At 50.9% G+C, this 121,896-nt stretch overlaps 3 protein-coding genes and 1 non-coding gene across 5 annotated transcripts; all 4 read right to left on the minus strand.

Annotated features, from left to right (window-relative positions):
* Positions 1 to 61,131: 61,131 nt before the first annotated feature.
* HLX (H2.0 like homeobox) lies at positions 61,132 to 68,236 on the minus strand. 2 transcript variants are annotated; one of them, XR_009450274.1, is made up of 5 exons: positions 66,168 to 68,236; positions 65,208 to 65,387; positions 64,164 to 64,348; positions 61,339 to 61,986; positions 61,132 to 61,297 (listed from the first exon to the last, which is right to left on the minus strand). XR_009450274.1 is itself a non-coding variant. In XM_059677856.1 (4 exons), the coding sequence occupies exons 1-4, from the start codon at positions 66,766 to 66,768 to the stop codon at positions 61,480 to 61,482; spliced, it is 1,473 nt and encodes a 490-aa protein (XP_059533839.1). In that variant the 5' UTR covers positions 66,769 to 68,236; the 3' UTR covers positions 61,132 to 61,479. The 2 variants fall into 2 exon arrangements, 1 of the variants encoding a protein (XP_059533839.1); XM_059677856.1 differs by having other exon boundaries at positions 61,132 to 61,986.
* A 15,933-nt stretch (positions 68,237 to 84,169) lies between these two features.
* LOC132222718 (U6atac minor spliceosomal RNA) lies at positions 84,170 to 84,294 on the minus strand. Its single transcript, XR_009450288.1, has one exon. It is a non-coding gene; the product is annotated as a U6atac minor spliceosomal RNA (small nuclear RNA).
* Positions 84,295 to 92,017: 7,723 nt separating this feature from the next.
* Positions 92,018 to 110,936, minus strand: MTARC1 (mitochondrial amidoxime reducing component 1). The gene is made up of 7 exons (XM_059677522.1): positions 110,482 to 110,936; positions 105,697 to 105,870; positions 102,907 to 103,069; positions 101,024 to 101,164; positions 97,005 to 97,066; positions 96,845 to 96,916; positions 92,018 to 92,610 (listed from the first exon to the last, which is right to left on the minus strand). The coding sequence occupies exons 1-7, from the start codon at positions 110,787 to 110,789 to the stop codon at positions 92,484 to 92,486; spliced, it is 1,047 nt and encodes a 348-aa protein (XP_059533505.1). The 5' UTR covers positions 110,790 to 110,936; the 3' UTR covers positions 92,018 to 92,483.
* Positions 110,937 to 113,211: 2,275 nt separating this feature from the next.
* Positions 113,212 to 121,680, minus strand: MTARC2 (mitochondrial amidoxime reducing component 2). The gene is made up of 8 exons (XM_059677524.1): positions 121,324 to 121,680; positions 120,631 to 120,804; positions 118,675 to 118,837; positions 117,121 to 117,261; positions 116,029 to 116,090; positions 115,868 to 115,939; positions 114,841 to 114,979; positions 113,212 to 113,522 (listed from the first exon to the last, which is right to left on the minus strand). The coding sequence occupies exons 1-7, from the start codon at positions 121,602 to 121,604 to the stop codon at positions 114,853 to 114,855; spliced, it is 1,020 nt and encodes a 339-aa protein (XP_059533507.1). The 5' UTR covers positions 121,605 to 121,680; the 3' UTR covers positions 113,212 to 113,522; positions 114,841 to 114,852.
* Between the last annotated feature and the right edge of the window lie 216 nt (positions 121,681 to 121,896).

Here is a 121,896-nt window from a genome sequence, read left to right on the forward strand (position 1 = left end):
CTTGGGTCGAAATACAAAGCAGCCGGCTGGGTAATTTACATCAGTGAATCGCATTATCATAGGGACACTGACAAATCAAGTTATTGAAAATGGTGGCAAGAAGGGTGTGGGGGGGAGAGAGAGATTAAAACACTGCCAAGCAACGGGCTTCTCCCCAGGTATCTGATGCCCACGCCGAAGGCCCCTTTCCTCGTCCCATCTCCCCTTGTAAAGGCTGCATTCATCATGTTTAAAGCGAGGTTATCGCTGGCCGAAGAGAACATGCATTAGTACGTTTTACTCATTCAACACTGAGCACTCCCTATCAACAACTGTCTGCTTAAAGGGGACCAGGAGAACGGGAATTCATCACAGGAAGAGACAACTTAAGGGAGTGGGGCTGTAAAATGGAATTCATTAGTCAGCCTTAAAGTATTGCCGCTTTCACTAGCCTGTGCCGTCCACACTGCTTCCTCCGCCCTGGACTGCACCAGCCGGCTCACCGGACAACTCATGCTGTCCCCACTCCCTGAACCTGCCCCCACCCCCATTCCTCTTCTCACTGAGGACAGAGAGAACAGAGCTTGCCATTGGGGGGCAGGACCATGGGTTTCTGGCCACACAAACTCCTGGATAAATATTGAGGCAGAGCCTAGAGGCGTCCATATCCTTAAATTCAGAGTCCTCGGCTCATCCCACCTGCTGGCTTGGAGCTGCATGAGCTGTAGTACTCATCGGGGACTCACGTCTGAGACAGACAAGCATCCTGGTTGTAAGCACAGGCTCTGGGTTATGCAGACCTGGGTTCCCCAGAGCGGGCCCTCCTCACCTGCGTGACCTTGAACTAGTCCCTGCTCTCGTCCTGCATTGCCTGGGAGTAAGAGGGAGAAAGAACAGTGCCCAGCAGAGAGGGAAAGGGAGTGTGAGGATGAAATGAGATGAAGGAGCGATCATGGAGGTTTCTGGACGGCAGCACGAGCAAGGCGCCCAGAATAAATGCTGCTCTGTTGGGCTACTGCATTCTCCCTCATTTCCTTTCAATAGTAACGAAATGATTTTCCTGTCTACGTCCTTCACTTCAACTTATTGTGCTCTTTTGCATCCTCTCTTAATCCTCACCAGCATACATGTTCACCAGGACCCATACATACATAGTTCACCAGGACCCATACATACTGTACGTACTGGGGTTTTTGTTCTTGTTTTTACTGATTTACAGACTGAAAGAGCTGCTATGAAAAGATGAGCAAAATGAAACACATTTTTCATCCCTTAATCTCATATTTAAAGGACGTTTCAAATCCTTTCAGAATAAAGCAGAGAATGGAGAGAGGCACTATAGCATAATTCCCTCCATCTCGATGTCTCCCCGAAGTGGCCTGGAATTCTTCATCCAATGTGTCAGTCCTTGTAAATAAGACACAGAAAATAGTGGTCTTTCCTCCATATCCTTTTTTTTTTTTTTTAACCTCACCCGAGGATATTTTTCCACTGATTTTTAGAAAGAGTGGAAGAGAGAGGGAAAGACAGAGACAAATGTCGATGTGAGAGAAACACATTGATTGGTTGCCTCCTACACGAGCCCTGACCAGGGCCCAGGCTGGGAGAAGCCTGCAACCAAGGTACGTGTCCTTGACTAGAATCGAACCCAGGGCCCTTCTGCCTGCAGGCTGATGCTCTATGCACTGAGCCAAACCAGCTAGGGCTCCCTCATATTTTTTTTACATTAAATTTATTGCGGATTTCTTGATTATAAAAGTAGTGGTTATTCAGAGTTAAAAATAAATGGGGAAATGTATCAAAGTAGAAAAAGAACACTACTTAAAAAAAACACACAAAGTCTTGGTGAGGATCTAGAGAAAAGGGAACCTTTGCACACTGTTGGTCGAAATATAAAGTGGTGCAGCTGCCTTGGAAAATAGAATGGTGGTTCCTCAAAAAATTAAAAATAGAGCTACCATAGGATCCAGCAATATCACTTCTGGGTATTTATTCAAAACAATTTAAAATAGGATCCCCAAGAGATATTGGCAGCATTATTCACAAAGGCCAAGAGGTGGAAGCAGCTCAAGTGTCAATCCATGGATGAATGGCTAACAAAATGTGGTATATACATACAATGGAATATTATTCAGCCTTGAAAGAGAAGGAAGTCACGTCTCATGCTACAATACGGATGAAGCTCAAGGACATTAGTCTGTGAAATATGCAGTCCCAAAGGGAAAGATATAGTATGATCCCACTTACATGAGGCACCTAGACCAAGTCAAAGTCATAGAGACAGAAAGTAGAACAGTGGTTGCCGGGGCTGAAGGAAAGAGAACACAAGACAATGGTTGTTTAATGGGCACAGAGGTTCAGTCTTACAAGAGATTGGTTTCATGGCAATGTGAATCCAGTAAGTCCTCCCTGTCCTCGATGGGTTTTCTGACTCTAATCAGAATGATGCATAACAAAACCAGTTTTACCACAGGCCAACTGGTAGAAACAAGAGCCAAGTTGCTACAGCATCTCAATGAAATTGCATTGAACAAAATGACATTACTCTAAGACATGCTGTGTACTTAGTACTGAACTGTACACTTAAAAACAGTTAAGAAGGTACATTCTAGGTTTCATGTTTATTATTTTTTTTATTGATTTCAGAGAGGAAAGTAGAGGGAGAGAGAGAAACATCAATGATGACAGGGAATCACTGATTGGCTGCCTCCTGCACACCCCCAACTGGGGATTGAGCCTGCAACCCAGGCATGTGCCCTTGACCGGAATTGAACCTGGGACCCTTCAGTCTGCAGACCAATGCTCTATCTACTGAGCCAAACCGGCTAGGATATGTTTCGTGTTTTTTAAATGATTACACAGAAACAAAGCATCCATAATTCATCATGCATGTGTAATAAATCTGTTAGTATTTTGATGTTTCAGTTAAGTATAGTTGTTACTTAGCCACATATTGTTAAATTTCCCATTTCATTGCATATTCTATAACCACTTTTTAACGGCTGCATGACATTCCATTGTTTAACTGAACCTCTATCGTATAACATTTAGATTACCTCCAAATTTGCTGCTTATACAAATAAGCCATGATTCACCCATTTTTACATTTTTTTTAAAAATGTCATGTTATATTTCTTAGACTATATCTTGCTTTTCTTTAGCAATTGAGATCATTTCAGTGTGGCAGTTGAGATATTTTTGCTTCTAAACCTCTTGGCTTCAGAGAGCACTTAGGCTGGGATTCCAGGAGCAAGAGGGAAAAGCGAGGGAGGTCAAATCCACGTTGAAAAGAAGTAAAACTCCCAGTTTGAAAACATCAATGATTTCAGCATAAGCATCATCAGAACCGGCCCCGCATAATTTTTCCAGAGAACATCTGTATGGAGCATATAAACAAGCCGACGCAACTGGCGCCAGGCAGCGGAGGACCCGAGGTCCCTGGTGCCCCCGGGATGAAACTGCAGACCATCTGTACCCAGAGCCCGTCCTCAGGCCCTTTCCTGTAGAATCGAGTTATTTCCTGCGACCTTGCTCCCTAGTGACTGATATCACGGATTTAGGATGAACGTCATCACTCCCAAGTTATCAGTGAGCAAACAGGCCCAGAGCACTCAAACAGCTTGCACGGTCACACAGCTAACAGCGGCCGAGTCGAAGTTCCAACCCAAGCTCCCTATGCGACCCCACATGATGCTGCCATGTTGAAGATCGGAGTTGATCACAGAGCGCTAGGGACAAAGGCACAGTGGACTGGTTAGATGCCTCTGACTCCCAGTTCTCCTTCTTTCTAACGAGGCCACCACTCCTTCCCCGGGGAAGACATGTGCCCTGTGTGGGAGAAGGCTTTCTTGTTGCCGGTTCCACTCCTTTCTCCTCCCCAGGCCAGACTAACCCGAGTGGAGTCACTGACAAAAGGAAGAATAGAGTGTTTCTGAAGGAGGTTGAAAACTTGCAATTAGGAATGCTCTATTTTAGGAAGACTCGGAGCTGCAGATCCCGTTTCCATATGGCCCCTGCACGTGTTTATTAAGGAAAAGGCTGATGAGGAGCCTCTATTACTGTGGAACAGTTGTCTTGGGCTGCGTTTCTGGGAACCAGACCCGGGCTCCCCTAGTAGCTCATTCTCTGCGGTCGTCCGTGGCCACTCTCCACGAGTCTACTCCATTCTGTGCCTGGGATGGCTGCGTCTGTAACGTGAGTCCCGATAGGATGACTCACAGGGGCCGTGTTAACTTTGATCTTCAGCTGTTTTTTAACAGTCATTAGGCCGCAGCGAGTTCGGGGGCAGCACGAGTCAGATGTGCAATCGGTCTGCGCGGGAAATCCCGGTGGTTATTACTGGCGTTTTGCGACCTTGTTATTATTCACAGGAGCTTGGAGCGGTGCTGGGTAAGGTATCTGGTCAGGCGATTAGGGGTGCCTTGGTTTCTTTTGTTTCAGTCAGTTCAGATCAAAGGCCTGCCAGAATCCATCCCTGAACTCCTCGTCCTAACCCCACTGCAGCTGCTGCGATGTCTGTCGATAAATCCTTAAAGTCGAAAGAAAAACAGCCATTCACATTGGCCTTTCTTTACTGTTGCTCAGTTCTACAGGGTTCCTAGCATTGGACAAGGCCTGGGGGATTTCAATTTTTTGACGGCAGGGCGAAGGTGCAAAGCATTAATTTTCTAATTATTACAAGCGTGTGGGACAACTTCAGATTCCGAGTCCCCACTCTCGTGGGTCAGGCCCCCATTTTTGGCAAAAAATTCACCCCATTTCCTCCCCCATGTACCTGTGCACAGAGCCGCACAGCCCAGCACAACTTTCTCTCCCCCTCAGTCCCTCTTTGTAATCCTCCAATGTGGCTTTTGCTGAATATTCATCTCTGAATCCACTTCGTTCTAGTTTTTAAATCCATTCTCTGTTTTGATTCCAACAGATGTTGTATCCCTGCAGGCCTGCTTTCCTAAGTCCCCAGAGCCTGTTGAACTTAAAACATTAAAAAGTGACAACTCGCCCTGGCCGGTGTGGCTCAGTTGGCTGAGCGTCATCCCGTGTCCCGAGAGGTCGCCGGTTCGGTTCCCAGTCAGGGCACCTGCCTGGGTTGCAGGCTTGATCCCCAGTAGACAGCTAATCGGTGGTTCTCTTTTCTCACTGATGTTTTGTTGTCTCTCTCCCTCTCCATTCCTCTCTCTCTCTCTAAAATCATTTTTTTTTAAAAAGTTACAACTCAACTGACCAGTTGGATCCCCGGCATCATGACCCAGAAAAGCTGCCGGGGAGAAAGGAAGTCAGAAGGACCCACAACCAGGACTTCAATGTAACACTTCAATTAACAAGAAGCAAACCCTAAGTCAAACAAAATCGAAGAGGGCATATTCTGCAGGAGAGCACGTGTTGTTCACAGATTCTACAGAGGGCAGGAAGGGAGGTAGATGTGGGCTGAAGGAAACATAAACAATGACTAAAAATGCCAAGGACCAACGAAACCAGGACTCCCTTACCACACTGATTTGGAGGAGGCTAGTCCCGGTCTCCCAGGATTCAGCCCCTTGCTCAGTTGCCTTAGCAAATATTCCCCTGCATCACCTACTGGGTGCAGAGAAGGACCTTCCTGTTTTAAGTTACACACGTGGAGACTCAAGGACGGGAAACAGGAGGACACTCTTGTCATCTCCCCTGGAAGTGGCAGATCTCATCTCTCCACCACCACCACCCCCTCGATGAGGTAAAAACATCTCCCAATACCTCATCTTCTCTCTCTCATCTTATTCATCTTCCCTTATCTTCTCCTCAAAAACCAAAGACAGACAAGATGCAGAGGGGGGAGAAGGATGGTCAGGGTTGGGTGGCAATTCTCAGGAATGGCGAGAGGAAGTGGTTCTAAACCTGCCCCTACTCCCAGCTTTGCACCAAACCTGAGGGAAGTGGCTTCCACTGATCTCTACTCTTCACCAGAAGTCACTTATTATTAAAATGTTGGTTGGATTTAATCCACCGAATGTGGCCCAAAGATCTCTACTCTCCAACTAGTGATAAAGCCTGCTTTCACTCAAGGTTCTGCTGCTCACTCTTTAATGAGTCTTTCTGCCTATGGACGGACATTTCATTGTCTACATTCTCTAAACTGCAGACTCATTTATTGGTTTATTCCCTTTCTAGCTTCCAAATTTTGTTCTTACCATTTTATTTCTCTTGTAGATTAATGCTTTTTATTATTATTCCTTTCTTATTACCGTAGCGGAATTTGGGGGGGAAGCCAGTACCTCCTAGATACTGATTGGCTAAAAATTTCTCTTTATTTGTGGTTGCATCAACACCCTAAATGTGAAACTTTTTAAAGCACAAAAGAACATTATTAATTTTTTAGCACCTACAGTGGAAACTCAGATTTTCTCTCTTTATTTGTATAAAATTTTCAGGAATTCTGGAATTCCTGATAACTACTGTAAAAAGAGACATATTTTGGGAAAGTCTACCCCCCAAACGAAAGCCACTCTTCCACCTGTTCTCCATGCCCATACACCAGTTGTATGTCCACAATACACTCATGCCAACCCTCCAACTTCCCAGCTTCCCCGCCTTGACATGGACAGTGGTAGCGTAGGCAAAGTCGCTTCAAATGCGCCAGGTGGGGTGCACCTGCCCAACTCCAAGCCCACTCAGCTTCATTCCTCAGAAGCCACAGAGCGGCTCTCCCCAGGGCCTGCCCACTCACTCACTGGTCAGCTGCCAGACCTGACTTCCTCCTGGGCAGCCCCTTCTCGGCGGTTAACCTGTCCCTGCGTTGGGACAGTCTACTCCCAACTTCCCTAATCAAACGGCTAATGCATGAGATGTCCTTCTCAAAATACATCCCTTGACATGAGCCACTTCAACGTTTGTTTGAATGAACTCATCCCATCTTTTCTCAGAGGCAGCAATTGATAGGAGAAAAGAGACAGTTCAGGGACTTAGGGGTTAAAAGAGGGGACAATGGAAGCCAAAAGACTCCCCCCTTCTCCGCCTCCTAGTTTTCTTTCAGGCCAGCCCTGTGCACCCCCTCCTTCTTCACACACTGCCTCCTTTAATGATCACCCCACACTAAGCTTTGCCTGATTCCTGTTGCTGATCTTGTCATCTCTTAGCATGGCATCCCCTCCTATTGCTCCAAGGACATCTCAGTTCTAGAGCTGCGTGAAAGCAGGGGTGTGCGGTTGACTTGCCTCTTGGAGTTCCTAGCCCAGGATACTCCTGGCAGTTGTCAGTCCAGTTCGCCAACCCACGGTTCAGAGGTCACTGTCAAGATTCTACAAGGAGAGACCCTAAAAGCAGACCCCATCCCTCCTTCCTCTGGAGGGGCGGTGGGAGGTTCCTTGCTCCCACTGCGTCAGGGTCAGGAAGGCGCTGTCGCCGCCCTCACGGGAACAGCTCTTAGCCTCGCTTTTCAGATGGGATGGTAATGCCTCACTCACCCGGAGCTGTGAGAAGTCCAGGAGGAACTGGGATCAAAATGCCGGCACATGTTTGATGAGCAGTAGGTGTTAATTCACTGACTTACCCCCCCCCCTCCCCCCAACCAGAAAGAAGAGGGGGCGGTTGGGGAAGAGACTCGCTGGAGACAAGGCCAGAGGGTTGAGGGGAGCGCAGAGGAGGGCCTCCTCGCTGTGGAGGGTGAGGATTGTTTACTGCAGATGAGATCCACCATCCACTTCCATCAGCCCAGACCCCAGAGCCTGTAAACTGTAAAAGCATTAAGGGGCCAGCGCCTGGAGCCACGCTGGAGCTTGCAGGCGCGCAGGGCCTGGTGGCCGCGTTGCAGGCCCCGGACCTCTGCGTAAATAAATGTGGCAACAGATGCAGTAAACATCTGCTCCGGCCTGAAGTCAGAGCTGCAGATTCCGCAGCCCCTCCGCGCAGGGCAGGCGGGAATGACAGGATATGTTCCATTTTCTTTAGATCTGGGCCTGATGGTGCAAAGTGGGCACACCGGCCACGCAGCACCCCACTCTGGCCAGCTACCCAGGTAATGAAAACCAGATGCTTGTCAGAGGTTGATCGTCACCGCACTCTCACCCCGAGTCAAGTAGGGCTCACCATTTGCTTGGAGAAGCCATGTAAAGTGGTGATAAGCTGGGGTGACCCTCAACCTGCGGCTGGGGCTGCCACTCCACAGTGAGATAAGCCCTCTGACACCCCTGGAGGTGACTGAGGAGAGAAATAAGCAACTGACCAAACCAAAACTTGACCCAACACACCAATTGGCTGGGGGTATCAGAGCTCCCCGCCCCCAGGTGCCACGGGAAGGCTCCTGGAGATGGGCAGTTTGGCTGGCAGGGACATCTTTGTTGAAAATCTCCAGATGTTATTCAGCTTGTAGACAACAATCTCTTGGAATGCCTGAGCAAAATCTCTCCCATTCAGAGCAGATTTCCTGCTTACTCAGAGATAGCCACACAATAGGTAAAGCGGTGAAAGTATAACTGAATCACTCCTGTTGGCATCGAACACTTCACATCTGAGAGTTAGAACTGATAAATGTAGGCATCAGTGTTTATGGTATTAGCAGGAAGCATCAGCACGAGGATCCTGGTGCAAGGGGGAGGGGGAACGGGGAACCTGCACGTTTTTTAAACCTCACCCAAGGAGTGAGGCTGTTTTTTCCATTGATTTTTAGAGAGAGTGGAATAGAGAGTGTTGGGGGGGGGGGGGGGACAGAAAAAGAGAAGAGAGAGACAGAGACAGAGACAGAGACAGAGAGAGAGACATGGATTGGTTGCCTCCTGCTCCTGCACACACCCCAACCAAGGGTGGGATTGGACCTGCAACCCAGGTATGTGCCCACTCTTGACTGGAAATAGAACCCAGGACCCTCTGGTGTGCAGGCCGACACTCTAACTACTCAGCCACGCTGGCCAGGGCGGGAATCTTACTTCCAACTTCCTGTTAACAAAAGAAATCAAAGCTAGGTTCAAGTACTGTGTTTTTTTTAAGGAAGCTTTAGGTTCAGAGCAAAATTGAAAGGAAGGTGTACAGAGCTCTCCCACGGAGCCCTTTCTCACTCACACGCACACTCACAGCTCCCATTGTCAGCATCACTCACTGAGTCAAGCACCTCTTAATAGCACAACACCATTTACAGAGCACCCACCTCAAAATCCCGTTTATTGCACACGATAGCCAAAGCAGTATCATTAGACCCTTTTGCCCATGCGCCAACTGGCTCAGAGACCTGGCAGCTGGAAAGGGCCTGAGAAGCCATTAAAAATCTAAGTTGTTTCGGGTTCTTAAACTGTCACTGTAAAGACAATCCCCTACAGCAAGCATGTCAAACTCACGACTAGCGAGCAGCATTTAAACGAGGCATGCGGCCCACTGGCTGTGAGTTTGACATGCTTGCCCTACATCTTTATTTGGGGGTGGGAGGGGGGATTAGCATGCACTGACTTTAATACAGTTCAATGAGTAGATTTTTAAAGACATTCAGGTCTACTCTTCTAAGAAACAAAATGGAATAGATACAATTTCAGAAGAGCCTTTGCTTTGCTGGGCATATTCTTTATTGTGCCCTTTGAAAGGTGCTAGATAAACAAGAACAAAACCATCTCATGCCTTCAGCGGGACTTGGAATCTAATAAGGGGGGTTTTGTGTGTTTTTTATCTTTATCGTTGAGAGTATTACAGATGCCCCCCCTTCTCTCCCCATCTCCCCCCTCCAGCTGGTTCCCACCCTGCCCCGGGCCTTCACCGCCCTGTGGTCTGTGTCCACGGGCAAGGCATATATGCATATAAATTCTTCGGTTAATTTCTTCCCTCCTCCCACCCCCCTTCCCTCTGAGATCCATCCCTCTGTTCCAGGTATTTTATTCCCCTACAATCTGGCATAGGTTCATAGAGAGCAGAACACTTAGCCGCCCATTTCCACGGAAGAGGTGCAGGCCACGCGTTTCCGGGTGGTGTCCTCGTGGCCGTAACCAGCAGAGCTCTCCCTGCATCAGTGGGAAGGCTTCCCTCCCTCTCTCTCCGCAGGGAACTGTTCGACCTCTCCAGCTGCGGAGACCGTTCTAGTCGTGTTTGTGCCTCCAATGCTGCGTTAGAAATTGTCTGAATTCCCAGAACATGAGCAGCACCTGCATTCCACGGAAACACACGCATTAATCAAAGCCAAATGGGAGAGAGGCCGGGGCCGAGTGTCATCTGCATCACCCACACGCCGCTCCCCTCCCTGGGGAGGGCTGATTGAGACCTGATTACACGCTCTTTTTGATGATGCTGCTAAAAACCGGCTGAAAAACATCAGCCCCTCTTTGCACAGGGTGGGTTATTTTGGGCAACATGAAGTCATGATTACACGGCACTAATTTTAGCGGAGTCAGACGTCTCATGAGAGCTTCGCTCAGGCCCCTGGACCACGGCTGATTGAGTCAAAGTTCCCCCAACTCTGGACAAAAGGAGAAGCGGTTGACAGCCTGACACAGACAGGCCAGTTCATGGCTACATCCTGCAAGCTCTGCTGCCTCTCGTGGGGGGGCCCCACACGCCCCCTATCTGCTGCCATGTCAGTAACACAGGCAACATGGAGACAGGTGCAGCCAGGTGCCCACCCCATCCCTAACCCCTTCAACAAAGAACCTGATGCCCGGCCGCCATGGCTCCGTGGTTGAGCATGGACCTATGAACCAGGAGATCACGGTTTGATTCCTGGTCAGGGCACATGCCCGGGTTGTCGGCTTGCCATCCCCCTACCTGGAGCTGGAGGCTGTAAGCTGAGGCCCTGCTCCCTCCTCTCTCTCTCTCTCTCTCTCTCTCTCTCTCTCTCTCTCTCTCTCTCTCTCATCACTGGCAGCCCCAAAAGCTGTTTAGCAGTAAATGAAGCATTTATCCTTTAATTCTCAGATGCATGCGATCTGAAAAAAAATAACAGAGAAGGAAATATCCCGAGGACGTCAGTGGGAGGGAAATGTGGCCAACAGATGCTGCTACTTGTTTTTGTCCCCGTTTTATCTTTTAAAAATACGTAAAACATGAACAATGAGGGAGAAATGATTCCAGCTTTTGGTAAAAATAAAAAGGGGGTATTTTATGGTTTGGGATGAACTTTTTACATTTTACTTTTTTTTTGCTACTCAACGCACTTCATTAAATCATAAAATCCTAGAGCAGGAATAGAACTCGAGGTGACTTACTCCAGTTCTGGGTCTCAAACTGGTGAATGAGCATCCAGGCTAGAAAAAGCCCTTTTGTGTATACTGAGTGTAGAAATCCCCCTTCCTTTCCATGCCACCTTCATTGTACCATTTAGAGAGTCTAAAATGTTTTAGCGTCCTAGCCAGTGTGGCTCAGTGGATAGAGAGTGTCAGCCTGCTGCCTGAAGGGTCCTGGTTTCGATTCCGGTAAAGATCCCCAGTAGGGGGTGGGCAGGAGGCAGCTGATCAATGAATCTCTTTCATCATTGATGTTTCTATCCCTCTCTCTCTCTTTCCCTTCCTCTCTGAAATCAATACAAATACATTTTTTAAATGTTTCCTTAGGTACAAATACTTATTCACTCCACTTGTTGACTTACTATCTCCTGAACACCTGCCAAATGCCACATGCCCTGTTAGGTAGCAGAGATGCAAGAACATGCCTCCTGAGTTTCATTTACATGATTCGTGGCGCCATAGAGTGGGGAATAGACAACAGGGGTACCCAGAGGACACCTGAAGGGTGTGACTGAGGGTGGGGTGGGGAGACAGGAGCGAAATCAGACTGCGGAGGAAACTGGGCTTCAGATGGACATCATTCTACCTGAAGCAATCGAAATGGATCATCATAACAATACCTGTGTATCATTCTTTAGTTTTAAAAGGACATTCACAATAATCGCCTCATTCATTTCCATAGCAACCATGTGCAGTAGGTCTCATGATGATGCCTGATTTTTACATAAGAAATGGAGGCCTGTGTTTTTGAAAAACAAGGAGTAGGTGACTGAATTGGGTTTAGGTCTCCTGCTCTCCTCTCTCCCTGACCCTATTTGTCTATTATTATTTAAAAAAAACAAAACAGTTGTATTGATTTCAGAGAGGAAGGGAGAGAGAGAGAGAGAGAGAGAGAAAGAGAAACATCAATGATGAGAGAGAATCATTGATCGGCTGCCTCCTGCACACCCCCTATTGGGGATCAAGCCCACAACATGGGCATGTGCCTTTGACCGGAATCGAACCTGGACCCTTCAGTCCACAAGCCGATGCGCCATCCACTGAACCAAACCAGCTGGGGCTATTATTCTTTTTAAAAAACAAACTAATATTTATGGAGCATCTCTGGGGTCAGGCTCCTCCCCTGCCCATCACGCCCCCAGGTGCTCATCTACAAGCCTCTACTTCCTACCCTTTGTTCACTCCCAGCCCTTGTCTCTCACAGAACAACCATTTCCACAAAACTGCCTTTCCTTCAAGATCTCCCCGTTTTCTGGAACTTTCTGTGGAACGGACACCCCTGGGAAGGACAGGCCTTCTTCCCAAGGACCTGGACGGTGCCCACTCGAGTCCCCAGCGGTGCCTCCGCAGGTGGGGGTCAGAGGGGCCTGGGTACATGTGAGCTCCCCCCTGGAGGCCGCCGCCTGGTCTGCTATTACTTACTGCATAACTCTGAGCTCCGCTCTCAGCAGTCGAAGCTGCGGGGGACCCAACTGCCATGGAACAGACACACAGAAACAATGCGAAGCCAAGAATGAAGTTCCACAGCTGGACCTGGGAAGGAGGCAGTGTTTCTAGTTAGAGCCCCCCAGCCTCCCTCCTCACCCCACGCTCCCTCGGCCTCCTCCCACCTTCCAGAGTCTCCTCCCTGCACCCCGCTCCCCCTGAAGGAAAGGCCAGAGGTGTGCCAAGAAGGGCCTTGGCTGGGAGTCAGGACCCAGGGGTGCAGGTTGGATTCTGCTAATGATGCGCTGTGAGAACTTTGGCCAAGACTTGAATTTTCCTGAGCCTTCATTTGAAAAGGACTCGACGAGAAGACCCTCCAGCTAAAACCCTTGGTGACTGTCACTGTCCTCACTTCTCAGCACATATTTCTGTAGACACACACACACACACACACACACACAATCACTCACCAGTAAGTTACATTATTTTCAGCTCTCGGATGTTAAGTGCAAAAGAATGCTTACATTAATACTATAGACATAGGGTACTTTCTCTAAACGACCAAGTGCAAAGCCATTGGGATAAAAAAGTACAACAGCAAATGCATATGGAGAACCACAATGTCTACTTTACCAGAACATCAATGTAAGGCCGCACGCGGGTGGCTTTCTACCAACGGTATACCCGTGAGAGCTCAGTCAAGAAAACAGAAACCTCCAACCAGGAAGGGCTAGCAGAGTAAAGGGTAGGGAAGCCCAGCGCTAGTTCCCAAGTTCACTACCAGACTTCATAAAAACAACAGGAAGTTGGTCCTGCCGCCCACAAGGACTGGAGGAAATGCCACCGATGCTGACAGCTGCATTAGCACTGGGGCAGACGATTTGTGGGAGAAGCTGCAAGATCCCACATCTGCCAAAGCCCAGCATCTGCCCGCCACGACGGAGAGAGAATAATGGCCCTCCACCCCCAGTGAGGGCACCTCTCCCCAGGGAAACATGAACTGCAGCTCTGCTAGTGAGGGAACCTGGAGCATGGAGGCTTCCAGTTTAGGGATGTAGGGAGCACCTGAAAGGGGGGATAGATGGTGCTGACTCCCAGTAGACATTCTCTGGCTGCCTGGGACCCAGGCGCACCCTTCTATGTTCAACTGCCAAACAACAAAAGCATCAGCAGCATGCATTCTGCCTAACCGGGTGCAATTATCCCCCATACAAATAAAGAGCCATTCGCCTGGCTGCTGTGGCTCAGTGGTTGAGCGTCGACCTGTGAACCAGGAGGTCACAGCTCAATTCCCAGTCAGGGCACATGCCCGGGTTGCAGGCTCAATCCCCAGTGTGGTGGTGGGGGGGGGGGGGCGCGTGCAGGAGGCAGCCGATCCATGATTCTCTCTCATGATGAATTTTTTTTCTCTCTTTCTCCCTCTCCCTTCCTCTCTGAAATCAATAAAAATATATTTTTAAAAAATAGACATTCACTCTCACCACAAATGTATTCATCACGAATGTAGCATCATCACTGTAACTGTCGAGTCCAATCACAATTCCCCTTTCAATATCACGTCATCAATCTAAAGACAATATGCTTAATCACCAACAGCAAATCTTTATATAAAACAACAGGGGAGGGGGGAGGAGGAGGGGGGTGGAAATCCTGTATTGCTTAATGCAGACAAATAAAGCCATAAGCACATCTACCCAAGATGAGAAAAATCCAAAAGGCCTCTCCAGTCATCATCTCTCCATCTGGTCTCAAGGTCATAGTTCGTATGGTGGCTGGTTCCACTACCTGGCGCCTGTTCGCTTTGTCCTACAGCTACCACTTCTGCGGGCCATGGTTCTTGTGCTAGGACAGTGCCCAAAACTCCATTCCTGCGCTGGACTGCTAGAGTGCCCCCTAAGTGTGTCACTGGCATGAAAGAACCCACAGGCACCCCTAATCCCCTGGATTCCACATATATGGCCCTGATTTAAAGCAGCACAACACAAACACACAATGTATTGCAATGCATTCACTACAACAGCGGTTCTCAACCTGTGGGTCGCGACCCCTTTGGCGGTGGAACGACCCTTTCACAGGGGTCGCCTAAGACCATCCGGCATCTCAGATATTTACATGACGATTCATAACAGTAGCAACATTACAGTGATGAAGTAGCAACGAAAATAATTTTATGGTTGGGTCACAACATGAGGAACTATATTTAAAGAGCCAGAAGGTTGAGAACCACTGCACTACGAGGAGTCGGGGACGTAAAAAGTGATGGACCTGATGAAGGAATAGAGGTCAAGGAGGCGGCTTCTCCCTCTCAGGGACCTAGAAGGCTTCTGTCAACCAGCTCAAAACTGTAGGAAATTACGGTTTAAGTTCAAGCTGATGCATACGACGCGGCAAGATCGCATCTGTCTGAGCCCTGATGTCCACATGGCACCAATGGAGGGAAACGAACGACATCTGTGTCTGTTCTGCCTCCCAGCCCTTTGACTGGGGCTCTCACTGGCACAACATAAAGTGGAACCTCACCGTCGAGAAATTCAAAACACCGCAGTGCCCAGGATACTTGGGGAGGGGAGACAAGAAAGGTGGGATTTTCGAGGCTGAGCGGGAGTAGAAATTGAAAAGGGAGGAGGAAACTAAAAGGGATTTAAACAAGACAGAGGTCTTGTACAGATGATGACAATATGCATGGAATTAAGGGATATAAATAAGTCTGTTTTTGTGGGGGGAAAAAAGAAATAAAGAAGCTCATTCACTACCTATCTACATGTTCTCTCTGGAGAAATAATGTGCATATTCATATCAAAGTGCATATATAGCTTCTTACTTTTTCTTCCTTACTCCGAAGAAATAATTCAAAAGAAAAAGAACATTTTGTCCACCTTAAAAGCCTTTTAGTATCATGTATGAGGCAAGCAGACTGGACCCTTGAGTCTCCTCTGAGAATGTTGAGTATTCCAGATTTGTGCATCTGTTTACTCTTCCCTTTAATTTGGTTAACTTTTTGTTTTTACATATTTCATGATCTCTCCACCACACCTGGGACTCTCAACCTGGGCCGCCCATTTTCCCAGGGGTGCCCGGCGAGGGGTACATCAGAGACCTCAAGATACACAAGGCCCATCTTCAAACCTCAGCTTTCTTCACTCATTTGGTGTCGATCTGGAGTAAAACAAATTCAGGGATCTTGTCAAGTGCAAATTTTGCACAAGATTATAGGGAAATATTGAGCCTTCTCAGGACCACTGTTCATTTCAGTGCTAAATGCCCCCTCCACTGCAAATTCATTTCCCTCTGCCCTAATGGAGACTTCAGCTAAAAGCTCTGTCAAGCATTGCTCACGCCATGCTGCTCTCATGCTCTATAGCTGTGTGATCTGGGGCAAGTTGCTTAACCTTTCTGTGCCTCAATTTCCTCACCTGGAAAATGGAGATGATGGTAGTACCCACATGCTGGGGCTATTGCTTACAACAGCACCCTGGGCAGTTAAACATTGTAAATATTACTTTTTACCATTAGGACAATCGATAGGTTTAATTACTGTGCCGTCTATAATTAGCCTAGGAAATAATACACATCAGTTTCCTGAGTAAACTTGAAAGCATCTCCAGAGTATACTAGTAAGGAATCATTATTAACAGAGTTGGCTGACTGACCATAACACAGTCATCAGTCATGAAATGAACATGGACAGAAAATTTACCCTTTACGAAATCCTGACAGTTGTTCTATTTGGGGAGTTGAAGAGAGCTGCCCGAATCGAATCCCAGGAGAAGAAAACTGCCTTGGAAGAAAGATGACCCCGAGATAAACAACCATAAACAGATTTCAGTATCATCATTAGGACAACAAATCACCCTTCAAAAACGCCAGCTGACAGCTCTGCGGGCCAGCCCCGATGGGAAAGTAACCCCACGGGGGAGAAATAATGGAGGGAAATACGGCCGGATTGGATGTCATCCGATGAGTGTGCGTCCTATAATAACTCCAGCAGTCACTGGGTCTCCCGGTCCTGCCGTGTCCAGCTCGCTCATACTTAATATTTTGGGGGCTGCCCCCGGCTGCTCTCCCTCTGTCCTGGCTCCTGGCTCAGGATCTGTTGAAATAAACTGCATTTCCTGGGGTGTGATTTGAAATAAATTAGCCACGTGGATGGTCGCCTTCCCACCAGGTTCCCTCTGGTTTCTTGTACACGATGCTTGAGTCTAAATGCTGACAAGCACTTTTTAACAGCAACTCAAGAGAAAAGAACGAATCATTCATCTGCTGGCCCAATCAGCCAGGATTTAGTTGCCAGCCGCCGCCATGAGCCCTGTGTGCAGCATGAAAAGCTAAGAGATCATCGTAGTGTTTGACTCAGAGCAGAAGAGGCAGCCCTGAGAAGGGCCAGGACACAAAACCATCTCCATGATTTTTTCTTTTGGTCCATTTCAGCCCCCTCTCCCCCCACCCCCCTCTACCCCCCTTGGAGTGCACACAGCAGCCCACTGCCTCTGTTTGGTTGCCTGGGTTCATTCATGAAATGCCACTTTCATATTTTCAGATTGGTGACTTCGCATTTGCTCTCCAGCATTCACTGTTTGCCCTTTCCACGTCTATTTATATAATGGAGTAGCCAGCCCGGCCGGTGTGGCTCAGTGGTTGAGCATCGGCCTATGAACCCGGAGGTCACAGTTCAATTCCAAGTCAGACATCCATCAGCTGCCTCCTGCACACCCCCTACCGGGGATTAAGTCTGCAAACCTGGGCATGTGCCCTGACCAGATTACGAAGGTTGAATCATTTTGTTGTTGTTGTTTTTAATCCTCACCCGAGGATATTTTTCCATTGATTTTTAGAGAGAGGGAAAGACAGAGAGACATATCCATGTGAGAGAAGCTCATCGATTGGTTGCCTCCTGCATGAGGCACCGAAAGGTTGTTGGTTCGATTACTGGCAGGAAGAAGATGAGGACAATACATCACCCAGTAGGGATGTTTGTCTTACCCCTTATCATCTCAGTTATAAAAGAGATTTGAACATAATTCTAGGCACTCCTATTTCTGAAGTTGTTTCTGGGGAATCTTCAAAAAAACTAGCAAGCTCAGGGAGAAAATCAAACCGGAGCTATGAGGCGAGTTGGTTTCCCTTAAGTCCCAGCCTTCTATTAAAAAAAAATTTTAAATAAAGTTTTCCCTGCAGAGTATAATAGAAACTCTCAGATGGGGTTCATGTGACAGAGGCTTGGAGAAGGGGCAGTGGAAAATGAGCATCACGGACCGGCCTTGTGTGACGGGAGACCATGGCTTTGGTTTTGCCCATTAAAATCATGTTAGCGTACAAAATTCTGGCAGGAAATTAAATGATACAAACAGATGGAGATAGCAGTATCTTAATGCCCAAAGCAGTTAGTCTTTAAATATAATGACACAAAATCAAGATGAAGAAAAAAATCTGTGTTTCTGAGCGTCTGTTTTTATCTTGAGAGAAACGATCAGAGGCGAGACGGTGAGGTTGCACTGGGAGCTGTGAGGACACAGGTCAGGCAGAACAGGTACGAAAGGACGGTTCTGGAGCTCAGGGTCCAAGGTCAGACCAGAGGACAGACAGCATCTTAGGGGGCAGCCCTGCCAGCCACCGCAACATGTGGCAGGACTGGCTGCAGGTCCTTCCAGACCATCTACTCCCCGTTCAAGGTCATTGACTGGGGACGGGCCATTCTGTCACCGAGTCCGATTTCCTTGTGGCATATTTGTTAGCACTTTCTATGGCTTCAAGGAGTCAGACAATACGGGGAGAGAAAAGCACTTGGAGCCAAGAACCAGAATTGAATTTCCTATGAAAATAGCAACACTGCAGGAAGGTCTGTTCCCTAGTTTTCCATGCAGACCTTATCCAAACTGCCTTCAACGAGGTGGAGGGAGCAACTCAGGATGGACCATGTGGTTGGTGAGTTGGACCCCAGGCAAATACTTGATTGCAGAGTAATAGATAAGATACTGCATCCGTTGCGATTTCTACAACTATATTATTTCTACAGTACATATAACCCCACTGATGAACTTACTTAAGGATCCACCATTCTGATAACAGTGGCTACCTCTCCACGTGTAAGCTCTGGGAGAGGTACCTGAAGAGATAGGAAAAACTTTCTGGATTGAATGGGATTTAATAATTAAATAGCTAATGAATGCATAGTGAGGTATTTAGGACTCAGGCGAGCTGGTAAAACATGCTACTTTAAATGTGTCCAAGTCTAAGTTGGATAAATGGATAGATGGAGAGATAGATTGGCACTTGATAAACAAAAACAGCACAGATTAATTATATAATCTTGGTGGTAGTCCCTGTTAAATTCTTTCAACCTAGGTTTACAATTTTTATATAATAAAATATGGGGAGGAGGTGGGAAATGGCCTATAAAAAATGTTTCTCCAAAGCCTTCCTACCTACATATACTTGGTTCAGACTGGCGTAGCCGTGGCAAAGACAACCCTGATTATTTTGCAAAAATGCCACAATAATGACGACCTGAATTTTCAGAAAATCTCTTCACTGTTTGGCCCAACTGCAAACACTGTCTCCCAAATTCTGACCACGGTGATTCAAACAGACCTTCTTTGTTGTTGTTTTTTTTGTGGTTTTTTTTTTTTTTTTTCAGTAACTGTTATACCAAGATCCTTCACCAACTTCAAGAATTCAACTCTTGAAACCTCAATGGTGTAAAATAAAAATCAAGGAATATAAAATCTTATCTGAAAACTAGTGTTGGGACACAGAGGTCCCAACCTAAAAAAATGGTTTTCCTACATATGTTCACATTGAATAAAACACAAAAACAGCAAAGAAAACTATTTAAATGGTAAACATTTCGGACTAATAATCATTAGAACCACAAAACTAAATATTTTTGTTTTTAAATTGTTTATAATTTTCTATGCTTTACTTTAAATATCTATTTACTATCCCTTTCTCATTGGACAACGCTTTCTCAACCTCAACACTATTAGCATTTGAGGCCAGATAACCCTCATTGGGGGGAGGAGGGTTACCTCTGCAATGGAAGATGTTTAGCAGCATCTTTGGCCTCCACCCACTAGATGTCAGTAGTACTTGCCATAGTCGTGTCAACCAAAAAGTCTCGACATTCCCAAGTGGCCCCAGACATTCCTAAATGTCCCCAGGGGAGAAACTGCCCCTGACTGAGCACCCTGCACCAGGTCCTTTTCCTGACATTTCTTTCTCAGCATTTCCATGGCATGCTTGTAGATTCCTTTTGCGTTGTCCTGGAGAAGAACATACCAACAGGCACCTTATTCTCCATCGAGTCCTTCACCCAATGCCCCACCCAAAGCTTCCCTGATTTTATGGTTCCACGTTGTTTCCCCCGCTCTGTGTGTGGAGAAGGGATGGAGGGAACCTGGAGCTTGAGACAGAAAAAGCTTTCACTAGCCTTTACCTAATCAACTGCCCAACTATCTTTAACTGCCCCCTCCGCCACATACATACACACACACACACACACACACACACACACACACACACACACATGCAGGCTTATAAACACTTTAATCTGCACTAACTTCTGGCATGAGGCCTCTTTTCTATTCCCAAAACCAAGTCTCGTAACTTTTTCTAATTATCCCCAATTTGAGGGATTCACAATTCTGAGCTTTTCCTCATTTCAGCAAGACCTGCAAAAACCAACCCAGACATATTAGAGCTTTGGGGAAAGGAACTGGGCTTAGAGCACAGCTGACCCTATGTTTTACGTCCGACCCGAGGTTTATAGCTGCCAAAGTTGGCGCGATGGCCCATGTTGTCCCTTTGGGCACAAGACTTTCCTGGGCTGGCGCTCTCCTTTGGCCGCTCTGTGCAGTGCATGGTCATCCTTGGTATTGGCAGACCCAGAGGTTGCCTGTTCTGGCCTGGTTATTCCTAGTCTACACAGGGGGAGGTCAAGTTCAGAATCAGAAGTGAGCTGAGATGTGAAGCCAGGTCTGTCTCATTTCAAAGCCCTCTCCTGACCCCTGTGCTGTACTGTACGGGAGACTAGGGATTCGGCCCACTTGAAGTCTGTTGGAAATTTTTTATTTTCTTCTTTTTATTTTTAATTGAATTTATGGGGGTGACATTGGTTTGCAAAACCATACAGGCTTCAAGTGCACAACTCAATAAAACATCTGCACACTGTATTGTACATTATGGCCCAAAGCAAAGTCTCCTTCTGTCCCCATTCCCCCCCTCTCTGCCCACCTCCACCCAGCACCCAGCACCCTTCCCCTCTGGCCATCACCACACTGTTGTCTGTGTCTATGTGTTATGTATACATGTTTTTTGGTTAATCCCTTCACCTTCTTTCATCCAGCCCCGCCCCTGCCCTGTCCCCTCTGACAACTGTCAGTCTGTCCCATGTCCCCATGCCTCTGGTTCTAGTTTGTTTGTCAGTTACTTTTATTCATTAGATTCCACATACAAGTGAGATCATATGGCATTTCTCTGATTGTCTTATTTCACTTGGCATAATAATCTCCAGGTCCATTGTTTTGTTTTTTGAGGCGTTTTTGGTAATTTGCTAAGAGATGCTTCCCAGCATTCTGAATAGCCTTATGGTTTACAGGGTACCATGGAATAGTGTCTCTGAGTCCAATAAAATGAAGTCACCTCTGTAGAACATCTTTCTGGACATAGCATCCCTCAAATTTGGTCCCAGGAGCTATGTGATGATGAAGTTTCATAGTCATTTGAAAGAGGTTGGCGGAAAGGGAAGTAAGTCCCCAGCGGGGCAGACCTGAGTGGTACAGCAGGGGAAACGCTGTCCCCATGAACACAGGCAGCTGGGTGTCTGGATGCATCATAAAATTTTATTGTGAAATGCACAGATGATGGGCCCAGCTGCAAAGCATCAGGGGTGTTTACCATGATCTCCCAGCACATTCCCCTTTGACACTACTTTTGTGGGCTTAACCTAATTGAGATGAAGGCATCGAAATTACTTCAAGGTGCGGTCCTGCTAGGAGCCACGCCATGGGCTTCCCTGTCTGAAGGTCGTCATACCTTTTGTCACGATGGGCTAGACCAGTGGTCGGCAAACCGCGGCTCGCGAGCCACATGTGGCTCTTTGGCCCCTTCAGTGTGGCTCTTCCACAAAATACCAGCTCTTCCACAAAATACTGACTTCTGCGCATGGGCCACGAAGTTTCAATCACACTGTACATGCGCGCCCACACATGGTATTTTGTGGAAGAGCCACAATGAAGGGGCCAAAGAGCCGCATGTGGCTCGCGAGCCGCGGTTTGCCGACCACGAGGCCAGACGCACAGTGGGGAAGAAGGAATAAATAGAAAGTATTGACGTGAGAGGATGGCATGACCTGGAGTTGAGTGAACCTGACCGATATCATCAGTTCAAGGTCATGGGAAGGCCGTCCATTGGCCACACTTTGTCCTTGAACAAGATCACCAAAGTCTACTGTGCTACACAGCTATGCATAGGTGTGTCTGTGCTTCAGAGAATGAGAACATCTGCAGCTGAAAAAACTTTTACTCTGTCCCTCTCTCTCTCCACCCACCCGTGCACCTGGTCCTTTAGAAGCTGTTGTATCCTTGGTAACAATTCCTTCTTTTAAATAAAGCTTTGCCTTTTCCCTTCAAGACCATGACATTCTCAACCAGCGTTCCTCCTCTGAACCACAGAACTTGTGTGGAGTGACTGTTTTCTCTCTCCCCAGCATAGTACATCGTTGGTACCATTCTAGACCCATCGGAAAGGAGTTAAATCAGGCGTCCTCAAACTACGGCCCGCAGGCCACGTGCGGCCCGCCGAAAACATTTATCCGGCCCGCCGGGTGTTTTTGCCGCCGCTGCCTGTCCTGCTTAGCAGCCAACTCGTCCCGGGCCCGCAGTGCGCATGTGTGGAATGTCTGAGGGACAGTGAACTGGACCTCTGTTTAAAAAGTTTGAGGACCTCTGAGTTAAATCATGACAAGCAATGGATGGCTTACATGTTAGGGCTGAATCCCAGGTGAGAAGTGCTTGTTAAGACCTAACGATCTGTGCAGGATTAAGTCTTAGTTTCCCACGATGGGAAGTTGTCAAGGTTAACATCCACTTTTTATGCACACATTCTTGATGGTCCCCTGAGTAGGAGCCACCCTGCTTCCACCCGGACAGCTCGGCCATCAGAGGCAGCACAGAGCATGAGGGGAGCCCTCACTGCCTGACGTCCTCTGGGCGGGCCTGGGAGGGACCAGGTGGCAGGGAGCCTTGACAGTCAAATCAAGACATTCAGATGGAGTCCTGGAGGTAGCGGTAAGCCACCAATTCCACCTCTCTGCCAGGCCAGCACACTCCCAAGCATGCTCTCCTCTGATTCTGCCTACTCCCATTCGCTTATTATTTCAGAGAGGCATCTACGGAACTGCTGACAAGTTTAGAAACGTGATACACAGCCAGCAGGTAGATGCTATCAACAGGTAAGGCCATTCATCTCACTCACAGAGACCTACTTGGCAGGGTAGACAGGGCCTCCAGGAATGCTCCTGCTGCCTGTGGCCTAGGAAGACTGCCCTGCACCTCCTTGGATACCTTGAAAATACCCCCTCCTGGTATCTTGTGTTCTCACATCAAGCCTGGGCTGAGGTTTCAGGTGTCAAGCTGCAACCAGAAGGGAGATTTATGGTCCTGTTATCAGCTCTCGACAGCAAGAGGCTGTGCTCACGTGGCAGGAAACAATAGCCCAGCAGGGAAGGCCACCGGGAGGGCTGCTGGTCAGCACCTGGAATCACCTGTGCCCACACAGTCCCCAGGGGCAGGTGGGCTGGACTGAGCACTGGAAAGAGAAATGTCCCGTGGGTCTCGGGGAGAACAGCTCCATCCACTCAAGGGCTCCGGGAACAATCACTTACTAGCTTGGATGGTTGTTGCCCACGGCTAGATCCAGCGGCACATATTTCAGAGGTGTTAAATCACTCCAGCAGTGGATAAAATGGAACACCTAGCACAGCTGTTCGGGACTAAGAAGACCATGATAAATGGGGAGGGAGGGGTAGGACCCCTTGGGGGCCTGTGCACGCCCAGGTTCAAACCATGGAAGAGGCAGCCTGCTGGCTTGCCCAGTATGACAGCTGATATGCCCCCACCTTCTAAGACCAAAAAAATGAGTTTTTATAAGACAGAATCTACTTACCAGGCAGGGGCAAGGGGGTACGCAGTCACAAATCTCATTACTACAGCAACCATAGCTTTGCTCCAACTTAGCCAACCACTTAGCAATGTAGGATTCCACCTCCATTTCTGATAAGTCCTCCTCAATTAAATATCTATAAAATTTGCATATTATATATATACTAGTGGCCTGGTGCACGGATTTGTGCATAATGAAAGGAAATTAATTAGAAGAAATGTTTTAATATCACTATTCGCCCTTTCTCTATAATAGAAGTGTCAGAGATGAAAGAAAATTAGTAAAATGTATATGAAAATAATTTATAAATTGATTAATAAACAATAACAATATGATATAACAAAGACATGATATAAAAAATTATATAAAAACAACAAGAACATGATATGAAAACAACAGTGATGCAAACAATGACTGACAAAGTGATTAAACTTATTCTAATATCTCCCTGTACACCACATTAAGAGTGAAAACACTTTCAGGGTGCTTGACTAATTTCCCTTGTGATGAAGTATTTACAACTTAAACTTTAATGTCACACGCTCTTCAAACTTAAGAGAAACCAACATATAACTGACCATGTCTGAAAGCGGGTTCAGGTAGGAATATTCCTACTCTGTCTAGAGTTTGTCCTTGTGATTTATTAATAGTCATCGCAAATGCTGGCATCACAGGAAACTGTCTTCGAATTAATTGAAATGGCAGGCCAGTGTCAGACGGGGACAAATATCGACATTGTGTGAGTCAACGTTTATTTTTAAATTGCCAGTGTGCGTCATATGTACCGGCTGGTTGGTCGGTCGGTCAGACGGACGTATGGTTGGTTACTTAGCCTTTTAGAGAGAGAGAGAGAGAGAGAGAGAGAGAGAGAGAGAGAGAGAGATCTTTCCCACAGGTGTTTTTAAATACATATCCTCCTTGTGTCAATGTATATAAACACATAAAGCACAGCATCCATATATGACCTTTGATCGATGTCATATAAAATGCAGCACCATGAGCTATGAATGAAGCCCTCGGGTTCCCATCCCTGGCTGCACCACCATGTCGCTGTACCCTGAACACACAGCCCACCCCCTTCCCAATGAAGTGATGAGTGATGGACACTACGGAAGAGCTTCTCCTCTCCCCTCCCCCACCCACAGCTCTCCTGGCTTCTGGCCTGGGCAGAAAAGGTGAGAGCAAACTTCAATTGACTGCAGGGAGAACCATCTCCTTCGTCCTGCCCTCAGGCTACGGGCAGAAAATGCAGATTTGCCAAAGGGATTGTTTTCCAGCAGGCATCAGGCTCAAGTCGCCACTTCTGCCCATTGGCCTGCTGTCTGCTGAGTCAGGGCCTGGGCTGAACCTGAGCAGGTGGCCCTGGAGGAGGTGGCTCTAGGGTGCCCCTGAGCAGCTGTCTCCTTGGAGCCCGGCTCAAAGCACAGCCTCTCCAGAGACTCCTTGCTTTAGCCTGAGTAACTGAGCAGGGGCTGGACTGCACTCAACAAATACTTACTGGGTGCTCATTACAGGGAGGGCATGATGTCAAGGAGCCATTTCAGGTCTGTTCAACTCAGCCACCGTTTACTTGGAAGCTTAGATTAGTGAGAAAGGGGAGCAGAATGGGTTCAAGAATGAGCTGAGTCATCCTGCCTGGCTCACATCCTGAGTCACCATCTCTTTGCATACTTTAAAGTCAGATGAGTCATTACATCCGAAATCAGGAAAACGATGCCCCACACAAATTAAGCACTCGGTGTACGTATCTGAGTCATTATTATGATTACACAGTGGAAACTTGACTAAGCCCCGGGGGTGTGACGACCAATAAGGTACCCTCCAGCCCTCTGGGAAACTACCGTCTAGGGATGAGGAGACGCTGAGGCAGAGCCTTTTAACTACGGTACACTGACATACCCCAAGCACTCCACAGGAACAATGCCCAAACTGTGAACAATGATTAAAAGGAGTGTTGCTGCACTGAGTATAAGCAATCAAACAGCTATGAACATTTCACAGTAGTGAGGTAGCATGCTAACAGCTAAATTATTGAACTGAGTGGAGAAACAAGGTTGAGGAGAGCCAGGAACAATGCCAAGCTTGCACCAAAGAAAAATCACCTATCACCAGAACATGTAAGAAACAAATTCCATCCTATATCACAAAGAGCTAATATGCTAATTAGACTGGATGGTGGAACGACCAGAGGATGGGGCCACAAGGGCAGAGGCAGTTGGGGCCGAGAGGGCCAAGCCCCTTACACGAATTTCATGCACTGGGCCTCTAGTAAGTATATAAGAAAGTACTAGTGGGCCACAAGGAGTTCTATTGAAAGAGCAAAAGTACTCAGGGATAGTTCTGTCTGCTCATAATATAATACCCAAGTAAAATGGATAAAACATAACAACATTTATTGTCTTGCATAACAGAAAGTCTGCAGGAAGGTGGCTCGGAGGTTGGTCCAGCAGCTCAATGACATCAGTAAATACAAGACTCACTCCATCTTCCCAGTCTTTAAACCTAAGCCCACTGACTTAGTCTTTAAGCATCTCCCTCATGAGTGCAAAATGGCTGCCAGTGTTGCAGTCGGCACAGGTAGACATAATGATGTTCAACAAAGAATTTCCCAGGGGTCTCTTTTTTTAGAGTTACATGCCCCTCACGCTACATGTGCCAATACTGAGTAACATGGCCCTGCCTTACCTGCAGACGTCCGGGAAAGCAAGTGACTGGCGTGTTTAGCCTCTGTAATGGGAGAGGAGTTGCACCAGAAAAGTATGTAATCAATAATGTCTGCAAAGTGAACAAGCGAATTATCCAGAAGCTCTGGATGCTTAACCAAACACTGTGAGTTTTGTTGTACTACCGTAGTAACTGTGTGTTATTATCAGCTTGTGGAGTGTGGCTTTAAAACATTTAATCCCTTCAAGCGTGTAGCCAAATATTCTAATACTAGGGGCCCGGTGCACGAAATTCGTGCACTGGGTGTGTGTGGGGAGGGGAGTGTCCCTCAGCCCAGCCTGCCCCCTCTCACATACTGGGAGCCCTCAGGTGTTGACCCCCATCACCCTCCAATCGCCTGATCAGCCCCTTGCCCAGGCCTGACGCCTCCGCCAGAGGTGTCAGGCTTGGACAGGGGACCCCCATCTCCCCCTGATCACTGGCTCTGGCCCCCGCCCAGGCCTGAGGCCTCTGGCCCAGGAATCATGCCTGGGCAGGGGACCCCCATCTCCCTCTGATCGCTTGCTCCACCCCCCACCCAAGCCTGACGCCTCTGACCCAGGCTTCAGGCCTGGGCAAGGGGACCATCATATCCCCCCAACCCCCAGCTCCGCCCCCCGCCCAGGCCTGATGCCTCGGCCAGAGGAGTTGACCCTCATCACCCTCCGATCACCAATCACCGGATCGGCCCCTTGACCAGGCCTGAGGCCTCCGGCAGAGGCGTCAGGCCTGGGCAGGGGACCCCCAGCTCCCCGCGGTTGCAGGCTCCGCCCCTGCCTAGGCCTAACGCCTCTGGCCTAGGTGTCCGGCCCGGGCAGCAGGGACCCGCAGCTGCAGCAGCCCCACGATCATGGGCTCCGCTTTAGGCCCAGGCAAGGGACCCCTAGCTCCCGGGACTGCCAGCTTCGACCGTGCCCAGCTCCCATTGCTGGCTCCACCCCTACTTCCTGCTATCACTGGCCAGGGCAGCAAAGGCGCCTGATTCTCTGATCATGGCTAGGGGGCAGGGCAAAGGCGGCCCCAGGGCCGCCTTTGCCCTGCCCCCCAGCTCTTAGCTCCCCCCTGGGTTTCCGATCACTGTCAGTGGCAGGGGGCTTCTTCCTGCTTTCCCTTTCGCCTCCCTGCATTGTGCCTACATATGCAAATTAACCGCCATCTTGTTGGCAGTTAACTGCCAATCTTAGTTGGCAGTTAATTTGCATATAGCCCTGATTAGCCAATGAAAAGGGTATCGTCGTACGCCAATTACCATTTTTCTCTTTTATTAGATAGGATTTTGAAATGGACCCCAAACATGGAAAAGTGGGGTATTACTTCAGCACATGGCAGTAAGTTACTGATGCAAATGATGTGCCATTGAGGGGACTAGAGAGTCAGTCAGGAGACCCACATATACTAGTATTCATCCACTCACTCATTCCATAATTAATTTTTGAACATCTGCTATGTTCTGGCACCATTTTCCACAGTCCCTGCCCTCATGGAATTTAAATCTACTGGGTGTGACCTCATAGCCTTTAGTCCCCAAAACCCAAAGATTCCATGGCCCTAGGTTTGCAGTAGTTTGCATTAATCCTGTACTCTGTGTCCCTTCTACCGGACCCTTTGCCCTTACACGCTGCTATTTGGCAATTGTGTCTATTACCTCTAAATATTCTTACACTTAAAAAGTGTGTCTTGTCTCTACCAGCTCTACCAACGTTGGAGAATTAGGACAACAGGACCTCCATTAATCGTGGGCCCCCTTGTAGTACAGGTCATTCATTTTATCTCCAGTAGCAGCTGGGCTACGTACATGGTAAGCCCCTCATGCAAATGGAGTGCTGTGGAGGGAACTGGAGAATCAGCCAGGAGAGCCACACATATCCACATCGGGTAGGTCAAGTACAGCCTGATGCACTCATTCCAGCTTTGTTACTTAGGAACCGTAGAGCCTTGGGCAAGTCACTTTCCCAGGCTCAGTTTTCCCACCTAAAAATGGGTGAGATAATAATACCGATGTTGCCATCTGATGCAATAATGACAGTGCTAACTCCTGTTGCAAAGCTTAGGCACAATGGGTGTACAAGGGCCAGCGTGTTGTAGACTCTCGGTAAATGGGGTCTCGTGAAGGTCCCCACAGCTATGTCACCTTCCCCTCTCATTTGGTCCTTGTCAAAGAAAGCGAGCCCTCCGCAGCAGGTGGCCAGGCCAGCGCATTAATGCCTGCAGATGGCCTGGGGACCTGCTAATTGCTCCAGCGCTTCCAAGTCTAAATCGGTGTGATGGCTCTGGCTGCCAAGGACACTACGTCTTCCTCCTCCTCCCTTCTGCCCGCAGCCCCGGTCCTGAGAATCCCAAAGAAAACTCGGATTCTCTGGGGATGGGTCAGCAGTTCGTGTTGTTAAAAATAAGTCGCTGGGACCCTGGCCTGACATTTATGAGGAACCTGAAGATACGTGGTGCCATCTTTGATTTTTTTTTATGTATATACCCACCTCCCAAAAAAGCCAAAACCTATGGAGATTTTGACATTTCTCGCAGGATTCCGATCTTTGACCTGACAACTCCCTGATCGCGCACGAGGTGAAGAGAGGGCCTGAGAAGAGAGAAGGGATCCCAAGAAAATGTCAAACTCAATTATTTATTTAAGTGGCAGAGCATGGTGTCTACTCACTGCTATGAATTAACCAATTTTTTTAAAAAAATGAGTATTTCTACATATAGCTCTATTTTTTTCCCCCCAAATAAATAATCAACCCAGTCTCTCAGCAACTCAAAAAACCATCTGCTTTTTTGAGCTTTCTCATCACAGATGTCCTTCCTGAGTTTCAAACCATGGGGTTGGCCTAGACTTCCTGCTAGGAAGTCTGTGTAGTTTGCCATTCGCTGGGGAAGGGCCTCGGTACATATTTTGTCACTGCCATTGTGAAAACATGGCATGTTACCCATACATCAAAGCAGGTCCCTGGCACATCCTCTCCTATGTGCTTAATACATGGGGGTTGAATGTGATAGAAATGGACTAGGGAGGGAGGGGAAACGGATGGAGAGAAAAGCCCCTCCTTTTCAGCCCCAAAGGACAAATGGACAAATGTCTATGGAGCGGTGTCGGTGCCGTCGTAAATGAGGGACGTAGGGGAAAGAGTTTGGGGAAAGGCCAAGAGAGTCAAGATGAGCGTGGATAAGGGTCTTTGGAATTGATCCTTTCATGGCAGACTTCAGAAGCAAGCTGTCGCTTGGCGGCTTGTATGGGTCAGCTTGGGCTGCCACAACAAAACAGCACAGGCTGCCTGGCTTAAACAACAGAAATTTACTTTATTTACTTGATCACTGCTCTAGGGGCTGCAAGTCCAAGATCAAGGTGCCAGCCTATTTGGTCCCTGGTAAGAGTTCCCTGTTCCTGGCTTGCAGGTGACCAACTTCCTGCTGTATTGTTGCATGGCGGGGGGGAGGGGGGTGTCTGCTCTCTACTGATGAGGACATTAATCCTATTGGATCAGAACTCCACTCTAGGACTTCATTTAACCTTAGTTACCTCCCGTAGGCCCAATCCCCAAATAGTTCCATTGGGAGTTGGGGCCTCAACATAGGAATTGGGGGATGGGGGGGGGGCGGTGGGGGAGAGGAGACACAATGAAATCCATAGCACTGCTAAAGAGCTTGCTCTATTTAAAGGCCCCCCACCCTATTCCGATGTAGTCACCCTCAATACACGTTGTATGCGTCAAGCCTCGGCCAGCCAGGGCTTCTGGCTCACTAGAAGTCTTCAAGTTCCACCCTACCCTGTGGTCACAGTATGCTTTGTCCTTTATCAATATTCAAATTTATATTTAAAAAGAATTGTCACTTCCTCAAAGGACTCCTCTTGTAACCTATGTCTTATGAATTGTCCAGGGAGGCAAGAGTATTTGGGTGGGAAGGGTTTGGGGCTCCTGGCCCACTGGGAAGTTATTAGAAATGAAGATAAGGAGAGATTAAAATCGTAACAGGACAATGGTAGATGCACCTGGAGGTACACCCAATGTTTCTCCAATGCCTGCTGTCTTACACAGCTCCGTTTTGCTTATTGAAGGAAAACAATGCTCCAAAGCCATGGAGGTAAAAAGGCCAGGGTCGTGTCCCTTTCAGATTCCACAGACATTCTATTCAATTCAGCCAATATTTATTAAGCAGCTACTACAGGCAAAGGTTATTCTCGGCACCGGCAACACGGAGCTTTAGGCGAGGTGATCACTTGCTCTATGAACAGGCCTTTCCCTCTCTCTCCCCATTATCTGTGCATCTTGGGGTTGTGACAGGCAGCAACACAGCACCAGAGCAGCGCACCCAAAGACCCCCAGCCCACGGGGGTCTGGAGCGGGAAGAGGGCAACCAGAGGAAATGAGGGTGCTGATGTCACTCCCATGGGGCTCGCCACCATTCCCAGGCCATTCCCCTGACCCTCCTGCCCTTCTTCTCCCTGCGTCCTTCCCCCTGTTCTCTTTTGCTCTCACGTGACTGTGCATTCAAGGGCCTGTGTGCCCGTCTTGGGGACGCACAATGCACATCAGCGAGAAGTCTTGCAGTACAGAACGTACCTAACCCAGCATTTCCCAAATACATTTCTTTCCTGAGCAGTGCATAGGCCTGGAGTTGGCTTCTAAGGGTTGCTGACCAGTTTCCAAGGATTTGAGCCAACTCACTAAGCTGCCCTAATTATAATTCTAAAGATGACAGTGTCGCCGAAACCGGTTTGGCTCAGTGGATAGAGCGTCAGCCTGCGGACTGAAGGGTCCCAGGTTCGATTCCGGTCAAGGGCATATACCTGGGTTGCGGGCATATCCCCAGTGGGGGATGTGCAGGAGGCAGCTGATCGATGTTTCTCTCTCATCGATGTTTCTAACTCTCTATCTCTCTCCCTTCCTCTCTGTAAAAAATCAATAAAATATATTTAAAAAAATAAAAATAAAATAAAAAAATAAAGATGACAGTGTCTGCCTTCAGCTCCCTCTTATCTCACTTCTCTTCTCCTGGCTGTGGGGATTCGCCATGTGTCAACCTCACCCTCACTCTATTGCCACCTGAGACTCAGGATATTGGTCATGACCCCCAGATACAGAGGGCCACCAGGCACTCCACATTCCAAAGAAAATTTGAGGCTCTAGGCCAGCATTTTCCATTGGCAACTCTAAGAAATATTTATCCTCAAGAAACTATTAAAGAGAAAGATAGAAAGCTCATCGCTCAATAAGTTTACATATTAAATTCCTTTCTTAGATATTAGATATTAAAAGCTCTGGGAAGTCCTATATTAGAGAAACTTATCTAACATCACTTTCCCACAGCGCCCCTTTAATAACACCTGCCATAGCAGAAGGAACTACCAGTCCTCAGAATATACTTTGAGAAACTGAGCGCCCAGCCGGTGTGGCTCAGTGGTTGACCACCAACCAATGAACCAGGAGTTCACTGGTTCGATTCCTGGTCAGGACACATGCCCAGGTTGTGGGCTCGAACCCCAGTAGGGGGCATGCAGGCAGCAGCCAATTAGTGATTCTCATCATTGATGTTTCTATCTCTCCCTCTCCCTTCCTTTATGAAATCAATAAAATACATTTTTTTAAAAAAAGAGAGAGAGAAACTCGGCTGCAGACCAGTTTTCTCCTCTGAACTCCCCCTTCCCCTTCAAATTTCCCCTACTTGGTGCCTCATTCTGTCCAGATCCTTAGATAACTGTGGAGCTAAGGATAATAGTGCACTGTGTGGACCTAGGCCCTGCTCCCCAAAATGCAGCAAAACATAAAAAAGGTAGATCACCCTCCTTTTAGAGTTGAAAACACTGAGACTTATGGAAGTTTCTCAAGTCTCACCCAAGCAGGAGGTGTCAGGTTGGGAAAGAGCGTGGGCCTTCTAATGACTTCTTGTTCTCTAGCCACTCGGTCGATAAGGGGTTAACATGCTCACTTTCCAGAGCTGTTTACATGTTAATGTCAAATAGAAAACAAAACACTTTAATCCCAGAAGAATGAAATGAATCCCTCCCAGCAGGAATCATAGAAGGAATTCCAGAGGGAGCCGGGGCAGAGGGAGTTTGCTCTTCTTTATGACTTTCAGATCCCTGTCCCCAACTCCTCCCCATGGGTGCAAGGAGGTTTTAAAACCTCTGCCTACTTGTAAAAGGCACCTCTCTCCCTCCTCCAAGCTAAGGTTATAGGATAAGGCAATAGGCGCGCATTTCTAGGTAGGCACAGCCATGGAGGGAGGCGACGTAAAAACACACACCCATATCCTGATTTGTGCAGCCCACATACACTGCCGTCTTTTCATAGCTTGGCTTGTGGTTTTATTCCAATGGGGCCAAACTGAAACCCGCTGTCCATCACACACGCAACCTTCTAACAAAAGGAATATGTCCGTGTTGTGCTAGCTGTACAAGGCCCAACACGCTGCCTTCCAAGGCCAAGCCATCTACTAGATATGCCCTGAAGTTAATAGCCCTGAGCAGCCCTGGCCGGTTTGACTCAGTGGATAGAGTGTCAGCCTGCAGACCAAAGGGTCCTGGGTTCGATTCCGGGCAAGGGATCCTTGGTTGCAGGCTCCTCCCCGGCCCGGACCCTGGTCTGGGCGCAAGCAGGAGGCAACCAATCGATGTGTTTCTCTCACATCGATGCTTCTGTCTGTCTTTCCCTCTCTCTTCCAGGCTCCCTAAAAATCAATGGAAAAACACCCTCGGGTGAGGACTAAATAAATAAATAACCCTGAGCAGTCTTCAGCACGTATTTGCCCCCAAATGGATGGAAACGGATGGCAAATCCGCCCACAGCCCCAAGTCAGAATTGGGGGTGAGCTTCCCTCGCAGAGATTTTCTGGGTGGCATCCCTTCTCATATATCATAAACCCAAACGCACCGCGTGTCATGATAACTGGGCTGCAGCGGGTTCCCCTCGGCCACCCTCTGGTCACCTCATTAGGCCCCACGCCTGCGCGGCGGGTGCTGCTCCATCACCTTTATTTGTTTAAGAGGCATGACAAGGCAAACACTCCCCACGCCGTGTTTACCTTACAGCTTTCACGGGGGCTTATTAAACTCATTGTTACTTCATAGAAGCCGCAGATACGTGGCGCGGGCCCGTTAGTGTTGACAGTAAGTAACAGACACCCTGTCACAAGGTAACATGTTTATACACTCCACTGGGTGCCTGGTGGATTCTGTCCCCGTAAAACTATCACAGATAATGAAGCTCCTATCAGATAAGTGACTATAATAAATGGCCACAATTAGGGCTCTGGTTGATGAGAAAAGCCCTGGTGGTCTCGCCAGCCAGGCTTGGACAAATGCCAGGCCTAAAAAAAAAAAAAAAAAAGCCAAAAATCAAATTTAATTTGTATTGAATAATTGACGGAACTGATTTCACAATGGATTTAATGCTTGATTGAATAGGACACCATTTGATTTCAAGAAGAGCAAGAGGGTGTGTTTTTTTTATGAGTTTTCATCTTCCCTCTTGACTTTCTTTCCCTTACTTTTCTTCCCATCTCAAAAAAATCAATCAAGCCCTAGCCGGTTTGGCTCAGTGAATAGAGGGTCCTGTATGCCTGTGGACTGAAGGGTCCGGGGTTCGATTTCGGCCAAGGGCACGTGCCTGGGTTGTGGGCTCCATGCCCAATGGGGGGACACTGCAGAAAGCAGCCAATCAATGACCCTGTCTCATCATTGATGTTTATACAGTGAGTGGCCAGATGATTATGACCACCCCATCAGTACTTCATTGACACTTTCAAAAATACTGAATATTGAAAACTTCCTAATCAAATACTCTCAAGGTTTTATTATTATTATTATTATTACTTGCATAACTAATTCACATCATTGTACTGATGGGGTGGTCAAAATAATCTGGCCACTCAGTGTAATATCCCTTCCTCTCTGAAATCAATAAAAGTATATTAAAAATAAATTAATTTTTAAAAAGTAAAAGGCTTTTTAAAAAATCAATCAAGCAATACACACAATTTTGAAATCAGATTCTTCCAAAGTTCTAAAGCACTCAGCACCCCTCCTCCCCACATGACCCCACATCCAGAGGGTGGCAGGCGCCCTGGGCCATGGAGCTTGGGGAGGAAGGGGCGGCTGGGCTCTTACTGCTCCTGGAAGGAACACTGGAGGAGAGAGCGAGGCACAGAGTGGGCCTGGCCCGAGTGCCACTATGGCTGGACAGTCCCGGCCGCACTCGCAGCAGCTCTCGAAGCGCGACGATAATCCCTTCTTTAAAGGGCTTGGGTTGCACCTGGCAGGCTCCTTACGTGATGGCAAAATAACAGCATAGAACGTAAGTGCCTCGATAAAAAGGTCTTTAAGAGACGTCTCTTGCCCTGACCGGTTTGGCTCAGTGGATAGAGCGTCGGCCTGCGGACCGAAGGGTCCTGGGTTCGATTCCAGTCAAGGGCATGTACCTTGGTTGCGGGCACATCCCCAGTGCAGGGTGTGCAGGAGGCAGCTGATCGATGTTCTTCTCTCATCGATGTTTCTAACTCTCTATTCCTCTCCCTTCCTCGCTGTAAAAAATCAATAAAATATATTAAAAAAAAAAAAAAAAGAGAGAGAGACGTCTCTTTTCGGGTCCGTTATAATCATCCCCAGGATGACTTACAGATTTACTGTGAGCCCTTTATGCATGCGTATAACTCAAGAACGTGCTGAAGGAAGGTGTGTGGCATCCTCATAGGGACCCTCAAAGGTGATGCCAGCAAAGTGGAAACTGACGGGGCAAGTGTGCGCTGCAGTCTCCGTGGGATCGTTTCTCCCCGGGTGACAACCACTCTGCTTATGTCCTGTCACACGGGCTTGCCCCAGATGTCTCCCTACTCCTCCCCTGCCACTCCCCCCGCGCCCCTCCTCTTACCCACCCCAAGACCCCTGCCACCCTCTCCGCCTCCTGGAATCGCAGCTACATTTGTAGAATTTGGCTGGAGGGGAAACGCTTTTCTGGAAAGGTATGTTTCCTCCAGGGGTTTCTATTTGCATTTGATTTAATATTTCCTCGTAATAGTTTCAGGGGAAATTACCCTGGATGGTAGGGGGACCCCCCACCCCCCACTTTGGAATAAATGCTTTGGGAGTTGGAGGTGGGGGGCGGAGGTGATTGATGGGGCTTTTTGTACATCCCTGTTGCCAGAAGACCTCATAAACTCAGGGAAGCTGCCCAGGCATCAGGCTGTTTACCTTTTCACGACTTTAAAGGTGATTTATTTGACCTTTGAAAACAGGGATCATACTTCTTGCTGAAAACAGTGCACATTTCAGCATAAACGGGGCCTGTCGAGAGGGCGAAGTCTCCAGTTGGAGGCCTTTTATCACTTTTCTCTCCTTCTAATCTGAATGGGGAGCGTCTGCTAGGTTCTTAGTGCAAACATATTTGAGGGACGTTGTCTAAATATACGGAGATAAGTGTGTGTTTATGTACCAGATGCACATAGGGTTTCCATAACGATTTTTAAAACTATTTATAAATGCCCTGGATATTAGGTAAACAAGAAGAAGAGAGGAAAAAACTTGGGATTGGAGGGAGGACTTGAGTCCTTTGCTGGCTGGGTTCCCCTCAGGGTATAATTTCACATCTTGGAAAAGAGAATTTCGGGGCCAAAGCACCAGCATTGCATTCCCAGCCCCACCACTTCCTGAGCAAATAACCACTCCGTGCCCTGATACCAACATCTGTAAAATGGGATCATACTACAGTAATGCCGAGATCTCATAAGGGGGATGTGAAGATTCAACTGGTTGAAACATGTGGATTGCTTAACATAATGGTTGGCTTATAGGAAACCATAAATGTTAGTTGACCATCCTCCATAAAAGGGATACAACCATTATACCTACAACAAATATATAATGTAGGGACTACAAATAGGTGATCATCCGTATTAAGCACCTTGTCCAATGTAACACGCTATACAAATGCCATTCACCCAGTGAACTGAAGACGGCGGACAAATGTCCATATATATCACTGGCACCGACGCTGGGAGTAGATAGAATTTTGTAACTTTTTTTTTAACCAAACGATGAAACCATACAGCAGGTGATTTGTATCTTCATTTTACATATGGAGAAACTAAAGGACAAAAATGATGATTTACTTGAAGTCAAACAGCTCTTCAGAAACTATAAGCATCCTAATGAAGGTTCCATGGCCTATAATGCCATTGACTCCTTGATGGGTGAAGGATGACATACTAACTGATGGTCTCTTGGGTTCGTGAGGCCCACTTCCCTGCAGGAATCAGTTTCCCCTTCAGAGGGACCCACCCAGCAGAGGGAGTGGTTCCCAGAACAGAGCCGGTGTCACTGGCAAAGTCAGGGTTTTCCTAAGATTTCACAATCAAGGAAGGAAATGAGGAAACGCATTCAACTGCACAGACTGGATCAAGAGACCTGCTCTACTAGCTGGACTCTGGACTTTACATCTAAGGAACATGGGGAAATATCTGGTATCAGAAAGACTTCTATTTTAAAACGTTGTATATCTTTTGAGAACTCAACCCATCAATAGAAGAATGAACGACAGCAAAGTGAATCCACTCTGTTATGATAGAACTGAATTTACCTCCCCTGATGACTCTGCAAGCTCTCCCGACACAACAGCAGGAGAGGTGGGGAGACCTGCGTGTTGGGGGGCCATTTCCACTGGGACCACCACACAGTCACAAGCCCCATTGGAGCTCCTGGTATAGCGGTTTTTTGGAAAGCTCCTGGGAGCCCCATCAGTTCTAAGGATGGACTCAGGCTACAACCAATTGAACGGCCTAGAAGGCCAAGTCCATAGGCAGAGGGCACAAGCCATCTGAGGCATCAGAAGACACATCTTTGGGACACCTGAGAGTGTTCCTGGGCACTGGGGGATGTGGGTTAGCAACAGAACCAGCGAGAAGGCCCCCACTGTGGGAAAGGGCCCACCGGCTCCAACCCTCCCAAAGCCTCCATAGCAGAAACTGCTCACTGGTCATGCGCTCCCCATGGTCCCAACACCCAACCTCCAACGCACCTCTCACAAGCATCCCCAGGGACAGATGCTGTGACAAGCTGCCCATCCTCGACCCTGCGCATGCTCAGCTCCAACCCCTGTGAACCGAGTGGCCCACCATCTCCTGTGATGACAGCCCATAATTTATTAGCCACTGCGTTTCTCCCCAGGACGTGACGACTGCATGTGTTCTAGGGGGACAGCTGAAGGCCCATTAATCTTCACTCTGGCGGGGAAGAACCGGGTGGCACTTTAACTGGATGGGTGAGGTAGATATAAAAGACCACAAGGTGCAAGTGACAAGATTATTAACTGCGCCCTGGGCCGCCTGTTTACCAAGCCGCCGCGATACATGGGAGCGGTCCGGTTAGACGCGGACCGAGGCTCAGCAACGTTTATGGAGGGGAGTTCTTGGCAGATGTGGCTAATGGCAAGGCTCCACGTTTCCAGCGAGAAAGCAAAGGACTTTTGTGGTTAGAAGAGGAACTTGGGCTTCAACCAGCTTAGTGAGCGCGCAGGCTAAAGGTGAAAAGGTCAGGGCAGATTCAGAACCATTTCTCTCCCACAGACTCAGAAAGGAAACGGTTGAACTTCATCACCCAGGTTCCCCTGCACGTCCTCCCACTCCAACTAACCCTGATTTCCCTCCTGTCCAAGTGGGGTTTTTTCAAATATATTTTTATGGATTTCAGAGGGGAATGAAGAGGGAGAGAGAAATAGAAACAGCAATGATGAGAGAGAGTCATTGATTGGCTGCCTCTTACACGCCCCACGCCGGGGATTAAACCTGCAACTCAGGCATGTGTCCCAACCGGGAATCGAACCGGGACCTCCTGGTTCATAGGTTGACGCTCAACCACTGAGCCACGCCGGCTGGCCCAAGTGGGTTTTAAAGGTGGGATTACAGCTCTGCATCTTCCTCAGCCTGTGAAAGGGGCACCAGCCCACACCCAGGAGAGAAAGCATCCAGTAAAGAGACGGGCGTTCCTCTTTGTCAGCATCCCCCATGGGTTCCCTCTGCGGGACATCTCCTCACTATCTGCCCGCCTACACCCAAGCCTAAGACCTCCCAGAATTGAAAAGAACTGCCCCAAGCACCGGCCGCAGGCAGAGAGGACGGCCTTGGCTTCCCCAGCTGCTAGTCTGGCTCGGGGTTTGTGCCCAGAAATGTCATGACGAGCTTCCGGGCTCTTCTCCTTGTCCCAACTTTGTGACCAAACTTCCCCTGATCCCAGCCCCATTGGGGCTTCTGTCCTTTGCCTCCACTCCACGCCCTACTGACCAAGCCAAACTACAGGTCAGCAGGACCACAGAGGTTGTCCCAAACAAGGACAAGGCTGGCAGTGAGAATGTCACCGATAGGTATTTGATACCGTCTGTTTACAAAGCATTCATCTAAGAGGATCCTCATGCAACCCTTTATGTGAGCAGAGCGAGTGTTTATTTCTCCATTTTACAGACGAGAAAACTGAGACCCAAAGGGTTCGGTGTCCCAAGGTAGCAAGAAGCAGGACAAAGTTAGAATACTTCTACGAGCGCTCCTTTTGCCTCTGCGTATTTTTTGTATGAAACAGTATATACTAGCATATACAGTTGGCCTTTGAACAACACAGGGTAGAGGTGCTGACCCCTGTCTAGTGTATAATTCATGTTTAATTTTGGACTCCCCGAAAACGTAACTACTCATAGCCTACTGTGGACTGGAAGCCTTACCGGTCACAACAGTCAATGAGTACATATTTTGTATATGTATTATCTATCGTATTCTTACAATAAAAGTAGAAGAAAAAGCTATTAAGAACATCATAAGGAAGAGAAAATGCATTTACAGTATTTATTGAAAAAAAAACCCCACATATAAGTGGAACTGGTCAGTTCAAACTGATGTTATATTGTTCAAGGGTCAACTGTATATATGTTTTGTAAACATAAATATAAATAAATATATACTAAAGTATGTATACATATGTGTGTATATATATATATACAGTATATATAGTATACACACTCTTGATGCATATGCACCCTTAATGTATATACTGATTTACAGCTTACAAAGTACTCTTATATATAACATATACTATATAAAATATACACCATAGTATGTTTTCAGTATACATATTGATATACATATATTATATATCTATATACCTAAAAAGCCAGCAACCAGAATGCCATAAGGACCAGAACACCAGGCCCCTCGCCCAGGCTGGCCCCACGCCCCGGGGAGCAGTGAGGGGCGCCCCTAGGCAACGTGATAGGGTGCGAGTTTCATGGGGGAAAGTCGGAGAAATAGGGGGGAAGATCTTAAGGGTCTGCGGGGTTGGGGTGCTCGGCCGGAGTAGGCGTGGAGGGTGCTGGGGATGGAAGAGGGAGGTGCGATTAGAAAACGACTCAGCACAGTACCTTTCTCATGGCGAACCAGGACGGCGCCAGCCGAGGACTGAACGGGCGGTTGTGTCACGAGTGTTCATGGCAGCGGCAGTCCTCCCGAAACTTCACTGATTCCAAATAGTAAACAGCTGTCAACCTCAAAGAACAGAAAAATCCCCTCCAACTGGAGGCCCTGGACGTTGCCACGTGACCGAAGGAAACGCCACTTGAGGAAGAGGTGGAGAAACCGGAAGTATGCGAGCAGAGGATTGTGGGATGGTGGAGGACGCCTGGGCGGCCAGGGGATTGTGGGATGGTAGAGGACGCCTGGGAGCCCAGAGGATTGTGGGATGGTGGAGGACGCCTGGGAGCCCAGAGGATTGTGGGATGGTGGAGGACGCCTGGGAGCCCAGAGGATTGTGGGATGGTGGAGGACGCCTGGGAGCCCAGGGGATTGTGGGATGGTGGAGGACGCCCGGGCGCCCACCGCTAGAACGTGAGCCTGTTATTGCGCATGTGCCTAGTCAGCCCTATAGGCCTCAGTCTGGCAGTAGTTGGCCGTGACTTCCGGTGGGAAATTATTTCGATTATTGAGGTTTGCTGGTCCCTAGCGGGGAGGAAGATCAGAATTAAAGGTTTCGTTTGTTACCATGGATTGAAGCAAAGGAAAATAGAACAGTGATGAATAAGGAAAATGGAGATAGTGAAGGGCAGTTTGTCCAGACTGTGGAGAGCTCAGAATTAGAGTTTAATTGGGATAGAATTCCTGCGAAAAGCACCTGATGCCTGACCTCTGAGCACTCTACGTTTAGGTTTTCCAGTTCAAGTTTTTGGAGACGGCCTGTTAAAACATCCCTGGTTGGAAAGTGTTTGTACAGAAGCCCCTGAGTATTAAGTATTTGCTGTGTTTCCCATGCTCAGCTCTCTGTAAGGAATATGGAATAATGTTAAATGCCTCACGTTCTCAATAAAAAAAAATAAAGACGAAATATAAATATTAAAAATAAAAAAACGAAGAATCCCTGGCCGGTTTGGCTCAGTGGATAGAGCGTCGGCCTGCGGACTGAAGGGTCCCGGGTTCGATTCCGGTCAAGGGCATCCCCAGTAGGAGATGTGCAGGAGGCAGCTGATCGATGTTTCTCTCTCATCCATGTTTCTAACTCTCTATCTCTCTTCCTCTCTGTAAAAAAATCAAATATATTTAAAAAAAAAAAAAAGACGCTTGAGTTTTAGGGGTGAAATCAGGCAGGCAGGTGGAGCGGTTAGGAGCCAGCAGTCCCAGATTGTGAGAGGGTGCAGGCCGGGCTGAGGCCCCCCACCCCCCAGCATGAATTTCATGCACTGGGCCTCTACTATTTATATAAGTGAACATCCCTCTGTGACAGACACCATTATTTGCCTCCTCAAAAGTCACTGTCCCCTCTTTTCTTATTCACAGAACCCAAATTTTGTTCACCAGTGGCCAGAGATGCATTGGTCTGTACAAGTGGACTCAACCGGGATGGCCCTGTGACCCATTTCTGACCCAAGAGAAGAAAGAAGCGCTAGAGGTCTCTGGGAAGATTTTCCTCCATGATAAGAGGAGACACCATGGCCCTAGCTGGTTTGGCTCAGTAGATAGAGCGTTGGTCTGTGGACTGAAGGGTCCCAGGTTCAATTCCAGTCAAGGGCACATGCCTGGGTTGCAGGCTCAATCCCCAGTATGGGGCGTGCAGGAGGCAGCCGGTCCATGATTCTCTCTCATCATGGATGTTTCTATCTCTCTCTCCCTCTCCCTTCCTCTCTGAAATCAATACAAATATATATATTTTTTAAAAGAGTCAGAAGAAGAAGAAGTGGAGGAAGAGGAGGAGGAGGAGGCAGCATGATAAGGCGCTCTGTCGCCCCACACTGAGCATCTCCCCTGCTTTTGAACATAGATGGTGAGGGCTAAATGATGCGAACAGCAGCAGCCCTTTTGCCACCACGAGGAAAAAGGCCAATAACGTGCAAAAGATGCTAACGCAGAGCCTTCACATCTCGAAGCTACCGAATTAGCCTCAGGAAATGCATATCGCCTCGCTTCTGGCCGAAGCATGTTGGGAGTTGAGTATTTTGTTTACTGGAGCTAAAAGCCTTCCCAGCTAAATGCTCCCCGACCAGATATGAGAAACTCAAGGCCAGAGCCCATGTTTACATTTGGAACCCCTTTGGAATTCAGTCCAGAAATGGTCACTTCACAAATGTTTGCTGGAAGGAAGGAAGAGGAAAACAGTGAGTTCCTAACAGATATACCTCGGCGCGATACACGTAACCAAACTAATGACATAAATCTTTCCATCTTTTACCCACTGGTAACCACTTGGTTCTGCATTACTCTCACTATGGCTATTACCTTCACTACTTCCTTTCCCAGAACCATTCTCACTATTTCCATACACCCTGACAACTAAAATATGTTTTTCATAAAATCAAACAAATTAGTAATGCATTCCTTCACTGGAGGTATTTTTTCTATTTTAAAAGAGAATCACTTATAAAGGTGATATTTCAAGTCAGGGAGGGAAGGGCAATTATTCAGTAAGGGATGAAAGAATCTAATAGTTTTGTGTGTGTTCTTTTAAATAAGGCCCAGCCAGCATGGCTCAGTGGTTGAGCATCGACCCATGAACTAGGAGGTCTGGCTTTGATTCCCGGCCAGGGCACATGCCCGGGGTTGCAGGCTCCGTCTGCAGTGAGGGGCCTGCAGGAGGCAGCCATTCGATAGTTTTCTCTTATCATTGAGGTTTCTATCTCTCCCTCTCCCTTCTTCTCTGAAATCAATAAAAATGTGTTTCTTTACAAAGGGAAATATTTCGTATTACCTGGAGACCTGGGTCTAGAACCTGTCTCCCAGCTCTCAAGTCACTGAAGAGAATGCCTCCCTTAAGGTAAAAGCGATATGGCAAATTTCACACACACACACACACACACACACACACACACACACACACACCCTCACAAAGAATTTCAAATAACTTGGTTGTGGGGAAAGTACAGCTTTGGATATTAGATGCTGAAAAGCTTTTGACTTTATTTTTTCCTGCTACTACAGCTGTTTATCTGGCAAGGGGGTAAGGAGCAGTGAGTTGGAGAAGAAAAATAGCACAGAGCCCCCCACTGCTCTCGGTCACCCAGTCCTAGGCCCCGCCCTCCTCCTGCCCCAGGGTCCCAGCACACCTGTGGCTGGAACCGACCCATTCTACAGAGAGCGACAATGACCTTTCACGGGCCACTGGACTCCAGGGGAAAAGGCAACGAATGCTCCAACTCTGAGAGCAAAGGCAGATCTGGGCCGCCCTTGGCTCTGCCCATCCTCTTCAACCTTGGAGACTAAGTGACTTGTTTCCTTAGCCTTGAACGCTAATCTGAGACCCTTGGTTTGCCCCCTAAGACTTGGAATCCCCCCCCCACCCACCCCCTTCACATCCTAGCCCCCAGCTTCTCACTGTCTCTGACCCCTGGAGTCACCGAACCCGGACTCCTGAGTTAAGGTCCTGATTGGACTCTCTCCCAGTCCTCTCCACATCTCAATAGCACATACAGGCCTTCCCAGACATCCTGGCCAATCACCCAAACACCTGAGTTGACAACAATTGAGGAGAAAAGTAGCCTGTGCTAAAAAAAAAAAAAAAAAATTCCAAGGTAGCTGTTTGTCCATCTACAAATATTCTGGATTACTACAGTATAAGAATCAGCGAGGACAATACCAGATTACCCCAGAGGTGTTGCAGGAATCGTTACTTTGAAAAGGTGAGTGACTTCATTTTTGTTGTCATCATTAGAGAAAAATCTGCAGGTTTCCTCTTAAACACGAAGCTGGCAGGCTCGGCCCCAGGTACCAATCCCAGCTTCCCCATGAAGGAGGCTGTGTGCTTGGGGAAGTTACTTCACCGCTTCCCAAGTTCCCCTTCCTTAACAGGAAAACGAAAACAACAATATCTACCTCATATACATTATTGCTCAGGGTGAAACTGGCGGGGGTACAAAAGCCCTGGCACATAGTAGGTCCTCGCTTAGCAAGTCCTCCCCTCCCATGGTGCTGCTCTGTAAATTATGCAGAATGTATCATCAGAGCACGTGGAAGCTACCACCACCTGGTGTACGGGTCCCAACACTGCATAAGCAGCAGCAGAGGTGGAAATACCTCCCCAACCCCGGACACTAGAAAACAGAAGTTCAAAAATGATGGGTAACCCCATACTTAAAAGACATCAGTTATATGTGGAGGTAGAGGCCACTGGAGATGGCCAGGACACCGGGTAGAATTCATCAGGGTGGACTTCCTGGAAGAGGTACACCTTATTTTGACATGTAAGGGAGGCAAAAAGGGTGTGGGCTAATAGAAAAGAAGAAGGAACGATTTCCTGGGCAAAATTGGGGAGGGGGGGAAGGTCGAAAGCAAGAGAAAGGTCTTAGGTTAGAGGTCCCAGGTGACAAGCAATGTCAACCGGAGACTTTTAGCTCAGCCCAGCCTGGTAAGCCTTTAAGCCCTTTGACCATAGAAGAGAATAAGTCACCCACGCTACATGGCAATGAACCTGGGACAGCCAGCTCAAGCACAGTCTCCAACTGTGATCAGGACTTGCTGTCTTGGGCCCAAGCTGTCAGAAGCAGCCGGGGAAGACCATTGTGACAAAGAGCCTCGGGCAAGTGTGGACAGGTGTGTCTCCTTAGGCACAGAGGCCAGGGGCAAAGAGAGCATCTTGAAGACAGCGGTCCTGTCTGTCCCATCTCTGCATCCCACAGGCCCTAACTCGGTGCCGGCAAGAACCTCCATACCTTGCTGGGAGGTCGGCTTCCCGGCCTGGGAGGGAGCAGAGGTTGTATTGGGCCGCCAGGTTCCTGATCCGGCCCTTCCCCTCTGCACCCCTTGCTCTACATTCTGGCCACACACCTTGGGGGATGTGCCGTGCCTCCCCTGCCTTCTACATCTTTGCAGACACTTCTCCTTCTGCCTGGAAACCACTTACCAGGATCCCATTGGAGACACGGCTTCTTCCAACAGGCCTTCTCCCGCACCCAGTCATCCCCGGATGTTAGCATGTCTCGTTCCCACATCACAGTGTCTCGTCCTCTGGGCTGCATTTGCTTTTGACTCTATGTTCCCCGAAGGCAGAAACGATGCTTCTCTCGTGCATTGGTGTTTCCCTCGGACCTAGTACAGGAGTGCCTGCCACAAAGGGGTCCGCGATAAAGACTTCAGGGGAAGGGAGCGCCATGTCCACATGCCCCCATCCCAGTGGTTCTGAGGAGCCTAGAAATGAAGGGAATCAGGAGAAGATGGAACTGCCCATCTCGGGCGCCCCCCCCCCCCACCATGTCGCCTCTGACATCCCTCTGGTGGTGGCAATGATGCCCGTCAGTGTAGCACCGCCTTAGCCGGCTGATGCACCTGGGCTCCTGGGGGTTCCAGCGGCCCAGCCCCCCATCCTACGCTGGATTCTGAGCGCACCGCCCCGTGGGGCCCCGCCTTGGCAACCGAGATGGGTTTGGAACTCCGATCGCAGGCTGGCGGAAGCAGACCAATGGAGGCCATGCACAATTGTCTCCTGGACTCAGTATTTTTGAAACGAGGAGAGAGCTCACCCTGATTCTCTAACTCCAACTAAAGGAAGACAAACCATGAAGGCCTCGGGCAGGGAAGACTAACCCTGGGAGGACCCGGAGCCTGGAGCCCTCGACAATCCCGAGGGGCACTTCCTTGTGCTGCGGGTGATCTCGCGTCGGAAAGAAGACACCTGTGGGCAGGCTTTTGGGGAAGGACAGTTGAAAGCAGGGAGAGATGGGTATCTGACCACGCGCGCAGGCAAGATCAGCCAACACTTTGTTCATGGCCCAGGCCTTCCTGGCGCCAATCCCCAAGGCAGCTGCCTTCAGAATCACTGGGGCCGCAGCCTCAGAGACCCCCAGGTTGGAAAGCCCCAGGCCAATTGGCTATGGGGACCAGCTGTGACTGCAGTGTCCACCTCAGGTGACTGGGGAGGCTGAGCCACTGGGCCCTATAGAACACTTAGCAGCTCTAACCAATACACAGAAACAAACACAGGGAAGCAGCCAAAATGCAGAGACAAAGAAACATGTCACAAATGAAAGAAATGGAAGAAAGCAAACTGCTGGATATAGAGTTCAAAACCACAGTCATAAGGTTACTCAAGAATCTTCTAGAAACCTCCAAGGGACTTAGTGAGACTTTCAAGGATCTTGATGAGAAGGCCAAAAAAGACCAAAAAAAAAAATGGAAAAGGACCAGTGAGAAATTAAGCATACACTGACTGAAATAAAGAATAATATACAGAGATTCAACAGCAGACTAGAGGATCCCAAGAATCAAGTCAAAGATTTGAAATACGAGGAAGCAAAAAACACCCAACCGGAAGAGCAAAAAGAAAAAAGAATCCAAAAATATGAAGATAGTATAAGGAGCCTCTGGGACAACTTCAAATGTACCAACATCCGAATTATGGGGGTGCCAGAAGAAGACAGAGAGCAAGATATTAAAAACCTATTTATGTTTTCAAACCAGTATTATATGAAATGCTGAAGGGTATTATTTAAGAAAAGGAAGGAGAAGAAAAAGGTAAAGATAAAAAAATATGAACAACAAAATGGCAACAAATACATATCTATCAACAATTGAATCTAGAAATTGAATAAAAAATCTGATGAACAGATAAACTGATGAATGGAATAGAATCAGGGACATGGAAATGGAACAGACTGATGATTCTCAGAGGGAAGGAGGTGGGGGGGGGGCGTGCGGGAAGAGATTAGACAAAGATCTTATATGCATGTATGTATTACCTATGGATACAGACAATAGGGCCTGGGGTGGGGTGGAAACCAGGTGGAAGGGAACTGGGGGGCGGGGGGAGGGACATCTCTAATAATCTCAACAATAAAGATTAATAAAAAATAAAAAAGAGCTGGCTGCCATCACAGAGTGCAGTCCTGGTGAGTTCCTCTCCCCCATGCCCGCATCCCTTCCCATCCCCAAGCCTCAGTTCAGGATGTTGCCTTCATGGGCCTTCGCCGGGCTCTGCCTCAAAGACCAATGATGACGACATAATTTCTCCTGCCCTGTGGCCACGGGTGTAGCGGGGCCTGACCCTCCTCTCTCGATTCGCCCTGACTCATTTATCCGCAGGGTGGCTGATGCCCCGTGTCTGAGTAATCAGAGGGGTATTTCATCAAGACATTTGACACTTGCTTTGAAGGGTGAAGACAGAACATGTGGGTGCCTCTGATTAACATCTAAAGGCAGCCTGGCCGCCCTGCAATTGCCCTCCGTGTAGCAGCTCTCGGGCAACCCAGCTGGCCCTCGCTGGAGGGACCTCTACCATTTCAACTCATTCATCAGCGCTGCCATCTGCTTCAGTGCGGGCATTCCATGCGCCCTTGGTTCTGCTGTGACCGGGCCTGGGCTGCCCCCCCAGGAGATTCTGGCCTCCACGAAAGGCCTAATCCCGGCCTGTCATCTTCCCTGGTGACAGCCGGAGCAGCTGCTGCTTCCTGCCCGGCATGGCGGTTACCAGAACGCCTGAGGGGCCGCCGTCTAATTTCCATGCTTGGAGCTCAATCCGTGTGCGCCCGGTCTTGCCTTGAAACTGGAGGAGGAACGCTGTCCCCTCAGCCTTTTACACCAAATCGATTTAGTGTCTCCTTGAGCCGTGAGCTCACCCCTGGTCCCATCCAACTTCAAAAGGCCAACTGTCTCATTAAACTAATTGCCCCGCGTTAAGGAACTTGCTTAAATTACCGACTAATGGATGGCCGTTGCTGTCCAAACATGACATCGGAAAGCGTTCCCACTAAAAAGAAATCGCTTTCCCCCATGACAGATGCGTGTCTCCTTCAGAGGATTATTAGAATAGTTACGGTAGACAGGCTTCTAAGCCCTGAGAAATCTTGAAAAGAGAGATGCAAGCGGCCCATCTGTATGAATAACACAGTGTGGAGTCCTTTTTTAGGGATGGCGTTTTGAAAACTTTGTCCTTCAACCGAGAACACGACAAAGACAATTAAATGTCTGTCCTATGGAGCATTGGTCCTTTTTGGGGGCGGGGGAGGAAAACCCTTTAATGCTGAAACTACCAGCAGCTCCTGTTGACTACATTAAAGCTAATAAAATGACTAATGATAAATTTCTCGTCAATAGGGCTCCCCGCTGCACTGCTTCTCCTGCACTAGTCACAGGGGCCACGGCAGGAGATTGAATGATTGGAGAGACTCCTTTTATTGGTTTGGGCTTTCGGGGGCGGTGGGTTATACGGGAGATTCTTTCCAGGTTTTGCTCCTTTTCCTCAAGAAACAGCTGGTTTTGTCTTTAGTTTCAAATGTCTATAAAAAATCAGGGCGATCATTAGGAGGCGGGAATGTGTACATGGGATCTTCCCGGAACACCTGATGCCGGTCCCAGTGGGGTCGCCAGGAAGGGCTGCTCGGGCCCCGGCTGGGCGAGCTGGGGAGGAGGATAGAAGGGCTGGATTGATGGCTGTGGCACGGCTGGTGGGTGGGTGGGCCTCCATGGGGAAGGGGAGGGTACCTGTTAGGAAGTGGTCAAGGGGCTGTGAAATGTGTGGGCTGGGCCTGCAGCCCCGAGAGCTCACTCACCATCACCCAGACCTGGTCTTGTGGCTCGCGGATCCACGCTCAGTTTTAAGTTTCTAAATGGAGATGGCAGCGATGGCACCAAGGATCACAGCTCCACTGAAGTCTCTAGAGCAGCGTGGGGTTCCTAAAGACAAGATATGAAGCAGCATTTCCTGGGACTGGAACCTTCTGACAAGAGAGAGGGAGAGGGAGCGGCCCCGGGCAGCGTGGCTCAGTGGTTGAACTTAGACCTACGAACCAGGAGGTCACGGTTCGATTTCCAGTCATGACACATGTCTGGGTTTGGGGCTTGATCCCCAGTAGGGGGCGTGCAAGCGGGGGCTGATCCATGTTTTCCTCTAACTTCGATGTTTCTCTCTCCCTCTCCCTTGGGTTGACACTCAATCACTGAGCCACACCGGCCTTGCTTAACTGGAATTATTAACACTATAGTCAAAAGTATTAACTAAAATCCTAAAGCCTGGAGACCAATTCACATCAACATAAAAATATTACTATGGGGAGTTGCTCAATGGATATAGAATTCCAGTTTTACAAGATGAAAATGTCCTGGAGATTGAGTATTTTAACATTACCGAACTGTACCCTTAAAATGGTTAAGATGATAAATTTTATGTTGTGTATTTTACCAAAAATTTAACTTTATTGTCACCCAGTAAGCTCTGCACTTTGTATGTGTAATAACGCCAATATTTAGCACACATGTGGTAGTCGTTTCCAATATGTCAGTTACTGGTTCTTAGGTGTTTTCGCTCATTTCAAATTTAAAACACTCACCAAATCCCATAAGGAAGGAATTGTTATTATTACTCTGGTTATTATTCCAATGTGCTGATAAGGAAACTGAACCATGGAGACATTAACCCCAAGTCATGTGGGCTGAGCTGAGGTTTTTGCCCATTTTCACCCCAGAGTCTGTGGTCTTTGTGACCAGCTACACTGCCGGCCTCTCCTTAGTTTATCGTCGGGAACTGTGGATGCTCAGAGTTAAGAAGAGTCCAAGTTCAGGAAGCTAGCATGTGCAGGGTCCGGGAGAGCTTTCTATGAAGGTGGGAATATTCTGTATCCACGCGACCCTGTGTGGCTGCCACCGGCCGCGCGTGTAGCTACCGAGCCATGGAAACGCTCCCGGTGATATTTCATTTTCATTCGTTTAAATGTAAGTAACCACGTGGCACAGGTAGAGCTAGAAAACCAAGACGTGTTTTTGAAATGCATTTGTTTTTGTGGTGAAATAGAAAACCACAACATTGTCAGACACTGGAACCTGCACACATTCCAGAGGCCACTGGAGCCATGCCGGCACCAGGCCTGATGCGGCCTTCCTCGGGGGGAAACGCCATTGCACACGTGTGCGAAAGTCAATGACCTATTATTGTGAAAATCGCTTTGACCTTGGGGATCCTCTGAAAGGATCTCAGAGACCCTTAAGCAGTGGTTCTCAACCTTCTGGCCCTTTAAATACACTTCCTCATGTTGTGACCCAGCCATAAAATTATTTTCGTTGCTACTTCATAGCTGTCATGTTGCTGCTGTTATGAATCGTCATGTAAATATCTGATCTGCAGGATGGTCTTAGGCGACCCCTGTGAAAGGGTCGTTCGACCGCCTAAGGGGTCGCGACCCGCAGGTTGAGAACCGCTGCCCTTAAGGGTCCCAGGACAACACTTTGAGTCCTAAGAGACTGGCAAGAACCGCTCTCCTCCAAGCCCAGGAGGAACAATTCTTCACTCTCACCCTGCTCTGGGGTGCCTGCCTTCCGTCTGGGGGACTTTTGTTCTCCCCGCCCCATAGTTTAATTTCTGTAATTCCCAGACCCAAAGTCTTCCACATGCTGGGGCGGGGGAGGGGTCAAGGCCCCTCCTCTCCCCCTCAAGGTCAATGCCAATCAAGACCTAAATCAAGACCTAAGGAAAGAGACCAGAGAAGGTGGCGGGCGGGCGTGCTTGCTGCAGGAGAATTTTTCCTTCCGAGGCTCCAAGTCTCCGAGGCGGCAGCGGGGATCACATCGAGAAGCAGAGAGAAACGTGCAAAGTGAAATTCAAGATGCTGGAAAAGATGGAAAGGCCGCCTCTCCCCCCGGGGGCTCCCGCTCCTCCCCCCTCCCGGCCCGGCAGGAAAGAGGGGGCTGTCGGAGGCAGAATGGACAGGGCTTCGGAGGGTCTTCTGGGGCAACTCAATCAAAGAAATTATTTTCCCACAGACCGAGCCAAAAATATCTTAATGGCTCTTTCCTGATTGAGGAATAAATCTATTAATTTATGGCCCGGCCCCAAGCCCTGCGCCACCCCCTTTAAAAATGTAAGAAATGCTTCAAAATCCCACTTTTGTTCACGGCCTCCATCTTCTCTCCTAGTTCTCGTGCCTCTTTTTCCACTCAGTGCTCTCATACTCTACCCGGCTCCTTTTTACTGCCACCCATGTCTTCTCCAATAAACTGCCCCTCCGTCTATGGCCCGCCCCCCCAGGACACATCTCGTTAGAGGTGCTAAAGCTTCTAGGTGCGACTCCCCACCTCCCCCTGAAAAGTAAAGACACCAACAAGAATAATTAGATGTCCCTGGAGAGGCCATCACCGGCCATCACCGTGTTGCCTGCCTCAGCAGCCTTGTGCCTGCAGCGTATGTGTTTCAACAAAGCCTGGGGTTCCGACAGCTTCCTGGAGGGGGGTGACCTGGAGGAGGAAAATGGGGGACGCCTGTACTACTCTCAATAAAATTAATTTAATTTAATAAAAGAAAGAAGAGGGCCACAGACTCTGAGAGACTCTGTGTCTGAGATCCTTACAAATTCACAATTGCTACAGCCCGGAGCGTTTAACACGCCCTGAGGGCAACTGCTACATACTTAGCAAGTGTTTATGGGCTCCTGCGGCCACCCCACTCACTGGACCCCATGGTCACAGCTGACAGCGACCCCCACCCTCCACCCCACCCCCAGTGTCCATCGGAGGTCTCCATGGGTAAATGGCCAGGGCTTGCTGGGTAATTCAGCCCATTTTCACCCGCGTGCATGACCCTTAATAACTCAAAATAAGAGCTTGTTTCATCAGGACTATAGGTGATTTACATAATGGAGGCCTGGAGAGAGAGAGATGTAACTTATTCCAAACTCGGCTAGCTGGCCGCGGGCCCTTCAGTAAGTTAACCTTAAAGTGGGGACCACGTTAAGGAACCGCCTAACTGGAATTTGGTAAAAAGCAAATGAGTTGGCACAGATGAAGTGTTCAGAACAGTGCCTGGTCCACGGGCCTGTACATGGAATAGCAGTGCCCGTGAATGCTGAGAAGGCGTCGCTCACAGCTCCTGCGAGCGGCGTGGCCACCCATGCGTCCTGCTAACCCGGCAGGAAAGACAGGCGCCCGCGGACCTCTAGTCTGGCCTGGCGTCGGCTCACCGCCCCGCGCCCAATGCCTGGCCCATCCGCCGCCTCCTCCGGCACCCACGGCCCCGGCTTCTGGGCGGGTCCTGTTACCTGCCCTGGACCACGCTAGGAACCGAATGAAGTCTGGACCCCAAGGTCCTGGATTCCACGGCCCCGTGGACGCAGCGCAGCGAGGACACCGGCCGTGACCACCGACCCGGGGCCTGGAGTCCCACCCGGTGCCGAGGCGCGCGATTCCAAACGCCCATAGACGCGAGGGTTTCCTCCTCGGTCCCCGCGCCCGGACTTTCGGTTTCAGCCGCGCCTCGCCTCCCGGAGCGTTCCCGGCCCTGGCTCGGCAGAAAGGGGAGACTCACGGCCCCAGCTCGCTGCCTGGGGCACCGCGGGGAGGGAGGGGGGCCCCCATCGTTCTGGCGCGCGGGGCGCTGGAGCCAGAAAGTGTACACAGACCATCAATCCCCGCCTGGCGCGGCGCTCGGAGGCCGCGGTCCTCCAGGCACCACCGTGTCCTGCGCCGCGGCCTCCCTGGGGCCTCGGTCACTGCGGCAAAGCGCGGCTGGTACCCGGCAAAGCGCGGCTGGTACGCGCCGGAGCTTCAGCCCGAGCATCCCTGTCCCGGCTGCACGGTCACGGCCGAAGGAAGCGTCCCTGGGCTGCGCAGGAGACCAAGGCGCAGGGAGGGGCCCGAGTGGGAGAGAGACCCAGCCTGGGGAAGGTCAGGTGAGAAGGGGAAGAAAAAGGACGCCCTCCCCTCCCCCAGGGACAAGGTCTGTGGCTCCTGGACCTCTCAGATCTTCCCATCCCAACGTGGAGGGGGAGGGAGTGCGCGGTGGGGGGCGAGGGGGGGGGGACCCGTGCGCTTGAGATGCTTCTGTGGTCGGGCCTCGGCTCCCGCAGTCGCCAGCCTTGGGGGTGTCCGGGGCGCACTGGGAATGCACTGTCCGCTGGAGGAGCAGCAAGTCCACGCCTCAGACTTCCCTGTGGCTGCGTCTACACACACAGTGTAAGGTGAATGTTTGAAATAATGATCCGGATAATTCTCAAGAGAGAGAGCGGGCTCAGAGCTTGTCTCTGAACTTTGAACTTCCTTTGTCTTTGAGGAGAGAGTCTCAGAAGCCCACCAGGGGAGGGACTGGAGCTAGAACCTTCCGGGTGTCCAAGGACCTGGATGAAACTGCCCACCCTCTGCATCTCAGAGTGGACCCTGTAGGAGCGGGGGAACCCTCTCTTGTGCAGGTCAAATGAAACACAAGACTCCCCGCTCTTGCTTACACGGTGGGAAAGAATTTTTTGTCTCTTTCCTCCATTTTCACCTGCACGTGGCCACCTTGGGTGGTTTCAAACTGCGATCTGGTTGCCTCCCTGCCAGCAGGCAAGTAGCTGGGCAGTGAAGGTAGCCGTGGTGATGGCTTCCTGACGCTATTGAGCCGCCCCTTGTTGTACAGGACAGCCCGCTGCCTGTGTCTGACTGTGCGCTGCATCTGATGTGCTCCCCTGGCCTAATGGAGGGGACACAGAACTCACTGCCTCCACAGCGCTGAGCAAACGCCCGGAGGCAAATGGGAAGGTCCCACCCCAGGCAGGAGGCATCCCTGCGGTGGGAAATCCACACCGGAGGGGGAAGGAAGGGGCTGGGCTCCTGGGGTGTGCATGGAGGGGAGGGGGGTGACAGCCAGGCTGTGGTCACCTTGGTCCTATGCAATGCCTCTGGGAGGATGGTGCCTTTGCTGGTCTTTTATTTAAATAACACAGCCGTTTGGATTTTATAATAAAAAAAATCACAGCCTTTCCTTATACGTTGGTTCCTGGACAAGGTGTGAGTCCACCACCTGGGAGCAGCCTGGATGCTGGTCTCTCCTCTCAGGTCACACACCCTGCCCCCCAGTCATGGCCCCAGAACCTGCCACAGCTGGCCCAGCTCCTCTGAAAATCCTGGGGAAGGGGGGAATGGGGACGAAAACTGGGAAGAGGAGGAGATGCCCAAAACGAGGAGGACAGGGAGGATAAAGACCGAGGGCAATGGGAAATTTTCCATGAGGACTGACATTCCATTTCAAAATGTGTCACAGCACAAGTTGTTGGTTTGACTCCTTTCCTCTCGCCCTGTTCATTCAACCACAAAACCGCGCCCAGGAAAGCGGTCAGCACAGGTAGTGGAATCCTGGAGGACACCGGACGAGGGCGTCTGGCTCTGATGGCTGCAAGGACCCCAGGGGGCCCTGTGGGGACCCCTCCCGGCACTGCCCACCCGCCAGTGCTGAGGTCTGGACCAGCCCCGATGGAGACTGAGGCCTGAGGGCCGGCACTGACCTTGGACTAGGGACTCAGCCTACGGGGTGGGGATGCAAGAATTCAGAGGACCCGGACCTTCCACTAGATCCGAACGAATAACAAAAGGAACGGAGCCAGGAGACCCCTGTGGCAGAGGCTTCTAGGGAGGTCTGCGCCTGGGGCCCCGAGAGCCGCCGGCCAGCGTTGAGTGCTGAATCCCTTTTGCTGGGCATGCGCACTGCCCTTGATTCCCTACCGGGAGGGGTTCAGGAAATCGCAAGATAGGGAATCCTATTCACCCTTAGTGCATTAAAGAATCCTATTCACCGTCAATGAGTTCATTCGTTCATTCCTCCATTCATTCATTCCTCTCTTGAGCTCCCCCGACGCGCTGGGAACTGCTGGGGCGCACTCTTCACCCCGATTCCCAGCAGCGAAGTTAAACAGCCCTGACACATCAAAGCAAGGCTGAAATTTGCCCACCGGGAAATCGCTCGAGGCGAGTTGGGTGTCAGGGCAGGTCGGAAACTCCACGAAATAAAGACACTTTTGGGCAGCAGCGGTGCCGGCTGCCGACTGGCTGAGCCAGCTCGCTGCAGTCTCCCCTGCCCGCACTCCCTCCCTCCCTATGGCCGGGAGACAGGGGTGCAGATCCCAGCGCCCCCGCGGGCTGGGCCCAGGAAGGGGGACCCAAGGCCACACAGAAAGCTCTGGCCTCCGTCCTGATCCTGACATCAACCGCTGGCTGGATGGCTGTGGACGAGTCGTTGGAGCTACAGGACGAGGGGATGGTGCCTGCCTTGGGCTGCAGCTGCGCGAGACACTCTCCATAGGAAAGTGTGAGAATGAACGCTGTCGCCACCTGCATCGAGCGCTGCTTGTGATCTCGCTGTGTTCTGTGATGGTCTTAGTATCGGGGACCCTGTGTATCCTCAGCTGACGATTTGGGGTTCCCAAGTCCGCTCTCCCTGAGTCACCCCTGGATGGCTCCGCACCTTGTCATCCGCTTCCTCCTGTGTTGACCAGGCTAAGCAAGCGATCATATTGTTCCTGAGGATGGAGAGACTATACCTAACCGCTAAGCCACAATCATTGTGTTGTTCGTTTAGTCAATGTTGAGGCGCCTTCCCTGTGCCAAACAGGGTGCCAGAATTTCTCCAACCACCAGCAGGACCAGCCCTGCCCTGAAGAAACACAGCCTGGCTTTCCTCCTACAAGGCGGTGTGTCCTGTTTCCTATTGGAGACCTTCCCTTCGATGAATTAGTTAACTTAGGGCCTCGTGTCCTGAGATGGTCACAATTGTGGGCACCTATCTTTCCCTCCTTGGACCCCAGACACTTGCTGAAACTTCCCTCCAAAAACGCGTTTCTTCACCTTCCAAAGAAAACACCCAACCGCACCTGCAAGCCTTGTATTGAGCACCTGCTGTATGCACCAGGTGCTGGAGGAAGTGCCAGTGGGCGGAGAGGAAGAGGCTCCAATGGGCGGAGTCAGTGAGACCACAGGGCAGTCCCTGTCATCGCCCAGGGCAACCAGTCCCAACACCCCTCAGAGGGCTTCCCTGGGGACCGGTTAATGCGTTGTACTCATGGGCCTCGTCTAAGGATTTAATTTCTTGGAGAGTAAGGCTTGTCTTGCATTCTGTTTTTTGTAGGTTTTTTCCCCCCCAACGTGCATACGCTAACAAGCACCTCAATAAATACCGCAATGAATAAACGAATGGGTGAAGGAATACAATGAAGTGCAAGCCTGTCGTTCTGATGGTATGTCAGAACTCGTGCCTTTTACCTTGGTTTAACGCAGTTAATCCTCACGGTAATTTGTCAGCAAGGGAACTGGTTAGTGCCTATTATACAGGTGAGGAAACGAAAGCCACGCGGCTAGATCAGTTTCCCAAGGTAACCAACCAGCTTAGTAATTGATGAATGAACGAATGGTTCCTGGGCTGCTTAGGGTTTCCCTAACGCAGGTTTGGGATCAGGCGCGCTCTTTCTGGCTCCCTGGATCCCCGGCTCCCACAGTCTTTGGGGTCACAGAAGCCTGGAGCTCGGTGAGCCCAGCAGGTGGTGGGGTGCAGCCGCAGCCTCCTGCTCCCCTCTTTCGAGTGTGGCGGACTTCTAACCCCATGGCACTCACTACCCGGGGACCTTGAGCAAGGCTGAGCCTCCCAGCCTGGGTTGCCTCAACCAGAAATGGAGGAGGAAGCAGTGGGACATGCTGGGACGTCTAGCCTTCTTTCCTCAAGGGACCGAGAGCAGGACGGCTAAGGGGCCCAAGGGCCAGCGATGCTCCAAGCTTACCTGTCCGAGGGGCTCGGGGGCCCTGGGCCAGTCCACGCAGAGCCTTGCTCCCTTAGACCGGGGTGTGTGGGGGGCACGGGAGAGTCTCCTAGAAAGTGCAGGCGCCCTGTGCAAGCAGCCGGGTTTGCAAAGCGCAGCGGATGCAGGGGGCGCGCTGCAAGGTTTAGCTCCCACGTGCCCGTGACACCCGCGTGCCGGTAACACGCACGTGCCTGTAACGCCCACGTGCCTGTGCCTGCGGAGAAGGTGCAAGAAGGTTGCTCATTTGTCTTCAGGGCCCGCCAATCCCATCACAACCCGCAAGGAGTGGCTGTGAGCCAGAGGTGGGCGGGAACAGTGAAATCCAGCCCCCACCCCTGCGGCTAAAGGCCTCTGAACGCCCAGAGTCGCATCTCCATCTTCATGAACATCAGGGAGCGTGCAAGCCCCTCCCCCAGAGGCTGAAGGAGGGGGAGTGAGAGGACCTTGTGCGCGCAGGGGCCTCTGGGTCACCTTGACATGAGCGTGACCAGGTGTATAGGGCGGACGCTGCTCCAAGGCCCTCTTCTGTTCTTCCTTCTTAAAGGAGGACAAGCTCCTTAATGGAGGGTGGGCTGGGGCGCACACGGGAGGAGGGAGCCCGGCCTGACTCAGCCTCCGACTCTCGCCCCCTTCCCTGCTCCGGAGCCCCCCCCACCCCCGCCCACGGAATCTGCTTGAGGTCATGACGGCTTGAGAGGAGGGGGGTGCCATCCAGGAACAGGTTAAAACGCCCCCAGAAAGTCCTGGCTTTAGGTCCTGGTGCCTGCCGCGCCCTGGAGACCCCAAAGACTCTGGGAGCTGAGGCTGTGCCACGCGCTTGGGCAGGGAGCCTGGGGTCCCCTCGAGCGAGCGGGAGGGGCCGCAAAGGAAGTAGAACCCTCCGCCAACACCCCACTTCAGGCCCGAGCTCCAGGGAGCAGCCGCAAGGAAGACCCCAGAACTACGGCCCATCGGCCCATCGGAGAGGGCCCGGGGAGTCAGGGATGTGTGACCATCTGAGTCTGAGTAACTGCCCCCCCCCCATACTCTCCAGGACTCGCAGGGTGGGGGTGCAGGGCAGGGGCCACCTCCTAGGCTGGAACGCGGGCCACAGCCTCCCTGGGAGACAACCCCTCTCCTGGAAGAGAGCCGAAGGGCCAGGCAGCTCTGGCCTCGGTGGAGACGGAGACGGGGCAGCGACCTCAACGCGATCCTAAGGAGCCCGGGGACCCAGGCCCTCGCCGCCGCTCTGGGCTGAAGGGGACCCAGGCGGGGTTTGGTCGGCGAAGCTGGGCGCGAGCAAACGTCTGGAGACAAGCGCCCCACCGCGCGCGCAGCGGGCCAAGGCTCCTCGCTGGGCTTTGCCACATGGAGAGCGGGGAACGTGGCGCGGTCGCGTGTGTGTGTGTGTGTGTGTGTGTGTGTGTGTGTGTGTGTGTTTGGTGTGTGTGTAATTGTGATGTGTGTGTTTGGTGTGTGTGTAATTGTGATGTGTGTGTGGTGTGTGTGTGTAATTGTGATGTGTGTGTTTGGTGTGTGTGTAATTGTGATGTGTGTGTTTGGTGTGTGTAATTGTGATGTGTGTGTTCGGTGTGTGTATAATCGTGATGTGTGTGTGTGTAATTGTGATGCGTGTGTGTGTGATTGCGATGTGTGTGTGTAATTGTGATGTGTGTGTGATTGTGGTGTGTGTGTGTTTGGTGTGTGTGTGCAATTGTGATGTGTGTGTGCGCCCCCGCGCGCGCCTGTGCACCCGATGGGGGAGCGAGGGTATCGACCCCCGCCAGCCCCCCCCCTCCCTGGGGAGCCGCGCGGCTGGCGGTCCCTCCCCCTGCGCCCGGTAACCTGGCTCGGAGCGCTGGGCCCGTGAAGCCCACGGCGGGCGGTGAGGCCGGGGAGGCTGAGTCCGGCTCGGAGCGGAGTCGGTTCAGCTTTTAGGAGGGGGCGCGGCCTGGGGCGCCGGGAGGTGGCGGGGTCTCGCCTCCGCTCGGCTCCCAGGCCTGGCGCTGCGGCTTCTGTGCGCCTGGCGCCCGCGGACCCTCCGCGCGCAGCCTTCTCCTCCGCGCGCTGCGATCTGGCTCTCCGTTCAGGAGTTTCTAGCTTTCCCGGCATCGAGCGCCCCCGCCCGCACCCCACCCCACGAAGACCCCAGCCGTCCCGGGGTGGGGCAACCTGAGCCGAATTGCGGGTTTCCTCCCGCCACCCCGCCCGCCCGCCCGGGAGGCCCTGGGTCCTGGGGCTGCTCTGTCAAGCGAACTTCACATTCTCTGGGTCTTGCGATTCTCCGTCCATGAAAATGTGGGAGAACTCCACTGCCTAGGGGAGAGCCCCGCTAGCGTTTCACTGGGAACGTGTTCAGGAACGCAAGTCCGGGAGGCAGAGGAAGGGGTGCCTCCTACCAGCCTCGGGGAGCACCCGACCCCCACCCCAAGGTACCGCCTCCCAGCCCGCAGAGCCTTCTCGTCTGGCTGAACCTGGCGGAGATAAGGCCTAATTTTACCCGAAGTCACATCATTACAGTCCCTGGGCGAAGACTGCCTTCACTTCGGGGGGGGGGGGGAACTGGGCCCAGGCGGGGATTGGGGGGCTGCAGGCCACCCTCAAGGGCAGGGTAGCTGCGGGGAGCATAACGCAAAACCTCTCCCCCCTCTTCTCCCTGGGCCAGGTCCTCAACCAGGTGCACATCCTCCCTCGTTACTCTCCTTAACGCCAGAGCTGGATTCCAGCGCCTCCTAATTCCATGTTCTTGGGAATTCCTGGTTCCAGAATTTCAATACTTGGGGCGTGGGAGAAAACGGACTTCCACAATAAAGGCAAACTCGGGGTACAGAGAGGTGCGGCAGTTCCAGGAGCAGAGCCTGTGGAAGGAATTAAGGAGCCACCCCAGGCGGGGCTGGAACCCCAGGGCAGGTGGGGAAGGCTGCTCCCCCATCTTGGGGCGCATTTCGGGGTAACAGCTGGCTCACAGTCCCCTTCAGCTTAAGGTCCCTCCTGGAGGGAGTGACAGGGTCCGGCCTCGGACCACCCTGGTCTTCCCTCTCCCTCCCCACTGTGCACATTCCTCTAGGGCAGTGGTTCTCAACCTTCCTAAGGCCGCGACCCTTTAATACAGTTCCTCATGTGGTGACCCCCAACCATAAAATTATCTTCGTTGCTTCTTTATAACTGTAATGTTGCTACTGTTATGAATCGTAATGTAAATATCTGATATGCAGGATGCATTTTCATTGTTACAAATTGAACATCATTAAAGCATAGTGATTAATCACAAAAACAGTATGTAATTATATATGTGTTTTTCCGATGGTCTTAGGCGACCCCTGTGAAAGGGTCGTTTGACTCCCAAACGGTCGCGACCCACAGGTTGAGAACCGCTGCTCTAGGGGTTCCCTTGCTGCATGGGGGGTTGCGGGAGGGGGTGACTGGAGTAGGAAATGGGCAGCCTTCGTCCCTGGGCTGTGCTCTAGGACTTGCCCAGGTGTCTGATGCGCCCCACCAGGGAAGGCTAGATTTGGGGTCTCTACTCTGCCCCTGGGCGGGAAAATCGGTAAGAGACGTTTTCATTGAGCTCAAGCCAATGGGTCAAAGTGGAGAAGCTAAGCCAGACTGGGGAGCCTTCCCCCTCTGGCCAGGGGATGAGGGGGTCTAGGCTCCCTGACCACACATCTGACAGAAGCACCGTTCTCCATGACAACCAACCCCCCTCCCCCATGGATAATTGGTCTGTAAGAGGCCCACAGCCCCCTGCCAAACAGACCTGGGTGATCAGGTTCGTGGACAACAACGTCTACTTGTTTTAAAATCTCCCCAAAGAACTTTTAACAAACTCCAAACATTTTGTAATTTCGAGGGAAGGTGAGCCGGGGAGGAACTTTGTTCTTGGAGAGAGGTTTGACTCTTCAACTTTTCAAAATAAAAACAACTTTGTATGGCCCACCCCAGGGGCAGCCTGGAGTTAAAACAGGTATGCTTTGTGCCAGTTGCACTGTGATGGGGAAACTGCCTCTCAAATCGTGGCAGCTTTGGGGGAAGGGGCAATCATGTGCCTGCAGGAACCTAATTATGAGGAAAGATTGTGTGTGTGTGTGTGTGTGTGTGTGTGTGAGTGTGTGTGCAGTTTCTTAGACCCATCACTGGCCAAAAGTGAGCCAGGAGGCAGGAGTTCTGGTCTGAGGCTCTGCCTCAGTGAAACCTTGAACAAGACACCTTTCTGCCATGCAATCGCTTGGGCATCTTTAAAGCCATCCCAGGCCTGGCCTTCCAGCCGCAGCCACTGTGGTCTGCCTGTCCTTTCCACCAGGACACGGCTGGCCACACCTGAGCAAGGGACGTGTTGCCCTGGAATTGCCTCCCGGCTCCAGGCCGGGCACTGAGTGGCCACCCTGGGAGTCTAGGCTGTGTCCACAGGGACCCCGCAGGCACCACCTCTTTTCCATCCCAACTCCGCATCTTCCGAAAGCCCTCCAGCCGCCCATCGCACACTCCTGGAGTCCTGACTCTCCGTGGAGAAGCCATCTGCCCCAAATGGAGTCTACGGCCAACTCAGCTCCCAGGCCACACTCAGGGTCACCAAGTGACCGGCTAAGACCCCTCTGAACTGCTGGAGCCGCTAAACCTCAACCCCAACTCTGCAGCCACGTGGCTCGAGGTTGCAGGACTTACCCCAAAGTTCTAGTCCCCCCTCCAGCCGCTGTGACCTGCTGCCCGGAGCTAAGGCCCAGCGCAGAGATCCCTGACCTTGTGCCAGCCACGCAGCCTTTCTTTACAAACCGTAGTAAACATTTTATTTACAAGGTTGTGGCGTCCTAAGTGCAGCACGTCTTTGCGACCCCCTAGGGCCGGAAGGCACTGCGGAGTCACACGTCACAGTGTGAGCTGCTTGTATCCGGGGAGAAGTGTCCGTCGGGGGAGGAGGGGGTGGCACTGAGACTCCCCAGGCCACGGCGCAGTGTGGGCTGTGCCACCAGGAGGCCAGCGAGGGGCAGCAGGCGACCCTGGCCAAGGAGGCTCCACCGACGCGTCTCTGGCCCTGTCCCCGCGGCCAGCACCATAGAGCAGGCACGAGATCCAGCCGCGTAGACGGGTCCCCTGCGCCCTGGTCCAGTCTACGGGCCTCCGAGAGGTGGCTGGGCGGGCTCCGGGCTTTTGGGGGCGCTGCAGAGGCTGGGCTGGGGCGCAGGGAGCAGCTCCGGGGCCAGGCCACCCCCGCTGCTGCCCAAGCTACTGGCGATCCCCGTGCCGGTGCTGCTGCTGCTGCTGCTGCTCAGGCCGCTGAAGCTAAAACTGCCGCTGCTCCCGCTCCCCACGCTGCTGGCGGGGACGAGCGCGCCGGCCACCGAGGCCTTGATGACGGTGGTTTGGTGCGGGGACCGCTCGGCGCCCTCAGTCCGCTCCGTGTCGCTGGGGGCCATGTCCAGGGACTCCGAGTCGCTGCTGTCGCTCTCGGCCTCGCCCTCCGAGCGGCTGGGGCTCCGCTCCTCCTCCGGCTCGCCGTCCGCGGCGGGGGCTCCGCCCGCCGGCTTCTCGTCCGCCTCCTTGTCTTTGTCCTTCTGGGCCTGCGCCTCCTTGGAGTGCCGCCACTTCATCCGCCGGTTCTGGAACCACACCTTCACCTGCGCCACGCGGGGAAAAAGACGGGAAAGCGCGATGGGACACAGGCGCGCCGCCATCCGACTGGCGCGCACCCGGGAGGCGCCCCAAAGGCGGGGAGGCGGCGCTGGTTGTCCCGGGCGCTTCTAGGACGCGCCAGGCACTGCGCTAGGTGCAGGGGCCCCGAGGCTGCCGCGCCAGAAACAAGAAGATCGCCATGGGTCCCCCGCTAAGGACGCACTAGGCCTCCAGACTCCAGCCCGGAATTGCACGGATACTTGTTGGAAAGGCAGATCCTTGCGCCTCTCCTGCAAACGCGGGAGGATCTCTACGCTAAATCAATGCTTCCTTAACGCCACCTGTGTCAGGACCCTCCCAGGAATCTGACTGACCCTCCGTGGCCCAGAAAAAAAATGCACATATCGCCTTGGCCGGTTTGGCTCAGTGGATAGAGCGTTGGCCTGCGGACTAAAGGGTCGCAGGTTCGATTCTGGCCAAGGGCATATGTCTGGGTTGCGGGCTTGATCCCCAGTAGGGGACATGCAGGAGGCAGCCTATCAATGATTCTCTCTCATCATTGATGTTTCTATCTCTCTTCCTTCCTCTCTAAAATCAATAAAAGTATATTTTATTTTTTTGAATATCTTTTATTGATTTTTTACAGAGAGGAAGGGCGAGGGATAGAGAGTTAGAAACATCGATGAGAGAGAAACATCGATCAGCTGCCTCCTGCACACCTCCTACTGGGGATGTGCCCGCAACCAAAGTACATGCCCCTAACCGGAATCGAACCTGGGACCTTTCAGTCCGCAGGCCGACGCTCTATCCACTGAGCCAAACCAGTCAGGGTAATAAAAGCATATTTTAAAAAAATTTTAAAAATGCACATATCCCCAAGATTTTGCGCACCATTATAAGGGGAACCGATGTTACGAATTCCTGCTAAGTCGGCCCCCTCCTCTAACGCCAGGGGAAAGAGGGTTCAAAGAGTTGATTCCAGAGGTGGGGGTACCGCTGGATTTTCCAGGGAAGTGCAGTTCCTTGGCATGAGTGCCCCCAGCCCCTGCCCAGGAGAAAGTAACCCCACTGTGAGCTCAGAAAACTCTGGAATCAAACCTGTACACAGTGGAGAAAGGGGTAGGGATGGGGCGGGGAATCTGTATAAATACAGACGATCCCCTGGGGGACCCAATGCGTTCACACACGTTCCAGCTTCCCTTTTAAAAATAACATCCACAGCTGGTGGAAAACGGCCGGGCCCTTCCAGTGTGTGTGTGCGCGCTGGGGAGGGGAGTTGTGCAATGGCGGACAGAGAGACCCAGAGTTGGGGTGGGGGAGGGCACCAAAAGGCACCATTTTTAAAAAGTGCCTGCCCTTGGCTTATGCCTGCTCAGAATATTTGGTACCCAGGGGTGTGGCAGAAGGGTGACTCTTCTAGTTTCAAAACTCAAAAAAGAAAAAAAAAGTCCAGTTCTTGAATTTGAGGGCGGGGGGGAGGGGGAAGAATTCGGACATTGAAGGCAGGCATGATAGATTTGTTATTTTCTTGAAAAGTCGTCAAGTAGGCAGAGCCCAGAGCCCGCTGCCAGGCTCTGAAGCATTCTAAGAAACCTGTTTTCCTTCTCTCCCTCACTCCCCCCACCTGAGATTTCTCTTCGGAGCTTATGCCGTTAAGAAAATCGGACTGTGGCCGCTCCAGGCGGACTTCTGGCCCGACCAGGGCGAAGTAATTCCGTTTGAAATGATGTTTTCACTTCCTCACAACTGGGGATTTCACAATCCTGCAGCAGCAGAAGGAGGGGGGCGGGGAGGATGGAAGGAAGAGAAGAGAGAAAAAAAAAGCCAACAACAATCCCTTGCTTTTGGATTTCTATCTCTTCTGAAATAAACTGCTTCCTACAGCAAATTGCAGTGGAGTCGGGTCCGTAATTATTATCTCCCACAGCCTGTTTGCTTTCTCAGCGGTTCTCTTGCCCGCCGGCCAAAATAAACAGGCGCTGCTTGTTGACACACATCTTTGGAGACGGGCTGTGCCTTCCGTCCTTCTCCTCCACTCTCCTCTCTCCTGCCTCACGTCGGGGAGCCCACAAAATCTCCCGAAATGCAAGGCCTTGTGTTTCGGCTGCAGGGGAGCGGCTGGGGTGGAGGGGTCCCGGGGGACCGGGATGGACTGACTGCATAGGGTCCGCAGCTGGCTTACCTGAGCATCCGTGAGGCCCAGCATCGCGGCCAGCTGCTTCCGGTCGGGCTTGGTCACGTACTTCTGAATCTCAAACCTCTTCTCCAGGCCTTTCCTCTGCAGGTTGGAGAAGACGGCCCGTGACCATGAGCGCTTCCTCTTGTAGGTCTGGGGCATAGTGTCTTTGGTGAGCACGGCATAGGGGCCTGCGGGGCGGGGGTGAGGGGTGGGAGCAAGAGAGAGACACACAGGAGGACCGAATTAGCGCCCTGGTGCTGCTTAAAAATGGTCTGCTTAACCCTAGGCCCTCCCCGCATTCACAAAGCCCTCCTCCAAGGAGGAATTGTACTGCTTTTGAGAAGGTCATGGAAAGGCCTAAAGCAAGTGTATATAGTGAGTTGAGAAGCCCAGCGGGTCACCCATTAATTCCAAAGGGAAACGTGTAAGGCTGGTGTTTGGCCTTCAGGCACGGGGAAGGCAGGTGAAAACGTCGCCCAGGCCTGAATGGGGATGGGTGGGGGGGGTCATGTGGGGATAAGGACACATATGTACTAACTTAATCAATAAAAAAATGTCTCCCAGGCCTGAAAAATCTAGAGATGCTGGCCTGGATATCCTCTCTCTCTCTGTCTGTCTCTCTCATCTCTCTGGTGTGTGTGTGTGTGTGTGTGTGTGTGTGTGTGTGTGTGTGTACACTCATGCGCCCAGGCGAGGAGCGTCGATGCCAATTCCTGGAGCAAAAGGGTTTGAAGTCATTTCAAAATCTGTGTGTATGATCCTAAGCAACGCCTCCTGCAGCTGCATTTTCAAGCGCCCCCTTCTCCTGAGAAAGGACTAGGCAAAGTCCCCCCTACCCCATCCCACCCCTTCCCTGTGGCAGCGGGCAGAGAGAGAGAGAGAGAGAGAGAGAGAGAGAGAGAGAGAGAGAGAGAGAGCCAGCTCCGGGGGAGAAATCTTTCGGTTTCTCTCCCCTGACGCGGTGGCCTCCCGCACCAACTCCGGGATGGCCACACCGCCTTCGCTACCGGAGGCATCAGTCCCGAGTTTTCAGAGGAAGCTCCGTACCTGGGAACGTGTCTTGAAATTGATGCTGGACTGAATTCCTCGGGTTGGAGCTTAAGGGGCTGAGGATGGCAGAAGCCTCGTTAATAGGGTCTAGAGATGCGAAGAGCTGGCCGGCCGAGGGCTGCAGGCCCGGGAGGTGCAAGCCCGCGGGCCGCCCGCCCGTCAGCAGGGATGTGAGATCTGGGGACCAGGCAAGAGAAGAGCGGGTTACACGTCAGGCAAACCCACACCCTTTGGGCTGGTGTGTTCCTCCCCTCCTCCCGCGCCCTGTCTCCAACCCAAGCCCCTCTCTCCCGATTGTGGACAAAGGGGCCATGCGGGAGCGACATGTCCCGTCTGTCCGTGTCCACGCGGTTATAGCCGGGAAGGCCTTGACATTAAGCCGCCAACACGAACTCGCTCTCAGGTGCCTTTGGAGAATCCCAGCCCCAAACCCTCGGCCGCCGGAAGACCTTGCTCTGCTGTCTCCTCTCGGGAGTTGAAAGCCCATTTGTTTCGCCACATTCCTTGGGTGGAATTTCTCTCTAAATCAGACAAATGATGGGAAAGTGCTCCCCAAAAGGGCTTTCCCTAACAAATAGCAGCTTCCTCTCTAGATACGTGATTAAAGACAAGGGATGGTCACTGTAGCAAATGTTCCCAATAACAATTTGTATGCGCATTGACTCTGTGAAGCGTGGTGTGTGTGTGTGTGTGTGTGTGTGTGTGTGTGTGTGTGTGTGTGTTTAAAACATTCCTAGGGCTTTTTTAATTTTTACATAGAGCAGGTGAGTTTTAAACCTAGAGTTTCAGTCTTCCCACAATTGGTTTTCGTCTCCCTCCTTTTACCATGTGTCCTTCATTGTAAAAAAAAAAAAAAAAAAAAAAACACGCTCAAAGGTACCCCGAATGGCCCAGGGACCCCGGGTTCGTCAGGGCCCTGGTCAGAGGCCTGAGGCCTCTAGCCCAAGACCTACCTACCTCTCAGCGTGTTGCCTTCTTTGACTTTCGGGTCAAATTCTGCAGACAAAATGCGGTCAATTCCAAATTTGAGGTCCTTGCTGGAGGGGGCTGGGGCCGAGCCGCTGTGGTGAGGGTTGGGGACCCCCCGCGCCCCGGAGGCCGGGGGCTGCAAGGCGCCCGCCACCCGGGGAGGAGGTGGAGGCTGTTGCTGCAGTGGTTGTTGTTGTTGCTGCTGCTGCTGCTGCTGTGGGTGGTGGTGGTGGTAGGCGGCCGATAGCGGGGACAGTCGCTGCGGGAAGCCAGCTGGGACTTCGGAGGGCGCCACCACCGGGGTGGGTCGAAGCGGGGACCTGGCGGCGGCTTGGAAAGAGGCGTGCGGGTGAGCCGAGCTCAAGTGCGCGGTGAGGGCAGCGGCCGAGGCTCCAGCCAGGCCCTCCGGGGCCGCCCCCGGCTCTCCGACGCCGGCGTGCAGGATGTCCGCGATGCAGAAGGAGGGCTTCTTGACGGCGGCGGGGTCTAGCGGGAAGGAGCAGCCGCCCGGGCCGGCCGAAGAGCAGTAAGCGGCCGACCAGAGGCTGAAGTTGGAGGCGTAGAAGGGAGCCAGCCCGGCGGCGAACATCCTGGCGGGGTGCGCCCGGCGGCGGCCGCCGCGGCCTGGCTGGGCCGGGTGGATGGGTGGATGGGTGGGTGGGTGCGCGCGCGGGGAGGGGCGCGCCCTAGTCCAGCAGGAGGCAGCCGCCCGGCCGAGGACGATCCGCTTTCGGTTCTCCGTCCGCTCCGAAGAGAAACCAGGGAGCCCCAGCACCACCGAGGAGGGGAGGCGAGAGTCCGATCCGGCGGGTCACAGTCGGCCCTGATCCCGCGGAAGGCGGCGCGGGACCCGCGCGCCCCGCGGGCTGGAGGCGAGCGAGGGGCGCTGGCGCGGTGGCGGGCGGCTCCGCACACGCCGGGGAAGCCGGGGAGACAGGGGCCGGGCACCGAAAGAAAAACCCCAAGAGCTAAGCCCTAAGAGCTAAATTTAAAACAACAACAATAATAATCCGTTAGTTTAAAAAAAAAAGTAATAAGAGGGGGGAAAAAAAACTCCTCTCTAAAAACTCCCAAAGTTTTGGCAGACGCTTTCGAGTCAGGCTCAGGGTAGGGACCTCGATCTGAGCGCTCATTGGCCACCCTCGGGACCAATCAGAGCGCGGAGTGGAGGGAATTGGCAAAGAGGGGCGTGGCCCCGCGCCCGGCCACGCCCCGGCCACGCCAAAGTGTTTGCCGCTGCCGCGTGGGCCGAGCGGGGTTCCGCGCGTCCCTCTCCCTGGCTCCGGGGACACTCTGCCCCGCCTGTGATTTCTGCGGCGCCGAACCGGCACCGGGCGAGGAGAGTGGGTCACAAAGACCCGGAGCCCTCGCCTGGGGAAACGGATGGTCCCGTACAATTACCGCGGGGCATAGGCGGCCTCCCGGAACGCGCTGGGGGCCCCTACGTGTCCATCCCTTGACATCACTCGGCCCCCATTTTCCTGCCTTTATTCCGAAAATCGGTGTCCTCCGCAAGGCTCCATCTCTCGCGCCCCACGCTGCCCAGCCCTGAGCTCTGGCGCAGGAATGCGGGGGAGGGGGGGGGATCCTTGGAGACCCCGCCCCATTGAGCACCGCGTCGGCCTCGCCGCCTCCGAAATCCTCCGGGGAGAGAGGAGGAGCTGTCGTAAATTAGCTTTATTCTGAGCTGTCACACGGTGACAACTTGAACGAGTAACTTTTCAAACAAAATAAGATGGATGTCTCTCAACCTCTGCCTCGGACGTAGCCAAAGCCTCCAAGACAACAACAAAAAAGGCTGCCGACCGTCCGAAATCCGGGCGAGCGGCGCGCGCGGCCCCTCCGCGGCCGCACCTTGTAGGCGATGCCACCTCCCTCCTCCTCCACATCCCCGATCGAGTCACGTGGGCTGCGTTGTTTTGCAAGTGCCCGCAAGAGCAGATTTCCTCGGGGTTAAATGCTACTTTCAATTCACCGCCTGCCGGCCTAGGAGCCCCTGGGCCTGGTCGCGGGAGAGGCTGCAAAGGCCGCCAGCGCGTTCCTTTCGCACGTCGGGTCTTTGGAGTGCAGAGGGGGTGGGGGGTGAGGGGTGGGGGGTGGGGGTACCCTGGGGGCGAGTTCTGCAACCTCCACGTCTTTATTTTAAGAACTCGTTCTCTTTTAAATTGCAGTCAGGACGGATTTCCCCACCCCTCTCCCAAGCAAACCACAGGCCACCCAGAGGAGCTCTATTTGCACATTTTAAGGAAGAAAATAAAATAATAACAATAATGAAACCACAACATCTTTTGTTTTCGATGGTGCTCAGATGCATCTCTTAACAGAGCAGCTGTGCTTCTGTGGCATTTAAAAAAACAACAACTTTCAATCTAGTTTTGAGGCATTTTAATTTCACTTCAGCACTGAGGTTTCTTACCCAACCAACCCAGGAAGGCAACTGAACTTGCCGTGCCTATCTCGAGTTTAGGGTTTGGGGCTAATTAAATTCATCTCGAGGGGTTTCTAGCTCCTTGTTGCAGATGTTGTCGTTTTAAGCTTTGACTTTCCTCCTGGAAAGTAATCCATCACCTTGGACCCACCATCACTGAGTACACCCCAGCTCGCTCGCTCGCTCTCTCTCTCTCTCGCTCGCTCTCTCTCTCTCGCTCGCTCGCTCTCTCTCTAGCTCTCGCTCTCGCTTTCTCCCTCTCTTTTGCACGAAAGGGTTTTCTTGCCCAGCTCCCCGCAGCCGGGACAGAGGTGCTATTTCCAGCAGCTGCAATGGAGGGACATGATGGCCCGAGGGCACCGGGCGCCCTGGGCGAGACGCAGTTAAACCAGCCCTATTTCCAGCCAGAGGAGGAGTGACCAGCATCAGGCCACTGAGACGCTGCAGTGGAGGCAGGCGTTGCAAGCAAAGGCTGGGGATCCTGGCCCGAGTCCGGTCGGTGGGAGGGCGCGGCCCCTGCAACCTCATGGACCTCAGCAAAGTCACTAGCGCGAAAGTGCGTCACTCTTTCTAGGGTCGCTTTCCACTTGGCTGCAATTCCGATTGGACTGGCCCCATTCCAACCGTGGCCCAGGCCCAGACTCTGGGGTCCAGGGGATGCATTCGGGACTCACCCCAGGCCGCCTACCCCCGAAGAAGGCGCGACCCTCGGGGTGGGCGCGGGGTGCAGAACTGGGCGGCCTGCGGGCCCACCCGGTTCCCGGGGTGTCCACGACCCGCATCCGCCGCACTTGGAGGCCAGGTGTGCGGGGCCGGCGGGGCGAAGGCGAGACTGGGAAGTCGGGTTTCCCGCGGATTCCTACCCGAGCGAGCCTCACGCTCCTTCCTCTCTTATCCAGCAAGGTCGGCGGCTCGACTCTAAATTGCGCCTCGGCCCGCGCGCCCACGGCCCTCCCAGGCGCTCGGCTTCATTGCGCCCTGGCCGATCTGGAGCTCCCGGAGGGTAACTCGAAAAGGGACACCTTTGGAACGACCCCCTGCCTACCCCTCCCCACCCCCAACACCCCCAACACATTCTCATTCTCTCTCTCTCTCTCTCTCTCTCTCTCTCTCTCTCTCTCTCTCTCTCTCTTCCCCAGGCCCAGGCCTCATTTCTGCCCGCCCCTGGCCCTCGTGTGAGCCCGCAAGCTCCCCTCCCCCTCGCTCCCCACCCTCCAGCCGAGAAAGCAGCAGGAAACCCGGGCCGCCGGAGTGCAGGCCACCTCCTGTTTTGTTGATGGGCTCCAACTCGGACTAAATGAGCGGATGTGCCTGCGAGATTGGTCTCAAAATAGAAGCGGCCTTAGTATTTTAGGATACTGCCGAAATCCTTATTTCTTCCGGAGAAAAACTCTATAATGACTCCTAGCACTTCCCCTTTTCATATTTGTGCAACTTTATCTCCACCGACAAGTTGCTCGGGTGACGCAAATCCGCCCCTGTGTATTGCAACGACCAAAATAAATGCGCGGAAATCGATCCCCTTCGAGCGAGGAAAATATAAATATGCAGCTGCGACTTTCCCCTTTCATCTTGGCTTTCCGAGCGGCTCCGAACGAGCTGGTGGAAGAGCAATTGCGCGGGGGCCGGGCGGCGGCGGGTGGGCAGGCTCTGGGGGCAGAGGCGAGGGCTCCCGGGCCTGGGCGCCACAGCCCGCCAGCAGGAGTGAAGAGGACCTGAATGAATTGAATGACCTTGAGCTTAAACGTGGCTCCGATGTCCTTAAGGGAAGCTCATTTGTAAAGACGATTTCGTCTGAGCCGGCATAGCTGCACCAGCAAAGCACAACCCACAATAAGAGCGATGGAGAGAGTTCTTTTTACTGAAAGGTTCATTATTAAATAGCTTTTGCAGGGGTTGCTGGGCAATTCTGAAGACTGTCTTTAATGCATATGATTCTCCCTTCTATCTTCCTGGGTAGATACAGCCCAAGTATTGCCCCACCCTGGGGACGCCCGGTGCCATGGAAGGTCGGTTTTATAATGTAACAATATGATCTACGAGGATTTAGGGTCGGAAGGAGGGGCCTACGTCAGAGGAGTATGCATTGCTTGAAGCGACAGATGGATCCCATTGCCCTTTGGCTGTCTTCAGAGCCTCCATACTTAAATCAGTGCAAATTCTTGCCCTAAATCTGGGGACCCAGATAACACACCGGTTGATCACAGTCACGGAACCCTGCAAGGGCTCGGCTGTCCGGATCTGCTCTCTGCCTTTGTCTTTTCTTATAGATTCTGGGCAAAATAACGTATAAGGGCGTTGCTCTATAGAACGAGACCACCTCCCCCCCCCTTTTTTCATTATAACTATTCTTTCAAATATGGTACTTTCTGGTTTCCAAGAAAGAGGTGGAAACAATTTTATCTCCAGAGTGAGGAGGAGAAAGAGACACAGCACACGCAGCCGTGTGAGGATATGAGAGATGTTCGGCCATGTTGGCATCCGCATATATTCTGCCAGTCACTCCGCCAGCTGAATGAATGCTGGGCCCAGTGCTCGGGTTTCCTGGTAGATGTGGGACTTCTGTGCCTTGTGGGTGTCAGATATTGTCGTTTAGGACTCTACAGACTCACCCCCATCTCCCCCATCCCCCCACACACCCTTTGGATTACACTAAGTAGGCTACCACTTCCTTTTCCTGGAGACGTTAGTATTCCAGAACTATTAGTATATAGAGTTCCTGAGTTTGGGGAAGATAGACTTTGATATGGGGTAAGAAAGGCAAACAACAGTGTGACAAGACCACAAGGTCCAAAGTCACTTGATTTAGTCCTTTTCCTTTTTCTGATCTCCCAGGTGTGGCAGACTCACAGGCGGGGGTCTCTTTCTGCGGCCACAGCCCTGCCCTTGACCCCTCAGGCACCAGGTCCCAGTATCCCCTCCATCCCATGAGGAGCCCACCGAGGACCAAAAGTCGGTTCTCTGCTGACACCTGCTGGGCCATCTCGGCATTGCTGCCTGGCAGCTGGCAGCCTTGCTGTGATGCAAGCAGGCTCTTTCTTTGGAGAAAAGGCGGGTTTGTATGATGTGTTTAAAATAGCCCGACGGGGTGAGGGGAGCTGTCACCCTACAGTAGTAACAACCAAGGTTTGACAGATCTCAAGGCCCGGTTACCCGGTTACGTGTGCTATCGCCAGCGGAAGCCAGCCTCGGGACGCAGAGGCGATTTGAGTTTATCATCGTGCTTTCAGTTTAGGAAGTTGATGCTCATAGAGGTTAAGTGGCCTGCCGGAGGCTGCCTCGTTAGGAAATGGTGTTCCAAAGAGAGCACCACCAGCCAAATTTCCACCCCTTGGCCAATCTCTTTAGAGCAGGGGTTCTCAACCTTCCTAATGCCGCGACCCTTTAATGCAGTTCCTCGTGTTGTGGTGACCCCCGACAGTCCCTACTATAAAAAACATTGTAGCCCTAGCCAGTTTGGCTCAGTGGATAGAGCATCGGCCTGCAGACTGAAGGGTCCCAGGTTCGATTCCAGCCAAGGGCACATGCCTGGTTGTGGGCTTGATCCCCAGTGGGGGGCGTGCAGGAAGCAGCCGACCAATGATTCTCTCTCATCATTGATGTTTCTATCTCTCTATCCTTTTCCCTTCCTCTCTGAAATCAATAAAAATATTTTTTTTTAAAATGAGCATTGTAATAGAACATGTGTACAACTGTATTCAGTCACAAATTTATAGACAGAGCACAAAGATAAGTTAACACCCAGCTTTATGATTAGTTTTTCTCTTGTGTGGCTGCTTCCCTCACCAGGAGGTGCTGACAAAAATGTGCATGATCCTTCAAAGTGATCAGTCACGCTTGAGTTTAGACTTTTGAACACAGGGCTGACGGCTGTGTCTGTCTGTAACTGGGCACACATACCTGAGCTGTTAGGTTCAAAACAGAGTATTTGCGAGTGATTTGGAATGCCCATAAGCCTATTGAAGGAGGCAAGGTTTGGAACAGAATAGTGCTACTTCCATATCCTCACGTTGTAGAAAAGAAGACACAATGAAGGTCCATTTCAACTTCAGGGGGCTCATCTGATGTCTCATTGAGTGGTGAGCTTTAACAGCGCTGGGACAAGTCACATTTCCACTATCAATTACGACACTACTCTTCTTCCCACGTCCCCACCAGCAATAGATGTCACCGTCCGTTCAGCTTTCACCAATCTGATATTATTATCTCAATTTGCATTTCCCTGACTTCTGCTGGGAGGGCCCGATTTGCCTACTCTCTGACACAGTAGATGGTCATAGTCATTCATGCTTGCTTCCCTAATTGGTGAAAACACAGAAAACTCTTCAAGTGCCCCACCTCCTCCCCCCCCCCATTCCCAATGGGGCCAAGTCAGGAGGCGCCCCAAACGCTGGAGCCCTCCTCATCAGCCTGCAACCTCTCTCAGCATTCGGGGCACACGGAGCACATGGCACCTCCAGTATCAGGCTGTCCATGATCAGAATTCAATGAGTGACATAGACTGTGTCCAATTCACACGTGCAACTGACAAGAACACCCACGGCTGATACTCATGTGCCCGTGCATTGCCAAACGTGAATCGCCCTGAATACTCACAATATTCTAGCAACGAGGTGTAGCTTGGAAACGGGCCTAGGAAAACGTTTATTCCAACTGTTTACTCACCCTCCACTCTTGCCCTGAGTCATAACATCCGGGTCACCCTATTTCCATGGCAACCTGAGAGTGACATCTATTCTGGTGGAGGGCAGAGCCCCAACTCCAGCTCCATGACTGGGGCTCTGAAAATGCCTCCCTGTTTCAGATGTTTCCTCCTTTCCCCACCCCACCCTTCTTCCCACCGAGCCCCGGGTGTGATGGAGAATTCCACCGGAAGGTGACACCTCAGGGTCTCAAGCGGCCCAAGGGCTCATTTTAAAAGGCTCCTTTAAAAGGAAAAGAAAACAGCCCGGCGGGAGTGGCTCAGTGGTTGAGCATCGACCTATGAACCAGGAGGTCATGTTCGATTCCTGGTGAGGGCACATGTCTGGTTGCAGGCCCGATACCCAGTGTGGAGGGTGCAGGAGGCACCCCATCAAGGATGCTCTCTCATCATTGATGTTTCTCTCCCTTCCTCTCGGAAATCAATAAAAAAAAATACGTGTGTGTGTGTGTGTGTGTGTGTGTGTGTATTTAAAATATATATCAGAGAAGAAGGGTGAGGGAGAGGGAGACAGAAACATCAGTGATGAGAAAGAATCATTGATCTGCTGCGTACTCCCCACTGGGGACCCCAAGAGGGCATGTACCCTGACCAGAAATTGAACTATGACCTCCTGGTTCATAGGTCGATGCCAACCACTGAGCCACACAGCCCAGCCGGTTCCGGAAGGCAGGTGTCCTGAACAGCGGGAAGCTCAACACCGACAGGGCCTGTTATCCCAATCTGCTGGGAAGTAAACAGGTTTTCGCTGCCCTCTCCCTTCCTTCTCCTCTCTGTCCCTCCCCCCCCACATGTGTAACTTCGTCATGAAGGTCACGGCGAATCTTCTGAAATTGCTCTTAGAATTTTCCAAACCAGTTGCCAACCTCGCTGGGTCAGTCTCCAGGGAGTACTCCGCTCAGCACTTCCAGACATTATCTCACCCGACCCTCGGGTCAAGCCCGCGAGGGAGCTGTCCTTAGCGTTTCCATTTTACTTGGGGAACAAAGTTTTAATTGGTCAAGGAACTTGTCGGAGGTCACAGTTCGTGGTGATGCACACTGGATTCGAACCTTTTTTTTTTGCCACCAAGGCCCTTGTTCGTCTCTTCTCCAGTCTCTCTGTGTCCTTACTCTTCCTATACTTCAAAAATGAAGTAGAAATGAAGGCATGATGAATAAAATTAAAATAAATAACTCTATATATGAATGCCAAGAAGACTAAAAGGTGTACTAGAAAACTTCTAGCACAAAATAAGGCAGTAAAAGAGGAACAGAGAAACAAAATCAACGTGAGACCTGTAGACAACAAAAAGATGGTAATTATATTGTTATTGATTAGTTATATTAATGGAAATGGATTAAACACTCCAATCAAAAAGCAGAAATCAGCAGAATGGATTAAAAAAAAACACATGCTCAGCCCTAACCAGTTTGGATCAGTGGATAGAGCGTCGGCCTGCGGATGCAAGGGTCCCAGGTTCGATTCCGGTCAAGGGCATGTACCTTGGTTGCGGGCACATCCCCAGTATGGAGTGTGCAGGAGGCAGCTGATCGATGTTTCTCTCTCATCGATGTTTCTAACTCTCTATCTCTCTCCCTTCCTCCCTGTAAAAAAATCAATAAAATATATTTCTTTAAAAAAACATGTTCTAACTATGCTACCTACAGAAAAACATCCTTGAGACTCAAAGGCATAAACAAAATGAAAGGAAAAATCGTTTTAAAAAAGTATATCTTTTCCAAGTTGCTCTGCTAATATCCAGCAAAACGGACATGATGACAAAAATTATTACTAGAGCCAAAGACAGACATTTTATGATGATAAAAGGGTCAATCCATCAAGAAGACATAATTATAATCACATATGCACTTAACAACAGAGCCCCAAAATACATGTAGCAAAAAGTGACAGGATTTGAAGGAAGAAATAAATAATCCCACAGTAATAGTTGAAGCCTTGAACAGCCCACCTTTAACAATGGATAGACTTAGACAGAAGATCAGTGTGGAAAACAGAGACTTGGATAGCACTATAAATCAACCAGACCTAACAGACATCTATAAAACACTCAACCCAACAATAGAAGAGTATACATTCTTCTCAAGTGCACATGCAATATTTTCCAGGCCAGACCACATGCTAGGTCATAAAACAAGTCTCATAAATTTAAAAGGATTTAAGTCAGAAGAAGTCTGTTCTCCAACCACATGAAGCTAGAAATCAATAACAGACAGAAATTTGGGAAATACATTAATATGTGAAAGTTAAACAACATGCTCCCAAATACACCAATGGGTAAAAAAAAAGAAAGAAAGAAATCACATGGGAAAATAGAGAATATTTGGAGATAAATGAATATGAAAATAGAACATACCAAAACTTATGAGGTATAGCAAACGTGATGCTTAGAGGAAAATGCATGGCTATAAACGGCTATATAAATATATCTCTTTTTTTAAAGAAAGATCTCAAGTCAATAACCTAACCTTTCACCTTAAGACTCTGGAAAATGAAGACAAAACTAAGTCCAAAGCTGGCAGAAGAAAGGAAATAATATTAGAGCAGAAATAAATGAAATAGAAAATTAAAAAATAGAAAAAATTCAATAAAAGCAAAAGTTGGCTTTTTGATAAGATCAGTAAAAATTGACAAACCGCCTGGCCAGCATGGCTCAGTGGTTGAGCATCGACTTATGAACCAGGAGGTCACGGTTCGATTCCTGGTCAGGGTACATGCTCAGGTTGCGAGCTCAGTTCCCAGTGTGGGGTGTACAGGAGGCAGCCAATCAATGATTCTCTCTCATCATTGATATTTCTATCTCTCTCTCCCTCTCCCTTCCTCTCTGAAATCAATAAAAATATATTTTTAAAAATGTAACAAACCTTTAGCTAGACTGACCAAGAAAAAGAGAGAAAAGTCTCAAATTACTAAAATCAGGAGCAAAAGAGATGACACTACTACTGACCTTAAAGAATACAAATAATTATAAGGGAATATTATGAACAATTACATGCCAACAAAATTAGATGAGATGGACAGAATTCTAGAAAGACACAGCTACCAAAATTGACTCATGAAGAAATAGAAAATCTGAATAGATGTATAGTCCAGCAACAGGTGTTCTAATTTTTTAAATGTTCCTACAAATAGTGAATTGTCTCTGTTGAATACCAAATTTTATACATATCTTTTAGCTGTATATATATTCTTATCTATAATAATAAAAGCATAATATGCTAATTAGACCACACCTCCTTCGAGATGAAGCTGGGGCTGCAAGGGAAGCCTGGGTCCCGGGCCCCAGGAGGCCAGAGGGAAGCCAGTGCCAGCAGCTGGGGTAAGGAAGGCCTACTCTTGCATGAATTTCGTGTATTGGGCCTCTAGTATTTTAATAATTATCTATATTATTAAAGGCCTGTGGCCCTAACGACCAAAGACCGGCGTGGGTGGACGAGGTTGCACGCACAGGTAGGCGGGGCTGCATGATTTTGCGCGCTGGGCTTCTAGTATAATTATAATTAATGATTATGCTATTATATAATGCTACTCAATTTTGCACATTTAATCTTGCTTTTTTATGTTATCTTTACCAGTTTCTCCTTACATTTCTATTGGTTTTATTTTGTATATTTTGAAGCTGTTGTTAGATGCGGAGGTTAACAACTTTTTCATGGACTATACTTTCAATCAATATGAATCTGTCTCCTTTTCCTTTTAGGTATATACCTCAGGGTGATCTTGTTAGTCTTAGGAAAGTACTATTGGGATAGTTTACAGGTCAGATAGATGTATATATAGAGAGATAGAAATATAGTTATATATTTATATATATATTCTATATATTATAATGTCACAGAACTCACATGTGTGTATGTGTGTGTCTGTGTATATATATATAAATTTATATATATATAAATTTCACAGAACTCCAATCTTCTATAATATCCATACTTCCTTTTTCCTGGATTATATTTCAATATGTATTAGTACCTGAGAAGCATGAAGTTATTTTAATGAAGAACCTTTAAGTAATGGAATCAGCACTTTATATTTCAAGTAGAACGACTATTTTCCAACGGGGCCTTTCAATCTTTACACGGAGCCTTCTTTCCCGCGGGCTATTCCTTGCCAAGAGCACTTGGACTACGGCCCTGGGATGTTCATGGGAATTACACCCAAAGCAGGCTTCCTATCAAGCGGCCTCGTACCGATGCTGCATACTTATTTGTTCCCTGGATGGAGAAGGAACTCTCCTCTCTTTCATGTACCATGTTCTTCACGTTTCCGCGATTCTCCATCTCTGTGTCTTGTCTTTCTCTCTCCTCCCCCCTTCTGATTTTCTCCACCATCCTTCTCCCAGCAGGTCTGATGAAGTTATTCCCAACAAGCCCTCTGAATGTGCCTCCTGAGGAATTAGGTGGCTGTGTCAGTTGCCTCGATGCCTATTTTTACTCGGGTGTTTGTCCGGCGGCTGACGTGGTTATCAGTCCCTCCAAAGACCCATTGTCCGGCACTTCAAGAAGAATGTTGTTATATTGACTGTGAGTGCGTCAGCCCGGCTCCCTCTGAAGGAACTCTTGGATGAAATTAGATAATTTCCATTAAGAGACCGCGCATTATTAGTCCCTGGTGCCAAACGGGAGAATGAGCCAAGATGACTATTTCTGGCCAGGCTCACCTCAGGAAGGAACCTTCTCGGCTTTAATGGGATTTTGCTATTGTTGGTTGCCTTCTGTTTGACACTCAGCCAGGCCCGGGTTGGAAATTGTTTAGAAAGCTGCATGAAATATAATAGAACCCCAGCCATTTGCTGAGGCACATTCCTGCACAATGTTTATTTTGAAGAAAGGGGGAAAAAAAATATATTGTCCTTGGCAGACAACAATTAAAAAAAAAAAAAGAAAGAAAGAAAGAAAGCAGTAACTTGAATCTCTGACCATATGCTTCTTGTTACCCGTTGTGTTTAAAAACTCCCGGTTGGTATCAGAGGATTTCACACCGAAGTGATAAATCTCTTGTAATATTTATAAGCATCTTCATTACAGACCCAGGAAGACATTTAAAGTCACCAGCGTCTTCGAGGCTCAGGCTGTTTGGAAAGGGTGGGTGAGGAGGAGGGAATCTGAAAGAATATTCCAGGCTCACGCTGGTCCCAGTCTGGGCCCAGATGTCAAGTCCACAGAAATTTATTTGCCCTGATGTCTAGAAAAAAAAAAAGGGAGGGGGGGTGAATCTGTAATACTTTCAACAATAAAGAGAAGAAAAAAAATAGCCCAGCCGGTGTGCAGCAGTGAGTGGTTGAGCATCAACCTATGAACCAGGAGGTCACTGTTCCATTCCTGGTCAGGGCACTTGCCCGGGTTGCAGGCTCCATTCCCATTGGGGGGCGTACAGGAGGCCTCTGAAAAATGATTCTCTCTCATCACTGATGTTTCTAACTCTCCATCTCCCTTCCTCTCTGAAATCAATAAAAATATTTTTTAAAAGATAAATAAATATAATAAATAATAAAAGAGCATCAGAGTAAAAAAAAAAACACACAAAAAAAATCCTTTCTCAAGCAGCTGCAAGGACTAAGCCTTTGTGAGCTGGCTGTGTTCTGAGCAGAGGTACTCCCTGAAGCAGGGCAATCTTCTCTTCAGTGGTGCGGACATTGTGAAGATCAGCCTTTGATCAGAACGGTGGGGTCCTGCTTTTTGTGTTTGTTGTTTTGGGTTTTGTCCAGTAAAAGCTGATTTCGCCATCAGAGTTGACTTTTTGGCAGGGCTATGGCATGAACGGTCCTCTAAGGCTATTGCAATTTTGGACATTTTAAAAGTGAGATTGAAATCCCAAACTTGCTATCTTATAGATTAGCTTAGTTTCCCAGGCTTGGCCTTTTTGTATTGTCCAATAAGATTTTGGGGACTTGTATGCATGCATATAAGCCAAACCAATGGACATGGACAACAGGGGGATGAGAGCATGAGTGGGCGGGGCGGGGGGAGGATGGGGGTTAATGGGGGGGATGAGGACACATTTGTAATTCCTTAACTAATAAAGAATTTAAAGGGGAAAAAAAACAAAACAAACAAACAAAAAAAAAACAAAACAAAAAAAAAGATTTTGGGCTAAGTACACGAGAAAAACGGTCGACTGAACAGAACAAAATAATAAAACCTATGGTGGGTTTCCAATAGGCAACCCTTGAAAGAGCAGCCCACTGCCACTTCTAAGAGTTGCTTGGTTGCGTTAAAATCCAGTTTTCCGAGACTGTTTAGAGCTAAAGCCTTCAAGTCTAGAAGCCAGTCCCATCCACGAGCATTTCGATGGCCTCAAACATGCTGCTTCCTTGCAATTATTTGGCGTTAGCCTTGGCCGTTTCCTCTTTAGCCCTTTCAATAAATAATATGAACAACTGAGTCGTGACTGTCAAAAACAATGGGGAGAGGGGAAGCAGAGATAATTTAAAAGATAATCACCAAAGCTAATCACCAAATCAACTCTAGACATAAATGTCATCCTTTTCCCATGAAATCTTTCATCAGAAATGCTGACCCAAGGCCAAAACTGACCCCGGGGTGGTGGATGAGCCTTGCAAAAAAAGAGGAAATGGAGACGTACAAGTCCAAGTGCATGCCACTCAGACACAGACTCTGCTGTGTCCCCGCCTACACAATGGGAAGCCAACAGGCACCGGCCATGAGTCCCATGGGGCAGGTAGAATTCTAAGATGGCCCCCAAATTTCACCCCCAGGTGTACACGTCCTATACAATTCCCACTCCTTGAGTATGGACAGAACCTGTAAACAGGGTAGGATATCACTTGTGGCTAGGGAACATTATACAGCAAAGACGAAGAGATTTTGCAGATGTAATTGAGATCTCAAATCAGTCAATTCTGACTTAATCCAAAGGAGATTATCTTGAGTGGTTCTTATTTAATCACTAGAGGCTCAGTGCACAAATTTGTGCATGGGCGGGGTCCAGCTGGCCTGCCCCAGTGGGGTCTGATCGGGGCTGGGCTGGCAGGGGGAGGGGATGCGGGACGTTGTCCGCCGGCACCACCCCCAACCAGGGTGGAGGGGCCGATTGGCGACTGATCATTCCGGTTGTTGTGGTCGTTCCACTGTTCCGGTCACTTGGCTTTTATAGAGAGAGAAGGGAGAGGCCTTAAAAGGAGGACTGGTCCATCCTCAGGAAAGAAACATTCTCTTGTTGGCCCGGAAGAATATTCTCAAATGCCTGCATTGTAAGAAGTTATCTGCATCTCTTTCTCTCCCGTTCCACCTTTTGCTTTTGCAGGAGTCACGATGATTCATTTCTGCAACGCACCAAGGCCTTGTCCATTACCTCCCTCATAGTCAATGATCAATAAGTGCTGGCTTGACTGAATTTTCAATTGAGTTGAACAGAACCGCTCTCAGGAGCTATAATTCCAGAACCCCCAAACCAGTAATGACTTTATGGGATCACTTGTTCCTTCCTTCTTGGTAGATCAAGTCAGCCAAGGTCCACGGGTCCCCAGCCTTGGTTGAAAGATGCCTACATATGGAATTTGTCCATACTATGTATCCATCGAGCCATTGAACATTGATTTTCTGGGAACGCGTATATCTAATAGATTCTGTGCCACCAAGAGGTAGAAGACAGGTGCCTGCCCTCAGAAAGCTTCCTGACATCACAGAGAACACTACCCCTTGACGGGGAACTTCTTTTCCCTCTAATATCCCTCCCTCCCTGCTCAAGTTCTGCTCTCGCCCTCTACTCTGAACTCAGGAGAGACCCTGAGGACAGCTGCTCCCCATCCTCAGCCACCTGACCCTCCCATCCTTAAGGCCCATTACCGAGTCACCTCCCAGCCCTCACCTCCCTCCAGCCCGGCCTCTGGAGCAGGGATATTGATGCTGACCTGCCTGGAAGGGCCAGGGTAAGAAATAACTCATTGAAAAGGCTGTGGGGTGCAAGGCAAGGGCCAGAGAAGGAGGCCACACGGCCTTCCCGGCACTCCATTCATTTTCCAGGGCAAACAACTCCGGACCCCAGCTCTCAAAAGAATGGGGAAGATAAAGTGTACCTCGCTCACTGCCTCCTTGCCTCCTCGCCTATTTGTTCTCAATGAGGACCCTGCACTCCTTTCACAGCACATTTGTCATCCGTCCTTTTATTCACGCTGGGTCATTTTCATTGTCTCCTGCTCAGAAATGCTTGATAAGAATCTCGCTGAGTGGCCAGTGAGGAAAACCAACAAAGGAACCTGCCATCGTGCCCTCCCCCCATCTCCCCAGCACTTCAAAGCTCTCACAATATCTTATTTTTATTATTTCTTCTTGTTCCCCCCCCCCCCCAACTGAAGTATGAACAATGTGTTTTGCATCCTAGAATGTCGGTGGGAAAATATATTTCTCACTAGTTGGATCCTGAGCTGCTGACAACGGATAAGAAGATAGAGCCATTCAGGCTAAGATTGGTAACAATCCTTTACATTTCTTTTCCTCCGAAATAGTGTACAACAGGGCTGAGTAGACCCACTGCAGGCATCATCCGTAGAAACCAAGGGTCAGGGTGTACATTTCAGATTCCGTTTTTAAAATCTGATTATTTCAGACTTCATGTGAGCGCATCTTTGTTTAATTGTAGATGCAATAGAGCTGAGTATTATGAGAGGTGTAGGAAGAACGGAAAAGAGCCGACATTCTCATAAGAAAGTCTTGACATGTCCACCAGACCCTACTGTGAAGGGGTCCCAAGGGCCCCCTGAATGGGATGGACAATGAGTCCCAAGGTCAAGTGGATTTTAGACTCACCTCACCCGAATCTCACAATTCTACAGACCACTCTGAACAGGACATAGGGCAGTTGAGCAGGTCTAGTTCGTCAAAGAAAACTGATCATACATCGCACACACCAGGAATGAAGAGGGAATCCTACAGACCTAGCTGGTCTGGCTCAGCGGCTAGAGCATCGGCCTGCAGACTGAAGGGTCCCGGGTTCGATTCTGGTCAAGGGCACATGCTGGGGCTGCGGGCTCCATCCCCAGCAGGGGGGCAAACAGCAATGTCAATGAGCTCTCTTACTGGGGACTCCACAGTGACCCCAACATTTGGCTTCCACAGGGTGTGGCATGTAGCCTCGGGCTCTTGGCACCGGTAGAGGTGAGCCGATCCCTGGAAGGTCATCGCTGAACCCTGGAAGGTCACTACCAAGGGGAGGGTGCAGGGCCAGGAGCTGGGGCCAGGCTAGGTTTTCAAGACCCGCCTCCAGGCTGTTGTCCCTGAAGAGGAGCTTGGCGGGAGGTGGGGGGGGGGGAGGAGAAGGCCTCAGGCCTGAGCACAAAACAAAAGGCAAGGAGGGGAGGAAGCCAATGAAATGGCTTATCTCATTTATTTATTTTCCTCCTCCATTTCCGCTTCGGCCCCCATCCCCCTGCCTCTGGTTTCCCGGCTAATAACCTCCCCGCTAGCATGCGGGCCCCTCTCTGCTCCCCTAATCACTTCTGCAGGCCCGGCCAGGGCTGTATCTACCACTCACAGGATTTCCGTCGGTGATAACCGCAGGCCGGCCACTCCGCAGCTGGCCTCCGGGGCTTGGGGTGTCTATTTACAGCTTGCAAAGCACCCCCAACTCTCCCAAGGATGCGTGGCCTTCCATGTCTCCCCTGCACCCCCAGCCTCTTGCCAAGCTCCCCGCTCCCCCATGTCCCCCCTCCCTGGTCTTTTACGTATGTGGCTGCCCCAAATGGAGAGACGAGAGAGGAGGTTAATATCCCAGGTGGGTCACCCACTCCCAAATCTCTAGTCTGAGGATGGTGGAGGGGCCTTCAGATGCCACCTGTCCATCAAGGAAGGGGACACGGCGCCCCCTGGCGGCCATCCTCACCGCGCACCCCCCCACTGCCTTGACCGCTATGGGACTCTTAGAGCAATGCTCAGCCAACGGGTGTTTCTTTCTTTCTTTTAACTCTGTGGTGACATGGAGCACACATTCAGAAAAGCACACAGGCCGCAAGCTCAGTGGAGTTTCACGAAGTGGACACGGGAGGCAATCAGTGCAAATCAGTAACAGAGTCTCTCCGACGGCCAGAAGCCCTCTCTCCTGGCCCAGCCCAGCCCCTGCCCCTCTGATCCCCCCCAGACCCCCCCGGACCCCAACCCCTGCTCTGACTTCCATCACCAAAGACCGGTTTTGTCTCGCGGGCTTTACATCTCAGAAGCTGGATGCCACAGACGCACAGAAGAGACCTGGATGTGTCCTCATGGACGGGATCTGGGGGTCAGGGGCTGGTGGAGCCTGAGCCGGGGTTTCTATTTCATGCTCAGCTGTCAAGCTCCCTGACTCCTCCACACCGCACAGCACACACCGGGAGGAGTCCCCGGGAAAGAGCTATCCTGGGGAGCAGCCTGGCAGCGGGCAGCAGGCCAAGGGTGGGGGGATGGGGAACGAGATAAAGGAGACATTGTGCGGAGATGGGGGCCATGCGAGGCTGAGGCCTGGGGCGGGGGCGGGCGGGGGGGGGGTGAAGTGGGGGGGCGGCCAGGCTGGGAAACTGAAACACATGTCAATATTTTGACAAAAGGGGGAGAGAAAATCCTTCCCACTGCCCCTGGCAGTCTTCCGCCCGTTCTCCCCTCTTTCCGCGTTTTTCCTTACTTCCAGGAACACAGTTTTAAGCAAAGCCTCACCCTCCACCTCTTTGCTTCAAACAGGTGCCGAAGAGCAGGATAATGTGAGCCATGTATGTACTTTTTATGTCCTTATTGTTAAAACACACGTGAGAGAAAATGTACCCTCAATGACATGTAGTATATTCCTAATATTGGGCGGCCATCACCACTGTCTAGATCCAGAATATTTTTGTCACCCCAGAAGGAAACCTCATAAATCCTAAGTCACTCTTTCTCAAAGCCATGGTTAGATCCACCACGTGGGAGATGATGCCTTAACTCTATGTGTGTTATACGGGCTCAAGGGTCTTTTCTATTCTTGTCGAGGGGACTGCTAACCTTCTCTCCTTTATACAACTCCCACAGTGTAATTTTTTTAAAATATATTTTTATTGATTTCAGAGAGGAAGGGAGAGGGAGGGAGAGAGAGAGAGAGAGAAACATCAATGATAAGAGAGAATCACTGATCAGCTGCCTCTTGCATGTCTCCTACTGGGGATGGAGCCTACAACCTGAGCATGTGCCCTGACCGGGAATCAAACCGTGACCTCCTGGTTCATAGGTCGATGCTCAACCACTGAGCCACACTGGCTGGGCACCACATGGTAATTTTAAATGTTCTAGTAGCTGCCTTCAAAAGACAAAAAAAACCCCGATGAAATTAATTCTAATAATTTATTTAACCCAATTTATTTAAATTGTTATCATTTCAATATATCATGGGGATAAAAAAACTTGCTGGGCCCTGGCTAGTGTGGCTCAGTTAGTAGGGCATTGTCCTGTGGAACGAAGGGTTGCCAGTTCGATTACCAGTCGGGGCACATGCCCAGGGTTTCGTTTCCCACCGGGGCATGCAGGAGGCAGCCCACTGATGTTACACTCTCACATCGATGTTTCTCTCTCTCTCCCTCTCCCTCCCTCTCTCTCTAAAACATCAATAAAAATATTTTCGTAAATACTTGCTGAGATAGCTGACACTTTTTTGTTTGGACAAGTCTTTGAAATCTGGTGTGTATTTTGCACACACCGCATACCTGAATTCGGACCAGCCATGCTTCAACACCCCCACGCGGCTAGCGGCTCCCGTGTTGGACCGTGTGGCCTTCGCTCTGTAGAATGCTACCGATATCCTCCATCACCTTGTCAGGGGATGATTACCTACACACATGTCCTGAGGCTATAGTCTTATTTTACATAGAAATTTATTTTCTTCATCATAAGAAATATATATATATTTGGAAACTACAGAAAGATTACCCATAAGCGCCAACACAAGAAAAACTATAATGACTTTTTAGTGCTCCATACGTTATAACTTCTTCACTATTCTTTTCTCATCGTTGTCTGTACCTTAGAGCAGTTTGGAGGTGGAAAACTGGAGGCCACAAGACCACGGACCAGGGGAAACCATGAAACTTTCCCTCTGGGTCAAGACTGTCATTACACAGGGCCATGAACATGACCCGGGCAATGAAGAAGTGGGTGAACTAAGATCCCTCCCAACCCAAACATCCCAGGGTGCCAGGATCCCATTCATCCCCTGCACCCAACACACACACACACACACACACACACAGCCCAGGCCTCTGGTTTCAGCCCAAACAACAGCCTGCAAAGGGGTAAGTTCGCCTCCCCCCAGCCTTGCACCCGCGCTGGGAAAACAGAGAGCTACACACAAGAACTTTTACTCCGCATTCGTGCTCAGAGAGAAAAGCTAGCTAAGAGCAGGCTCGGTATCCAAGGCTATAAAAACATTCTTTTACTGCCCCAAAGCTTCATGCCGCAATGCCCCAAGGTGGGGGGGGGCAAAAAAAAGTGCCATTTCATATGTTTGTACCAGCATCTGATTTGACATTCTACAGTTTTGCTTCGTCACAAACCAGAACAAATACTTTCAGATTTATGACATCCTCCTATTCAAAGACCCAAGGAACCGGACTGACTCACGCGGCCATTCCACAGCCCAAGGAAACGCTCTATAATTCCTTGGGCCTGGAGATTCCTGAGAGAAGTTATTTTCGAGAAGGATTTAAGGCTTGAAAGCTCTCAAGGAAGCCTGAAATTCATCTTTTCCAGCTCACATACAGAGAGTTCCCTCTGAAGCTTGGCCGGGAGGTGGAAGGAGAGAAAAACCAGTTGGCACACACAACCTCCCTAGCCATCACTCACCAGCTTCCCGAACCCTCACCTTGTCTTAAACATGAAAACAAAAGCCCTGGCGGGGTAGCTCATGGGTTAGAGTAGTGGTTCTCAACCTTCCTAATGCCGCGACCCTTTCATACAGTTCCTCATGTTGTGGTGACCCCCAACCATAAAATTATTTTCGTTGCTACTTCATCACTGTCATTTTGCTACTGTTATGAATCGTCATGTAAATACCTGATATGCAGGATGTATTTTCATTGTTACAAATTGAACATAATGAAAGCATAGTGAGTAATCACAAAAACAATATGTCATTATATATGTGTTTTCCGATGGTCTTAGGCGACCCCTGTGAAAGGGTCGTTCGACCCCCAAAGGGGTCGCGACCCACAGGTTGAGAACCGCTGGGTTAGAGCATCATCGCAGTATGTCAAGGGTTCGGGCCAATCAATGAACGCACAAATAAGTATAAATAAGTAGAACAACAAATTGATCTCTCTGTGTCTCTCCTTCTCCCTTCCTCTATCTCCAAAAATCAACTTAAAAATCTCTTTTAAAAGTCCTATTTATTTATTTATTTTACATCGAACTATCTGTTTTATTACTGATAAAAAGCAAGGCTGAAGAAGTAGTGTAGGAATACAGAAAGCAGCAATGGAATTTCGAAGACGGGTCAGTCAGTGCAGTCCATTACGCTCTCCGAGGCCTTTCTGTGGCCCAGATGGAAAATGCAGATCCTCTTTTATTTTCCAAAAAAAATCAAATTATTTCTAGCCGCCCTGACCAACACCACCTACCGGAGGCCCTGCAGGGAAACAGCAGGGCACCCCGACAAGAAGATGTCCTGAACTTGAACTTCACCGCCCCCCTTCAAATGTCAAATTACTAGGGAGTCCCCAAGTCTGAAATGAACCCCCCTGACAAGTCAAGGTCCAGAGGAGTTCAAAGAAGAAAGTAAGGTCTGAACTTAAATAATCATCTCACCCCCAATGGAGATGAAGTTCAAAGACACTCCATTTCCATGTCTTTGTCTCTTTGGTGTCAGCAAGAAGAGTTCTTCATGTTCTGGGAGGGGTGGGGTTCTTGAAGCCGCCCGGGCTTTCATTCCAGGAAGGGGCCTGAGCGCTGGAATTAATTCCACCCCAAGTCTCTGATGTGCCTCCCTTTATTTCCTTTTTTATTATTATTTCTTCATTGTGGTAAAATACACTTCACTCCAGATTTACCCCTGTAACCATTTTTAAGTGCACAGAGGAGCGGCCTGAAGTACATTCACCCTGTTGTGCAACCATCACCACCGGCCATTCTCCAGAGCTCTCCCCAGCTTGTGCAACTCAAACTCTGTCCCCATTAAACAGTCACTCCCCCCTCCTCGCCCCCAGTCCCCGGCGGCCTCCATTCCACTCCCTGCCTCAGCGAATGTGTCTACTCTAGGCACCTCATAGAGATGGAATCACACCGTATTTGTCTTTCTGTGACTGGCCTGTTGCCCTCAGCATCACGTCCTCATGGTGCATCCATATTGTGACACGTGTCGCAATTCCCTCCCTTTTGAAGGCTGAGTAATACTCCATGTTGTCTATTCATCCTTCCGTCCATGAGCACTTGCATTACTTCTACCTTTGGCTGTTGAGGACAGTGCTGCTATGAACTGGGTGTATGTGCCTCACTTATTAAAGAGATCAACAAACTTAAACCACAGCCCGGCCGGCGTGGCTCAGTGGTTGAGCGTCGACCTATGAACCAGGAGGTCACGGTTCGATTCCAAGTCAGGGCACATGCCCGGGGTTGCAGGCTCGATCCCCAGGAGGGGGTGTGCAGGAGGCAGCTGATCCATAATTCTCTCTCATCATTGATGTTTCTATCTCTCTCTCCTTCTCCCTTCCTCTCTGAAAGCAATAAAAATATTTTTAAAATATATTTTCTTGATTTTTTACAGAGAGGAAGGGAGAGGGATAGAGAGTTAGAAACATCGATGAGAGAGAAACATTGATCAGCTGCCTCCTGCACACCCCCTACTGGGGGTGTGCGCGCAACCAAGGTACATGCCCTTGACCAGAATCGAACCTGGGACCCTTGAGTCCGCAGGCCGACGCTCTATCCACTGAGCCAAACCAGTCAGGGCTAAAAATATTTTTTTTTTTAAAAAAAGCTTAATCCACACAGAGCATCCTCACGCCAACAACACTTTGAAAATAACTCAATCCCTAGCCCCAGAGAGGCTCCAGGCAAAAATCACATTTCTCCAGCCCAGTCTGTGATTCTGGCAAAGGCCAGAACAGACCCAGAGGGAAGCTTCTGCTCAGCGAAGGGCAAACGGTGTGATCTGAAGCCGTCATCAGTCATCGCCAGGTGACCACAACCCACATGGAGGTCAACTGTGGCGCCGTGTTCCCCGTGTCTGGAGGGGGAGGAACTCACCCCTGGAAACAGCTGGCTGTGTCAGAAGGGAGCGCTGGAGCCATGACAGCCTTAAGCACATTTTCCTGGTCCAGACTGAAAGCACAGTCAGAAAGGGTTCCTCCAACAAGGATTTATATCCTGCCTGAGAAGCTTACAACGTGGCCACCACGGAGGAAGACCAACGCTTGGGAGTGTGATGTAACGAAGAGGAAGACGGAGTGTTTGATCCGTCCTGCAGCTCCTGCCCAGAACGACGCCTGCCAACATCTGGGTTGCCAACTGGAACGATGCGAAATGTCAGAAACATCTGAGGGACCGGGACTCCTCCCCCAGGAAGCGCAAAGCTGGGGCGAGGGAGGGGGGGGATTAATAGAATTAAAACTCTAAGATGCGGTGGGACTCAAGGAAATTCGGTTGAGCAACACACCACTAAGACGTGCGACCTTCATGGCTTCTTTTCTAAAGGCCTGTGAGCGCCATGAGAAGAATACGGCTTTAAGGACGGAGATTCGCCCCACCAGGCATTCATGGGGTCCAGAAACTATGAGAACAATCTTGCTGGACAGCCCTCACGACTTTTCTAACTGTCCAAAGGAAAACCAGAGGGGGCAACCCTCATTCTCTCAGCCTTCTGAGAGCGGGTCGACGAGATCCCTTTACCCCACAAAAAAGCTCCACATATATTCTCTCGGACTTAAAATATAGGCCTGCATCTATCTTGGCCACATTAACGAGATCTGTTTGACCAATACGTTTGTATTTATGATGACTGAGGGCAGATTACGGTTGTTAAAACTTGTCCCTGGGACATGAAAACACTCCTCGGTCATTAATACATTCTGCAATGTAAACTATGATGTCAGGTCAGCGTAGAGGCTAACAACGTTCCGAAAGCCCGCGCACTTCATTTTTTAAAGCAATTGAGCCCTAATGGAACGACAAAGGTCATCATAACAAACCATTACAGCCTCGGTCTTGGCAACTCCAGCCCCAGAAGAATCTCCAAGAAACCATCATCATTCCTCCCGTGTTATGGCAGCCAGACGACAGGAACGGCTCGCAAATGAGTCATACGGGCTCAGATCCTCAGTAGCTATGCGAGCGCCGGACGATCAATTATTCACGTGTTTACAAAGAGCTTTCGGGGCTGATGTTAACCAGAGCCGCTGGCGGAGACGAGCTCGCCAGCTGTCCTCGCTGTCCTGGGCCTCCGACCAACAAGATGCTCTAATTGCTGGGCCGGTCCTGGGGAAGGGGCCCCTCCCCGAGGCCAGGCGAACGTTATCAGGTGTAAAAATACTCATCAGAAATAATGACGACGACGACGAGACTTCACGGACAGTGCTCCCAGCACGTCCCACAGAGAGAGAGAGAGAGAGATGCCAGTGAGACTTGACTTAGAACCCACACGGCTCCACCAGGACCGGAGTCTGGGCTGGAAGACAGGTCAGGGATGGGTGGAGGGTAGAGAGAAGGGAACGAAGTGGGGGAATCGAGGGCCATGGGCCTAGGAGGGAGGGAGGAGGAGCAGGAGCTGTCTAGAATGTTCTGGGACGGTCAGGGAGCATGAGGGAGGACCACCAAGGGTGATGCGATTAGGTTGGTCGATAGCCAAAGGCAAGTGAACTTGACTCCGCCCATCGGCCTTGGAAGGAGCTGGATGGGAAGTCGTTTCTCAGCCCCTTCTGTTGCTTAACACAACCCCCAGCCTGTCCGGGGAGAGTAATAGTGTGATGGAGGCGACTCGTCCTCCTGAGCCGGGGGGTGGGGGGAAGCATGGGACCTGTGGCCCCCCCAGGCCCCTCGCAGCTGCGATCCAGGGAGAGCAGGATCACAGTCAAGGCCGTGGTCTGGGCCTCCCCATGAGGACAGCGCAGTCCAAGCCGACACCGAGATCCCTCCGATCATTATTTTTTTTAAAAAAATGCATTTTTAGCCCAGTCAGTGGGGTTCAGTGGTTGAGCATCGACCTGTGAACCAGGAGCTCACAGTTCAATTCCCCATCAGAGCATATGCCTGGGTTGCGGGCTTGATCCCCAGTGCAGGGCGTAAAGGAGGCAGTCGATCCATGATTCTCTCTCAGCATCGATGATTCTCTCTCTTCCTCTCCCTTCCTCTCTGAAATACATTAAGAATATATTGAAAAATGCATTTTTATTATCCCAAAACATTGGTGGTGCGGAGCCAGAGTCTTGCCCTTGCTTGGAATGGAGAAACCTGAGATGCTACCATAACCCACGGGTTCATTTCTAGGAACATGGTGGCAGCAAACAGTGTCTGTTCCTGGTGGTGGAAGGAGATCACAGTACAGAGCGCATGCTTACGTAGGGTGGGGGCCATAGGGGCCTGGGGCAGTTCTTCTGATTGTGGTGGGAGACAGCACCATTGGGGAGGCGTGCGTTGCCATGGAAGTAAGGGTAGCTGACAGAGTGCGGCGCCTTTCATCCACCCATCCATCCACGAAGGCAGGTTTGGCAGAGAGTCCAAAGAGAGAGAATGCTTCTCCCTAAGACCCATGAACGGAGAGCTGGGCCAGGAAACCCTTGCCTCATCCCTGTGACCTTTTAAGCCCTAGTCCCATCCTTCCACGAGGGAGAAGACCGGAGGACGCATCCCACCAGAGGCCTCCTCCAGGGACCAGGACCTGTAACTTCCCAGCCTTCCCACTAACGCGCCTCTCCTGCTGACCCAGCTCCCTGCCCCCGGCTGGCGTGTCCTGGTGGTCGGAGCAGCGTCTCAAAGAGGATCAGCAAGAGGACACCCTGGGGGTGGGGAGGAAAGGGTGGTGTTCAACGCCAACTGCAGGTCTCCAGGGCCTCCGGCGGGCTGCTGGCCTTGGGAGAGCAGTGAGGCGCCCAGGACTGCCCAAAGCTACTGGTCCCCGGAATTCTTTGAGGAACATCCCTCCAGGCACACCTTAAGCATTGCACAGACCAGCCATGGCTGGTTTGGCTCAGTGGATAGAGCGTTGGCCTGCAGACCGAAGGGTTCCAGGTTCGATTCCGGTCAAGGGCACGTGCCTGGGTTGCGGGCTTGGTCCAACGTGCAGGAGGCAGCCAATCAATGATTCCCTCTCCTCGTTGATGTTTTTCTCTCTCTCTTCCTCTTCCTTCCTCTCTGGAATAAATAAAAATATATTTAAAAAAAGAAAAAAGAAAAAATTGCACGGACCCATTAAACTTAGGGAGGTGCCCTGTTGGGTATGGCACCAACACCCTGATCACACCTATGGTGGAGGCCGGGTCTGAGAGCCACGCTGCCCACCATCAGGCACTGTTGGACTGTGTCCCACTCTCAGAGTCCCGTTGGCACCTGCCTGAACTCCTGGCACTGGTGGTGACAGCCCCACGGGCCATGTCCCAGAGCCACACTTGGCTGGTCAGGCTCACCTGGCCTCCAGCCACAGCTCTGCCGAACTGCCACCCCTCCCCCAGGCACAAGCCCTCACCCCGCCCCCAGGTCAGGTCCCGCTCTCTGTGTGCCCTTTCGGAAGCTCGCCCCGGGTTCGAGGACAAAAGCCAAGTGACATCCCAGCCTTGTTTGGGGAGCTATTTAATTTCCCTTGCGTGCCCCACATGTGCGGTCAGAAAACCTTCTAGAACATGCATCTCACTCGCCCACTCCTCCTCTTTCTCTTCTCTTCTCTTTCCCTGAGGGGTGGCCATGACATGACGGAGGTGAACGCTCCAGGGAGATGAATAAAGAGGAAGAAAGAATTACTCCACCATCATAGTTTAACACTGAATTTTCAGACGCCCGTCAGGTGACTTCCTGAAGTCCCACTCAGCTATGGAGACTCTATTTTTTTTTTTTTGCCTGGAGCCTCAGGACACTGGAAACATCGAGACACAAGGAAGTCCACAAGAGCAAAGACGCGGAAATCACAGATCTCAAGCAAACGCGGAGGCGACAGCTCCAAAACACTGGACGGCAAGCGGCGGCATTTCCGAGGACAGCTTTTCAAGGCACCTGCCGGGATATCCCGGGACCTGGGGTTCCCATTACTGGTCCAGCAGGTACACGGTGTCTCCCACTCGGATGGTCCCTGGGTTTTCCGGAACCAAGTACTGTCCAAAGAGAGGCGATTTTCCATACAGTTTGTGTTGAGAAGGGTCACACAGGCGGTAACTACAGTAGGAGAGAGACCATGATGAGTGACAGCCACACAGAAGCGAGAGCTCAAGCAATACCTGGTTTCCTCTCCCCTGAGGTGAGAGTCAACCCCACGGGGCCATGCGGCCCTCCCCGTCAAACAGAACAGCGCCTCCCAGTGCGCACACCGCGGAAGTGCAAGCCGCGGCCACATCCCCGCATCATTTCTCCAGGTAACTTACGTTCCCGTATCTGATATGTGTAGACATCCGTCATCACCTTCCTTCTCCCAGACATCCCTCCTCCTGACTCCTCACGTCTGTCAGCGGGACCACCACCCCACCAGCCACTCGGAGCCCATCCCTCCCACCTCGGCCCCGGCTGTCCAGCGCTCGTCCACGGCGGCCCAGTCCTGAGTCCTTCCCGCCCCCCACCATCTGAACTTGCCTCCTTTTCTCCCCCAATCACAAGCTTGCTTCCAGCATTGCCCAGACCACGGGGCCAACTCTTACCTAGCCTCTCGTCCTCCCTCCCCCTCCTCCTCCCCCCTTCCAATTCATCCTTGACACCAGACTACATTACTTCTGCCAGTTTGCTCTGGTCTGATCATTCCTGGGCCGGGACACGATCAGTGGCTCATGAGGGCCTAAAGCCGTGGTCGGCAAACCGCGGCTCGCGAGCCACATGCGGCTCTTGGGCCCCTTGAGTGTGGCTCTTCCACAAAATACCACGTGCGGGCGCGCACGTACAGTGCGATTGAAACTTCGTGGCCCATGTGCAGAACTCAGTATTTTGTGGAAGAGCCACACACAAGGGGCCAAAGAGCCACATGTGGCTCCCGAGCCGCGGTTTGCTGAGCCGCACTTTGCCGACCACTGGCCTAAAGAAGAACCTTCCCACGCTTCAGTATAGTGTGCCACAGCCTCTGCCTGCCCTCGCCAGCCTTTTCAAACCTGTCCCCCCTGCCCCTTCCATGTCCTTAGGCCAGTGATGGCGAACCTTCTGAGCTCGGCGTGTCAGCATTTTGAAAAACCCTAACTGAACTCTGGTGCCGTGTCACATACAGAAATTTTTTGATCTTTGCCACCATAGTAAAACAAAGACTTATATTTTTGATATTTATTTTCTATATTTAAATGCCATTTAACAAAGAAAAATCAACCAAAAAAATGAGTTCGCGTGTCACCTCTGACACGCGTGTCATAGGTTCGCCGTCACTGCCTTAGGCGGCTCTGCCCAGGAGCCCTCCATATCCTGTTCCCTCTGCATTTGACTGGTTTGGTGATTTTTCCGAAATTCCTGCAGGATGCTCCTCCCCAGACCCCCGTGCATTCAAATTCTACCTCGTCCTCAAGGCCCAGCTCCATGGCGCACCCCCCAGGGAGGAAGCCCAGGACCCCCCCCCGCCCCCCGGGGAGTCACTGCCCCTCCGCAGCTGGCCCCTCCGGCCCTCACGTGCCTGGTTGGGTAGTTTGGGGCGCCTGCCTCTGTTCTACAAGATGGGGAGTCCCTGGAGGCCAGGCACTGTGTCCAAGTCCCTTCGGCTGCTCCCACCCAGCGTGGGCCCAAGGTCACCGGCGACCCATCATCGTTGGCGGGGCCGATGGATGTGCTGGTGAGTAAAACCCTCTGTTGGCAGCGGTACGGGCACCTGTGCCGGGCAGCAGACACGAGAGGCCCCCGGGAGAGCGAGCAGATGCGTGGGAACAACATGCTAAGAGTCTCCTCCTGCCCCCTCCACCTGGAGAACGTTTCCTTTCAGCGTCACGTAGGAAAGGAAAGGCTGCCTGGCCACCGTGGCTCAGTGGTTTGGCACTGACCTGGGAACCAGGAGGTCAAGGTTCAGATTCCCGGTCAGGGCACATGCCCGGGTTGTGGGCCCCATCCCCAGTAGGGGGCGTGCAGGAGGCAGCCGATCCATGAATCTCTCTCATCATGGATGTTTCTATTGCTCTCTCCCTCTCCCTTCCTCTCTGAAATAAATAAAAATATATTTTTTTAAAAAATAAAAGGGCCCTAGCTGGTTTGGCTCAGTGGACAGAGAGTAGGCTTGTGGACTGAAGGGTCCCGGGTTCGATTCCAGTCAAGGGCACATGCCTGGGTTGCGGGCTCGATCCCCAGTTGGGGGGAGGGGGGTGTGCAGGAGGCAGCCGATCAATGATTCTCATCATTGATGTTTCTATCTCTCTTCCTCTCTGAAATCAATAAAGATATATTTAAAAAAAATAAAAATAAAAGGAAAGACTAATTCCTTCCTCATCGGTTCCTGCCAGTGGACGGCCTCCGTGGGCCTCCCGGGCTGAGGTCTTGAACACACAGGCCCCCGTGGCCCCGCCGTGGGTGGCAGCATTGGGAGGCAAGGCCAGGGAGAGGCCTCCCTGCTGAGAACTTGCCTGGGGGGCAACACAGCCCCCGGGCACCACGAGGGCATGGAGGGGGGGACAGTGTGGCTCCGAGCATCCCACCCCCCCGAGCCAGGAGGCGTCTGGACACTGCTGTTTGCTTCGCTTCCCATGATTTATGTCGTGCGGCCGGGCCCTTCTAGGCCCGATTTATGACCACCTGCCCCGGGGAACATAAATTACTGCCTCCACGGCAATTTAAATCTCATGGGCGATAGGAGAAGACCCCTCGGCTGGCTGCTCTGTCTCCTGGGGGCTTAGGAGCAATGAGGGGGGCCTGGGGGGGGGGGGGGCTGCGGAGAGCCTGCGGAATTTCAGGAGAGCGAGCTGGTCCCCGTGACCCCGTGTGCCCCCCCCCTCGCTCTGTGTTTGGATCAATGGTCCTCTGTAAACACAGGCTCCATGGAGGGGGAGGAGGAGAGGCCCTACCCACGGGGGCTCTCGGGAGGCTGTGCCCCCCACGGCAGGCACCTCTGACATCCACATGGGAGGGTGCCGGGCGCCAAGGGACATGCTGGTGGCAGAGAGAGCCAGACGTACGGGAAAGGATGAGGGTCGGTTCCCCCAGCGGCTTGGCTGGTGGGACAGAGAACCATCCAGTTCTGCCCTGCCTGCTGCTTCATGGAGAACAACACCCAGAGCCCGGCCTGTGTGGCTCAGTGGTTGAGCGTCGGCCTATGAACCAGGAGGTTACAGTTCGATTCCTGGTCAGGGCCCAGGCCCAGGTTGCAGGCTCAGTCCCCAGCAGGGGGTGTGCAGGAGGCAGCGATCAATGATTCTCTCTCATCATAGATGCTTCTGTCTCTCTCTCCTTCTCCCTTCCTTGCTGAAATCAATAAAATATATAAATATTTTAAAAGAAGAATAGTGCAATGAATCCACAGTTACCACCCAGATTCTATTTATCAAGATTTTTTTTTAAAATATATTTTATTGATTTTTTACAGAGAGGAAGGGAGAGAGATAGAGAGTAAGAAACATCGATGAGAGAGAAACATCGATCAGCTGCCTCCTGCACACTCCCTACTGGGGATGTGCCCGCAACCCAGGTACACGCCCTTGACCGGAATCGAACCCGGGACCTTTCAGTCCGCAGGCCGACACTCTATCCACTGAGCCAAACCGGTTTCGGCTATTTATCAAGATTTTGACACATTTTTTTCCCACGTTACTTTTTGTTGTTGTTAATCCTCACCCGAGGATATTTTTTCCATTGATTTTTTAAAATTTTATTTTCGAGAGAGTGGGCGAGAAAGAGAGGGAGGGAGAGGGAGAGAGAGAGAAACATCAATGTAGACACATCGATTCATTGTCTCCTGCACACCGCTGACTGGGGCTGAGGATTGTACGTGCCCTTGACCAAGGATCGAACCTAAGACCCTTCATTCCATGGGCCAACGCTCTAACCACTGAGCAAACCAGCCAGGGCTCCCATGTCTTTTTTTTTTTTTTTTTTTTTTTTTGCTAAAATAATCTGCAGCACATCCCAGACATCATGTCACCTCCCCACATCTTCTTCCAAACATATGGACGTGTCTCGCACCCCCACAACGCCATTATCACACCTAATACATTCTGGTATCATCTAATACTCTGCCCGAGATGAAATTTGCCAAAATAGCTACACAACGTGAGTCTGTTTTTTAATTGGTTTGTTTGCATCATGAGTTCTCAATGAAAAATAAAACCATGTGTGCAAGCAGGCACCCTGGGGACCAGCCCCCCCAGAGTGGTTCCCAGATCCCAGTCCTGAGGGCCCGTCAGCTCTAAGGCTCTGTGTGTGTGTGTGTGTGTGTGTGTGTGTGTGTGTGTGTGTGTGTGGTGGCGTTTCACTGCTTCTTCTTAGAGATATCACAGCCCATTCCTACCTCTTCAGGGTCTCCAGCGGCTCCTGCCTGCCCATGACGCCCGTGTCCGGGTCCACGGTGGTTGAAACGCACCTGCACACACAGACCCAGAGCATCACACGGGGACAGAGGGGCCTTGTCCCGCCCCTCCCTGTCCCGGGCAGCGGCGGAAGGGCCTTACCTGGAACAAGCCATCACCCTCTTCAGTTCCACGTCCCCAATAAGAAGCTTGTGCCACGCATCCTAGGGGACAGGACGCAACAGTCACGTGAGCACTCGGCAGCCCTCGCCCCGACCGACGTGACCCTCGCATCCAAGATGGCAGAGTTCACATCAGTCCCGTGAAGACACGCCCCTTCCTGCCCCTCTCTCTGCCTTTCATGTGTCAGTTCATTCACCTGAAGTGAAATGCTCCCTTTTCCTCTCACTTGTCAAACTGTGATGGAAGCCCGCCTCCTACAGGAAGCCACCCTGATTGATGCTGCCGGACACAAAGGGATGGGGAAATAAGGGGGCAGAAGGAGTGGGGGAAAGCGAGGAGGGGGGCTGGAGAGCCTGTGTCAGATCGCTTTGTGTGCGACTGAGGTGGAGTAAGACCCTTCGGTCACTGCACATGTGAGTCTGTACCTCCTCCGGCCAGATGGGAACAGATCAGCAGCAGGCTCAACAACCTCGTTCCCTTTGCGTCTGCGCTGGAGGTGCACAAAGCGCCCAGCCCAGGAAGCTCCCCCTATGGCCGTCCGGCCGGAGTCGCTGGCGCCTACTTTTCAGAACAAATCGACTCAATGGACTGCGCGCCCTCCGGCCCAGCAGGGGAGACACGACATACAAATGTGAAACACTGAACAGCCAGCGTTCATTTTAAAAGTCTCAGAGACACAGAGGAAAGGCCTTAGAACAGCGGTTCTCAACCTGTGGGTCGTGATACCTTTGGGGGTCGAACGACCCTTTCACAGGGGTCGCCTAAGACCATCGGAAAACACATCTATAATTACATATTGTTTTTGTGATTCATCACTATACTTTCATTATGTTCCATTTGTAACAATGAAAATACATCCTGCATATGATATTTACATGATGATTCATAACAGTAGCAACATTACAGTTATGAAGTAGCAACTTTTATGGTTGGGGGTTCCCACAACATGAGGAACTGTATTTAAAGGGCCAGAAGGTTGAGAACCACTGCCTTAGAAGGTCTCAGGGCAGGTGCTGGTGTCACAGTAGGAGGCAGCGTTCTGGGGGTTTAGAGAGCGGATCTTCAGGCTGCTGGGGTCACGGGAGGTTTGATGGGAAAGGTGGGATCTGAACCGAGTCTTCCAGGCGGAGATTCTGAGAGGCACAAGGACGCATGCGGGGGCGGAGAAGGGGGGCGGGGGGGGGGTGCCTCCGGGCATCATTAGAAGGAAGGACATGGGAAGAGGGGATCTGATTGCAGCCTGACCTTCCTACCCTCAGAGGCAGGCCCTCGGCCTGAGGCCTGAAGATAAAAGCCGGGAGTTCAAAGGGACCTGCCCAGTACTTTGTGGATCATAACCCTGAGGCAGAACTCCACACTCAGAATTTTACCTCTAAGAGTCTACATTGCTCTTTAAAAAAAAAAAAAAATGTATTTTTATTGAGTTCAGAGAGGAAGGGAGATTGAGAGAGGGAGACAGAAATATCAGTGATAAGAGAGATTCATGGATCGGCTGCCTCCTGCACGCCCCAAACTGGGGACCGAGCCCGCAACCTGGGCATGTGCTCTGGCCAGGAATCGAACCGTGACCTCCTGGTTCATAGGTCGATGCTCAACCACTGAGCCACACTGGCCGGGCAGTGCATATTATTCTTGGCATGTGTATTGCAGGTTTTTCTTTTAAATCAGGAAATGGGCCTCTTAACTGTATATTTCACCAATAGTCCAGAAAGCTGGACAGCTTGGTATAAAGCAGCCCCAGCCTGTTCTGTGTTCATTTCCCCACCAGGGGGCACTGACATCATATAAAAACATAAAACATCCAAAGGAAGAGAAAGGAGTTCCAGTTAGGAAACCTAGTTTAAGCAATAGCCCTAGAGGCCCTTTGATGTGCGATGAAAACTGTTAGTTTCAAGCTAGCTGGTTTGGCTCAGTGGATAGAGCACTGGACTGCGGACTGGAAGGTCCCGGGTTCGATTCCGGTCAGGGGCACACGCTTGGGTTGCAGGCTCGATCCCCAGTGGGCGGCGTGCACCTGCAGCGGATTGATGATGCTCTCTCATCATTGATGTTTCTGTCTCTCCCTCTCCCTTCCTCTCTGAAATCAGTAAAAATATTTTTTAAAAAACTGTTAGGAACTGACTCACAGGTAAATTAGGTAAAAAACTCCACCATATCAGGCATCTATCTGGCAAAGGGGACGAAAAGGAGGAACTGTTGCTCGTTCAGTGCACACTGCGGGCCCAGAGCTGTGTTAAACGCTGGCGAAGAGCTCACGAAAGCCCTCCTACCAGGACACAGGGCCTGGAGGTGATCAGAGACAACGCTTCCAGGGAGGGGGCTTGTAATCTGGGCTTTTAAAGAAGGCCAGGGGCGCCCTGACCAGGTAGCTCAGTTGGTTAGAGCCCTGTGCCAATGTACCAAGGTTGCAGGTTCGATCCCCGGTCAGGGCACATACAAGATCAACCAATGAATGCACAACTAAGTAGAATCACAAATCAACATCTCTCTCTCTCTCTCTCTCTCTCTCTCTCTCTCTCTCTCTCTCCTAAAAGGAATTAAAAAAAAATTTTTTTTTAAAAAAGGTCAGGTCAGGGGATTCTAAGTGGGCCAAAGGGCAAGATTCGAGGTGACCAGCAGGGAAGTGAAGAGGTAAGGGAGTGAGCCACGGAGATGTGTGAGGGAAGGTATGTCCGGCAGAAGCACCAGCAAGTGCAAAGGTCCTGGGGTGGGAAGGAGCCCAGGGTGGCTGGAGCAGAGACAGAGGGAGAAGAGGGGAGCGACAGGACACGGAGCCCTGGAGCTGGCCGGGTGCGGGATCACACAGGGCCTCGACCGGCACCGTGAAGATGCCATGTGTTCCTTGAAGAGAGATGGGAAACCAGGAGGGTGACAGGGATGTGACTTACAGGCGTCCTCTGACCATGTACGATGGAGGCGTTAGGGTAGAAGCAGAAAGACCAGTGTGTGAGAGAGGATGGTGACATGGCCCGCCCGGGGAGGGCGAGGAGGAGAACGGGAGGAAGACAATGCCACCAGGATTTGTCCACCATTTGAATGTGGGAAATGAGAGAGAGAAGAAAAAAAGGGGGGTCCCAGTTTGGGGGCCTGAGCAAGTACATGGGAGTCGGAATGTGGGAGTCAGAGCCACCAGACACCGAGACGGGCCAGGCTGGCGGAGCAGGCGCTGGGGGACACTCAGCCTCGGTCTCGGACCTCCTGACGTTGAGATTAGCATCCACGTGGAACAGAAGGGAGCAAGGATGCTCATTAGGCGTCTTCAGAGGGGAGAAGGGTCCGGAGAACAGGCCAGAAGCTTGAGTGGAGACCGAGGCTGCTCCGCACTGAATGTGTGCGTCTGCCCAGGCTTCTGATGTAAAAACTGGGCCTCCAGCAGCCGCGGTGGGAAGGCCAGTCTCCCCCAAGAGGCCACCGGCCAACCAGCAAAGCACCTTCCACCACAGGAGCACTCCCCGTCCCTGTCCCAGGGTCCCGGCGCCTCACATGCTCTCTGCTAAGGACACCTGGCTCAAAAACCCGTCTGCTTCCTGGGGATTCTCCTAGGACACCTCAGACCCGGAACGCTCCCCAAAGCACATCTCTGCCTTGTCTACATCTGTGACCCCCGCCTCCCCAACACTGATCGGGTGCACAGGAAATCAAAAAAGGAACTGCTGTGTCGTGCAGGGCCAATAAATAATGCATCCTTATGCCAGAACCGGTTTGGCTCAGTGGATAGAGCGTCGGCCTGAGGACTCAAGGGTCCCAGGTTCGATTCCGGTCAAGGGCATGTACCTTGGTTGCGGGCACATCCCCAGTGGGGGGCGTGCAGGAGGCAGCTGATCGATGTGTCTCTCTCATCGATGTTTCTGGCTCTCTATCCCTCTCCCTTCCTCTCTGTAAAAAATCAATAAATTATATTTAAAAAAAGAAAGAAAGAAAGAAATAATCTAATGTCACTTCAAAGACTCTCGGACCTTTAAAAAAAAGTTAAGTCCAAGGGAAAAGGCAAGTGTTACCTCTGCGTAGACGCCACACCCCGAAATGACGATATTGGGCCTGAAGTTCATTGCCTGCACCTTCTTCTCCAGCCTGGAGTTGAGATCCGCCAGCGAAGCCTCGGACAGTATCAGGAGCGGGCTGGTGTCAGAGTAAGCGACCTGATGAAGAGACAAATCGTTCTCACACAAAGGATTTCGCAGAGGTCCGGCGGGTCTACTCCGTGGGACCCTCCCTTCTCCCTCCTCCAATCTCCTTAAATATTTCCCTAGTTCCTTTTAAGTGTATTTTTATTGATCCCAGAGAAGAAGGGGGAGAGAGAGAGAAACATCAAGTGCATCAATGATGAGAGAGAACCATTGATCGGCTGCCTCCCGCACACCTCCCGCTGGGGATCGAGCCTTAGACCTGGGCATGAGCCCTGACTGGGAAGCGAACCAAGACCTCCTGGCTCATAGTTCGGTGCTCAACCATTGAGCCACGCAGGGCGGGCCTTTTTATAAAAAAGTTAGTGATTCGGAAGGCCTTGCAGATAACGGGAATTATATGACGGAGTGAAGTGGACATGAACTTGGGATCTTGGAGCTGTCGGTGGGCAGATGTCCTTGGGGAGGTCACTCCAGCTTTTCAAGCCTCTAGTTCAGTGGTTCCCAACCTTCTGGCCCTTTAAATACAGTTCCTCATGTGGTGACCCAACCATAAAATTATTTTCGTTGCTGCTTCATAACTGCAATGTTGCTACTGTGATGAAACGTAATGTAAATATCTGATATGCAGGATGGTCTTTGGCGACCCCTGGGAAAGGGTCGTTCGACCGCCAAAGGGGTCGCGACCCACAGGTTGAGAACCGCTGCTCTAGAGCGTCAGCCTGCAGACTGAAGGGTCCTGGGTTCGATTCTGATCAAGGGCACATACCCGGGTTGTGGGCTTGGTCCCCAGTAGGGGGCCTGCAGGAGGCAGCCGATCAATGATTCTCTCTCATCATTGATGTTTCTCTCTCTCCTTCGCCCTTCCTCTCTGAAATCAATTAAAAAAAAAAAAAAAAAGACTCCTGCTGACCGTGACTTGTTTAGTGGCCCTAGTAATGGAACTACACAGCAATGTGCTCCCACCCCCACTGTTACGATGACTTGGTGCAGCCTTGTTCCTGGAAGAGCCGGTGTAGTCATTTAAAATCTGAGGATCCCCAGACACACACCTATGTGCCCCATGGTGATCTGACCCCAACTGCAAACTGTAAAAAGGCCGGACTCAGAGCATGAGCCTGCAGACTGAAGGGCCCCGGGTTCGATTCCGGCCAAGGGTATGTACCTTAGTTGTAGGCTCCTCCCTGGCCCGGGCCCTGGTTGGGGTGCGTGTAGGAGGCAACCAATCGATCGATGTGTCTCTCTCACATCGATGTTTCTCTCTGTCTTCCCTTCTCTCTTCCACTCTCTCTAAAAATCAATGGAAAAACATCCTCGGGTGAGAATTTAAAATGATAATAATAATAATAATAATAATAATAATAATAATAATAATAATAAAATGCCAGATGGATGCAGCCACAGAATGGAGCAGAAGTGACTGCCACAGACCAGTTCTGAAAGCTAGGAGCACCAGCAGGCTTATGTAAACAGCAAGGGGATGCTCGCAGCCAAAAATGCAGGCGTCTCCCCCAAATCAGCAAACACAGATGATGCCCCCAAGGGAACAGCTGCATTTTTGCCGACTGCAATCACAGGGGTGGGGGGAGGGACACCTGCCTGGGGGAGGCCACTTGTGGGGGCCAGGGGACCACCAGGCAAAAACACAGCACTGAGCTCAGCAGACATGCGCCCCCCCAGCCCAAGGGGCTCTCAGCTCCGAGGAAGCCTGCCTCCCATCGGTCACCCGAGGGCCAAGACCAAGGGCGCTCTCTCACCTGGTCCGTGGGCCGGAACGCATCCTTTATCTGGTGTGCCTTTCTCGGTCGCATGTGAGGCTCGAAGTGCACCAGGCGGTAGGGCTGGGTCTTCAGGAAGCTGGTGATCCACTGGGCGGCCGCCTCGCCACAGTCCCGGCCCTCGATCTCCAGGTCGTGCACCCTGCAGGGGGCGGCAGGAGCTAAGAGTGGGCCTGGCTTTGCCAATCTGGGGCCCTGCCCCTGCCCCACCCGTATCAGAGACCCTGCCCCACCCTGTGACGTCACCGTCATTCCTTCAGTATCAGGGGACGTGATGTTAGCCTGTCCCTGCTTCGGTGAATATCCAGTTTTCCCAAAACCATTTCTCAAAGAGACTGTCCTTTCCCCAGCAATTACTCTTGGCTCTTTTGTCAAATATTAAGCGACTTTGTAGGCGTGGGTTTATTTCTGAGCTCTTGATTCTGTTCCGTTGGTCTGTTGTCTAGTATTTTTATGCCGGTAAGGTTTTGATTATCGTGGCTTTGAAGTGTGGTTTGAAATCAGGAAGTGGGATGCCTCCAGCTTTGTCCTTTCCCCCCCTCCCCCCCTCAAGATTGCTTTATTCGGGGTAATTTGAGGTTCTATGCAAATTTTAGGATTGTACTCTTTTATTTCTGTGGCAAATGTCATTGGCATTTGGGCCGGGATTGCACTGAATTAGTAGGTGACTTTGGGTAGGTTGGACCAGCGGATTTTTGACATCTTTGCCCTGAGAGTCTGAGCATTTCTCATTTGCAATTTCCAAACAGATTCTTGTTTGGTCTTTGGGACAGGGGCCAAAGCCTGTACGAGATCATGTAGAAAGTTTTCACGCCATTGCAAATGGATTAAAAATTAAGGGATAAAAATTTTCACCACAAAAAAGTATGGGTAACTATCTAACCGTGGCAAACAGGAGCCAGGATATAGACAGACGTGAAATGTAAATTGCATTAGGCATATTAAAAATGCACATTAAATCAACATGAAATCCCCATTTCCCCCATACAAATGGCAAAATATCTTTGACCATAACGGTCAGAAAGTAATGAGAGAGATATGCCCAATACATCGCTCGTGGCTGTAGAGCTGGTATAACCATTCTGCAAAGGAATATGTCAAAAGCTCAATAGCTTTTGATTCTAACAAAACCACTGCTAAATTTCCCCCCCCTAAGGAAATAATAAGAGGTATTAACAAAGACTTATCTATAATAATAAAAGCGTAATATGCTAATTAGACCGGACAGCCGAACGACCTTCCGGACGTCCTTCCAGATGTCCTTCTGGACGACCTTCCAGACGAAGCCGGGCCTGCGAGGGCCAAGGCAAGCCGCCACGGTGGCTGCGAGGGCTGAGCCCCTTGCACGAATTTCATGCATCGGGCCTCTAGTGAAGATACTTATCACATTCTGCCTCATACCTGGGAAAAAAATTAAAAACAATTCAAATGTCTAAAAGTGGGGACGTGTTAAAATGCAGAAAGGACACCCACAGAAGGCAACATTTTTCCAACATAAAAAATGGCATTTTAGAAGATTTTTTTTAATGATGTAAGAAAATATTTATCAACTTAAGTATATAACAGTATTCAAAACTCTGATTTTTTTTGAATCGTTTCAATTTGGTTTTAAAAATATTAGCCATAATTTTTATGACATTTTGAAAGTCTATTTATAGGTACAGAACAATGGGTTTTGTTAAACTGTATCACATTTATACTTGCAAAAATTTATTTCATTGTTATTAGTAGGAATTTTATTGGTTCAATAAAATTGGCAAAACTAAAAAAAAATACTCTCTTGAAAAAAAAAATATATATTAGCCATAGAAACAGAAAGGAAATATGACAAAATATTAACTATAGCTATTTCAGATGGGTTTTGTTTATCTTTTTTCTTTTTTTCTGGTATTTTCCAATTTTTCAACTATGAATATATATTTGTTTTATAATCAGAATAAAACACACCAATTAAAACAGAAGCATATTATTATGTTTTAAAACTCCAGGTATTCTAGAAATTATATTGGTTATATAACTGGTTGCATTCTATGAACTTTCGGGGGTCTTGGACCTTTTTGGCTAACTACATTTTTTGATGTGACACGCTCTACAATACGGATTACCTTTAGCATTTCTAATGCAAAATGCAGCAACCGGAACAAACGTGTAATTAGACCACATTTTAATTTTCCCCACAAGAGGATATAAAAACCATCTCTACGCCTGATTTCTCAGAAGCCGTGCTAGTTTCCCCGGAATCACTGCTTCCTGTCGCCCCTTCTGACGTTGGGGGGAAAAGGGGCTCCTGGCTGACTCTCCCGCTCACTGGGACTCCAACCCCCGGTGACTGCAGGTCCCAGCTGCCTGTTTCTGTTCTGGAACCTCCTTTTATTACGCCTGAATATCACGGGTCGCAGAGCCCTCACTCACACTGGGAAGGTTCCTCGTCTTTCCAGGCAGAGTAGGGCCAGTCCAAGGCCATCCATCGGTCTCATCTCACCTCTTCCAGGCCCCTCCCCCCAGTCCCTCCCACCCCACGCTGGTCCTTTAGCCTCTGGGGGTGTCATCTGTCCCTCGCTGACAGGTCCATACGCCTTTGTCCCCGGGGTGTTCCAACACGGGGCTTCTATGGCCGTCAGCCCCACATGAACACACACTTCTGAACCTTCATGATCCTGAGCGTGTGGGATCCATAGCTAATTGCTGGCCACCTCTCTGGGGATTCCCTCCGAAATGCGAACTTTCTCCAAACACTCACGCCGGGGCTAAGAACGGCCATCGGCTCACCTGCACTTGAGCACGGGGTTGGTGGCGGGCGTCTCGATGGGCAGCAGCAGGTCCGGCGTGTAGGCTGCACTGAGGGTCAGGGTGTCCCCCTCGCAGGTCGGGGACACCAGGACCAGGCGAGGCTCCTGGCGAGCGGTCACCATGTTCCCTGCCTCGTTGATCACCAGCCAAAACCTGCCATTTGCAAAAGACGAGATGTGCGCGGACCGCTGTGAAGCCACGGCCAGCGCGGCCTCAGGTTCAAAGACTTGGAGAAAGGGCTGACGTGCAAATTAAAACACAAGACGAGAAACATAAATCTGAAAGTATGGGGGAAGCCAGCTGTGAGCCTGGTACAAGAGACCAAGTTCCACTGAGTCTCCGTTCCCATCTGCGTTTATTTACTAGAATACAAAATTGCCTTTTAGGAATGCCAGCAGACATATCAAAGGTGATTGTTTAGGTAAACCGTAAGATGATCAGGTTGGGGGAGTCCGCTTTAGGCCACAGAGTCAGCAGTAGGTAATAAAATGCAAATATTCACCCTGTGAATATCAAAGAGCCCAATTCAGCCTTCTGGCCAGACTTCTCCATTTATATTAATTACTACTGATATTGGTTCTCAGCAGACAGCCATGACAGGCTGCCTGTCTGCAGGGCCTCCAGTCACGCACGGTCACCTCTGAATCCCTCCCCGTTAGCCTGTTGTGTGAGTGACTGTGTCTGTCTGTCTGTCTGTCCAAAACATCAGCTCAGCAGCCCAGCAAGATGGAGTCTTTTAGTTCATTGCAAAAGGTTCTCATAGCCGCTCAAGCATCTGACATAATTTCTACAGGACATTTTTGAGCTCCGTGATGGAGGGCACAGAAATCAGAGATGTGAGTTACATATTCATCTCAAATGAAAGCCTGATCACTTTCGTTCAGCCCGCCCCAAGGAAATGACAATAATGTATTTCCCAGAAAGCGCTCAAGGCCCGCAGAGGCTGACACACAGTAGGGCTCTTGCACGCTGAGGTGCCAAGGATCTTGCTATATTGTTCACAGAGCTTGGAGTTCAGTGACCACATTCAATGCCACACACGCCTTGCCAAAGCCACCCTCCCCTTTCAAAAAAGGGTAATGTTTCTGTATTCAGAACTGTGAATTCCGCAATTTACCGAAAGGTCTATTGTTAATAGGGACAATGGTATTCCTGGCCAGTTCTCCTGGTCTAGAGGTACTTCCCAGAAAGAGAAAAAAAAGAAAAGAAAGAATAAGAGCAACAGAAAGAACCATTTCCATGAGAAGAACAATGCAATTGTGTAAGTTGCCTCACAGCTCCCAAGGGCGCTAAACATAATGATGTTTGAGTAACTTCGGTTCACACTGGATTGGATGATTACCATTGCAGAGGTGAGCTTGTGCTATGGGGATCTGTAGACATAGGAAAAAAATATGGCCCTAACTGGTTTGGCTCAGTGGATAGAAGGTTTGGCCGGCGGACTGAAGGGTCCCAGGTTCGATTCCAGTCAAGGGCATGTAGCTTGGCTGGGGGCTCAATCCCCCAATAGGGGGTGTGCAGGAGGCAGCTGATCGATGTTTCTCTCTTATCAATATTTCTAACTCGCTATCCGTCTCCCTTCCTCTCTGTAAAATCAAACTATATATATAAAAGCCTAATAAGCAAATTGTCCCCACGGGAGTTCGACCGGGAGTTCCATCGCTTGCTATGACATGCACTGACCACCAGGGAGCGGCATGGAATGAAGGAAGGCCCCAGCTGGCAGCAGGAAGGAAGGGCCTGGCCAGCAGCTGGAAGGCCCAATTGGCCCTGATCGCCAGCCAGGCTTAGGGACCCTACCCGTGCACCATATTCATGCACCGGGCCTCTAGTACATATATATGGAAGAAAATATGGCAGGTACTTTGGGACATCACCCCCAGCCGGTCGTCAGGGTTGAGGTGTGCAGCTACATTAGAAGGAGGTCAATGTAAGCTCTTCCCTGAACTACCCTCTCATCGGCCCCTCACCCTGGATGTGGACAGGGGTCTGCCCTGGGCCAAGTCCTTGGTTCCAGCACATGAATATTCTTTCTAGCAACCTTTCCTAGTAACCATGGTGTCTGATCTTTCTAAAACACAAATCTGACCCTGTTGCCCCCTAACTCTGCAGCTAGGCAGGTGTGGTCACCTCCCTGTGTCCTCACACCTGCCTGCCTTTCTCTTTCTTTTTAATTTTTTGTTGCAGTTTAATCTATATAACATGAAATACCCGGCATACTCTTGGGTATACACCCGAAAGAACTAGAAACAGGGACTCAGAGATGTGTACACCGATGTTCACAGCAGCATTCTTCACACATGATGCCAAAGGGCGGAGGCAACCCAGTGTCCATCAATAGGGAATGAATGTTTTTTTATTTTTTTTCATTTTTGTTAAATGTATTTCTTTATTGGTTTCAGAGAGGAAGGGAGAAGGAGAGAGAGATAGAAAGATCAATGATGAGAGAGAATCATTGATCGGCTGCCTCCTGCACGCCCCCTACTGGGGATTGAGCCCGCAACCCAGGCATGTGCCCTTGGCTAGAATCGAACCTGGGACCCTTCAGTCCGCAGGCCGATGCTCTATCCACTGAGCCAAGCCGGCCAGGGCTGAATGTTTTTTTTTAAATGTGATTTTAAGCATTTGTAAGTGCACAACTCAGTGGCATTAAGTACAGTCACAGTGGTATGCAAGCACCACCACTATCTGTGCCTGTAGCTGTCTCTTTATTTTGTAGCCAGATTCCACGAGGCAACGTAAGGGCGTGGTGACAACGTTCTCATGGGTTTCGAATCTACTCAATCACATGCACCTGAACTCCACCAAGCCCACATCACTCAGGCACGTGGGGCCACGTGTTCAGACCATAGGTTCAAGCTCACAACGATGGCTTTTGGCTATAATTGTGCTGGGAGGGCTCTGCCCTCCAAGCTGGGACTTGCACGTGGCCATGAGAGGACTGTGCCCTCTCATCAGTCTGAGGCTTGCACCTGTCCAAACACTGTAGCCACTCTCCACAACTATCGATTTCCAAAACCTTTGCTCATCTCAAACAGACACTCTGTACCCATTAAGCAATAGCTCCCCATCACCCTCTCCCCACAATCCCTGGTAACCTCTCGCCCATCTCTATGAATTTGCCTATTCTCCATACTTCATGGAAGTGGATTCATGTAGTATTTTTCCTTGCGTCTGGCTTACTTCACTTAATATAATGTTCTCAGGATGTATCTATGCTATAGCACGTATCAGAACTCCAGTCTTTCTTTCGCCAAATAATATTCCCTTGTGTGTACACACCACATCATGCTGACCCACTCACCTGATGATGGACAACTGGGTTGGTTCCACCTTTCGGCCGCTGTGAATAACGCTGCAATGACTCTGGGGTACAGTGTTTATCCAAGCCCCCGTTCCCGATCGCTTTGGTAAATACCGAAGAGGACGCTAGCCTTCCCGTCCCACCCCCATACCTGTCTCCTCAAGCTCAGGGTCTTTCCCCAGTGTATCTCCTCTTTCTAGAATGTTCATCTCCCCACGGGCTTGCCGGGAAAATTCATCATCATTTTTACATTTTCAGCTCAAGTGACGATGCCGTTCCCTCCCGTCGTTCCCTCCCGTGCGTCCTGGCACTTGTCACACTGAGTCAGCTGTCACTCAGGACTGCATCTCTGGGTCACATTTCTGGGCGGCAGGGCAATGAAGAATGTGCCCCAGTGTCTGGCACAAATGCCAGCTCTTATCACTGCCCACTGTACCATGAGCTCAGTCCACCTATGTTCAACTGACTCCGGGAAATGGCAATGAACGCCCTTGGCCTCTGGGCCTACAGAATGGATGCTACCATCCTCCGGAGTCCTCCCTGTAACCCGGGGGGATAGCTGGGACTGTTGGCTTCCTCCCTGAAGCCAGATGCATCGCTCACCTTTCCAAGGTGTCACGATGCCCTCTACCCGGGGAGCAGGAAGAAAGCTACAGGCCCTCAGCCCTGTGTCACCCACAGAAGCTGTGAGGGCTGCTCGGGGCGGAAGGAGTGTGAGGTCCAGCTTATAATGAGGCCGGCGATGGCCTGAAGCCAGACCCCGAGGAGGACAAAGCCACCTGCTGAGGGCCTATTCGCAGCCCTCGCGGAACCCCAGGAGTTCGCGTCACTGAACCCCAGGAATTCACAGGGATTGTGCCTACCCAGTAGGGCATGAATAGAGCCACTATTCTACACGCACGTGGCTCTGAACCGGTGCTGAACCCATCAAAACCAGCTTGAGAGAATTAGGGGGAATATTCGCTCAGCACGTGTTTTTGTTTTTGTTTTAACTGACACAGTAAAATGACAATGCAATGGCGCTTTTTAAGCTGCAAGAAACTTGAGCTTCAAGTTTCCATCCTATCCTGTGCCCGGCCTGGGGGCGCTCTTTGAAGGCTGTGCTGGGAGGTGGCTCCAAGTTGCCCCAAGTTCTCAAGAGACAGTGAGAAAAAATAGCGGGGCGCGGCGGGGGGGGGGGGGAACCCTAGCTCAGGGCTTCTGCTGGGGCCCGATGCCACACCTGAGCGCAAGATGCGCGAGAGCCCTTGGGAGGTGGAAAGCCAGCCAGCCCGGGGGACAGCAGGTGGCAGCCCCGGGCGCGCAGCTCGAGGGGATGCAACCCTTTCTCTGTTCCCTGTCCCACCCACTCCCGGTTGCGGGAAGGACCTGTGAGCGACCCCGCGGCCTCCCGCGCCCACCCCATCCCCAGCAGATCCCCGCTGCCCATCGCCATCCCCACCCCGCGGAGCCAGCGGTACCTGTCCCGCAGGTGGCCGCTGCGCAGCCCCAGGGCGGTGCACTCGGCCTCGCTCACCGCCACCCCCTTGCAGGACTTGACCGGGTAGATCCACAGCTGCGCCACGGTGCCCACCTGCCGCCGCCGGCGCCACCTGCGCCGCACCCGGCGCCAGAGGGCCGTGCCCAGCGCCACGGTGCCCAGACCCAGGCCCAGCGCCACGGCGCCCAGGCCCAGGCCCAGCGCGGCCGACCCGAGCCAGGAGGGCCTGGGCGGCTCGGGGAGGCGCAGCACCCGCACGCAGAGGTGGTTCAGCGCCGAGGCGTCCATGTCCGGCGGCTGCAGGCGGCGGGTGTGCGGGCAGTGGACCCGGTCACCGCGATCACGTGCGCACCAGCCCCGGCTTGCGGGGGAGGGACGGGGGGAGGTGCTGGGGTGGTGACCCTTGGACGGAACCCTGGAGGGCAGCTCCGGAACCCCCGCCCTCCCGGCCTATCAGAGGGCCGCGTCCTCCCGAAGGGTGGGACCAGGGCGCGGGGAGGGACCAGGGCGCGGGGCGGGACCTGGGCGCGGGGTGGGATCGCCGCTCAGCCTCCAGTACTTGGGGCAGCCAGGCGCGTGACTAACGCCACCAGCGGCCAATTGATTGATTTATCTACTTGTGGCCTGTTTATTCAACCTAAAATGGACAGAGAGAGAACATGTGCAAGACAAAGCCTGAGTTCGAGTTAGAAACCAGGCGGCGGCAGCTCCCAGGCTTGGGGAGAGTGGGGAGCAGGTGCGCCCCGGTGTCCTCGCCCCCCTCCCAGGGGCGGGAGTCTGGGGACAGACGAATTTGTCCTGTTCATTCTCCAACCTCAGGGCACCCTCTCCCTCTCCCCGAATCCAGGAATTGTGTTCAGGGCACACAGATCAGCGTTGCTTCAGCTATTGGGGTCCATCCATGCGCTCACCTCTTCCCTCCCCCAAATGTTGTCTGGTGGGCGGCCTAGGGAGATAGAGTAACACATCCCAGAACGACGCAGGACTTTGGACCCCATATTCTCTAAGGAAAAGACAGCCCCCAAACCTTAAATTTTATGGATTTCTATTTCTCTCTCCCTAATTTCTCTTCAGAAATTTCTAAAAAATATATTTTTATTGATTTCAGATAGGAAGGGAGAGAGAGATAGAAACATCAATGATGAGAGAGAATCATTGACTGGCTGCCTCCTGCACACCCCACACTGGGGATCGAGCCCTTGGCTTGGGCATGTGCCCTGACCGGGAATCGAACCGTGACCTCCTGGTTCATAGGTTGACGCTCAACCACTGAGCAACGCAGGCCAGGCATATCTTTAGAAATTTAAAGGGAAGATTTCGCTTCTCTGTGTTAATGGTGTACTTTAAAGTTAGCATGATTTTTCATCGTTTCCACAATTTACTCAGGGGTATGGCGAAGTGACCACCTTCCCCTCACAGGGAAACAAGGGCGGGTACAGCCGCTCCTACGGGCCACTGGGAAGTCTCCTCCCAGCCACCCACCGGCCATCTCGGTCAGATGGACTGTACCCCCTGACCCCTGAGGTCCCGTCCCCCACCAGGGACAGGAGGTAATGTTTGTGGGGTCGGAATGCATCTCCACCAGGCAATCGAAAGGGTAAATGGCAGTGACTGAAGTTCTAATATAAAGTGAGAAAGCCCTGGAAACAGACTCATAAATACCAAAGAAGTAAAACATTTATTAATAGTAGAGGAAGCACAAAATTATAAGTCGGTGAATTCATTCACATATTTATCACTTCAGTGGGAATTTTTGCTGCGTCATGCCAAAAAAGTTCATTTCTCTTGGTTACCAAAATGAAAATGATTTGCGCCTAAGAATCTATGGGCAACCTTCCTTCTCCCCACTCCGACTCTCAAACTTCCTTTCTCTTTTACATCCCAGTTCTCTCCTTGATCTCACCTGGGTTTCCAGGCAGTGTATCTGGCAGTTACACAATTACTTCTATATGGCTTAAGAGAGGCATAATTGAATATAAAAACAAGGTTTATAAAATAACCGCCCTACTCAAGTACAACCTCATTCCATGGTGGTCGGGTCAAAAGCACACACATGGAAGGTCCATAGGACTCAACAGTCGTGTAAAAAACCAACGAATAGGGCCCTGGCCAGTGTTCTCAGTGGTTAGAGCATCCCCCCCCCCCCCCCACACACACACAGAAGGTTGTGGGTTGGATTCCGGGTGAAGGGCATATACCTGGGTTGCAGGTTCGATCTCTCACTCCAGTCAGGGCGGCAACCAATCAATGTGTCTCTCTCACATCTATGTTTCTCTCTGCCCCTCCCTCCTCCCTCCCTTCCACTCTCTCTAAAAATCAATTGGAAATATATCCTCGTGTGAAGAACCGACTAACAGAATTTTGTGTGTTCGTCCATAACGGCACATCAGGAAACCTGCTGTTCTTCATTGCGCCTAAAGCAGGGAATGGGAGGTGATAAAAAGTAAACGTTTTGAAAAAATTGTGCAGCTTTAGAACAGATTCTTTTTTTTTTTTTTAAATTGATTTTTTACAGAGAGGAAGGGAGAGAGATAGAGAGTTAGAAACATCGATGAGAGAGAAACATCGATCAGCTGCCTCCTGCACATCTCCCACTGGGGATATGCCCGCAACCCAGGTACATGCCCTTGACCGGAATCGAACCCGGGACCCTTCAGTCCGCAGGCCGACGCTCTATCCACTGAGCCAAACCGGTTTCGGCTAGAACAGATTCTTTATACTTTCTTCACTCGTCAGTATTAATGTCAGAAGTGTAAGAGCCACAGTACCATTCAAAATAATTTTATAGATGATTTCATTCATTTAAAAAGTCTTCCTCACCTAAAATCTATATAACCTTTCATCCCCCAAATCACCTCTAATACTTTCCTTGCATTAACTCAGAGCACGAATAACTCCAAAAAGTCAAAAACCAAGATTCGTTTCCAGGGCGAAGACAATCAGAGGCTGGTGATGGGATTCTCCCAGGTGGCGTTGTTATTGTTGTTAAAATCCTGATCGATGTCTCCTGGACGCTTACATCTGAAAAAATAACAAGAATCTCTGATTATTTGCTTATTTCTCCTACTGGCCGTACGTAATTCAAATACCCACAAAACAGCCACTTATTGAAATGCAGGAAATAGAAATCATATCTTGTATCAAATCACCTTAATGGGAAAAAGTCACCTTATAGGTCAGTGAATTCATTCACATATTTATTACCCAGTTCTGGCAACTGCTCAGAGTGAGGGGTGTCTCTCACAGGACATGTGGGGGTGCAGATGGGAAGAGCCCTTTGGAAAGCAATTGGTCAAGATGCTAAGAAATATGCCAAGACCCCCATGAGTCAATAATCCCACTTTAAAAACGGAACTCGTAGGAAAACACTTCATTTTAAATGCTCTGCATACAAATACATGTGCTACACTATTGCTTTTTAACAAAACCGGACATAGTCCAACTGTTAAATACTGTAAGATGAGACAGTGTTATGAAGCCATCAAAAGTGGCATTTGAGCCCGGCCAGCGTGGCTCATTGGCTGAGCGTCAACCTATGAACCAAGAGGTCCCATTCGATTCCCGGGTCAGGGCACATGCCCAGGTTGCGGGCTCGATACCCAGTGTGGGGCGTGCAGGAGGCAGCTGATCAATGATTCTCTCTCATTGATGTTTCTCTCTCTCTCCCTCTCCCTTCCTTTCTGAAATCAATCTCTATATATTTTTTAAATGACATGTGAATAGATTGGAAGGCTATGGAAGTGCTTATGATACATACTTCTCTGTGTGTGTGTATCTTATGATAGATACATGATACACGTAAGATATATATATGTATATATAGGGTGTCCCCAAAAATGTATACACACTTTGAATAACTATTCATTCCAATGTGTTAAATCTGAAAAGAAAGAAACATCAGTTGAGCTATCTGCTGTTACAGTATGTATACATTTTTGGGGGACTGTGTGTGTGTGTGTGTGTGTGTAGCATATGACATATATATGTATATATCAGAGACAGAAACAAGGTAAGTCTGTAGCTCTTGCGGGTCGCTCACCTTCGGGGTCTTATCCTGAATAATACCCCCTAGTGAGCGGGGCACACAAACCTGTCTTCGCAGCGGCTCCAGCATGAGCCTCCGATATGGAGTGGGAGCGTGGCGTGGGCAAGGCTGGGTGGGGGAGTACAGATGACGGAGGGGGTTAAAAATAAAGGGCATTTTCCAACTCCACGGGTCAGAACACAAGCTGCTCACTCTTCCAGCAAAACATAGAAACATCTGAACGCGAGAATGCATGGCCGCGACATCAAGGCACTGCCTTCCGCAAGCAAAGCCGGCCCTTCCCAAGTCACTCACCCCGCGGGTCCGTCACGGCACCATCTTGTACACGGGGTCGCCCACTTTCAAGCTTCCGATTTTTTCCACCGAATAATAGATCCCAAAAAGTGGGGATGACTTGTAGATGTGCTTCTCGGAAGGATTACACAGGCGGTAGCTGCAAGGAGCCGAAATTCATCCTCAAAAGGGTTAATAACCTAAGTGCTTTTGCCCTCCCCGGTTTGGCTCAGTGGATAGAGTGTCGGCCTGCTGACCAAAGGGTCCCGGGTTTGATTCCGGTCAAGGGCACATGCCTGGTTACAGGCTCCTCCCCGGCCCAGGCCCTGGTCAGGGCTCGTGCAGGAGGCAACCAATGGATGTGTCTCTCTCACATCGATGTTTCTCTCTGTCTTTCCCTCTCTCTTCCACTCTCTCTAAAAATCAATGGAAAAATGCCCTAGCCAGTTTGGCTCAGTGGATAGAGCGTGGGCCTGTGGACTGAAGGGTCCCGGGTTCAATTCCAGTGAAGAGCATGTACCTTAGTTGCGGGCACATCCCCCGTGGGGGGGTGTGCAGGAGGCAGCTGATCGATGTTTCTCTCTCATCGATATTTCTGGCTCTCTGTCCCTTTCCCTTCCTCTCTGTAAAAAATCAATAAAATATTTTTTTAAAAAATCAATGGAAAAATATCCTGGGGTGAGGATTAAAAAATAAAAAATAATCATCTAAGTGCTTTTCATAGAATTCAAGCTTTCATCCCCAGCTTATTTATAAATAAGTGGCAGGCCATAGATGCTTCTCTTTCTCATTGACGTTTCTCTCTCTCTCCTTCTCCCTCCCTCTCCTTTTCTCTCTCTCTAAAATCAACAAAAACACATATTTTTAAAAAAAATTGTCAAAAGCACTAAAAGATGCATCCAGAAGCAAAGAGGAAGCAGCACTCGCAATAACCGATAGACAGAAATCAACCGGAAGGCCGAGTGGAAGGTGCCCAAGCAGAGCCCCTCCGCCCACAGGCGGTTCTAGGTGGGGGTCACATTAAAAACACACTGGACACGTGTCCTACCTCTTCAGCGTCTCCAGGGGCTCCTTCCGGTCCATCACTCCGGTATCCGGGTCCACCGTGGTCATGATGCACCTGTCAGGCAGGAGCCACGGGGTTAGGGGCCGATGAAGAACCGATGGGCGGGCCACACCCCAGGGGTCAAGTCTCGGGAGAGTCCTTACCTGGGGCAAGCCAAAACCTTTTTCATTTCCGTGCTGCCAATTCGGATTTCGTCCCAGGTGTCCTAGGAGAAGAGGGAACATTATCTGTTGAGTTAAGGCTTCATTCGTCTTTTTTTTTTTTTAAATTATTTTTTATCCAGATGTTTGCACAGCTTGCTCTTTACTTCACCACGGCCTCACTTTATTTTTATTTATTTATTTTTTAAATATATTTTTATTGATTTCAGAGAGGAAGAGAGAGGGAGAGAGAGACATCAATGATGAGAGAGAATATTGATTGGCTGCCTATTGGGGATCAAGCCTGCAACCCAGGCATCAGCTATTGGGGTACATTCGTGAGCTGCCCCGAATCGAACCTGGGACCCTTCAGTCCGCAGGCCAACGCTCTATCCACTGAGCCAAACCGGCTAGGCAGCGGTTCTCAACCTGTGGGTCACGACCCTTTCACAGGGGTCGCCTAAGACCATCGGAAAACACATATATAATTACACATTGCTTTTTGTGATTCATCACTATGCTTTCATGATGTTCAATTTGTCACAATGAAATGGGGGGTCACCACAACATGAGGAGCTGTATTAAAGGGTCGCGGCATGAGGAAGGTTGAGAACCACTGGGCTAGAGCAAGGTTTCATTCGTCTTTAAAGCAGTTTCTTCTTTGGCTGGTACTAGCCATGAAGCTAAGCACAAGAAAGCAGTGCGAGAAGACGCCAAGGAATATCTCCCCAAAGGACTCAAAGGTGATTGGGGAAAGGGTTTTCCACACTGTCAACCCTGGAGGGTCGGAGTCGGCCCTGGCGAAAGGAGACAGCCGTTCCCATTCCGACGCAGGGGTGGGGAATGTCAGGCCCGCGGGCGCCGTATGAGGACCTGGCAATCCTTTGGTCTGGCCCTGCCAAGGCCTCAGGGGTGAGTTCATGAAACGTCTGGCCAACGATAGCAGGCTGGTTTTTAAGCGGATCCTTTCCTATGGCCCGAGAATGATGTTATAAATATCCAAACGGCCCTGGGCAGAAGAAAGGTTCCCCACCCCGGCTAGTGTCTTGAGCAGCGCATTCTGGGCGTGACGCACAAAACCAGGGAGCCACTGACCTCCTCAAAGGCATCGCAGCCCGTCACCACGATATTTGGCCGGAACTGGTCCATCTTCACCTTCTTCTCCAGCCTGGTGTTCAGATCCGCCAGGGAGGCCTCGGAGATGATCATGACCGGGCTGCAGTCCGGGTAGGCCACCTGCGCCAAGAGCACGGCCCCCTCAGGCCTCGCCGCCTTGTGGCATTCCCTGGGCCGACTGCAAAGCTAAGCAAAGTCTAGAAGCCAACCCCAGCCGGTGTGGCTCCGTGGATAGAGCGCCGGCCTGCGGACTGAAGAGTCCCAGGTTCGATTCCCGGGTCAGGGCACATGCCTGGGTGGCGGGCTCCATCCCCAGTAGGGGGCGTGCAGGAGGCAACCGATCCATGATTCTCTCTCATCATGGATGCTTCTATCTCTCTCTCCCTCTCCCTTCCTCTCTGAACTCAATAAAAAATAGATATATTTTAAAAAAGTCTAGAACAGCGGTTCTCAACCTGTGGGTCGCGACCCCTTTGGCGGTGGAACGACCCTCTCAGGGGTCGCCTAAGACCATCCTGCAGATCAGATATTTACATGACGATTCGTAACAGTAGCAACATGACAGTGATGAAGTAGCCACGAAAATAATGTTATGGTTGGGTCACCACATGAAGAATTGTATGTAAAGGGCCAGAGGCTGAGAACCACTGATCTAGAAGCAAAAACACCCGAGTGCAGAAGGGAAGAGGGGATGCTCCGAGCTTGGAAATGGCCAAGTCAGCTCTGGGCTTAAGTGGGGGTGGGGGTTCCCCGCCGACCGCACACTGAAGGCAGCAGCCAGGCTGGAGGCCAACCTCCCCCTGCAGGCCCCACTTTCCTCCTCGTTCCTCACCCCAGCGCCCAGCAGGTGATCCCCCTCCCACATCCTCATCCTCATCCAACAGGGGAAGCGTCTATGGCCAATCACCTCTACTGGAGTAAGGACGTCATTCAGCTGCCACCAGTCCCTCAACATGCATTTAATGAAGCACCTACTATGCGTCAGCCTTGTTCTAGGCGGGGAAATGGCAGAGAACAGCCCGTGCACTCAAGGAACCTGGGGATCGGGGAGCCTGGGGAGGCACCCTGAGGAGCGTGCATGCTATTTTAAACCTTATGTCACTGCAGAAGCAAAGGGACAGGGTGCAGTTTCTTCACTGGAGGTGCCTTCCCGGCACCCGAGAAAGCCGTCCCGCGCTGCCTGGGAAAACAGCGCTGGCTCGGGGACAGCCTGCTTCTGAAATTTTAGGAAACCTGCATTCAGTCCCAAACGAACCTCTCACTTTCACCTCCCCAAGCGTTTTCTCCTGAGTGTCTGAGCGTCGCCCCTGGCTTCTCCCTGCACACCTGCCCCCCACATTCCATCCTCCACACTTCCCACTTCCCTCTCCATCCCCAACACCGGCCCAGGCGGCACCCTGGTACCACTCACCTGGGCCAGGCTACACTTTCCTGCCTGGGGTCCCCAGAGAGGCTCTCTGTGGGTGGAGGAGGAGGAGGAACGAGCGGGGTGACGGGCAGAGGGAGGTGAGGGGCGGGTCTCTGGCGGCTCACCTCGTAGTCCTGCACAAAAGACGGGAAAATGTTCCTCGACGCCCTTCCCTTCATGCTCTTTTCAAACTGGACCAGCCTGAAGGCCCCTGTTTTCAAAAAGTTGGTGAACCACTGAGCGGCCTCGTCGCCACAGTCCCTGCCCTTAATGTCAAGACCGAAAATCCTGGAAGGGCGAGAGGAGAGACCAGGGTTACGTCCTGCATCGGCAGATCCTGGGGCAGCAGATGGGGTCCTCCGAGCCCGGGCCCCTGCCTAAGCTGCTGGCCCACGGGCCACGAGGGTTCGGGATGCTTCTGGAAGCCGACAAGGATGCAATTCTGCATAGAGGTCTTTCTACTGAAACAGAAAGAGACAAACCCTAAAGCAGTGATGGCGAACCTTTTGAGCTCGGCGTGTCAGCATTTTGAAAACCCTAACTTCACTCTGGTGCCGTGTCACAGATAGAAATTTTTTGATCTTTGCAACCATAGTAAGAAAAAGATTTATATTTTTGATATTTATTTTATATATTTAAATGCCATTTAACAAAGAAAAAGCAACCAAAATAATGAGTTCGCGTGTCACCTTTGACACGCGTGTCACAGGTTCGCCATCACTGCCCTAAAGGCTGGCTCTTCCCACTCCCTCCATGTTTGTATCAATCACACTTTTTAAAAAAATATATATTTTATTGATTTTTACAGAGAGGAAGGGAGAGGGCTAGAGAGTTAGAAACATCGATCAGCTGCCTCCTGCACACCTCCTACTGGGGATGTGCCCGCAACCCAGGTACATGCCCTTGACCGGAATCGAACCTGGGACCCTTCAGTCTGCAGGTTGACGCTCTATCCACTGAGCCAAACCGGTTAGGGTTCAATCACGCTTTTTGATCGTCTGTATTTGTGATGGTTTGCCATCTCAGGGCTTTGCTGATTCTAAAGCAAGTGCCCCTCCCGGGGCTAGAGGTAGTGAACCACTGGGCTTCCATACACATGCCAACCAATCGAGAGCCTCAGCCCCAGCCACCTCCTCTGCTGCTCTGTACACCCCAGGCCGCCATCCCCTGCCCTAGTCACCCAGAGCCGGGTACCAGGCTACTAGGGGCAGCCCCTACGTGCCAGGACCCATTGGGATTCTCCACACCCACCAATCCTAAGCCTTTATCCGGCCTCGCAGTCCTTCCTTTGGAAACGACAGTAAAGGCTCTTGCTCACATCTCTCCTGTTCCCTCTGCCTCCTGGCCAACCTGGAGCTTCCCCATGGGGCCCTGTGTCTAGGCACAGGCAGATATAAAAAACGTCTTTCTTTGCGACAGTTATTTCCTGACCTGCGAGTCTTACCACGTCTGATTAAAACAATTCCCAGGGCCCAGCCCGCCTGGCTCAGTGGTTGAGCATCGACGGGTGAACCAGGAGGTTCGATTCCCGGTCAGGGCACATGCCCGGGTTGCGGACTCAATCTCCAGTGTGCAGGAGGCAGCCGATAAATGATTCTCTCTCATCACTGATGTTTCTATCTCTCTCTCCCTCTCCCTTCCTCTCTGAAGTCAATAAAAATATATTAAAAAACAATTCCCAGATACCTTAAAGCAATAGCCTGCACCTGATCACACCTGATCAGCCTAGACCCGTGGTCGGCAAACTGCGGCTCGAGAGCTACATGCGGCTCTTTGGCCCCTTGAGTGTGGCTCTTCCTAAGCCTTAGGAGTACCCTAATGAAGTTCATAACAGTGTACCTACCTATATAGTTTAAGATTAAAAAATTTGGCACTCAAAAGAAATTCCAACCGTTGTACTGTTGATATTTGGCTCTGTTGACTAATGAGTTTGCCGACCACTGGGCTAGACTTCTCCTAAACGTTTCCTTCACCAGCCTCATCCCCTCCTGTGCAAAGAGAGGGCTAAGGGAGCAGCCCAGGATGGAGGCGGGGCCTGCCGCAGGTGGGGGGGCGGGGGGGGGGGCCGCCGAGCAGAACACCTGCAGTCGTGCACCGCGTTGGAGGAAGGCAGCTTGCTGGGCAAGACCAGCTGCTCCACGCCGGGCACCCTGAAGACCAGGCAGTCATCCTCGTAGGCGACGGAGACCAGGACCAGGCGGGGCTCCTGGCGGGCCGTGACCATGTGTCCGTCTTCCTTAATCACCAGCCAAAACCTGCGAGAAACCAGCCAGGGCACACTCGGGGCACCCTCCTCCTCCTCCCCCCCGCCCCCAGGGCTGCCCTCTGGGTTCCTCTTGCATCGAACCCTCGCCCTGGGACTGGACACGGTGGGGAACAAGCCCCAGGGGGGCCAGAGCCAGGGTCCCGAAGCAGGACTTGGATTCAGCGCTGCTCCAGGCTGCCCCCTAGTGCCAGTGGCATTTTATGTTCCTGGGGTTGTGCCAAAACCAAGGCAGAAAGTTTATAACCAGGGCAGACTCAGTCCTGCTACCCAGAAGGAACTTTAACCCCTACCCAGCTGGGTCAGGCACGAACTTGACCTTCCCAGCCACAGGACCAAAGGCAGCCCCGGAAACCCAGGTGGCAAACCTCTATTCTCCTTCCGGAGGGGGAATGTGGGAAAGGTAAGCCCCCCTCCCGTCTCCCCCGAACACAACCCCAGCAGGTCCCGCGCTGACAAGCCTCCCCCCCGCCCGCCCCAAATCCCCATCCTGCGCGCGCTCCGCCGGTACCTGTCCCGCAGGCGGCCGCTGCGCAGCCCCAGGGCGGTGCACTCGGCCTCGCTCACCGCCACCCCCTTGCAGGACTTGACCGGGAAGATGCGCAGCTCGGCCACGGTGCCCACCTGCTGCAGCCGCCGGCGCCGCCCGGGCCGCCCGCGCCGCCAGACGAGCGTCCCCAGCGCCACGGCGCCCAGGCCGAGCGCGGCCGCCCCGAGCCAGGCGGCCCCGGACAGCGCGGGGCGGCGGGACCCGCCGAGGCGGCCCAGCAGCTGCGAGCCCGCGGCGCCCATGGCCGGAGGGGTGGCGGGCAGGAACCTGGGAGCGAGCGGGGCGCCCGGGCGCTCCAGGCCCGGAGGGGAGGAGCCAGCCTTGACCCAACCCCTGGAGGTGGGCACCGGCCGTGCGCGCGTCGGGGCGGCCCGACCGGTTACGCGCAGGGAGGGTGCGTGCGCGCGCCTAGGTGCGGGGCCAGAGCAGGCAGCCCCGGGGAAATCGAGGCAGAGTGCGTCCCGGGAGGCCGTTGTGATGCTCCAAGCAAAACCGCGTAATCTGGGCTGGTCACTCTCCCTCTTCCCTGTCCCC

The sequence above is a fragment of the Myotis daubentonii genome, chromosome 20 (genome assembly GCF_963259705.1).
Source record: "Myotis daubentonii chromosome 20, mMyoDau2.1, whole genome shotgun sequence".
Taxonomy (NCBI): Eukaryota; Metazoa; Chordata; class Mammalia; order Chiroptera; family Vespertilionidae; genus Myotis; species Myotis daubentonii.

What these genes read in the sequence shown, in the direction of transcription:
- MTARC2 (XM_059677524.1), bottom strand. Translation starts at nt 121,604, where the DNA reads ATGGGCGCCGCGGGCTCGCAGCTGCTGGGCCGCCTCGGCGGGTCCCGC. An exon ending in AGCGGCCGCCTGCGGGACAG is followed by an intron (nt 120,805 to 121,323) that starts GTACCGGCGGAG and finishes GGTTTCTCGCAG; the next exon opens with GTTTTGGCTGGTGATTAAGG. An exon ending in CCCCTGGAGACGCTGAAGAG is followed by an intron (nt 114,980 to 115,867) that starts GTAGGACACGTG and finishes GGCTCCTTGCAG; the next exon opens with CTACCGCCTGTGTAATCCTT.
- HLX (XM_059677856.1), bottom strand. Translation starts at nt 66,768, where the DNA reads ATGTTCGCCGCCGGGCTGGCTCCCTTCTACGCCTCCAACTTCAGCCTC. An exon ending in ATTTCAAGACACGTTCCCAG is followed by an intron (nt 64,349 to 65,207) that starts GTACGGAGCTTC and finishes CCCGCCCCGCAG; the next exon opens with GCCCCTATGCCGTGCTCACC. An exon ending in TGGGCCTCACGGATGCTCAG is followed by an intron (nt 61,987 to 64,163) that starts GTAAGCCAGCTG and finishes CGCGTGGCGCAG; the next exon opens with GTGAAGGTGTGGTTCCAGAA.
- MTARC1 (XM_059677522.1), bottom strand. Translation starts at nt 110,789, where the DNA reads ATGGACGCCTCGGCGCTGAACCACCTCTGCGTGCGGGTGCTGCGCCTC. An exon ending in AGCGGCCACCTGCGGGACAG is followed by an intron (nt 105,871 to 110,481) that starts GTACCGCTGGCT and finishes TGCAAATGGCAG; the next exon opens with GTTTTGGCTGGTGATCAACG. An exon ending in CCGCTGGAGACCCTGAAGAG is followed by an intron (nt 92,611 to 96,844) that starts GTAGGAATGGGC and finishes CTCCTACTGTAG; the next exon opens with TTACCGCCTGTGTGACCCTT.